Source organism: Cygnus olor, chromosome 16, assembly GCF_009769625.2.
Source record: "Cygnus olor isolate bCygOlo1 chromosome 16, bCygOlo1.pri.v2, whole genome shotgun sequence".
In the NCBI taxonomy this organism is placed as follows: domain Eukaryota; kingdom Metazoa; phylum Chordata; class Aves; order Anseriformes; family Anatidae; genus Cygnus; species Cygnus olor.
This window is the reverse complement of record NC_049184.1, coordinates 2650431-2794609: the sequence shown is the minus strand read 5'-3', so window position 1 is coordinate 2794609 and position 144179 is coordinate 2650431. Positions and strand designations below refer to the sequence as shown.

Below are 144179 nucleotides of genomic sequence, written 5' to 3'. Positions count from 1 at the left end.
GTTTGAGAACCATCTGCTTGTTCTGGCTTTGCATGGTGTCTGTCGCTGTGGGATGCTGTCCCACAAAGGGAATCTACAGGCACCGTAGTAATACAAATTTTTAAAAATAAATTTCAGAAAAAGCAGCAGATAGCACCATGTGTTTCTTGTCACTGTTCTGTCATTACCCTTGTGACACCGAACAAGCACTGATCCTGAAGAAAGCTGACAGCTTTTATGTGCTTCTGGAAAAATGTGGAGGAATGGATTCTCCTCCCTATTCTGCGCCACTTGCACAGGGCCCCTTCATTGCTCCATTGTCCAGTCAAATGATGGCAAAAGGATTAAAAAGGGGATGCCTGTAGTTCCACTTCCGTGTCTCCTGTCCACCCCGGTGGTGGTCAGAAATCATTGCCAGATGGTAGATAGTCTGGGGGCTTGCACCATTTGCTAGCTGGAACCCAGTTACTAGAAGAAACAGCACCACCCACAGCTGATTCCACTTTTTATTCCTGCTGGGGTGTTCGCTGGAGGAATCTCCAGTTATACCTGGCTGCCCTCTCTCCAGTCTTGCTCTGTGTGGGGCAGGATCAAATGCGAGCTGATGGGGCTTTGCAGCAGGCTCTGCGGCAGTTCTTCAGCCCACAGCCTCCTGAAGCTGCCAGCCGTATGAAGCCAGTATGAACAATGGGCTTATTTTTTTTTTTTCTAAAGGGAGTTTTGCCAATGAAAAAAAAATAAATCAGATGCCAAAATGTCAGGCTGCAAACCCGGACTGCCGAGAACTCTTTTTTTCTTCTTCTGAGAAGGAAGAACTCTGGTGAAAACCAAAAAATAAAATAAAATAAAGCAGCCCTGTGTCAGGAACAAAGGTCACTGCCTCTGCTGCAGCCAAGTGTGTAGCCCAAGGGCAGTCAACATCTTGAGCCTTCCACCGTGGCTTTGGGACCTTTTACAAAAGCTGGGCACGTTTCCAGCCCTGAGCTGTAAGAGGGACAGTTGACCCATTTTGCACCTGGGGCATCTCAGCTTTATTTCAGTTTCACATAAGGCTTTGTCTAGGTTTATTTTATTTTATGGGCTTTTTTTTTTTCTCATTTTTTTCTGGTTATACTGTCACAGGAAATTCTCACTGTTCTATTACTTTTTTCCTGTTGGAACCAGCCTTAAAATAAAATGAATAAATAAATACATATACATACGCATAAAAACATGCAGACAGGAAAGCCATTCAGATCTGGAGACGCCTTGATAACACTGCTGATGAGGTTGCCAGAGTTTTCCTTGAGTCTGAGCTTGAACAATTCCCCACCACCTCCCCGGTGCCTGGGAACTTGAGTGGTGGAAGCTGTGGAGCTTCTAATTCTGCCTACAGGTGTTTGGTTTGAAAGGCACCGCATGCCATGTTGTAATCTCATTTCAGAAAAACCTAATTACATAAAAATACGGATGTATTACAGTCACAGTTCCTGAACATCTGAAGTACCCATCAGTTTAAAAAAAGCAGAGAATAAACCTCTCTAAAGGAGAGCTTCCCATTTGTCTTTCTTAATATTTTCCAGTATCAGTAATTTAAATTCTAAAAAAAGGGCATTGCAAATGCCAATGTTTGTTCTAAGCCATCTCTTTACAGCAGGAGCGGTGTGTTTAAAAAGCAAACAAGGTAGGAGTGCGTAAACTGTTCCGATTCTGCTGCTCTGCATATCCAAATACTCCTACTGGTGATTACTCATTGTACGTTGTGTTCTGTCATTTAGTGTTCAGCGCCATTTTCTTCAAGTACTCCAAATTGTCAAAAACATGCCTGGGGTGCAACGCAGTAGCTAGACCTGGTCAGCTTTGTCAGAACAAATCGGGTGGTTGCTGACCCTGCTCTCTTGAGTCATTAACTTGGTATCTGTAAACGCCAGGATATTTTGAATAAACTGGATGAAAAATTTATTTTGAAACAGGTTAGCCAGCTTTGACATAGGCTGTTCTCTGTCTGGTAGTAATGATAACAATAAACTAGGTGCGGAATTCATCTGGTTGCAGCCCAGCAAAACATCGAATCCCATGCTTGCACAGTTAAGTGTATGCCTCAGCTCGTCTCTCTTTCACTGTTTGATTCCAGCATGTGCTGCTGCCGATGTTTATTTGAGGTGTGCTGCTACTTCTGCTTTGGCCTGGACTTGGATTTAGCAAATGCTTTGGATTTAGCAAATGCTGGAGAATTGCTAATACATCAATCGGTCAGTACCATTCTGAGGGTTGCAACAACAGCTATGTGGGGTTAGCCTGTTTGTTTGCTACGTATTTTGCAAGCTTGTTTGTCTTTCCTTGCCAGTGTTTAACCCCTTTTCCATGGTGCTGTGTCAGGGGGAGCAGACCCCCAGCTGTGGGGGGGGTCTGGTGTCCTTGAAGGGAGAGCCCAGAGGTGGCTTTGTGGTCAGGCCTGGTAATGCTGTTGTGAAGCTTTCAGGTAATGCTTTGGGGTTCTTTTAAAGCCTGAGCTCTTGTAACTTTGCTCTTTCTTTGGACTCTCAATATAAATAAAAAATCAAACTCAGCACATTTTGTCTTTATACAGATGCAAACCCACACGTGTCTAGCCTTTGTAGTGTGGTGGATGAGAACTTGAAATGTGACGTGATTGCTATGGCCTGGGCTCCAAAATCCAAAGACAAATAAGTACCCTACACTCAGTATTGTTTCATGACTTTCAAGCCAATTTTAAGCCTTTTTGAGGCCTGACTAACAGGTTTTGAGCACTGGGTGTTGGCAATTCCTTGAGCTCCTGAAGCCTAGCTTACAGGGAATCAGCTATTTATTACACTTTTAGGGAATTCATCCTTCCTTGCTGCACCGAGACTTGTAGCAACACCCCATGAGAGAGGGTCTGAGCTTTAAAGGCCAGCCCATCTGAAATTATTGCCAGTGGGACTTTTGCAAAATATTGCAGCGACTACAACTGCGACAAGTTTTGTAATCTCAACGTATTTTGCAGCATTCACCTTATTTGCAGAGCCCTACTGCAGCATGCAGCTCCTTGTGTGCATGAGTAAATCATGCTTTCAAGCTTTGGGCTTCCAGGGAACTTCCTGGGGTTGCCACAGCGTTAGTACAGCAGGGATGGCATGGCATGGAATGGCATGCCATGTGAGCAGAGATGTGAAAGCACCGGCAAGCGAGAGGAGCGTGACTTCCCAGCGGGCCCCTGACAGCATCAACTTTCCGCCTTGATTCAGTGGGTTATTATTAAATGCCTACAAAATCAATGAGAATCCTGCCATTGTCTCAGCTGGTCTTTGCACTGGGGGCTCTTAGCAGGGAACGTGCAATTCTTCTTTTGTTCCACATTCCCGTAATGCTTTGTTTGTGTTGGTTTTTTTTTCTTTTTTTTTTCTTTTTTTTTTTTTTTTTAAGAAGAAACTGAAATGTGGTGATGTTAGTTGCTGGTTTTACCCTGAATGGCAGGGGTGGAAGGGGTGGTTAGCCAAGATTAAAGTCCTAGGCTTTCCAATTCCTCTATGTAAGTTATGGCCATACGTCAGTAGCAGTAAGCAAAGCAAAACGCAGTAGCTAGACCGGTGTTCTGTTCATTTGCCTGGGGCTCCAACTGAAATTTAATAAGCAAATGTAAGTTTTTAGTGCTTTGCAATAGGAACTTTACGGTAACCACTTTCTGCAGCCCCTTTTTAAATGATGTGTCACGTGTATACATGTATGTTTTGTGCAGTACACCTTAAATGCCGAATCCAGTCTGCTGCTGTGTTGGCAGTCCTACCCCTTCCCTGGGTAGGAGGCAGCAGCACAGTGCTGTGCCTGGTTGTGGCAGTGGGATGGCAGACCAGGCTGCACGAAGCCTTGGCCTTCTGCTACAGGTTGGAGCTAAGTGAATCTTCAGATCAGGGAGAAAGCTGGTGCTGAATAGTTATGGCTGGGGATATCTTCCTGCAGCTCCCATTTACATGGCTTCTGATGCTGATGGATAAGGCACGTAGGGGAATCTCTACTGGAAATTTTTAAAAAACGTATTCAGGGCTTAAAACCATATTGGATGGGACAAAAAAAGGCAAGACATCTTCCAGTGTTGTTTGTTCTTACTCTTTAGCTTTCAAAATACAGAAGTCTTCTATGGAATTCACTGATTTTATTATTATTCCCCACCCTCCCACTGCCCCTCCCCACCTCACCCCAAAATACATCTTGGAGTTGTCCGTCAGAGTGTGTTTGAGTCGCCAGTGAGGATGCGGAACCCTCTTATGGGAAATCAGAAAAAAGATCCTAATTTCAAATACCCAGTGCCTCTGTTCTGTGTGCAGCAGTAGCTGAGGGATGCGTGCTCCCTTCTCTGTTGCAGGCTTGTGGTTTGCTCTATCTGATATTCAGTTTCTTCATTACGATGGTTCATGGAGACTTGTCGTAAGCTGTTCCTCATCTCTCTCCAAGCATGAAAATCTAGTCTTGAGGGTTGTGTTTAAAATCAGATCCTATCAGCAGCTGTTGGCAGGAATGCTCTCAGATGGCAAAGGGAGATCTTCTCTTTCCCCAGGTCTTTACCACCCTTTCCCATTAGTACTGGCTAGTATAGAGCTTTTGTCTGGGATTTTCTGCATTTTAGTCAATACCACCAGCATCTATTGCTCATCCTTAGGAGATGAGGACACTGAACAACTCTCAGTAATTGCTTAGCATCTTAAACACAATCCTAATGTTATACCTGGGAGTAGACCCTTAAAAACCAGTTGTGATTCTTACGCTCCTTGCGTACCTTGTGTATGCTTTTCTTGGCTTCGGACTCCAGATGAGTCTCTTACTCTGCATATTCAGGCCCAGGTACCGAGGACAAAAATTACATCTACTCTTTCAAAGACTGGGTCTCCATATTGTTAAAGTCTTTGGATTTTGGCCAGTGAAAGGTCTTACATGATAATAAGCCACTGTTGATTCCTCTCTCCTCCTGCTTGTATTTATTTCTGTTTGCTCCTTTCTCTTTTGCAGATGGCAGATAAATCTTGTCAGTGCTTTTTGGGCTTTGCAGCCTTCACTCAATCGTCTTTCCTTTAGTATCTCCAGCAATGTGCAAATCGGATGGAAATCTGATGGTTTGCTGTTTCTGCTAAGTATATTTCTTTTCTAGGCTAATTCTTGTGCTCTTTTGCTGGGTGAGATTTCTAGTAGTCAAAATTTCTAGTAGTCAAAAAATAAACTAACCCCAGCTCATGAAAAAAAAAAAAAGGAAAAAAAAAACAACAAATTTTTTCATCTCTGCTGTAAGAGTTTGATGGAATGACCGGTAGGTCCCCGAGAAGCCTCTGGTGCTGTGTCTGCTGGATCAACTGGAATCGTATCGCAGGTGAGCAGAACAATACTACACAAGCCCTTAAAGAGGAGTGAGCACAGATGACATTTTTATTCATTCTCAGCCAGATTGCTCGGTATTGTGTCCTTTCTGTGAAAAATGACACTCTGGCAACAGGCCACTGACTGCAAAACAACTTGGCATGAGTCTCCTGTTTGTCTCAGCCTGAGCTGAGCATCACCAGAGATGCCAGACTGCTAGCCATGGGCAGAGAGTGTTAAAGCACCATCTTTCTTTAATCAGCACCTCTCTGCCATTTGTGGTGGAAAATACTCAAAGGAGAAGGGAAGTTCCTGACTCTTTAGATCCTGGGTGGCACCAGCAATAGCACTTTGCCCTTCCTTTGGTTAAGCTCTCTCAGCTGAGACTAGCTGGTAAGCCTGGGGCAGTCTAGCTAACCCTAAACATAAATTATTATCCAAAGCTTCTGATTCTCTAATTTCCTTTTTATTTTCTTGCATCTTAAGGGGAGTTTTTGAAAGCCTCCAAGTGATTAGGAAGACAAAGCTGATTGACTTCCAGCTGCATCTGAGCCACTGTAGTTACTGCAGTGGGTACCAACATAGCCAAAATCTCATGGGTTTCCCTGGGACATTTCAGAGGGAATCTCCACAGTTTGTAACTGGAGGCTTTCATGAGATGACTGGGTACACTGTGGACAAGGTGGCAGGCTGAACTATGGATTGTATCGTAGCTGGGGTTTTGGTGTGAAAACCAGTGCAGCCACAGGGGATTTTCACCATTATCCAGTAATCTATATCATAAATAATCTTTCCAAGCTCCCTGTTGGATCCTTCTATGAAAAAAATAGTTTAAATGGTGGGACTGGAGGAAGTTGTTCTTTGAAGGGGAAAAATCAGTTTAACTATTAATTTTGTAGAATGGGTAGATATTATGCAAGTTAAATAGTTTTTGTTCCATCCAAGCAGTGGCACAATAAGATCTACAACAGTAGATCACTGTGCAGAAGGAGGCAACGGACTGCAAAATCTGGATTTCTGTTCTGCCCGTTGGAACCAGGCGCTCCCTGTGCCTGCCACTATGGAGTGGATATTTCCCTGACTAAATAATTGTGCTTTTCTGAACTAAGGGCAGTGTCTTTGCTTTCAGCTTTGATGCAGTGTGACATGTACAGTAGGACCTGTCATATTTCATGATGTCAGTTCTGTTTCAATGTTAATAAGTCCTTAATCAAGTCATTTGTTTCCTCCAGGATGTCACATTTAGCACTGGATTGTGAAATGCTCGAAAACTGGAATCATAGGAGCGTTATTTAATGCTAAGTGTTACCCACATCATATCTGAAGCTTGAACATGCCAGAAAAACATCCTTCATATTCTGCAACTAATCTATCTGGGCTTTCAGGATCAGTTGTGAATTGGCTGGGTATGTACACTGTTTCTCTCTGTTTATGTGTGGCGTGATGTTATATGCCATATTCAGTAACTTGTTCTCACATTGCTTATCTGTTACCTATTTTCTATGGCTGGTGCTTTTGCTTTATATAATACTATGCAGCGTTGCACCAATCACTTTAAACCAAGATTGGCACTTTAAATACAACAGAAAATAACTGAAATTTAAAACTAGTAGTCCTCGTGCTAGTCTATTTGTGCTACGTATGGAGAAAGAAGAGGTTCAAGCCAAGCAGCTGCTGGTGGGATTAAGTGGGAAGCTATCCAGAGAGACCAGGTTTATGATTATCATCTCCTGTTCTTGATGTTGTCTTCAAGAGGAACAGAATTAAGGGCTAAAATTGTATCTGTACTATCTAATTCCCGTTAAGTCTTTTGTATTCGCAAAGAAGAATAGGAAGCCATAGTGAACTCATGGCAAATATTTTCCCAATGTGTTTTCCTTCTCTGTTTAAATTACATTTAATGTTATGCCACTTTTTCTTATAAACTTGTTTCTGTCTCTGCAAACAGATATGTTACATACTGTCAGAAATGATTTGAAAAAAAGGCAAAAAAATTGACCTTACCTGAACACTGTATGTATGACATATGTTGCTATATAGCAATGTCATTAAGTCCAAAGTTTCTGCAGAGTGAAGCATAGAAAAGTTTTTTATTTTATTTTATTTATTTATTTTCCCCCCTCAGGGAACTGTTTACATTCATATTGTAAATCTGTGTTACTGTTGTGTCCTTCTTGTGAACCAGACCCCTTGTGGTAGGTGCTGTGTAGACACAGAAGAAAAAGTCCTGGTTGCATCTGCGAGGACAATGTTTTGCTTTCATTTTTTTCATAACTTCTGTCCTGAAATAGTAAAGAAAGGTGGAAAAAATGAATCATAAAATACTCCAGATTTTATTTAGTGTTTACACCAGTTCTGTCAAAGGTAAGTTAAACCCTTCTTAGTTACAACCATATCATTAGAAACGCTAAATGTTTTGAGGATTCATGTTTTCTGCAAAAATGTTGTTTTCTCCTAAAAGCTATTTTTCACTGTGAAATGCTTTCTTTGAATTTAGTCCAAGTCATAATGAGTACTGGAGCAATTAAAGTATCAGCCACTATAAGGAGTCTTGGGAGTGTAAGAGACAGATAGGATCAGGGCTTAAGCTACTGAAATACCTTTTATGAGAATAAAGGGTTCACAAACCTCAGTTTCAAACAAAATAGTTCACATATGCTAAGCTGCAAATACTAAACATCTCCTGCCCTCTCCGACTAAACAAACAAAAATCTATTAATTATTCAAACTTTATATCTGCAGGAAGAAAGAAAACAGATTATTTCTATTTTTAAATTTTTGGCAGGTGCTCATATATTTATGATAATAGGATCATAAAATGACATGGATAGGTTAGTGGGAAAGGTGCTGTGGGAATTTAGAGTCTGACTTTGTAAATTGTTACATTTATTAAATCTTAAACTCCAAATTCTAGCCAAGTTGTTTGTTCATTCACATGTGTCATGGTGTAGATATTGAGGGCTTTTAAGTCAAAGTGTTCGTGTCTAGGACTGGATTGTGTCTTCATATTCTGCAATCAATTAAGTTGTTTTCATTTAATTCTTGTAAACATTACCCTTTAAAAAAGAAAAGAACAGAAAAAAAGAAAAAGCCTTTTAAATATTTTTCATTAACACATACTATTAAGTGGGTAAGCGCCCTAAGTATATTTTAATTTAATTTAGATTTAACAGCAACATTTTTCCCATGCTAATTAAATGCCAGTTTGTTATTAAGAAAATATTTATTGAAGTTGAACTCAGTGATAGATACATATCTATCACATCACTGTTACACCTCATTAAATAGTGTTTTAATTGCAATTTGTTTTTAATTACTGTTCATTAAGCATATTATTACATCTAAATTGCATACTTATGAAAGACGAGTTTGCCAATATAAGTGGCTGAGGCTCTTAACTACTGCCTTACTTTTGGGTTCCCATAATTTGAGGTGTGTAGGGTGAAAGTTTGATCTATTCACATTACTGCTAACAATGTGCCCTGCCTGCCTGTGTCTCCCTTCTTTATTAAGTAGAATCAGGAGCATCTGAGCCAGTCAACAGATGTAAAAGGAAAATAAAGCATGAAAAATGGTGACAAAACAGCTCATTGGGCAAGCAAGCAGGGGGCCAGTGAGGAGGAAGCTGAAGCAAAGAGGGAACCCAGGCAGGGAGAACAGAAGTTAAACAGGACGTTGAAAGCAGTTATCTAAATTAAAAGGAGTAGGGGATGGAGATTGCGTGCCTGAACGATGCAGAGAGATGCAAGTAATGGTTTGCAGAGCTTTTTCTCTTCGGCGTATCGTGGCAAGCCTCGCTGAGGTCAGTCTCTGTTACCAACCGATGACAGCCTGGTGGCTTTGCAGCAGTGAATTGATGGTCTCAGGCCGCATGGTACTCAGCCGCTGGCATGGGCAGGCCCGGGCGTCGGGATAGTAGTGAGCTTTTTGGTGGTTGTGCAATGTCGGCTCACAAGCTGCTACAAAAAAAGACCAGTGACTTTCAATATTTAGTATTGTGTGACCTGCTACATCTTTTCTAGAGGCAGTGTTGCTCTAGAAATGGCACTCAGACGAACAACCGAAATTATAGGATTCATGAACTTGCTTTTCTTAGTCACATTTGCTTTATTTCTTAGTAGTCCATAAGCTTAATGCAGGCTGAAAAACTCTGAAATAGAAAAGGTGTTTGGTTTTTTTTAAAATCTTCAAGAGAGTTTTTTGGAGCCTTTTATCTACGAATTCATCTAGGAGAGATGCTCTCTCTTTGCCTGCGAGGAGGAAAGGATGGTAAGAAGGGTGTGAGGGTGCTCTTCTGATGGAGACAAGCTCAGCACGTAGAACCAGTTAGCAGACTGGAGAGCCATTCCCAAGGCAGATGGAGAGGGGGTAACAGACAAAAGGTATAGTCCCTCATGGGAAGTAATGTTGGCATCCACCAGGTATGTAAGGACCAAGAAATGATCTCTGGTAGTCTGACCATGTCAGAGCACTAGGGGAGGAATTAATGGGACTGGGGACTGCTGGGCAATGCTGTAAGGCAATTGTATGTTGGAAATGGCTGAGGTAGACTGAGCAATGGCAGACTTTGCTGTGGGTTGGACAAGAAAATGCAGTAAGGCTCTGTACATTGACACTCTTTGGCTCTGATTCTCCTTGCATTGAGAATGATTTCGTGCCAGGTTATCTCCATTGACTCCAGTGGATTTTCTCCAATTCACAGTGCAGTTTAAATCAGATGCAGGACCTCTTTTCTCCTCTTTCCATTTCATGAATCTCTTTCAAAACCTTCTGTACCAGATGTTACAATTGTAAACAAATCATCCTGGCAAAGCGAAGTATCTTCTCATATGTTAATGTCTGTGTCACAGTAGGCAAGGTCCTAGTATCAGTGCCTCTATCTGCCTCTGGATCTTCTGCTCATAAAACATTAGTTATACAACATTTTTTTTGGCAGATGGATATCTTCCATGAAGAAGCCATTTCCATTCCAATACAACGGTGCTTTTATATGGACTGTTTCAGTCCATGTTGCGCAACCCTTTTGCACAATGATTCATTATGCTATCTAGCTTCTTAATATGCTGAATCACTGCATGATCCTTTGCCAGCTTCTTTGTATGCCAACAATAACTTGCTCGTGTTTCAAAGATATAGAGGGCTGCAGAAATCACTGCAGCACAGAGAGCCTTAACATTTGGCTGAAGGAAGTTCTCAGCAGGCTTTAAACTCCTCCACATGGGTGGGGAAGTTATCTTTCAGCTCCTGCTCTCTCTGGATGGCTGTAGGAAATTGCATATGGCTTCCACTTGCCGTTAGAAAGCTGGAGAAGGCCCAAATCCCTGCTACCTCTACACTGGCAGCAATCAGCCACTTTCACACTGTGGTCCCTTAACTAAGAGAAAGTAAATCAGGCCACGGGGGACCATTTGCATTCAAAGGCTTAGCCTAGTGGAAGCGTGGAACCATGGAAAAGACTTAAGAAATGTCCCGATAGCCACTTAAGGTGGCCAACATGGGACTTCCTGACATGTGCTGCCAGAGCCTCCCCTCCATCTCCAGCGTGGCGTTGTGAGGAGGAGGCTAAATTAAACCCTTTCCTGCCACAGTAGCTGCCATAGTATAACTTTCTTTCATGGCTCTTGGGTATACTGGGTACTGCGTTGGAGTACAGCTGCTTATTTTTCATAACTCAGGGGTCTGGTAATGATTTCTGAGTTCTGTTTTAAAAATGAGTTTACTTTATGTCAGTGATGCACAGGACTGGATTGTTGAAGAGGCAGATGATGCTTTCCCTTGGCCATTCTGGAGTTTTTTTCTGGTTTGTTGTTGAGAGTTTTTAATTGCAAGTATTTATCTCATCACAAAGAATTCAGAATTGACTGAATATATTCATAGCTATTTAAAAAAAAAAAAAAAAAGACAAGATTTTGGTCTGAAAGGAGTATATTACACTGCTTAAAAACAGGGTTTTTAGAAGGGAATACTCTGTAATTTTTCAATGTATTCTTCTTTCAGTACTGTATTTCCCAACATACATCAGTTAAGTAGCATGGCACAATACTACGTACGTTACGTACTTTGGACAAGCATTTGAAAATACGTTGTTTCTCCTATAAGCAGATTAACTTTGACTCCTAATGGAAAATTCTTGGTTTTGAAGGAGGTGTCCTCAAAGACTTTAGGGATGCATTTGCATGTCTGATTTTTAAATGTAATTATGCTAGCAATTTCATATACAAAAGTATCCGCTACTTTTAGGTATCATTACCTGACTGGAACTTGTATGAGACAGGCAACTTTAATGCCTTTCCCCCCTGCCCTGTGCTTATTGCGTGCTCAGACTCTATGAGAATCTGTCCATGTGCAGTTAGGCTTTGATGTGAGATATAATAAATATCAGATTTTAAAGAGAAGCATGTACGTGTTTGTCTGACGTGTATTTATAGAAAAGGTCAAGGGACTTACTGTAAGTGTTTTTATTCAGGGTCCTGGGTATGTGAAACATTCTTCATATGGATGCTATAGTTACCATAATATTTATATCTCTGCTTTGGTGATGCCTTTATGTACGTCTAGTTTGTCTCAGCCCTACTTAAGGAGCGTCCTGCATTATTTTTTGGTGTTCTTATGTTCGGTGTTCTTATTTACTAGTTCGTGTCTTCATTCCTATTGCTACCAGCTGTGTTTCACCTTCTTGTCTCCCCCCCTTCTCCTGTGCCCAAATGGTTTTACAGGGCTGCCCTGCCGCAGAAATGGGTCAGACAAGTTACAGGAACTGTGGATTGGTTGGATGGGGATCCACCTAGCAACACCACCACACTAATGCCGGATTGGGAAATTTGCCCTACAGGAGTTTGTCTTGATTAAAGGCTTCAGTCTGTCTTTGCAACACAAACATAGGAGCCCCCATGCTGCTCTCTGAAATTTACAGCGTATTTTCTTTTAACTCAAGCATATTGAAGCAGAACAGAAGAAAGGATCAAAGGTACCGTAATGTTTCTATAAACAAGTACTACATAGTTTGTTTTTTTTTTTATCTTGGGTTTATTTTTTTCCAAACAAATCTTCTAGGCACATTAGGCTCAGATTTCATTTTATTGCCAAATCACCAGCTGGCAACAAAATCACATATGTCTGTGTAAATAAAGTAGATGAGAAGCTGAACAGGAGATTGGGAGATGATTCAAGCAGTCATATTGGCATCTACACCTTAAAATTTGCCTGGTTTATCTGTCTATTCAGCAATGTCCTATACAGACCCCTTTTCTGCACGAAATACAAAATTACCCCAAGCTGAGATTTTAGTTTGTGGTTTTCCTCCCTTTTAGTGAATTTACAGGAAAACAGATAATTCTCTGGGACTATAACCCAAAACTTCATTTTTTGTTTGCTCATCAAGCAATGACTAATCCACTCCCTGTTACTCAAATATAGGTGTAACTCTTGTGATGACTGATATTATAAAGAAGAATTTTCACTTTGAGGGACAGATCATCCTTCCTTTGAAGGTAGAGCAATTTTGCAATTGGCTTGAGGGCTCTATTACTGTCTTTTTTGTATGTTTGGATCCACTTGTCAATGAAACACCAAATTGATTAATTTATCTTTGAGGCCAGAGTTTCTATCCCTTCTCCATTTTTAGATAGGTAATGGCAGAGTCACCTCAGTTTGTAACCTTAAATTATGTTTCTCCATGGCAACATATGATTCCCAGGGGAAAAACAACAACAAAAAACTGTTCCTTTTTTTTATGCAGACGGATCAGGAAGTTAGTAATTATCATCTTGCTTCAAAAAGCCAATGAGCTAGAACATCTTTTCAGACATGGATGACTGTGAGACACAATTTTCCCCATACAGTCATGAAAAATGGGTTAATTTTGGCTACTTTGTGTTCCTTTTGCATTCTTGGTGAAATAAATCTGAGTTTCAGATAACTGCTTAAGAATAGGGTATTTGGTTGTATTTGTCTGTTCAAATATCTCTAATCCAAGGGAGATGTTGCTTAATAGAGCTGGATGGTATGTTTCCCTGTCAGAGCAGTGGCACAGAAATGCCACAAACAGCTATCAAGGATCTGTTTGCAGGAGCAGTTTTTTGCCCTTGGTCAATAAACTCTAAAAGAGCCTAATTAATGAGTGGGAAAAGAGCTCTGTTATCTGTGAGGTGGAGGACAGAAATGAAGGGGGTTAAGCAGTAAATATGCTTTGTTTCTTGCTATTTTTTTATATATTTTTTTTAATCCTAACCTCTTCCTTTACATCCTCCTCTTAGGAAATTTCAACCCTAACTGAACTGGAGCTCTTGTCCCTACTGAAAGTTAGTTTTTTCTGTCAAGAGATCCAGTTCTCTTTCCTCCCTGCATTTGTTTCCCTTTAGCTCCTAAAGGCAACCTGAACTGTAAATTGGGGGTAAGGTGTTTCAGTTTGGAAAATAGCAGTGCATACTCACTAGCTGACTTTTTTTCCCAAATTGGACAGAACAGAGAATACTTCCTACCCCACTCAAAATCATCTGCATGGAAAGATAAAATGGGAGTTAACAAGGGTCAGGTTTATGACAGGGAAAGAAGGCTGCTAATGACCATTATCTATGCCACAGGTTTAACTTCATTACTTTTGCATTAAGTTCTTAATGCCCAAAGCAATAAGCAAACTGAGTCCTGTTGAACTGTAGTAACCTAATCTCTCCAAACGAAATAGAGGGGAAAGCAGAGTCATTTGACATGGCCTTTATTTCATCTTGTTTTCCCATCCCCCATGTGCATATTAGACATGTAGTGAGTTTCCCTTCCTTCTCACAGCCTTTTTCTTTACTTTTTTTTTTTCTTTCCTTCTCTCCCGAGATTTTTCTGGCTGTCCAAAGCTGTATTTGAAGCAGGATTTACTTTGATCAGAGTGTTTAGGCCTCCTATAACAGTGGATGCAGGGTTTGTCACATACAGATATCTATTTTCTTTTTTTTTTTTTTTTTTTGAAGTTCAGAGTTAGAAAAAATGTGTCTGGAATCAAAAACTTCTGAATTGGAGAGGTAAGGCAAATTGAGCTGGCCATGACATTGTGGGTCCCAGTAAGTCAGAGCTCAGACATAGGAGAACACACTTGATGGGTGTTTTGCAGTGTTGTGCCCATTCTCCAGTTTTGCTGACATTTATGGCTCTGAACATGCCCTACTAGATGTGCAAACAGTTTAGGTTTAGTGAGCAAAGAACAAACACCAGTAGAGAATTAAATGTAACTCATGATTTAGAATGAGATCAGCATTTCCATTGTTTCAGCTCTTTTCCTACTCACCCTCAACTTTGTCAACTAAAAAATAATGAAATACTCTCTTTTGGTGTGACCTGCAGACTTTTGTTCTGTAGCTGGAAAAGGAAAAGCCATTGAGTAAGAAGAGGGAACACAAACAGATTTCCCAATCTGTGCCATTTCTAGACCAACAGGCTCAGCTTTTGACAAAGGATTAAAAACTACAGCACATCTTTTTTGGGGTTCCCCAACAGAAAGAGGGAAAGAGCCAGTGCTGGCAGGTGACTGGGAAAACTGTCCAGTGGGCAAGAAATCTATTGCTGCTTGTAGAAAAAGGATCCCAAAGTGATAGCTGCTTGAGAACTATGATAGATTAGATAGATATAAGAAAATAATATAAACTATGGAGAGTTAAGCAATGGATGTGAAAACCTGTGAAAAAAACTATCAGCAATGTAATATATTACCATAATCCAATATTATAAGGTAACCTCCAGATGAGAACCTCGCACTCTGAGTAATAAGTGCCGAAGGCTGAACATTTATCTTATGACCTGTTCCCTGTTTGGAACAATCAGGGTTACCTGATATTCGGGATGCTGAGAAAATTGTCCCTCTGTAATAACGTTTTCCTGACGTGCAGCACAAAGGGTTTTAGTTTCCTTGTCCCTCTCTGTCTTGGAAGGAACATATCAATGTTTTTTTTCTGTAGCAAGGAAACTGTGGTTAGAATCAGGTCCAGTGAGGCTTGATATATCAGTCTGACAGTCATCATCTGTTTTAAGAAGTGGTATCTCCTCTCTGCAGACCTGTCTGCCTCCTCACTGCTTGGTTTAACACTACGGCTACTTTTTCAGCTTGTATTGGTTGCAGATTCTTCTTCAAATTGCTAACATTTTTTTCACCTTTCTCCCAAATGAGGCTTCTCTTGTACTTTTAAAAGGAGAAGGTCAAGTGAACTACAGTGCGTGTCAGTTCAAGCTGCAGGAAATACTGCAGGTAGAAAGGAGTAAACGCGGATCCCACCCCAGGTGTGTGTAAATTCCAGCAAATAAAATGGTCTCTACTACATCTCTGGTACTGACATAGGAGGAGGAGGAGAATCAGCAAAGTGTTTCAAGAAATTGGAAATCTGTAAGTCTTCTCTTACGGGGGTACTGAGCTTGTCTTGCTGAAGAGCTGAGCTTTGCCTCCCTTCTGTGGGAGGGAAGGGGGTGTATTTAATCCATGTGCTGGGATCTTTAAGATTGCTGACCATCACATTCAAATGTCGCCAACTTCGATAAGTTTCGGGCCTTTCCCAGTTCTCACTATCCTCATGATCTTCCCCATCTCCTGAGTGACGACATCTCTTGATATTGTTCAGCTTACGTGGGAATCATAGAGATACTGTGTTTATTAAGATATCATTGATCAGTTCTGAAAAAAAAAATGAAAAAAAAAGACACCAAAAGACATGGAAAAGGCTGCGATTGCAGTAAAATAACCTCTCCCTTCAGTAAAAGAAATGAGAAAAGATGCATCCTTTTTAAACTCTGACTGCAGCCTCCTTTCGGACATGGGAAACAACTTCATTAGATGCCAAATTGGGTACTTAGCCACTAAGTGCCTATTTTTTGAACAAACAAGCTGCCACAGTTCTGAAGTTCAGGGTGAAGAGGGCTTAGGGAGAAGCAACACTATTTTCTGGGAGTGCAGAGCAGATCAAGGGCTTCTGTGCAGTGAACTATATGTGATTCAACACAGCCTGCAAAATTAAATTTTGTTCAGCTTAAGCATTTAATTACTGCAGATGTTCAGGAGATACTCTGTGAAGCATTACCTACTGGGGCCCTTTGGACAGATGCTGTTTGCTTTGACACTCCATCTGTCACTTAGAAATAATCACTGAAGCTTTAACTAGCATAACCCTGCAGGGCTGGTCCCATCAAGGCATGGCATGTAAGAGGTTAAAAATAAGGTCAAGGTCATTGCGTGCCATGCATGTTAGAAGGTCAGTGAGTGAAGATTACCACTTCTTGCTCTCCAAAATTTTCAGTAAAGAGCACTGTAGGCATCATTACAAAAAACCTTTTGCTTTCTGGAAGGTCTTCGAATACGAATGATATTTGCCCTATAGCTTGTTAGAGCCCTACGTTCAGGGTGTATTTTGGAGATGAGCAAGATAGGATAGCAAACAATGGGAATTGCTCAGGTGTGTTGTCTTGAAATACTTCATCCTCGTGTCTTTTGCATCTCTATGTTAGTTCTAAGCACAGATTCCATGGAAACTTTTGATTTACTCTTATTTTATGCATTATCCTAATGGCTATACAATTTCCATTTTATTAGGTTTCTGCGGATTAATTATTTGACCAGTATCCTCTCTCCTGTTGGCTCTTGGATTGTAGTATCTGGGCCTTTTACTAAGATGTCCATCAACCATTCCCAGCCCCATTTGGTCAGTGAGACTTGTCCATTCTCTGAATTGCCGGTAACAGATTCACAAAGCTGAAAACTTTTCCAGGCCCCAAGTACACATCACCATGAGTTTAGACTTGCCTATAGCAATTGTGATTGACTCATAATTAACAGTACTTATGTTACCACTAAGTTTATGGCATGATCAGTTCCTCTCTTTGTCAGGAGTAACTTCCCGAGGCTGCTGCCTTCTCCCCACCCCAGAGGTTACAACAAGGGTATTCAGCAGTGCTAAGAGGGTCGCCGGGAAGCATTAATTAGTTACTAGCAGAATGAAGCTGCTAGCATCGATCTCTCGGATGGGAGACCTTGTGGCTAGTAGATTACCTCTTCGTCCTACCCCTAATAAACAACTACTTTTTATATGTCACCTTCCTTTCTGGATGATTGTAGGGGATGTCAGCTAATAAGTGCTCTCGTTGCTTTGTCAGGCTCATCAGGTAGGAAGCATTCAGGATAGTTTTTTTTCTGAATTGGTGACTTGGTTATAGGTAATACCATCTTTTCCACTCCTCGTTTTCTTCCCAGTCCTGGGCCCCATCTAAGTAGATTACAGCCATTGATTTAAACATTCAGTCATGCACATCATTCTGCGAGGATCAGTAATAGCAGCTAGGTCAAATGAGTGCTTATAAATGACTAATTCTATTTCCTCTTGTTGATTACCCAGGCTTTTGGCATTGGTAAAGTACATTACAGTATAGTTAATTAAATAATTTCTTCCCATCCTCTCTTTGCATTCAGTGCCTTCTTGACCACAGCCTCCACTGGAAATCCATCAAGGGCCAGGTTTGCTGCTGCTGTTGGTAGATGATGGCTGGGGGCTCTCCTGGCCTCCCTGGGGTCCTTCCAGGTGGGAGACGAGTGCTGCAGCATGAGAAGCTACCCCACCTGTGCTATTCCTGTCTTGCATCTAAGCTGAGAGCTGAGAGATGGAGGTCAGGGGCTCCCTTGTGGCTTTTATTTTGTCCTGTAACATACAATTCTGTCTCTTCCCTGGCCTTCTGTATCGGCATATTACTGTGCTGTGCCATCTTTTTGGTCTCTACCCCATATTGAAAGAAATAGCTGGTATCAAGGAATATGCTCTGCATCATGAAATCAATTAACCTTGTTCAGTGGACTTTCTGGAGATTCTTATTTCTTGCATCCTGACTTATGCTTCTATGTCTGATTTCTATTACTGCTTACCCTTTATATATATTTTGTTCCCTTCTTCAACTGAGGGAGAATATTTTTTTCCTATTAAGTGTTGGCTGCAACTCCTCATCGCAGGATTTAAATAGACTAGCATTTTTTTTCTGTTTTACCAGCACTAAATTCACACAAAATAACAGAAAGCCAAGGCCATACACTGTCAAACAGAGACACTCTCACAGTGTGGTGACCCTCTTTCTGTCACCTGCCACATTTCTTATGCTCAACCTACAGCTGTGAAACTTTTCCCCCTCTTTTCCAACAACAAAGTCCAAAGAACACTCCTCAGTTTGATGCCTGTCTCCATTTGCAGAACATCCTTGGACAGAAATGACATTGATAGCAGCGAGAGAAGAGTCTTCATGAAAGCAGCAGCAGCCTTTCATTGCCAGCTCCTCCGGTGGGTCTGAGCTAATAACAGCCATGCTGCAAACTTTATTTAGTTTGTATGGGCCTGTTCCAGAGCCTTCCTATTGACTTCAGGGGTACTGGATCAGGCTGTATGGTAGCTACGGCTTTGCTTTATGACTCAGTATCACTGCTTTGGAACAGACTCTGACAGATCAGTCAGATTTTCCATTAAAACATTCTCTGAGGATAGAAATGAGTGCTCAGCTAGCTGCCTGCTGACAAAAATGTCTGATTTTTCACTTGTGTATTTTTCCCAAATAACTTTCCCCTTTGCTATTAGAAACTTCAGGGTTTCAGGTGGGACACTTTGGGAGTGTCTTATGAAGAGCTGAGAATATCTGCTTGAATCTTTGCCAGCTAGTCCTGTGTCTGAATGTTCTTTGTGTCCTTTCAGTCTGTTCCCATGCTGTTACCTGAAATGAGAGGAAACTGATTTTTCAGATGTGCAGACCGTATTTCCAGCTAGCCTTCTGTGATAGCAGTTGCTATCGTATGACTAATTGATCTGTGACTAAATAGCTATAATAGTAAAATTAGTTTAGCCTAATACCATAAAAATCAAACCTAAAGCTGTGACTCTTTAAAGCAGTACTTGTGTGCTGAGCATGTTCTCCATTAGAGAAAAGAAGACTGTTTGCATTACCAAGCTAAAGTATATATTTGCCTCTTACCATATAAACTTTTCCAGAGGTTGGCTTTCTTTGGACTGTATTTTTTTTCTGTTTTCTTTCTGACTGCAAATCAGACCTGAGTTTTGTAATCTGACTTGTGTTTTATTTTGGTCGTTTCATTCTTGTAAGTGATCAGAGGTGCGGAGTGAATTTGCCCACGTAACACATCTGCTACTGCTCTGATGCTCTGATACTCCATATTGAGTGCTGGTTCATCCATACTGCACTCAAGTTCGGCCCCAGGAAGGAAGGGGATGCATTTCTGTTCATACAAAGAAGATTGCTGGTCACAGTTGCTTTTCAGCCTCTTTCTCTAGCAGGTATGGAGATGCACAGAGGTGCAAAAGGATTTCAGTCAGCAGGAAAAAGAGGATGTGTGTGTGACAGCACTCACTGAGGATGCACAAGTGCATAGGGAAGTTGTAGATGAAGGTAACTCTGCCTAGAAATTCATGAGACATCTCCTGCTATTCATTTATCTTTCTCCCTAATGACAGGGAAAGATAGAAGATTGCTTGATCAGAGCAAATACAGGTAGTGATATAAGTGGTTGCATCTTCATTGTCTTCATGGTAGTTAGGAAAATCCCTGCTAGGCACCCCTGGGAACATAGACTTGCACTTCTGTGATGGAGTTGTGTCTGAACAACGAGAAATTGGGATGGAGTAGACTGAAGTCACAGAGCAAACCTTGGCACACAATGGTGAAGTCAGAGCATTAGCAGAAAAATACTTCCTGCAACTCAGTGCTCGGAAGAAGAAAAGAAGTAAACAGCAAATTATTAGCAATTCGCAGTTTTGTTGATGTCTGCTCCTCCTGTTGGTTTTCTTCCTCTCTGTTCTAGGAACTCTAGAGTAGTGCTATAAGGAATAATCAATTAATGCTTAGAAAGCAATTATAATGATTCCCAGTTTACACATGAATAAACAGAATGCAGCTTAGGTGACTGAGTCACAATCATTTTCTGAGTCTGATAGGGCATGGACAGCAACAAAGAGCCTGCTCAGCACTTATGCTCTAATTGCTATTTTGCTGGAAAAGCTGGGGCTGGAGATCAAACAGACAGAAGAGAGTTATGAAGCTCTCTGAATGTAAATTGCTCTGCCCTGTGTTTAAAAACAAAAACAAACCAACACTACACACTGTAGTGATTTCACAAGTACAACACAGCTAAGGCAAGACTGGTTGAGGTTTCACAGGATGACCATGGGTCATGTCAAGGGCAGGGCCCAAGCATTGTGACTGTAGTGCTGTGCTAACCACAAGACCATCTTTCCTCCCTCTGAGAACTTGATATTTTACTACAGAGTACCACATCATATAACTCCATATGTGATATGTTCTCCTGTGTTCAGCCTGAAACATGGTTAATGTAGAAGTGTGCTTATTACGTGGGGCATAATTCGTAATGTCTTTCTTTTATTGGAAAATTCACAGCTTCAGTTCAAACGAGTGGCCTGGTACTGTAATTCCTCATTGATGTTATTCACAGTTCTGCATATCCAGTGAATAAGTGCCTTTTGTACTATGTGGTGAGAAAGGAGATGATACATTTTAAGGATCTTTTTTTTCTCTTTTCACCTCTTGGGACAAAGGTGTTGCCATGATGTAAAAACAAGTCAGGATGAAGTTCCCCCTTTGTGTTTGGGGACATATTTTTGCTATTTGAAAGCCCACAAAGACCATGCAATTTTAGAAAAGCAAGCACAAGCTTTGGTATCGTACTTCGTACCCTAACAGCCAAAAGAGCAAGCCAGCTTTCGAGACCTCCAGGGTCATTTTATTTTTTGGGCTGATGCCTGAAGCAGGAAGGAAACAGCTTGATCTGTAGGTTCTGCTTTGAGCTTCCAGTGTTGGCAGCAAAAAGCAACTTCTTTTGACATGCAAGTTGACTTGAACCAATGGAAGAAGCTGTATGGGCCAGTAGGCTCATAGAATCCTAGAATGGTTTGGGTAGGAAGAGACCTTAAAGATCATCTTATTCCAACCCCCCTGCCATGGGGGTTGCCCATAAGTTGCCGTTATATTCAAGTGCTGCTGTTCAGAGCCATAGTACAGTTCCTTGTCTGTCACAGAGCCAGTTTACTTTTGATCTCTTCAGTCTATACTTGACATTCCAGCCGTTTTTCTGTCTCTCTCTACTTAATTTCAGGCTTTTTCTCTCCAGGCTTTTTCAGGTTTTTCATTTTTCCTTGTTTGTCTGAAATCCATCTTGGAGACACTTGTTGCCCTGTTCTCTGATCTGTTTTGAGCCTCTGCCAGCTGCTGCTGCCAGTGGATAAAATGACTGAGTCACCACTTCGTGAATTTTGCATTTGCTTGTGGGGTGGCAGAGCCAAGGCCATCATGAACAAATCAAGCAACCACAACAAAGGCCCCAAACACAAACACTGGGACTTAACCTCAAAGCATATGCTGAAGCCCGATGAGGTGACAGCCAGCGAAATGCATACCAAAGGACCTCAAAGCATTACTCAGTCTCAGTCCTACTTTAACCACATCAGAGGCATGCACCTCACACAGCTCCAGATCAGGGGAGAGGGTGGAAGGCAAAGGTAGCAGTGACCAAAGGACCTTTTTGCTTCTTCTAGAATGAATTTATCAGAGCTGAGCAGCAGATGGGGGTGGGTGAGGGGGAGAAACAGGGGGAAAAAAAGCCTAGGGTTATTGGGTGCAGCAAAGCTGCAGTTGAACAAAGCAGCAGAAAATGCAAGAGGGAAGGTCCAGCTTGGCAGACTGGCTCCTTCTCTGCATGGTCTCCTGTGATTTTGGGTCCAAATGACTTTTGCCTTGCTTCAGCTGGGACAGCTGGGCAGTTTGCTTCCCCAGACCAGCACCAATTCCCTAAAGCAACGGCAAGGCCTAGGATGTGGGCAGTGCTTCTCTTGGTGTGTGTGGTTCGAACTGTACCTGCTCCTGTGAGATCGTCCTGGTGCTGACTTGTTTGCAGTAGTGTTTTCTCATTTCCAGTGCTTTCTAAATGTCCTGCTTATTAGCATAAGAAACATTATCATCAGGAAACAAGTAGTGTCTTTGGTTGACCTGAAGGGCCAGAGGCTTTTCACACCTTTGTCTGCTGGCACAAGAGCTTGCCAAAAGGTGATTTTTGCCCTGTGTGCCAGCAGTGATTACCTAAACACAGGGTTAATCAGCTCTGTGCTGCTGGTGGATGTTTTGTTGCTTAACCTTGGGTTTATCAGGGTCACCTCTATGCTACCAGCAGAAGCTGGTGGGCATTTCCCATAACCTAGGTATGAGGGCTCTGTGGCTGCCCCCAGGTTTGGTGGCTTTTGTTACCAGCATGTTTCATTAGGGATGGGCAGGTGAAGGACTGAAATGCACACATCCAGACTGTAAGCACGGGATGGGACTGTATCCATTTGTTTAAAATATCCCGGCCTGTTAGGTTGGAAATAGCCCTATAGTAAAAAAGATTTTTCTTTCTTTGGCCCTGATGCAAAGGGGAAATGGGTTCCTATTTGCATTGTCCCCACAGTGTTTGTGTAATTAATGTACGTGGGGGTTCTCCCTCCCCCACCCTCTCCCAAGGTAAAAAATGACCTTGTCAAAACTTAGATTACAAAATCTTAGTTACTAAGCAATGGGTAGGGCCCCACTGGGATGGCATCCCGGCTCCTGAAATGGTATGTATAGTAAAAACTAATAAAAATGGTGTCAGAGGCTCTCAGGCTTCCAAGTCCCCTGCTGTGCGACCCCCTGATCCCAATTTATTAGCTGAACCCAGGGAAGCAGACAAACCTCGCTGGCTCCAGACTGTAGGCTCCAAGAAGGGAAATAATGCGAGCTCCAGAGCGGCGGCTCCAGAGCAGGAGGGGAGGAGAGGGAGGGAAGCCCTGGTGGAAAATGGGGGGCCGAGACTAGGCCCGGAGGGCACTGCTGACAAGAGCCATCTGAACAGGATGGGGAAGGGAAGCTGGCTCCGTGATATCTCCATACCTTGGCGTTCAGATGCTTTAAACGTGTCAGAGAGGAAGGGAAGGAAGGGGGTGGGGAGAGCGGGCTTGTGAGGAGGCAACAAACCAAAGTGGTTTCCTTTCATGTGTTAGCAGCGTGCTTCACTCTGCGCTCACCTTGTGCTGGTGACAGAGGATTTAGCAGCTGGGGGTGGCAGATGGAGTGGCAGAGAAGTGCCCCGCAGGTCAGAGGGGGTGCGTCTTCCCCTCCTTGCTCCCAACTGCATGGGTTTTTCTTCAGAGCATTAAAGGCGATGCAGCACATCGCGGTACCGTGACCCCCCTGGATTTCCTCTGTAGTATCTGATACACCTGGCAACTGTAGCATGTTGCATGAGGGAGGTATGATTTTTTTTTTCTTTTTTATTGAAAAGCTGCCAAAGCAAAGTGATATTGATGAGGATGGCTCACTTCGATTAGCAGAGGCTGGCTAAGGACCAGCGCCCCCCCCCCCAGCCTGTTTCCCTCTCCCTCTTCTGCCTCGGACAAGAGGCCTGCGTTTGGTTCAGCAGTTGTCTGTCCAGTTTGTGCTTCCCATCTACGCCCAAATCAAGCTTAAGTAGGGGCAAGAAGCATTACAATAACTCTCCTTGTTTAATGCCAACTATTGCATTTGAAGTGTTTTGGCTTCCCAAGGGTGATCTTATCAGGAGAAGGCGATGCACTTTTGTGGAGGCATGATTACGCAGTAAAGCGGCTCGTGATGAAAATGAACGGATTAAGGCTGTGGGGAAGGTAACAGCAACAGAGCTGGCCTCATGCCTTTGCCAAGTCTTTATACCTGTGTAATTTGCTGTTTGGAAATGCGTCTGGGGTTTCCTGAGGAGGGACCAGCCCAGTGTTTCTTCTGCCCAGTGGCCTTAATGTTTGTTGCTCAGAGCAAAGCAGGGCAGGCCTGTGGCTTTGGCTGCCCTAGTGCCATCTGCCTTGTACCAAACAGGGCTGTGGTTATGCTCTAGCTTACCTGGAGGGATTTTGGAGAAGGACCCCTGGATGTAAAACCAGTACAGATGACAAATGTGGGGGCTGGCAAAGCCTGTGTGTACAGGCAGGTTTTCTCCTTCGTGCTATCAGGCTGCAGCTCCATAAACCTGGGTTTTCCTGGCTCTGTTTTATTTCTTTTTAAATTACTGCCAGGGCGATCAGTTAAAACAACCACGTCGTTTGTGTTTTCTGTAGTCAAACACAGGAATCCTTAAACGTTGTCTAATGAAAAGAAATGTAACTTACTCGCTCCATAGCTGTAATCAGCACGAGTCTGAGGGCCAGCAGGGGTCTTTGTTAGAAGATCAAGATGTACTTTGTCCTCTGTGTGCACTGCAACCAAAGGGAGCCTAAACTGCACCAGATTGGGCTCAGGTGTTGCTGTTGTTGAATAAAGGAACCTGAAATGCTGCTCATGATCTGCAGCTTGGTGCTTCCCCGGTGCTTTGCCATGCAATGAAATGGATGTGAGCCTTTGGAGGGAAAGGTGGGTGATGAAGGGGAACATGGCTGGGAAATGATGCTGTGCCTGCGCGTCCCGGGGCTGAGGGTAGGAGGGTATGGTCATGGCTGCTGTAGCTCGTGCCTCCGTATGCCGTGTCCATGGGGCTGAAAACAGAGGTGGAAGGATGGTCCCGAACAGGTAGGGTCTCTTCTGTACAGGCTTCAGTAAGAAGCAGCCTCAAACCTGAACTAATAGCATAGTCACACTGCTTCAGGACATGTGTTAGGCTTTCTGATATGGATGCATCATCTGGGTACTGGTCTGCGGATAGCTGCAGCCATGCCCTACAAGCCCTTCCTGAGGTTTTGGAAGGGGAAGGCAGCTTCCCTGGATGAGTGCTGTTGTACGGTTTGGCTGTGGTGGAGCCTCAGTATCCTCAGTTTCAGGGCAATGGTCTGTTTGCCCTACTTGTGTGCTGAAGAAGTGCAGGGGTGAAGAGCTGTGAGTTCTTAAATGTGGATCTCCCATAACCTTGGGCGGGTTGCACTCACTGTATGGTCCTTGCCATTTGTGTCTGAAGCATCATTTTTCTCCTGATAAGCTGAAATTCTGTGTGGTGTTGGATGACTTTTATCTTGCCATCACAGGCAGCATGCACTTTAAGCATGAAAGGAACTGCTTTGCTTTGTAATTTAGGCATGAGGAGGGATTATTTTGCAAGAGGTCATGGGAAAGTGAGAGAAGTTATGGTCAAGTTGTGCCCTCTGGAATATGCTGTGGGATGAAGAGGTGGAGAGAGATATCCTCACTTTTCTTCCTTTCCCTTCTTTGTTGATGATTCAGAGCAGAAATGATCTGGATCGTTTTATGTCAGAAAAGATGCTGGGCTGATCTGAAACAAAAGGAGAAAAGCAAGTCACTGTTTCAAGTGAGTTTGTGGTTCAGTTGAACGAATGCCCAGTCTTGCCAACTCATGGTTTGATCATCAGTGCCACAATGCATAGTCTTACAGCTCCAGCTCTTGAGTTATGGAAGATCTTAAAATAAATCCCCCCACAGTTCTCTGTAAGTTTTGTCATTACGAAGAAAATGTACGAAACGTGACCTCAGTGTACCCTGAGGACTGAGGAACTGGAAGGCAATGGATTAAAAGTTGGCTCAGACTGCAAAGTGAGAAAGAGGCTGACACACAGTCCATGTCTAAAGACAAAGGAAAAATGGGTTTTCAGTATTCCTACTCATACTTTGAACAACACAAAAGAAGTTCCTGTGCTTGTGACCTGACAAGGAGCTTCAGATCACCTATTTGTAGCTGTATGGATGGAGCTAAGTGGGTGGGAGTTGAATTCAGAAGTGTTGTGGAGATGTTTCGCACATGTGAAGGCAGGAGACCAGCTCTTCTGAGTTTTGACCAGTGCTGTGGTCTTGGTCATGTTTGTGTAAATCCGGGCAATAACACTGTCCTGTGTAAATCAATGTTTTCTTCCTAAATTGTAGAACAAACCAAAAAAGTGAAAAGAGGTCCGCTTCTGCCCGCCTCTGACACAAAGTGACAGAAAGGGTTTGGATTTTGTTGGTGATGGTGATGGGGTTTTCTTGGTTGTTTTCCTATCTCCTTAAAACTAAGATCAAGGAGGAAGGAGTTAAAATCTCTGTTCACAGTAGGGCACTTTTGTCCCTTAGTGGGACAAAGTAGTAAGGTGTATGCACACACGCAGTGAACACTGTGCTTGATGACTGTCAGTGCCACTGGATGTTCACCTCCAGGTGGATGTTCCTGCACAGAAAATGCTTGAATTAATGCAACAGTTCCAGCTTTGAGAGCACTGAAAGTGGCACATAAGTTTAGAAGTATGGCAAATGCAGTCATAGGATGCCAGTGAACAAACTAATTCTGTAACATGAAGGAAACATCGCCTGCGCCCATTCCTGACCTTGAGTGCAGGCTTGGGAGCATGGAATGTATTTTATCCCTTTCTGCTGTATCAGTTGGTTTAGGAAAGAGATTTCCTTGAACAGAAAAAAAGATGCTGGCAAGTTCAGGGTTGGTTTCTGGATGGCACTGAAGGGCAAGGCTAGGTTAGACCATAGCAGGGGTGTTTGCCAGGGCAAGTTTGCTGACAGTGACTGGAGCAGGCAGGAAGAGCGACACTGAGAAATGTTCACCTGGGTATGTGAAATACGCTCCGTGAATTGAGATGTGAAGTAGGCCAGCAAAGATGTAAAGGACAAGAAAGGAGTACGGGAGCATCTCCCTCAGGTCAGTTTTTGGACGCAATAACCTGTTCCTGTCATGCTGTGTTAACGTAAATAGATTAATGACTGGTTTGTATTTTGCCATTAATCCTACCTCTGATTTCTACTTAGGTGCAGTTATGACTTTGCCAAGTAATTCCAGAGGGACTGGTCAGAGGTGAATTTAGCAAAGAAAAACAAAGTTCAAGGAATCTACCCTAATTTCAGTGTAACCTGATAGAGATTATGCAGAAACATTGCTGCCACCACTGTGTGAGACAGCACTGATCCGTCCCACCTTGCCAGTGTGCAAGGCAGGGATTTGGGGTACAGACACAAATGGGTGCCGTGCTCCCAAACCCCGCTGAGCTTCTCCGAGCATTGCAGATTGCAGAACAACCCCTTTGATGCAAAATACCCAATGTCTGCTTCATTGGTGTCTCACCCAGGAGAGAGAGAAATAGTTCTGAATTAATCTGTAATTGCCTTATATTTAAGGAATTGTTCTTAAAAAAAAAAAAAAAAAAAAAAAAAGAAAATCTGCTGAATTTTTTGTTTTAAGTATTAGTCTCGCTGTTTGAGGAGAGAATTACTTCCTTGGTTTAGTTGCTCGGCTTTTCTTAAATTGAGTCTAATTTATGAGATCAGGGCACCGTGGCCTGCAGCCTTTCCACTAGTTCAGACATTAGGGATAAAACCAAAGGGCAGAGCCAAGCCTGGGGAATAGAGAATAGCATTTCAGTGCAATCATGTTATTTACACAAACATGGCAGTCCATAGTCCCAGTGAGGACATCTCACCTTTCTGAAGTTTGAAACATTGAGGGCTACAGAGGTAAATGGAGCAGAAAAGCTTGGAACAGTGCAAGAATAAATACTGGTTTTATAATAAATACTGGTTATATGGAGCCTGATGGGGAGGGAGCATCTTGTGAGCAGACTTTGGAGCCTCGGATCTACAAATGATGGTACCAGGTTTATTCCCTCTTTATTCCCATTGTCAAAAGCCTTTTCTTTTTCTTGCCATCCAGAGGCAGGCGGGCAGGGGTTGTCTGGGTGAGAACAAAGCACGTGCCCCTTTCCCAGGGCTTGTCAGCGCCGCGGGGATGTGGGTATGGCAGGGAGAGGGGGGCTCCAAATGGGCCTTCTCAGGAGGTGAACTGGCTGTCACTTAACGGCTCAGGTGATTTGCAGTGTCTGTGTATTGGCAAAAAAATATCTTTCTCCAGTGTATTTGGGAAAGACATAATAGCCTGGTCATGTGCTGGAAAGAAATGACTCATTTCATATCGAGTCTAAGTGAAACTAACGTAGTACTCATTTTTATGCAACTCTAGTAAATTGTATTTATTAAAAAGGAGGGGGGGAGGGAGGAGGGACAATTACCTAAAGTTTAACCAACATGTACTAGAAAATTAATTTAGAAATATGGTTGACCTCAGCTTCCTTGTAATGAAAATCTGCTGACAGATCTTGTGATTTTGTTTCTCTTTTTAAAGCAGCCTTCGGGGTTGCTTGCAGTTCAGTTATCAGTCCCAGCTACTGAGTCAAAGCCTGGCTGGCTGATTTTGCCATTCCTCATCCAAGGAGACAATCTAGGTTCAGTTGACTTCTGGGCTTTCTGCACTGTGTATTGATAAAGCGTCTGAGTCCATGCCCATTGTGGAGGTCTGCTGTTGGTGTGTGAAAGGGCTCTGCGGCTGCTGGACTGTGAGCTCGACTTAGTGGCTCTGAACACGCTGGTTGCTCACTCTTCTGATGATACCAAACTCGTGTGAGATGTTCCTGAACCGAGATAGACACGGTCCCTCCCTCACAGCCCCTCGCTGATTTTTTCCTGACTGTCTTCAGCTTACATCAAATAACCCCAAACCCATTCTCAACTGTGATGCTACTTATCATTGAATTCTGGTTAATCAAAGCCGTATATACAGAAGAGCTAGAAAAATGTCAGCAAGTTTCAATTAGAATATCCAGAACAACCTTGTCACTTCTTTCATAAGCATTGCTTTTATTTTCAAAGGTAAAACAAGATCATCATGAAGTACTGTTGTTCCTCAGCCACGCTTGCAGTGTCTGTGTGCAGAAGTCCCACGCACCACTGAACTGATAAAGATCACAGAGAGGGCTCTGCGTTCTCCAATGTACATTTTTTTTTTTCTTTTTTAATCTGTGATTTCATTCACATCTGCTGAGTTCACCGAACAGGTAGTACCTGGTGCCTTTCTCACTATCAGGTCTGTGGAGTTGGCACTGAGCTGCTGGATCTGTCGCTGGCTTGTGAAATGCCGCGGGGGCTCCTTCACTCCCCCAGAGGCAGTGCACAGGGGGCAATCAGAGTTCGTCTGACGGGGCTTTTGGTGAGAGTTTGGCTCAGGAAGGGACTAAGGAGAATAGATTGGATGTATCATAAAAGGAGGATTTAAAATATTTTTGTGTTTTTTTGTCTTTGTAAGTCACTCTTCTGGGCCATTTCATGAAAGAGAGGAGCCTGGGGAAAAACCAAGCTACTAAAGCAAAGGGAGTGCTTCTGGCTGGTTTAAGAGAGGGGTGGGCGCTTCTCTGAAACCGGAGAGGCCTAATCCTTTCCATTCCTTCAAGTGAACTGCAAAAAGTGCTTAAGTTTTTGGAAACAAGTGCTGAAAGCAAACCAAGCAGAGCCCATGGACTCCTACAACTCAAAGGATTTAATAGACTTGTCTTGGTGACTGTGTGAGACTGGTTAGGAAGTGCCCAGAAACTTATCTAATTTTTCCAGCTATTGCACTTGATGTAATGAAAGATCTTATTTCTGCCTGAAAACATTGTTGTGCGTAGGTCCTTAGACCCCTCAGTGCTGAAGCAATGCATTGCAATAAAAATATTTGTGAGATGAAATTGAAATATGGTTTCTTCCTGTTGTTTGTCTCAACAGTTCTGAGAACCCCAGTTCTCAGAGTGCTGTGAAATGTAGTTCTTTAGTATTGCTCCAATGATGATGGAAAAAAGTTATTTTCCTCTTCTTTTTGTATTCACTCTTTAGTTTGTCATTAAAAAAAAAAAAGATGATTTGCTAGTAAGCGAACTAAGACATGTTTTCAAAGGCCTTGGTGTGTAATGTGGTGCTTTTGTTATATATGAAAAAATCAGATTTTCATTTTTCCATCTCTAATTAAAAGGTCAGTCAAATGTGGAAGGTTTTATAGAGATAATTTTTTTAAAAAAGGATTAATAACATGGATTGTAGCTGCAGAAAGTAGCTTTGGAGATCTGGGCAAAGCAAAATCAGAGTTCGACAAATTCACTGCTGCTTTATGACAGTCACATCTATGAGTCAGCAAAACAGGATTCGCTCTCATCCACAAATGTTCCCCTTGGAAAAGATCACAGCTTCTGCATTTCCCAGCCCCTGCGAGGCCTGGCTGGCACGCAGATGGGACTCAGCTCGCTTTTGGCAGCCGGTGGCCGCCCTGGCTGCCAGTCGTGGCCGTGGTGGTGCGGAGGGAGCGCTCTGCGTTGTGCACGGGTGCCACTGCCGGCAGCTCAGCACCAGTTCATGGCGAGCTGCTCTGCACAAGCCCAGGACTGCAGCTAACCCAGCTGCTGGGCAGGGAGCACGTTCATGGACCCTCTTCCCTTGTACACGTGAACGGGAGCAGCGGTGGGGCTCATAGCAGTGACGTTTTGTGCCCTGGTTGTGGCTAGGTTTTGTACTAACCCTTCGTTGCCAAAAAAGTAACCCAGCCCACTAACACTTTTTCTTTTTGTAATGCTATGGAGCTACTCCAAGCATCTGACTGACTTTGTCATCCTTTCCTTGGCAAAGCAGCCCTACCTCCCCAACAGAGTGACTCAGGATGCTCATCTTGCTGGCTAAGGCTTTCCCTCCCTCGGTGTCACCATACACCCTTTCCCTCCCTCCTATCCTCTGCTCCCTGGTGTTTTTAGCAGTGGAGCTTGTTGAAAAACAGAACCATCTTCTTCAGTGTTGATCTTTGACATTTTCTGACGTGCTCCCCTGAGCCACACTTCGTTGATCAGTTCAAACAAGTTCCTCCAGCTCCTAATGCAGTGCTAAGATCATCAGCACTCAAATCCCTGACTGCTCTCCTTCTTCACAGGGGTTAAAGAGTATGGCTTTTGAGAACTTTAGCTTTCCACCAGGTTGAAGGGGAGATGAATGGGATCTGTGCAGTCCGGGTCCAGCACCCTCGAGGTTACATTCCCAGCCTGCAGCCAGCAGCGAGGCTGCTGAGCCCTTCCAGCGCTGTCTGCATCTGTCCCATCTGGAAAGGGTCAGGGAAAATCATGTGGGTGGGAAATGCAGGACTGCCTCAGGTAGGAGATTTGGCAGGAAAATTTTGGCAGGGAAGCTGGTGCATAGCCTATGATCATATACAGCTCTAAGAGAGGACATACTGCGGGCAGTGCGCCACCCCCGGGATTTATAGGGCCATTTGGCTGCACAGTGAGCCCGTAATGATTTACACCAAGCAGAAAGAAAGAAAGTGGGCAAAATGTTGTTCTAACCAGCAGCTGTGGCTTGGTAAGTGAAGTGGTGTGAAGACAGGTACTAGCGCTAGAGGTGAGGGGAGCCGACTGTGTGTGTTGCTGACCTCCAGCTGCAGAAGAACGTCTCTGGCACTGCTGTCCCATGGTGGCCATGCATCTCCCCACTTTGTCTCCAGGCACCTAGGAGCTGACTGCAGAGCTGGGATTTTGCATGCACCCAGGATCCTGAGACTAGAGAATTCATTTATTTTTCTGAGTTACCAAAACTAAATATCTAATGCTACATCTGGGTGTTCTTTAATATGAAATGGCCTACAGGGAATCCATACAGCAAACAGTACTGGTGGGCTGGGGCAGAGGACTGATCTTTATTCAACTATACATCGAACTATTACAGAGGTCCAAGTAAAGAAACAAAATAAAAGGAGGAAAAAAACCCACAATTTTTGACTATTGTTTGCCAGTCTTTGCAAGTAAACAGTTTTCCTGGCTTCTTAGACTCACGATGGAGCAGGCAGTCCCCTTGAGTGATGTTAAGCAGGGGCTGGGTTTCTGGGGTTTCCCTTTGCTAGCAGTTTCTTGTTGTGGCCAATTTATTGTTCTTTTATCTGATAGCAGGAAAAGGTTTTATATGTTGACATCAGTGCCTTTTTGCACTTCACGATAGGTATATCTGTTCAGTGATTACATTCCTGAGAACATCAGAAACTCAGAGTTACCTGCAATCCCTGCAGGTCGGCCCCGTGGGGCTGCAGCTACCTGAGAAGTAAACTTCATTGGCAGTACGGATGGATGTTTCGTATTCTGTTGTGTGGAGGAAAGGAGCTGCCTGCCTCCTGTCCCAAAGTGTGGGTAGAGGAGTTCCGAGACATACAGGTACCAGCCACGGGGCTGTATAGCTGAAGCGTTTGTACATTGTCCCAGGTGAACAACAGGAACCTGGGGTGTTACTGCAGGGCACTCTATGGACTGGCGATAATCCAGGGCTAATTCCAGTTGTAGTGGATGGAAAAGTGCGTTCCATCTACGGCAGCACCACATACTGGAATGTCATGTTTCTTAAATGCATTCCTCTGGTTCTGGACATCTGTGGTAGTGATGGTGGTGCTTCCCATTGCTGTGATTATGGTAACGGAGAATTTGATGTTAAATTGCTGTGCCTAACAGCTAAAAATGTTGTGCAGCTAAAAACGTTGACCAGAGGCTACTTGGTGATGCCCAATCATTTCTGGCATGGGCTGGCTGCTCTCCAGAGTCAATGCCATCCGAAAACACTGGGCATGAGCTTACTGCTCTTTCCCATCTGGCTATTAGCAGCCTGTTATGGGTTACCTCACGCAGGTCGGTGGGGTCCTGCCAGTGGGTGCAAGGGAACTGTGGCCTGTACGAGGTGTTAGCATGGTCGAGGGGTCCTCCAGCAGCTTGGCTGTGCCTGAACCTGGCTCGTGCTTCCCATGGCCCTGCTGATGCGCACGGGTTCACATGCCACACGATGTGGGTTCTGTCTCTTCCCGTGGCCAGCCTTCAGCTCCCTCTCTGCCCTGGTCTGTCAGCTGGGCATCAAGTTGTGGTAGGGTGGGGACGCGGGGCCTGGCCCAGGTGTGGAGGACGCAGCTGTGGGATGAGCTCCACAGCTGTGTGGGGCTGGGTCCCAGCACTCGGGGAGGAATTGGCAATGGGGGCGTGAGGGGAGGCTGTGCAGTGTGGGGCCGTAGGTGGGCATCCCCAGGGCTTGTGATCTGGGACCTTCACTGGGGCAGCCCACGAGAATGAGAGGGCCTGCGGCGTGGGGCCGGGGCCGAGAAGGTGGTGAGCTGGTGTGCCTCTGTTGTTACTTGTAAAGGCTCTCTGCTAACCACAAATACATTGTAAAAAAAAAAAAAAAAAAAAAAAAAAAAGATGACAAATGGCAGAGACTAAATGTAGTTTAGGGCAGTCAATGGCAACAAAAATAGGGGGATTTATTTAAATTGAACTGCATTTGAAAGTCTATTTTAATCTAGTCCCAGTGCTCCATTCATCATGTTGCTGTCTGGGCATCATTTTCAGGGCTGCTGACCCCTGAGCACGTAGACGCATATGCGGAGCTGGGAGTGCATTTCCACAGTGGCCATGCAGGCATTTGGGTTAAAACCAGGAGTGAATTCCTCAGGGAAAGGGAGTGAGGGGGACCAAGCAGCCCTGCCATGGTGTTTGGTGTAATGCACGCGCTCTGTTGGTATACAGTAGGCTTTTGCCTGGCTTTTCTTCTCAGATTGAGGCTAGGTCTGATTTGTAGATGGTAGAGCAGGGGACTTGGAGGCAGAAATCTGGTTTCTATTTCAGGCTGTGCCACTGCGACGTTTTTTTGAGAGTGTTGGTGGATTATGTGTTTCCCACAACCAAAGGGAAATGTGCTCAAAAGGGAATGTGAAAAGGCAGCCAAGGGAAAGAGGAAAGGGGTGATGTGATCTGATACCAGATGACCTCTCTTGTATAGGCATATCTCCCCTTCTCTTGGGTACCCTGAGAAACACGCCACTATCCACAGAACGGATATTCTCCAAGTATTCTCCCCCACACCCTTTTTCGCTTCCTTTAGCCCTTGATGTGTTTAGAAATTCCCATTCGTTTTCCTCTCTGGTTTCCATAACCTCAATGACACTGGAGCAATGAGGAAAACGTAGCGTTAGCGGCTCAGCAGTGGAAGTTCAGCTCAGTCCAGCTGTGGGCAGTTCAGTGCTCGCTCTTGTATTTTTATTTGATTTTATTTTTTTTCCACTACCATGTCTGTTTCTGCAGAAGCAGCTGACACCTTAGTCACAAGATCAGAGTCACAGATCTACCAAAGCTCTTAATACCTAGTTGTATGTTTGTGTGTGCATTTTCTTTTTCAGGGTAAGTACATATTTTAAGGATGGAATAACAGCTTGTCCAAGAATCAACAGTCCACAGGGAGCCAACCAGTCTAGCAGCCAGGACTTATGCTGTTTCCTTGAGGTTTTGGGGATGGGTTGCTTGCCTGTCCTCTTACATAAAAGCATAGCAAATTGTCAGAATAAACACATTTTAAAATATATGACACCATCACTCAGAGCTTAAGAGAAGCTCATTGGCTGGAAAAGAGATCAAGGCAACCGGGAATTTGGATGACCTGACTCTGAGGCGTTTGGACTCAAAGGTTCTTTTTCATTCACTGGAGCTAGTATTTTTTTTTTTTTTCATTAGGTAATCGGCCAGGAAAGAAATAAAATATCCTTCTCCTTCCTCCAAGCAATGAATCTGGAATCAAAATTCTGTTGTGTTATTTTATCATTCTGTTTTTTTTTTTTTCTTTGTCTTTTTTTTCACTAAGGACAGATTGCTACTGGGCTTGAATCCTTGTCTCAGAGCCTGCAGAACACGGAGCCAGACTGCAGCCTTGCTGTGGGGGTGGCTCGTTGCTCACCAATTCACAGGCCAGTGGTTAATTTAAGTTTTGTCACCTGTGGATGATGCTACCTAGTTTTACGGTTGAGGTGTGATGTCTACTTTAACCAGCCCTGCGTGAGGAGGGAGCTCTGGCAGGAATTACACCAAGCAGAAGAAAAGCCTGGTTCATTAGCTTTTGGGTGAGCTGCGTGACATTTCTGCGGAGTTGGCTGGCCACGTGGGGAGGAGAGGTCCCTGCAGCAGCCCTTTCTTCTGCAGTGCCATCAGGTCTCTCCAAGGACCAGTTCTTGATCCCTGAGCACTGCTAGATTTGCAGGTTTCCCTGTGATTAGACCAAGGCTGAGAAGAGGCAAGGTGAGACAGCTTGTTGAGTCATCTTTCCTTCATATCCTCAGAGCAGCAGGGCACCGTCTGCACCATAAACTCACAGGAGTTGTCTATGAAATTTCATTAAAGTTACAGGCAGCAATCGTTATTCCAGAGCGAGGAGAGGAGATGGAAAGAGGCTGAGGTCCAGCTAGGAATTGGCTAGACTAGTTCTTGGATTGTTTTCCCCACTGTGTGGTTATCCTTATCTGCATCTGGAAACTGAAGTGTGTTGTATGTGTCTGTAAGAGCAAGCGGATGTGTGAAGTGTTCTGGCAAAGTCAGAAATCTCATCTTCCCTTCAATATAATGCAGCCTGATTAGATTGTTATTGACATGCTGAGAACCTGCTAGTGTTGTTACATCTCCGTGGAAAAGCATCTGACTCTTCCTCCCCTCCCTTCTGTCTGGAAGGACTGCAGATCTGGAAATGGGAAGGACCTTCCAGACTGCAGATTCCAGCTGTGAAATAAATTTATTGGGAAAGCACGGCGTGCTCGCCAGCTGACCAGCAGTTTGACAGGGTAAGTGGAACTGTAAGCCAATTAATGGCAGTTTGGAACAATTAGTAATTCCCTAGCAAGAAAATAAGAAAAAAAAAAGGAAAAAGAAAAACAAAGGAAAAAAAAAAGCGACGGCCCACAATAAAAACCTCAAAACAAAACTGCTGTAGTTTGCTGGATGTTTTTCATCCTGTAGATCACAGCTGATGAGATTTACCGGCAGTGTTTGGGTGACCAGCTCAAAACAGTGAGGCTGGATTCTGACTTATCCGATGAGTCCACCATGTCAGAAATGTGCACGTTCGGGTGATCTTTTATGTCTTTGTTCAGGGTAAAGCAGACAGATATATGCTGTCTACAGGAGTCTGGGCAGTACTGCATAGAGGTACCTGAGCCAGCTGCTCCCAGTGCAGTATCTGGAGTTCTATGGTGTGGATCTTTCCTGGTCAATTTGGGCAATTTGCCAGCTTATCAGAGAATCATAGAATGGTTTGGCTTGGAAGAGACCTTACAGATCATCAAATTCCAAGCCCCCTGCCATGGGCAGGGACGTCATGTCAATGCTGCTCTTGGTACTCAAGCCAACTTATTCAGCATTAGCTTGGGTGTTTCTGCATAGCATTGCACCGTGGCTTCTAGCAAAAACAGGAGAGGGTTTGGGCTAACGGGCTTTGTGAACGTTCCCTTTCCCAAAGGAGGCTCTTACTACCTTTGGGCTGTGAGATGGTCAGATAATGGCAGTTCTCACATTCAAAACTTGCCTTTGCAAAATGCAGGGAGGGTCAGTCAAAATATCTCGGATGTTGCTGTCTTTGGTCAGAACTGATCCAACCTCGGATAAGCCCTTTGAAGACTGATTTTTCTCTAAGAATGGATTTTGGCTTCAGTAAAATTGCATTTTTCAGTGAAATGATGTTTCTTCTCGCCAGCTTATGTATATTCATCACAGTTGTCTCACTGTGATGCCTCCTATTCATTTGTTGGATCCACTTGTCGTGCATCTTTTTCTGACTCCGAGTGCTTTTTAGGGTAAGCCTGCCTTTCTAGAGTGTGCGTGATTGGTACCATAGGAATAGTTTTCATGTGCTGGCAAGACATGCATTGCTAAGCAAAGTAAGCAGAGGAAGTAGGAGAGATGAGTGAAAAATGGCTACACGCAAAAGAGGAAAGAATTAAAGTAGATGTCAAGGAGTTAATCAAATAAACAAAAGTCCTCTTAAATCTCTTGCCTTCCCCTTCCCCCCCCCCCCCTTTTTTTCTTTTTCTTTTTAATAATAATCTTTGGTACTCTGTCTGATTAGAGCTGGGTTGTAGTGGCCATGATGAGTTACCACAACAGTCTGTTACTGGCACTGTTACCTAGTGTCCCTCATTAAATTAAAGAGAGCAGGGAGGTGAATCTTTCAAGGTGTTTCCCAGCATATAATTATTTGAAATTATTTCAAAGGATAAATGTATTTATTAGATTGCCCTTGTCCTGAAAATATAAATTCTTCAGTCTCTTTTTCTGGTTGTTTTTCCTGAAAATATAAATTATGTTTGTTTGTTTGTTTGTTTTTCCTTTTTTCTATAAATGCATGCTTTGAGGACAGTTACCTTACTATGCAAAGATTTTTTTGCAGGTCATATTCAGTGCCGTTAGTATTGTACAGAGGATCTTTGATAATAGCTGTTTGCCTGTGCAGGTATTTCTGTGGCCCTGTGTTGCTCTATGTACCAGATGCCATTTATCTACCAAAACAGCAAGCGTCTTTCTACCCTCTGGGTCTGCATACCAGAGATGAATTTCCTGTAGATTAAAATATGAAAATATCAGAAGGGTGTGGTCATTTTCATGAGTCCTGGCTTGCAAATCTATGAAGAAGGCCAATTAGATGTGGGTGGAGAAGGAGCTCAAGAACGGGTGGATATTTGAAGGAAATACCCCTTTGGGGAGTTTAGTTAGAAACATGATCATCTGGGCTTGTTTTGTCCCTCATTCTGCAAATCTAGTTAAAAATTCAGGCACATGTTTCTGCATTTGCTATAGAGAATGAGTTTTCATGAGGACACGGACCTATAAGGTGACACAGACCTATAAGGTGACAGGTCGTGTTCAGTGATGGGGAAAAATAATTTGCATCCTCTTTAACACATGAGTTGAAACTACATAAAAACCAAAACAAACAACAACAACACAAAAAAAATTCAGGCCTCTTGAAAGGCTTTCCTCAGGATAATAGCTCTTGTTTTGGGATTCCTACAGGCTTTTTAGTACTATGGAACTTCCTTTCCATGACCACAGGTCCTAGAAATTGCACAGGGGGAACAAAGCAAGAACCTGATTTTCTTTGCAGGAAAAAAAACGCTGGGGAAGAACACTGAGATCAGTTCAGTCCGTACACTTTTGGCTATCATAAGTGACATGGTTAAACCAGAAAATTCCCAGATTATCTGTAAGATTGTGATGTAGACAACAGAAGGTGCCAAATACTTCCTCACACCCTTGAAAGAAAGGCTACCACTGTGAGTCTAGAATTGCATTTGTGAACTGTGTAAGTAAGAAAGTGTGATACAAGATCATCTAGTTCCTTTTTTATAAGTCTGTCCTGACTTCATTTTGTGTTGAGTGCAGGTTTTCCCCTAGCATAAGGCAAATGCCGTGTTACGTGTGCTCCATGGTGACGAATACCAGTTCTGCCATATGTTTCATGGGAAACAGCACGTTAAGTTACTCCTCCTTGTAACTTGCCTTAAAATCAAGTACAAAGTATGTATCAGTCACCATAAATAAATAGAGAAAGCTCTGAGATTGGAACCATCTGTGTACGTAAGGGGGGGGGGGAAATTCCCAAAGAATCCTGCATCTGCCCTTGCCCCTGTGCTTTCACGTGTTTTTATTTAGGGTTATGGCTGCCCAGAAGAATAGTCTGGTGCCACATCGGGTATCAGCTTACTCAGTCTTTTGGCTGGGAGAGTTGAGTTTTAAAACATCTTCATAGCACATTACTGATTCCCACCATATTAGTCTGTGATTACATTTGTATGGTCCAAGATCCAGCACTTCCAGGGTGAGGATGAGGAAAGAAATAGGGAGTATGGTTAGTATGCACCTTTGTGTGTAGATTATTGTTATAAAATGCCAATATAACCATCATTAAGGCTGGTACACCAGTCTGAGGCATAGTAGCTTGACATGTATACTGAAGGTCATGTCCTTGCATCTAAGCCTGGAACTTCTCTGAGATCTCATGGTTAGGATTTCAGAGCCATTTATTTATTGAGTTGCACTTCTCTGTCCCCATTTCAGGTTCTTGTGCCTGCTTACAGCTCATCTGCTGCATTCCTACTTGAGGGTCCCCAGGCTGCAGCTTGCTTAGATCTGGAATTGCCATCCAGCACATGACTGCCCTCACCTGCTCCAATCCACATATATACATCTGCAGTGTGGTAAGTGTCTGCCCCTGATCTGAGATCAAGATATGACTGTTGCCTATTGCGTGTTGGAACTTAAAAAAGATAGATATGGAAAGATAGAGGTAGATAGAGAAATCACCCCTTAATAGTAGGGATACACAGCAGTGGTATCTTGCCTTGCTGTTTTTGAGGCTGTTAGACGTGTGTGAGGAAGCCGAAAGCTTGTCATTCTGTGGGGCTGATGGTTTGGTATGCTTCACCAACCACTTAGTCTCTTAAAATATGAAATGCTGCAAATGCTCCATCTGCAGAAGCCGTAAAGCCATTGATTGGCAGGGCTGTTCTGAAGATGTCGAATGGAGCCAGATGAAGGTAATCTGAGATCCTCATTGTAAACCTTTTGATTCAGAACCACACTTGATCGATGTTTACACTTGATGCGTGGTGGAAATAGGTTTGAGGGGAATGCCATAACTCTCTTTAGATTGTGCTGTTCAGCTGTTGGCATTGAGTTTGTGTGGTTGAGACTTACAATCTTCTTGCATCAGTTATTCTGCCTCTAAATTAGCTGAAGGAGAAATCCAAGCAGAGTCTCTCTGACGCTGTGCCGTTTCAAACAACACACTCAATGATAAAAATTGTCAATTCTACCTATTGTTTGACATTAAATGACGCAAGGTGCAAATATGACATCTTGTTGTGTACCAGCGATAGGAGAAGCAGAATCATACCTCTGCTTTGGGTTTTATTGGATGTGGGGTCAATTGTGTAGTTGTCTGAACGGCTTTTATTTTAGTTCATTTTATATCAAGGAAAACAGTGAGAAAGGAAAAAAGAAAAAATAAAATCTCTACATGACATCTTCACTGTTATAGAAACAAACAAAAAAAAAATCAGAAACTGAAACAACAGTTGTTCCTTAGTAGTAGATGCTTGGGCAATACCTGGAAAACAAGTCAATAGAGCTTCTTACCTTTGTGAACTACAGTCTTCTGCCTCAAAAATGCCTGTATTCTTGACTACTTTTCTGTCTGTTAAAAGAAATAATGTGGATATGTGATTTGAGCCTTGGGACCTAAAGGATGTAAACATGTACCTGAAATCAGGCATGTGTTTATGTTTTGTTGAGTAAGGGTGTTCTAGTTAGGTATTTAAATTTTAAAGGCACCGGGGCCTTCACTCATAAAATACGCAAATTTCAACCTAGACGGCTGTGAGAGGAATAAACATTAAGCTCAAAACAATCTGTTACCAAAGTTGCTCTTTGTACTATTTAGAATTGCACTTTAAGATGGGCAGAGCATCTTTGAAACCCTTTTGCAGTAGCTAAGAGCTTATACATTAGCTTTCATGAGAGGCATTACAGATGTCTGTGAATATTATATAAACACTAGCCTGTTTGCAACAGTTTATAAACCTAAATATTTTATAAGAAAATACTGAACATTTAACTCGCCTTGTATTTTTTATGTGGCAATAAAAACACCATTTTTATCAAAAGATGCTGGAAAACCTGACTAATAATGTGACACTTTGTTTTAAGCTAGGAGGAAAGTTCACTGGTCTAGAATTAATAAAATGTATAATCTGCATAGTAATATCTACACTAGAGGGGAAAACAGCTAACTTTGGTTTTGCTTGCTTTTGTATAAAGATGCATGTAATTGTGAGGCTGTTCTCTGATGGATCTTTATGTGACTGTGGCTAAAGAGATTAGCAACACTTGAGACTGTTACAGTGCTTTTAGTGGTGTCCGCTGGACGTTGCTTGGAAAATGAAAGCACCACGTCTGCACCCAACTCAGTATACACATGGCATCGCATGCTTTTGCCAAGTGACCTTCCTGCAGGAGGCTGGAAATAGCGATTTATACCCAAGGATGTTCTCCCAGACTATATGCACCAATTTCAAGGAGACCCAAAGTGTGCTTTGAGGAAGCTAGGAGGAGTTGCTTTAATCCAAAACTCTCAGATGGACTCTAGGAGGAATATCTCCCCCAAAGACTTGAGTACAGAAGGCCTTTGGTGGTATTCCCAAAGGCATTCCATTCCCATTCGCGCACTATGTGGGCACTTAGAAATACCATGTCAAAGGATGTGTATGCTCTAATGCAGCAGATCTCAAAGGCTGATTGTGTCCATAGCAGACTTAACTGCTCTGAGAAATCACCCAGCCTGAGCACCTGGGCAGCCCAAAGGTAATGCTGAGCCAGGAGGAAAGCTAACTCCAGGAAGAGGAGGGTTTTTTGCCTTATACTATGGAGGACTCTCAGCTTCAGCATAAGAAATGTAAGGCCCTTCTGTGTTCTCCTACAGCTTGCAAGGGCATTCTCTGGTGGGGCTCTTTGGGGGAAAGAGTTAATGTGTCTAAAGGGGAGCTGCATTCCTGTAACACAAGGAGAAAACCCACAAATGAGAGAGTTTTGGGACATAACCCTTGTTTTCCACATTTTGTCTTAGCATCTCAAGCAAGAATGCAACAGCTGTATCACCTCCAAGCAGAGCAACGGGGTATTGAAAGAGCATGTAGGCTTGTGTCTCTGATGCTGAATTGTTCTTTGTTCTTCTGATTTTACTGTTTGGTTTCATTATTTTTGCTGCTTTTATTACCTAAATATCTTTATAAAGCTTGATCTTTAATAATTGTATTCAATTGGCTTTCAATGGAAATTCAACATCTAATTGTGTAGGTATTTAAATGGTTGTTTCCTTTTTGTACTAGAACAGTTGTTCATGACTACTGTTCTATTAAAGATAGCAATGCCTCAAGAAAAATCTTTCACCAGCAAGTGCTATGAGCTGAGTTAGGATGACACAGTGGTAGAGATGCTTGGCCCTCTGTAATTATCACTGTTGATGAAATGAACATATAACAGTTGCAGAAGTGTTGTAGTTCTCCATGACTGGTAAACCTGAAAGGACTGTAGATAAGATCTTAGATTCTTATCCTTTGTTTTCTTCAGAATACAACAGCCTGTCTGAAGTGTAATTCTTTTTGCAAGGCTGACTGCATATTTTTCCACTCTAGATTTTGCATAGCACTTGGTCACCTGGTGCAGAAGGGTGAACATCATCAGAGGTTTTCAATTTGAATAATTCAGGAATCTGCCTTTATTCGCTGGGTCCATCCCTGAATGACCAGGCTGCACTAGGTGTGAAAGAATTCTCTTCTTATACCCTAGCTGGAGACCACAACATCATCTGCAAGGATCCAGAGTTACAGGAAATCTGTACCTCTTAATTCTTCCAGGAATCGTGGAACTGACTCTGCCTAATGGAAGATCATGTATATGGAAGGGGAAATTCCTTTCAGATCTGCATAGACATCAGGTCAAAAGTTGATACTGGCCAAAATTATTACTGCAGTTGACTACGGGAGCCTGAAAAATGGTGACCAAGAAAATGCATATGCTGAAGTAAATGATATGTTTGGTGTGGCCAGATCTCATGCAAGTATATGCCAGCAATAATTCCTTGGTGGCCTGCAGTTGTTACCACTTTATGTTGGCATAAACAATGAAGAAAAGAAGGGTAGCATGTGTGCCATCTACAGAACAAACACCAGTGTCAGCCTGAACAGAGCAATGTTTTTCATGCCTGTGTTATTTCCTATGGCTTGCTTAAAGAACAGAAATGTCAGAAAATCTATCAGCAGGCTTGCCCCTATAGCATTAAGTGTTTTGTGAACAGTTCTTTCCTATAACTGTATTTCTGTATTTCTGTTCTGAATAATTCAGGAGGCCATCTGATCTCCTTTATTTGATCAGTGTATCAGGCCACTTACAAGTCATGAGGCTGCAAATGGTGAAAGAGGTTTTTTGGTCCACCTCCCCACCCCCAGTGATTTATTTTTATTTTTAACAAGGTTTGTTACTTCTGTTTGACAAGTTGGAAGCTGAGACGACACCAAAACACTAAATGACTTGGCCAAGGTCATACAGGAAATCTGGGATGGAGCACCAAACATACGATTGCTTCTGATTTCCAAGCCAGCACTCAAACCACTGGACATCCTTCTTAATTTTCAGTCTCTTCTGGCACTGCTACCAACTTTCTGGGCCAATTCCTCAACCACATTGTGCCTCTTTTTCCCTGCTTTTATAAATAAAGCCAACCTCGTGAGGTAACATACCAAAGCAATCAATAGATACCTAGTCATTTCCTTGGCCAGTTTCACTTCTCTTTCGGTTCACAACTTGTCCACCAACAGATTTATTCCTTGCTTGAAGCACTGTACTGAATCGTTTCTATTCAAAGCTATCTGTTAGCACTTTGCTCAGTCTCAGTCTGAGCATCTTTGATCCACCCATTTCAAGATTAGATGGATGACAGAACCCTAACTAGATCCAAAACCATCCATGTTTTGAAGGTATATTCAATGCCTGCGCCTGGATTTGGCTCTAAACGTGGTTACTTTGATCTGGCTTCAAATACAAATACTGTGTCCTGTCCCATCTCTGCTTCTAGCACAAGATCTTGTGTTCCTATCTCAGCCTTGATTAGTACCTCGGTGCCTGTTGTGTGGGAAATGACATCTACCACTCCTCTCAAACTTCATGCAGATGGTTTTCACATGCAGTGGGTTTCTTCAATGGTTGTTTGTTTGTTATGTACCTGGAGGCCTACAGGATTTAGCATTTTGACAGAAGGGTGGGAGAAACCCCAGTGTTGTGTGCTGCTCTGATGGTGCTCTCCTGTTGCCCGTTTTCCATGCAGGGTGTGCAACTGCTTCCCACTTCCTCGAAATCAAATCACCTCCCCATTTCTTTCCTGTCCCCACATGATGAGAACATTGTATGGTTTTTCCCCTTGGATGGGAAAGCCAGGGCAAACTTGGTACTGTGGTCTTTTGCACTAACAGCACTTCGGCGGCAATTCACTCTTTCCAGGGAATTATTCTAGATTTATTCACCACAAAGCATCCAACCATAACAACTCAGTAATTTTAAGGCCTAAGGAAAAAATGTAACAAGATGTTCAAAAATTTTGGTTTGGGATAATTGGGAGTTGTTTATATCCTTGTGCTGCTGATTATGTTGTCATATACCACCGTTACTGGTGTCCTCAGGAACAGGACTATCTCTGCTTGGAAACAAAGCTGCTGCTTTAACCACTTAAATGCTGGTAAATGTGGCTAATAAGTGGGCAGGAAAAAAAACTCCTTTTACTGGATGTATCAGATGCTCAGAAGGCATATTGGTGAGGATGGAATAAACAGCCAGATAGATGGATAAATAAAATACATGCTGTAGATTTTAGGATAAAAATATTAGGGCACGACTATTTTTGACTAGAGCATATGGGGCAGAGAGTCTCCACTGCCCAGCAGAATACAGCTCTTGCTCTCTCTGGGTTTGAAAATAACTTTCTGTGCATTCAGATTGTAACAACCCTTTCAAGCTGCATCTTCCTTGGGTTTTATACCCTCCTATTACTTCTGTATGAATGGAATTCACATCCCTGGCCCATGGTTTTTCCCCCGGCTCACTGAAATGCTGGGGTGACTGTGAAGTGTATGGATGCTTTATTCTGATGGAAATCTGTCGTCATAAGGTAGTTGGCAGTACTGCTCCTCTTCAGGGTCCCTGTGACAGCTGGAACTGGGGTTTCCTGCTACCCGCCTGGAAAGGATCGTACCCAGCAGGCTGAGCTAAATGCTCTTTCCACTACTTTGCCAGTTTAAAAGAAGCCTAAACCAATATAAATTACGTTTGCACTCATAAGACTTTTTTAGAGGTATATTAAAGCTTTCCTGCATTAAAAAAGTATTTAAAAAGGCATGTCAATAATATGAATAATGTGTTCTAATGTTTTGAACCAACTTCCAAGTTTTCTGAGGTTTTCAGCAGTAATTTCCCTCTGATTTCATGGGAGCTGGCACCTGGAAAGCGGCACGCTGGGTGCACTGTGTCAAGAGAAAGCATTGTCTGCATCCACAATTTTCATAACATCTAATTTAAAGTGCATCTAGAATTTTTTGGAAAAAAATATCTCAACAACTGGAGAGGGGAAAATGAGCCATTTCTTTAGCTTGAACCTGCATGAATTAGTGGTGAAGTGTTGATCTCTAAGCTTGCAGTTTCTGAACCATAAAAGCTGTTTATTTCATCCTATAAAAGAACATTTGAACTTATATGGCTATTTAAGTTTAAAAGCTATCAGTGATATGGGTGGGGAGAAGAGAAGAGGCTTAAATCAGTAATCCAAGCTTGTAATACAATCTTCATCTGCTGCGTAGCTTGCATAGAAATCCCCTTCAATGTGGATTTTCTCCGCTTGTAGCGGTCCCACCATACAGGAAATGTACAGTATATATTTCCAACATTATCCATAATTGTAGTAAAGCTTATAAAGCAACCCATTCCTTCTGTATTCCTGGTGATCTGCAATACTCTTAAGTATGCATTTAAAGAAGGGGGAAAAAAAAAATCTAACAAGAGCTGGCAGAAGCAAGCATCTGCAGTGACTCCAAAGTTGAGGTGGGGGAGGTCCTTATTAACGTGCTCTGACTGCAGGAACAGCAGCAGCTTTGAAACCTGGATGGAAAATGTACCTGCTTGTGCATTTTTTTTGTTGATGTTTGTTTATTTTTAAATATCTGAAGTTCTGGTGACTTTGTTGCTTTTTTTTTTTTTTCCCATAGAGGTTAAAAGTGTTGGGGCTAAAGTCAAGGTGGTGAAGGACCTCCTTGGCAGAACGAAGTCACAGCACCCTTGGGAGGGCAATGGCATGTGGTGAGGAGCTGTGGACAGGACCAGGAGGAGAGGCCAGGGCTGGAGCAAGTCTGTATCCTGCTGCAGCCCCGTTGCCCCCATGCTGTGGCCTGTTGCATCCTGGAGAAAGCAGAGTGGTGCTTGTGCTGCTTCAAGAATGAGGTCAGTGTTTGTCCTTCATCCCTACGCAGAGCGCAGGGAAGGAAGGCTTCTTGCACACATGCAGATGCCCATACACACACTTGGTCATTTGCAAGCAGCAGCCTTGCTACAGCAGTCACCTTCAGTGAAAGGCAAGAGAGGTTTTTGATTCCCTCTCTGCAAAATTGATAGAAAATTGTCAGTGCTTGGAGAGGCTGTGCTTCACTTGAGCTGTATAGGCCCTTTCTATCCTTGAACTCACAGTACCTTGCTAAAAATAGTTCAAAGTGTAACCATGAGTTCCCTGAACTGTGATCCTACCAGTTCTGCATTATTCGACTCACCATTCCTTTGAAAGTATTCATCCTTCCCCTCGTAAAACTTAAATCAGCTTGCTCCCTGGTCCAAGAGTTGACATCATTATGATGTTACATCCTATGTAATGGTGTGAGACCTGGAAAAGCATTCACAGCAAAACCACGCGGTGAATCGAATTTGCAGTGCCTCAGCCCTTGCTTGAAGACTAAGCACCCTCCCACCCCCCAGCTTTACTTGCACTTTTAAAACCTGTGCAGTCCCTTGGAAATAGCCCACTGTAACATGGCAGCTTGCTGCTGAGGACGTGTCAAGGGTCATCGTAATGCCCCTGTTTTTCTTTCTGTGACCTCATTTCTTTTAAAATGTTTGTGAGAGCAAAAGTGATTGTTTTACCAAATTAAGCTAGCTGTCTTGCCAGGAACAGTGGCTAGGATCCTGTTGACAGATTTGGAAAAGATTGTTCTTTCAATATATTTTGAATGAATTTTTAAGGATGTCTGCCATATACTGTTTCCAAACTCAGACTACATTTAACTGTTTAATATTACGCAGTGACAGGGACAGATTAGCACCTTTCATTTTCCTATCAAAATTAACACGTTCCAAGAAGACATTCCAAGAACTACAGATCTCTTATTTAGAAGAAAATGTAGGAAACTACTTAGATATGTTGACTTTGAAGTCTTGGCCCAAATAAAGTTCCTAAGATCTGTTATCGATTCCAGAGGCCTTAGAATTCTACCCATTTTGTTTAAGTGTATTTAGTTACCTTCTCTCGCATGTGTCTTTTATATGATGATGTTTTATTTTTGATGGAATGCTCTCCTCACAGCATGCTCTGAAACCCGCATCTCATCTCGTTGCTCCAGGGCTTCCTCAGGGCCATAAAAGATTTTTTTTCCCCTCCTTTCATGCATAACTTGGCCTCTGGGTTTGTTTGTTCTTCCATTTTCCTCTGAAGCATCAGGAACTGGCCACAGCTAGAGATGGGCTATTGGGCAGGGTGCGCAGATGCTTCTGGTGGTAGTGAGAAACTTCTAAAGCTCCTGGCTGATGTGTATTGCCCCCAGTCACGTTTTCTAGGATCGCTGTAATTTGTGTTACTGTTTTTCTTCTCTCTAGCAAAGGACAGAGTTTTCTGCTAAGGCACTGGTGTGGTACTCAAGGCTTTTGGTCTTTCGTGCTAAAGGTATGAGGTTTGCTATAAGGTAGTGGAGTTTTCTGGGTGTCTCGTGGTGAGGCATATGATGCAGCTGAGCTTCTGAGTTTAGCGTTGTGATTGCGGCGATGGCAGGGGCACAGTGGTCTGGAAGGTGTCTCTAGCTGTAGGGTGCTGTGCTGTTAGGTGATGTGATGCTATACAGGGCTGGTTTTGCTGACACATGAAATTAGTCTTCTGATCATTTGTGCTCATTCATGCCATTGTGCAATGGATGTATATGAGGAATCATATTCTTTTTCCTAGCTTTGATCCACGTATGTAAATTGCATTAGCAGAAGAGAGAATGAGAATCTAAGTCAGTATGTTTGTGTATTTCAGTTTTCTGTCTGAGAATATTAAGGCCAGCTTCTCGTTTATGCTAAGCCCACTTGCAATATTCTGGCAACATAAAGATGCCTTAACAGGAATGTAAATTAAAGCCTCCTTATACTTTTAATAAGTGTTTGTAGTTTCACTTGGCTGCAGTACAGGAATGACACATGTCTATACAAACTGCATTTGTTATCCTTGAGATGGTTGCTGATATTCTTCTTGCCTCTACCCCCTAACCAACTAAACCACCAATCCCAGCTTCCAATCTCCTTAAAATGTGCTCTCTACGTGAAACATCCAAACCAGAATTTAAGGTTAAAGCAAATTTTCCACCCTTTTCCCACTGTGTGATGACCTTATGTGTATCTGCATAAATCTATACTAAAGGCCCAGTTCCACAATGCACAGCCAGATTATTCTTACCACATATGTTGCTACAGCTGGAGAGGAAGGTCTTCTGTCTCAGTATGTCTTGCACAATGCAGAATACCCTTTTCTTTTCCTCAGTGAGAAAATCACTTGGGAGAAAACCCTTTTTATGGGCTCTTGGAGCAAAGACCTCACATATTTTATATTAAATCATCCCAGCTTTTACATTTTAAGATCTATTCGCGTTTCTGGCCATTAAAGTCTTGTGTACCAGTGTCTGATCTTTCAAATGGGAAGTATTGCCATGGCAAATCTTACAGGGGTGCTACGAGAATGAAGAACATTCAAAATCCCAACCATGAGGGACCTGAAGTACAAAGCTTGTAGAGAAGTCACATGTAAACTATATACACTTCTGAAAAAATGTCAATATCAGCATGCACTTAATATATTTCAGAGAAAATGCTGCTTTTGTACTGTCCAAAAGCATTTATAAACATTTTATTAGTTTCATGTTTGTATTCTTTCTGTAAGGTCTTGTGCTACATTAACCACATATACAGCAGTGTGAGGCTCAGAAGAGCCATAAAAAAAAAAACCTCCAGACAAATCCAAAAATGTTTTTTTTTTTTTGTTCAGACCTTTTGTTTTTAAATAAATATATAGTAAGTGATAACTTCAAAGTGCATAGCCTTGAGATTGCCATAGAAAAAAAGTAATTCTGTTTCCCCCCATGGAAATCTGGAGTTCTCCAGGGCTTAAGTTTCCCATTCCTTCCTTTTTAAGGTCGTGAGAACATAGTCCAAAACCTGTTTGTGGTTTAGGACTGACTCTTAGCTTGTCAGAGTCTCAGTCCTTATCGATTTTAAATAGAGAATATTAAACATGGAGAGAATAGAAGGGATAAAAATGTCTCTAGCAGACTAAAATGGCAGTGTTTGGAGCTGTTAAGGAGACTGGGAGCTTAAAACAACATGTACAGGAGGAAGCCTAAAGGTCTAAAAGCAGGTGAAATGGCCTACGACTTACAAAATGCAAACAGTCATAAAATTCTGTTATTTTGTAAATGGACTCCCAAAAGCTAGATGAATAGCATCTCCATGGATAACAATGTGATGTCACTCTGCAAACCTTCAGAGAGCATAACACAGTGAAACAGCTCTTCTGCAGAAAGCTCCATCTCCTCTCTCCTTTTATGTGTCTGCTTTATTCTTCCCATCGGTGGCGTGCATCTGCACTGCAATGCTTCCTATCCAGACCAGCTGTTCACTACGCTTCTGCTTCCCTATCTCATTTGAAAGTATATTTTTCTGTGTTTTCTAGATTAAATATTCTTCCTGTGTTGGTAAGTGACTCTGGAGGAGTTTTCTGAGTGACTGATGAGATAAAGGTACCCTTTTGGGGAACAGCTCGCGTGAAGAGCATTGTACAGCTGAATGGGGCTGCTAGAATTTAATCTGTCTGATTCTGCCACCAAAGCTCAGCTCTCTCAGGTTGTTTACTTATCACACTGCGTTGCTATTTTCTGAATGATAAAACATGCCCCAAACAAACAAACTTGTAACTTAAGAAGAAAGAAGGCCTGCGCTGAGCATGGCTTGCCTTCCATGCACAAGAGTGGAGTTGCGATTCCGCACAGGCCTCGGTCCTCTCAGATAGAGGCTTCTCCTGTTAGTTCATTGCTTATTGTGGTCTGGCAGTGCCCAGGCCGCCGAGCGCAAAGCTGATGACAGGGGAGATGATAAAGTGTCTGCTGAAGCTGTACGTGGCTGTGGGTCACTGCCTCGAAATGTGAGAACAAAATGGGTCCGAGCGCTAATGACTTTCAGGTGTGCACGCCAGGGCCTGTCAGGGCAGTCAAGGAATTAGTGCTTGGCACAAGGCTCAGACCTCTTGGCTGCCAAGTTAAACATAAGTGGGGCCTCATGTAAATAAACAAGGGCAAAGTGAGCTTTTACTCGCGCTAGATTGTATATCAAGCTTGTACACATGCATAGAGCCCATCGTGTGCATTCACACACAATAACTCCCTGCTAGGGCAGTGAGAAAGGACGGAGTATTACTGACATGAGAGGCAGGGCTGAGGTGGCACCCCAGCACCATTTGTCATTTACAGGCAAAGGGGGCAAGGCCCCTGCCTTGCTATAGGCTGCTAAATCTCTTTCCTTTGTTTCCTTCCATGCAGAAGGCCCAGTGCTTACCTGGTTGGGTATTACTTCAGTTTTTATCTTGGAAATATCCTCTGTGGTCTCTCAGGGGATTCCCCTCTTGGCCCACCACCTCTCCTTCTATGTTTTGAGCCTTCTCAGATGTATACAGAGATTAAATGTCTGCTTTGGCCTGGATTATGTTTTCCAGGCCAATATATTATGCCACCTCCACACTCCCCTCCCTGCCCCATCTGGCTTCCATCCTACCCCCATAAAGATTATTAATATAGCCTGTTTGCAAGCAATTTATTAGCAGGGGCCAAACTGGTGCCGTTTCCCATTTTAGCAGAGCACTGAAAATAAGCCTGAGGAGTGTGCCCAGCTATAAAATTGTACTTATGCTGTCATATTTGCTGTTTCAAACGTGCACTACTTGATAGTCTCAAAAGTGCTGTTTAATTGGGTTTTATGGGTTCTAATTAATTATGCCACGTAAAAAAATTACTTGTCCCATTACAGCTCTCTGTGGTTTACTCTGAAGAGCAATGTAATTTAGAGATGAATTGTCCTTCTCTATCTTCCTGTCCCTCCTTTTCCAGCAAGTTTCAAGAAGGTTTAATTCTCCCTAAACACAGGATAGAGAAACTGAGTGAAAGCTACGTTTTGTTCAGAGGACACAACTTTTCCCAAAAACTATGAGCAGCTTGAAATGTGACTCAAAATGGTTCCACATTCCTTTTGCTGAATCAGGCTGGTGAAATTATGAATAATCTCACAGCTTTCCAAAGCTCAGATCTGTAGTGGCTCTGATTTTGCAAAGACTTGCACAGGTTTGCAGCTTCATACGCTGCAGATGATTTCCTCCAGTTACATGTAGGTAACAGTAAAGGAAGCTGAGCATGTGTGCGGGTGCTTTGCTGGATGGAAAGCTTGACAGAGATTTGAAGAGAGATCGTTTGAGCTACCTCTCACTTCATGACACTGTGTGAAAACTGTGTTAAAGCATCAGGCTGCCTTGATGGTGGTTTGATGGGACTGGAAGCACAGGAAACCTCTCAAGTTTACTTTCTATCCTGTCTTGCAGAATCATGAAGCCTGGATTATTCAAACAAATTCTGGGGCAGTCTTCTGACTTCAAATGTTTCCTGGAATGCTTTTGTGAAAAATGAGCAGCCAAGCAGGTACACTCATGGTTGTTTAAAATATACTCTTATGTTACATCCATCACTGTAATAAATTGGGTCTCATGAGGCAAAGCATGAAATATAGTAGAGCTGAAGTAGGCAAACATTATATCTTATGGTCTATGACTTTATCTGGAAATTGAGGAGTCAGAGTATTAATTAATGGGAAAAGAGAAGGCAAAGAAACCTCTTTAATTTGCCTTATAAAGACAAATTCTACTTATTTCTGAAATGTCACGTTGCACTTTGAAGAACGTAAAGCTTTTGCTTATGATAGATACCTCCAAAACTACACTGCCCAGCACTAGAAGGGAAATTTGGTGAAATGTCCCAGGCTACTGGTATTGCGAGCACCATATAGCACCAAAAGGGCATGATTCTAAATGAGACTGCACAGATGAGTGTTCTTTGGATCAAAAAGTTCATTAGTCATAATTCACTATTTTGCTTATTTTATAAAATAAATAACCAGTATGTCAGTTGCTGGAAACTTGGACCATCCTAGGTCCAAGATGAGTCTGCTTCATGCTCTGGAGCAGGAGCAGTAAGAGCTGCCAAAAAAAAAAAAAAGCCACCACAGTCACACACATTACTCATCAATCTGAAAAGTACCAAGATTAATACTAAGAACTATGTGTTTATAAAGTAATCCTCTACTATAGTAAAAATTAATTAAAAGAAATTTTATGTGTATCTAGTTAGTTATGTTAACAATTACTAAAACCTGCAAGGTTTTTATGTTAGCAAAACAGTGTCCAAACCTGAATAAACCTGAATATCTTTGTGCAGTGTTTGGGTAAGCCCAAACAAACATGCATATCTTGGTGTTTGTACAGTGTTTATGTTTGCTTTTCCTTTGCTTTTACTGCCTCAGAAATCCATTTATGGAGAGGAAGCAATGTGTGATCTGCTCTTCTCATGTGATTTTCATCATCCAGAGATTTAAATAAGTGGGATCTGCTCCTTTCATGCCATTCTGTCCCCATAAATTACTCCTGGAGGCATTAAAAGGGCCTGTGAAAAACATAGCAATAAATACTCAGAGTGCAAATACAAATGTTGCAAACTGCTCACACTGCTGTGGCAGCAGCTCTGTCATTAATTTATTGAGTACAGCTGATGAGAGCCCTCAATACCAGTTTTAGTACTGCTGCGTGCGGAGCCTCGTTTTACACCAATGAAACTGATGCTAAAACCCCACATACTTTTGTAACAGGAGGTCTTAGGACTGCCTGGGAGCTGACAGAGTTACTCTGGTTATTCGCTAGGGGCAGGAGAGTAAGGAAAAGAGAAATGAAGGGAGAGAAGGAATTCTGTGCAAAACGACCTTCGAGCTGGTGCCACCTGCGCGGCTGTCTGCCCCAGCAGGAGCGTGCCTCTGGGCAGCAACCAAGGGCTTGTGCAACAGAGCCTGGCTCTGCCAGCTCCTTTCTCCTAACACATCCCAGACCACAAGTATGGCCCCTACATCTGAGGGAGAGAAGCAGCAGGGGCAGGCGTGAGTCATGGCCCTCATGACAGGGGAATTCCTCTCTGGCTGCTGGCAGCGATGTTGGGGCTGAGCGGTTTTCACTGCCCGAGTGTTATGGAAAGAGTCATTCTCAGCTTAATGTTCAATTCCAGTTTCTCATCTCCCTTGAAAATAGAAGATCCTGATTTTTTTTAATTTTTTTTCTTGATCAAACAGTTCTCATCCAGTTTGTGTGTCTGATTCTTTGTGAACAAGAGAATCCCAGGTTCACAGCAAGCCCCAGAGTATCCTGCAAAGCCATCTGAGTCAAGTTACATTTTGCACTCTGCTCATCCCCTTGATTAAAAAACACACACAAAAAAAACAAGGTATCAATCAGTGAAACAACAATACTGTCCAGCTTTCCATGACAGATAATGCCTGGTTAGCCCAACTGTGGTTTCACCTCTTGAAAGTACTCTGTGTCTGCCCACAAGTGCTGTTACCTTTGCTGGGAGCAGCTGGGTGCTGGTTTGGCACCGCTCTGCATGCTGCAGTCACTGCATCTGAACAGAAAACTCCAAATTGGTACCTCTTGTTTCACAGGTTAGTCTTGTTTACTTTAGGTCAAAGTGTTTTGGGTCTCTTTACATAAATTTATGAAACATGGCAGGGATGTGGATAGCAGAACAGGGTTCCCCTCCTCACTCTGCTATGCCCAAATGGGAGACAGTAAAAGTGGGAAAAGGGATACCTTCTGCTGAAGGCTATTTGGAGTCACCGTATTGAAATAAAGCACAGCACGTATTTACTTGGTTTGTTAATACATAATTATATATACATTACATTAATATATATATATATTCCACTACAGTAATATTTTAGAAGTGGCTGGTGATGTGGCTGTACCTATATCTAAGGTTGCTTGAAACTTTCCAGGCTTCTTTACTTCCTTGTAACTCTGTCAAACTATAAACACTCAGACTGAAATTTTCCATGTTGGCATTAGCTCCGGTTGATTTATTTAGAATAATTTAAACCCCACACAAATAAAATTTCAAAGGAAATTTGAAAGTTTGAGGCAAGAGAGGAATAGGTGTTCTCCCAATTCAGAACAGAATGAAATTATGAAATAACTGCATTTCCTGCACACTGGAAATTCGGAGTTCTGCCTCTATGTATTCCTTCAGCACTGAACTTTACAAAATTACTGTGGACCTGATTCAGCTAAGCACATATATCCTGATTCCTTGAAGCAGAAAGACACAGGCAAAAGGCTAAACTGAAACCTGTGGGCAGATTGTGATCACCTCTAATTTCAGCTTGAAAACTTAAATTTAGTTTTTGGGTTTAGTATTCTATGAGAGGTTATATATGTTATTTCCCAACCGTTTTTCAGTTTTTGGAACATTTCAGACAATGTGAATAAGGATCAAGAATATAAATATATATAAATTTATATTATTACATATATTTAATAGTGTTTATATCATACATATTATATGTATATATAAATATATATGGTGTGTATATATGCACTTTAATATATGTGTGTATATAACGGAGGTAGTGTTCTTGAATAGCTTATTATTTAGAAAAGGATGTCGGGAAATTATGAAAGTAGGCTTTCACATGTAATATTTATTTGGCTTCCCTTGTACGCGTGTTTTGTATAGTCTTTGAGCAGGTGCTCTATTTGGTGCAGGACCCTGGTCTCATTCTGTGTAGAAGGTGGAGCTGAGCAGGAGATGAGTGATGGCTGGGTAGAGGGAGAAGTTGGTGTCTGATGGGCTCTGTCTGGTTTTGGTACAAGAGCTGGGAGATGTGTAGTAAAAGGCAAAGAATGAAAAGAAATGGATAGTTTCATGGGCAAGGCGTCTGAAGAGTGTAAAACTCTTCTCCAGTGTGAGAGAAGACAATTTAAACTAAACTTCACAATTGGCTGTTAATTTTCCTTTCTTTTCTGTGTTCCCATTTGCAGAGTACATTGCTAGTAGTATTTCTCCTGGCATATGATGCTGTACGTTGAGCATTCTGAGAAATCAGTTTTCAGACATCTCAGTTTGGGTACTCAGTGCTAGCAGAATGTTTTGACCTGAATCTCTTTGTGTTTGTTTCCCATCTGTTAAACAGGAATAATAATATCTTCTCATCTTACGGGATGTTGTTAAAAGAAATTAATATTTCTGAAGCACTCATATGCCATACTGATAAGAGCTCTAGAAGAACTCATGAAAAAATTAGCAACTGTGTCTTCCAAGTAGGTTTTGAATACTATGTGGTAAATAAGGCCTCAAGCCACATGCTGTATAATGACACAGTAACAAGATATTGAATATCTGCCTATTAAGTGAGCACTGTCCATCCTGAGGTAGAATCTGGTGGAAAATAAGGCCTATACTTAAAGGGTGAATCATAATGCAGATGTATAAGGTTTTATGGTTTGCTTTTGTTCTGACATTTTCTAACTTTCGCTCACTTGTTTTTGCAAATGTATAAATGGTTCATGTGCAAAAGGAAACCTGTGTCTGAAAAGAAACAAAACCTGGGTTCCAAAGTGCTTGTTGTTCAAAAAAATGTGCAGGATCTTAATCCTTACATCTGTAGATGAGATGCTTCTTGGTGTCTGGTGGGTTTTGGAGAGGATGAGACTTTACAACTTATACTATTTGGAAAACAGTTCTCAGGAAAGGTTAAATTTCAGCTTGCTGTCTCTCCTTTGTTTTTAAAAGATGGGAAAAGACTTCTAGCTGGGAAAAATGGTATTGGAAATGGTTTTGAAATTAGTACATAGATTCTTACGCATACCTGGATGGGCTCCTGAAAAATTTGCATGGGGTATTACAGCATATTCTTGTATTAACACTTTTTCCTACAGCTTGTGGAAGAGGAAATTCCGAGGTTCTGTAGCAATCCAAGTATATAGCTTTCTCAGAGCTACACAGACTACTTATTAAAGATAAAGGAATATTTTGGCACAAGAACAAATGGGTATTAATTAGCTATAAATAAATTCAGGCTGGAGATTAAATGAAATTTTTTAACCAGAACAGCAACAGGATTGTTGAGTGGCTTCCCAGTGGGAAGAAACATGGAGTTCCCTGGTTCCCTCACGTGGTGTGGTGTCTGATCAAAGTAAACAAGGGGATTTCAGGTCTGAAGATCTGCGTAAGAGCAGATTGGTTTTAAGAACCTAGGAAGTTTGTTTTTTGTCCCATATCTGCCATTCCCTTTTCCTAAAAGCAGCCCCCACAAGGTTAACGTTTACCTTCCCCATTTCACACGTGGAGAGTCTGAAACTCCTAGAGGGATGAAAGGATAAATCCAATCTCCAAAACCTCATTAATGAGGACTTATTAGCAGATCAAGACTTACAAAGGCATCTTTTCAAATGAAAGAGTAAAACACTCTGCCCCTGCCCATCACCTCTACAAACCCTTCCCTGTCCTCTGAAGGATGGAGAGCATTTGTGGAACCGGGGTTTAGCATCACTGCAGTGCTGGGGTGCTCTCAGCACCCCCAGAGTTTATTCTCCTCTTCCTTATTCTCCACAATTTGCAAAGTAGGGCTACCCTGGCTTTGCTGATAAAGGATCCTTAGCAGATGCAGAGAGGAGGAACAATTTCAGGCCTCTTTGCAAGTCACTGGGAACAAAACATAGCTGCCCCTGCACCCTGTCCTTTGTGAGTGATGTAAAGCATGTCTGATTGCTTAGCCATCAGCAGGAGGCAGCTTAGGGTGAACCATTCCTGCTGGTTTGCCACTATTAACATCCAGCAGTACCTTGATGTTTCCTCACTGGCAATAATTTGCAGGATTAAATACTTCAGCCACTCTAAAATTAGTTCCAGGAGGCATTTTGTGCTTTCATTTCAGAGCTCTCAGGAGCCTTTCCTACTTTGTAAGTCTGCTACAGCTAATTACCTGATGGTTACAGTGCTCTAGAAGATTTCAAATATCTGTCTTTTCCACTGCCTAAAGACCCAGGTGGGGTTACTCTGCAGAACTTGTACCAGGAGTGTTTGCCAAACACTGTAACTAGCTCAGACGGCTTTGTGAGATGGGCAAATAAACCACTGCAGACAAAATTGCCTTTGTCCAGTATCTCCATCCAAGATTCAGAGCAAGCTTATTTTTGAACCCTTAAAAGCATTTCGGAAGCCCACTGGAACAAATGTTTTTATGTACTGAGCCCTCTGCATCTGTGTGATCCATTAGAGAGGCTGCAGGATCACGGCAGAAGTTTTCAATGGGGCAGCTTTCAGTGCTGCAGTTTAAGAGTTTGCAAAGCTTATTTATTTTATTTTGACAACACCTGTAATGAGTGGTGGTACTGTTTGTCCTTTGCAGGCATGTAGCTATCAGGGGCAGAATTAGAATACTTCTGGGGCAAGTGAGGAATCTTCTCACATCCGCAAAGGAGTATGGCACCAGGAAGAATGTGGGCCCTCAGTGTGCAGAAATCTCCTGGCAGTGGTGGTCCTCCCTTGAAGATACAGTTCACACTGCTTGGTATTTCTGGCCACCTCCCTGGGCCAGTGCTGGCTATGATCCTTTGGCCCTGCCATGATCCTTTCTATTTTCTTCCTACCCTTTCCCGGCTCCTTTGTGATGATTCATATTCTGAATATATGTGTGTGTCATATATAAAAAGTCTTACTCTTCTGACCACAGCAGAAATCCAGAGAGGTTTGTTTCCTGACATGTGATTTCACGGACTGATTTTTTTTTTTTTTTTTAACTTGGCACCATGCCCCAAAGAAATGAACTCTCTTTTATGCTTCCTAGGGTCGTTCTTAGCATCTTTTAAAACCTGCTTGCTCATTGCTTCTGAGCCATCAAGGCAGGCACAGCTTCATCCACCAGCGCCCAGCCTTACTTTCCTGGGTTTGGTATTGTTGTTGTTAAACCCGTGACAATCTGAAACGCATTACATTTTTTCTTGAATAGTTCTATGCATCCTGGTACCGCTAGCAAATACTTTTCATCTTTGAGCCATCATTGAACAAATTGAAATTGTTCCCTCACTTAATCTGAGTGAAAGGTGTCTATCACCTTCAGCTAGATATTCAGTGAAGCTGTGTACCACTGTTCTCCAGGGTGTTTTCTTAAAAAAAAAAAAAAAAAAAAATTTTAAATGCAACTCACAAGCCATTGCTGTTAACCTCCAGCACAGCATCACTGAATAGTGCAAGTCCTGTTTTTCAAATATAGTGACCTAACGTGACATTTCTAGGCTGTAAATTCCAAGACCCTGATCTTAGTACATAACTATGGATTTATTCCTAGCCAATAGCAGGACTTGGTTGCTTCAACATGATTTTCCGTGTTGGGCATGATGTTTGAAAACCGTGTTCTAAGATTGAGACCTATCTTCCTTTGAAGTCAATGGGAATTTCAGCCTTGACTTCCAGAGCAGGTGGGTTGGGCTCTTTTTCTTTTGTCTAGCACAATTTGTGAGTAATTACTATGCTCCAAGTGCTGGGCTGGATTTTCTAGCTTGTTTCCAAACTGTGCTCATTCTGAGACCAGACTCTTCTTCTGCCTCTCCCAAACAAAATGCTGAAGGAGCACGGGCAGAGGAAATCCGTTCAAACTAAGTAAACAACTAGTGAGGGTAGGCCAGCAGGATTCATTCATGCTCATTCAGCCCAGGCTGGCTGGTTTGATTCCAGTTGGAGCACTCTCTTCATTACAGGCCCCCTGGGGAATGTTAATCTGTACAGTATAAACATTTATAAACATCTACTAAATCATTACACTTCAGCTGCCCCATAAACACTCATGAATGCTTTCCTTAGGCTGCATTGGTTGGGTAGCGTGTGGCTTTTTGGAATGAGCTAACGTGCGTTTGGCACTGGTAGAAATATGGGGAGAGGGCACAGGAGGTTAAATAACATTGTTTAAACTCTGTGACTTATTTAGGATAAAGACAGAAGCTGTTTGTGAAGGATTAAAATGGGACTAACTGGTAGCTGTTGAGGCACAAAGCAGGTTGTAGAGGGGCTAAAACTGCTTTTTAACTTTGCGCATGGGATTTTCAGCGGTACCATTGCCTTCAACACCACAAAAGGCACTTACCACCAGGCCACTTGAGCATTTTGACGTTTCTGGACCCAAGCAATACATCGTGATTCATGTAGGACTGCAACACTAGCTGCCTCTGAAAGAGCTGCCTGATGCAAGAAAAAAATGTCGACATAACTTCTGGAAACTGAGCCAGAGCTAACATAACCAACCAAACTGTAATCAGCCAGGCTGCAGACCCAGGACTTGCTTGTATGGGACATGTGAGTATGTATACGCAGGTAAAATTAAGTATGGTTATGAACCGAAATGAGCATGTATGTATGTTTGCGTCTGTGAAGTGCAAGAATAGTAACCAGGTTTCGATGTACACGTAGCAAAGCAAAACTTGGACCTGCTGAATATGATCTCTCCCTTTGCCTCAAGGTGCGGACATGAATGAGCATTACCAGGGCTAGAGACTTAGTGAGCCCATAGCCAGCTCTAGATGTATATGAATATAAAGGTAGTTAGTAAAAACAAACAAAAAAACCTAGTCATGACCTAGTCTTAAATGCATAAAGGATCCTTCTCTCAATTGTTACTTTTTTGTTTGTTTGCAGAGGTTCTGAACTGATAGAGTTATAATTAATTACCACAAGGTCTGCATATGAGTAAAGTCACCTGAGCAGAAGTTAAACGTGTTGTATGTGAAAGAGTTGTGTTTACTGACAGTCTGATGAACAGATAATAACTTGATTTTTAAACAGTATCTTAGGAAAAAACACAGCATTTAATTGGCTATAATTATATCATATCCTACACTTGAGCAAATACGAGTATGTACATAAATCTGTTTTGCTTGCACGTATCAATGGTATGTGTCTGGAGGTAATATTTTGGTTCAGGGTAACTGTCTTCAGGAGCTGGTAACAGAAGCCTCCTTTTCTGTCTCCTCTTTCTCTACTATTCATAAACATACAGCCACTGCCTAGAGCTACAACCACACCTATTTGTGAAATGAGGACAGAGAAAACAGGATTTTTTCCTAAGTGGATCTGGATGCACAATACAGGCAAGCCAGAGGGAAGAAATCCTCCCTGATAAACACCCAGCCATGGCTGCAGCTTTCCTGCCCAGGCCCCCTGGGGCTGTCATTGCCAAATTAACAGCTGGGGTGAGAACTTGCACATGGAAGGACTCCAAAATCCTTTGCAAAATCCCGAGGTGGTGGGGCAGTAGGCTGCAAGGTCTCCAGACACGGGCAGCAGGCCAAAGGCTTGTCCTGATGCTCCTTGGCCCTTGGTACCAAGAAAAAGGGATGCTGAAGATTGGTTTTACTACTCGTTTTTACTAAAAGCCTCTTAAAACATGACATCAGACCAGACCCAACCCAACATAGGCTAGAGGTGGCTTTAAAGCATCTGCACTAGCAAATTCCCTTGTATGCATATCATCATATCATCAGAAGTTGAATTTTCCACAGCTTTTCGTGACATTTTGCATGTAATGAAGTGAGTAATTTAAAATCTGCTCTGTATGGTCAAGGATCCAGCTCGCAGAAAGTATTACACATTATTAGCTTCAATTGGTCTTGTAACATCCCTCTTAAAGGGTCAATAAATGAGTTTGCCTGGAGGTAAACCAGTTGTTATCAGGCATACAGTTAGGGTCGCAGCTGGAGGGCACTGGCAGGGACAGGCTGTCTGTCTGCTTGTGTCAGAGACGTCAGTCTCTAGCGTCGGTATTCTATTAATTTTACAGTACCTTAAATTCATATTATGATTAGGAGAAATAAGCACAGAGAGAGAGGAGAGAGAGATCTCCTTTCAATAGAAAATGGGTTTTGAAAAATCTGGAGCCTATTACCCTGCCAAATCCTAATGGTATTACAGCTGAACTTTTTTTCTCAGTACTCTGCAAATAAATTCAGAGGTAGCTTTGGATATTTGTTTCCCAACCTGAGAACAGGAACCTCTGAACAAGAGGAAGAAGAGAGCAGAGGAAAGCAAGCAGCATGCAGCTTCAGGAGTGTCAGATTTTTAAGTTCAGTTTTTTATCTTTCAATACCTAAGCTAAAATTTGGTGACTTTTTAATTCAAAAGCAAAAATAAATTTAGTGGTCTCATACAAGCCCCTAGTGGACATCATTTATCCAGTAGAAGAGATCAACATGTGTTTTAACATTATGAGGTCTCTGATTAGAAGGTAAAGCTTGGAAAAAGCTTAGTTATGAGGACTGGGAGACAGAAACTTTTAAAAGTGAATGCTGGCATACGTCATTCCCACTGCTGTTTGGGATGAAATCTGATGTAATATAGCAGTTGCATATATGTCTGGAGCCCAAAGCTACAAAAGTGATGAAATTTACTGTTGACTTGCTGAACATTGACTGAATTGTGGTCAAAGCCAGAAACAATGCTATTTGGGTACTTCAGCTCTGGTTTGAAGTTTGGAGTAAGGGAACTGCAAGTGGCATCTGATCACTAAGCAAAGCTCTTCTGTTTTCCTTAATGCCCTTGCTTACTGTATAGTTAAAAGTTGTTAATGAGAGAGGCCTGCAAGCGTCGCTTTATTGGGATAGGGCTGAAGATAGCAAGAACTTGAGGAATTTTGTAAGCACAGAGTTGGTATTTGACCCTTCCTCCCCAGCGATCGGGACTTTCAGTTGCAGTGTCCCTGGGCGTCTGCAGGCAACATCCAGACATTTAAGAAGGCTGGTCTCATCGAAGCTCCATTAGAAGCATTTAATATTGGCTTGACATGATCTACTGCGGCCTTTGTTCGTATTTCTTCATCTCTCTGAGGGATCGGATAGTGGAGGTGGTGGTGGAGGGGAAGGGAAGAGCGGGGAATTGAGACTGTAATTTCTGTCAGAGCTTTACCAGGAGGACAACGTAAAGCTCTGTCCTTGCAAGGTTAAGAACAAGCACGTGGTTAATTCCTGGACGTGCCCGCCTGGCACCTGACCAGCAGCAGCCCGTGCTCTGCTCCCAGTTTACATGTCTCGGGGTTTCTCCTGGGACCTGGCTCATCCAAGCCTTCTCTGCCACCCTCTCTGTTTCATTTATCGACTTTTTCACAGAAACAACTGCCTCTGAAGAGAAACGTCTTTTGCAACAGCCCTAAAAGTAGCTTGCATTGAATGAGGCTCTCACCCCCTGATACAGGCACCGCTTTTTTCGAGGAACAGCGACTGCATGGGACTGGTCTGCAGAACACAGGTGTACCTGGCCCTGGTTCGTTATGGATGTGCGAGGGGGTGCCTGTAAACCCTTTGGCTCTTTTTTTCCAGCAGTGTGCTACCAGGAAGAGCAGGGGTTGTGCCACAGCAGCACCGATCTCCAGTCAGGATGGGACACTACCTGGTCGCTCAGCATTTGTCGAGAGCTGTCCCAATGTCGTCACACAGGCCCTAGGGAGAACGTACCCCCTTCATAGCTGCTCCTGCCCTCTGTTTCTCTTCTCTTTCTTTTTTGTCAGCCTCCTCCTTGTGAGCATACTTGCTTTTCTCTGCGATTCCTTCCTGCCAGTCGTTCCCTCTCCTGACCCAGGGGGCTTTCCCCCGAGTCACGTTTTTGGGCAGTTTCTGCATGGCAGCAAACATCACTGCCTGCTCACAGCTCTGCTGCCAGGCACCTGGACCTCACATCCCAGGAATACTCCAGGGAAGGGGTTTGTGGACAGGAATATTAATGGAGACTGAATTTTTTTCCCTGAAAGTAAATATCAGAAAATGTTCAGAGAAAGCACTTTTGTAATTGCAGGGGGGCAATTGTGTCCAGGTAGCTGATTCCCATGTTGTTGCCATCTGATCGAGGAGCCAGAACATGACTTTTCAGAAAAGCAAGCCCTGTTTCTAATAGGAAGCCTCATGGTCTTACCTGCAAAGTAAAGACTGATTGTGCCTTTCACAAAAGCTATTTGACAAATAATTTTCAATAGAAATGAACGTATGGAAAATTAAAGATTATTCATGAACAACTGTAAACTGGGAAAAGAGACAAGGTCAGCTGAAGGGAGCCTTATAATTTTGGTCTTGCTCAGAAGCTAGATAAGTTGTACATAGTCCTTATGCTGACCCGATGTATAAAAGCAAATCCTGCAGCTAGCTCTAGAGATAAGCACAGCTTCGGAGTTCCCTGGACAGTGTTTTCCAACACTAATGTGCAGTCCAGCCCAGTGACTTCACGTAACTGAGAGCAGATTTGGCTCTGGTGAGTTTTGCTTCCTCCTTCCTTTGCAGCAGGAGTTTGGGCAGAAGGAAAACTTGGCTCTCAAAAGTTTAGCGCTATTAGTGTGATTTCAATAAGCTATTGGGCCTGTGTCTCAGCCTTCTGCAAGTATTCTGCAGTAAAACAAGAGCACAAGACCTCGTCTGACTCTATACCTGCTCTTCTATGCCAGCGCTTTGAGTGGCAGCTGGAACTGTTTGGTTGGTAATGTCATAGGAAAGAATGCAAGTCCCTCAGAATTAGTCCCTTGCAGACTAAACTCATCCCTATCACAAAACCTGTGCTATGCTTAGCCTGAAGTGGAATAGTGGGATACTTACTGCAGGGAAGGACACGGTGTGCAGACCTCTGGCTTCTAGAAAGCTGCTCTGCTCTAGAAGCTGCAGTGGATGTGTTTTGGAGAGAGGGACAAGGGGAAGGGAGTGCAAACAGTCCTTTTGCCACTGTAATGCAGGTTCCTTAGCCTTTTCCAAAGGTGTCAGTTCAGGACCCTTCCTTAAGAAGAAACGAATAAAAGATTTATCCAAAGACTACTTGTCTGTACGTGTTTTGTCCGTTGGCTATACTGAGTTTTGGGTTGTGCCCTAAATCCTACAGCTGTGCCTCTTAATCATTAAGTAAAGAAAGATAGGCAAAGTTTTCCATCCACTGTAAACAAAAATGTTCCCACTCTGAAGTGCATTTAATGGAGTTTTGTAGCAGTGGTCTCCCAGGCCAGCATATTAGTCTCTGCTTTCCCTCTCTGCCCTAATGGCCGTGGCCAGGAGGGGCTGTTTGAACTGTGAAGGAGGCTGGTTTTTATCCACGTTGAGTGGAGAGGCATAAATTGGCATTCCATATCATCATAAAAAAAATCCCAGCAATTATTAAAAGATTCTTATCTCTTGCTCCCTACATGGATAATGAGATCCCTCTCTGCTGGACTGAGACAGCCTGTCTCTCAGCTCACTTAATGAAATGGACCCAAGTTTGCAAATTAGCATAGCCCTGACTCCAAATGTAACCTCTTGTTGTCTAGTTGTACATCAAGGCCCCTGGCTTATGTCTTTTCTTATTAACACCCCGTAATCATGTCAACCCTCTTTAGTTTTCATTTCCTGTTTCCTTTTACAAATTCACTTCTGAGTTTTGAGCACATTGTTGGATGCCTTTGGATGAGCTGGGATTTTATTTTTATCTCATTTTTAACATTATTGAAGCATAATCTATGGGCACTGGTTGGGGTCTAGGGAATCTGTTTTCTGTTTCATATTTTTGCAGCTTGTTTGCTATGTTATCTTAAGGCAAATCGTTTCACTTGTCTGTGCTTATTTCCCTTACACTTTTTTAAAATTAAATATTTTAGACTGTAAGATCTTGAGGGCAGAGAGTTTTGTCTTGCTGTTTATTCGGTCAGTGCCTTGCAGAGTGTGTTTCTGGTTTCTGCTAGGTTGTCTATGTAATACATGGTTATTAATAATAAGGAACAGTGACGTTGTACTCTAGCAAACACAATATGCTAAAGGCCTTCTAAGAAGTCATGAAGGAAGAGTGCTTTGAAAATCTTTTCCCTTCTTTTTCCCCTGATGTGCAACTTCATTGTTGGACCTTCAGAGTAATAAATCAAAGCAGCTGAAATAAGTGAATCATGATTTCTATTGCCCATATGTATCTGACCCAGTCTGTCTGTGATAAGGCACTGCCCTTCCACTCTATCCACACCTCTGCTAATTATCCTTCACTTTCATGGCCGCTAAAATTCAGTCACACATAAGAATAAGAATAATAAAAGAAAAAGAAAGAGGGAAGTGATTAGTTGTGTACAGATAAGAAGCATCCCACAGTGTTAACAGGATAACAATATTTTTTAAGATTTCTTTTTTTTATTTTTTTCTGGAATTCATTTTCTCTCATGTCCATTGCAGTAAAAAATACTTACAGTTTGTAACACAAAAGATAACTCTTCAATGCAAAGCTTTAGTGTATGTCTTTAAAAGATTTATTCCTTTATCAAGTATTAATTTAAGAAGGGGTGCCTTGTAGGTAAGGCAATGACATCAGTGGTAGGCTACGGGGCAGCAGATTTATTAATTTAATAGGTTTATCCATTTTACAGCTTGGATAATCATATTTCACTAAACTGGTACGCAAGGAGGCTTCAGCCCATCTGACAGCTTTATTCTTGTGTAAGTTAACAAGCAAATTTTGTACTCATGACCTTGTGAATTGTAAAAGTGCGAGGAGCTAGAGAGGAATGACAGACCCAATCCAAGAAACGTGTTAGCATTTCAGTTTTCCTGGGCTAGATTTATAAAGGGAGCAGCGAGGAATCTCAGCTGCAAAGATAACCTAAACAGTTGTTAATTTATGTGGTTTGAGAAAATATGCAGAATTCATTTTAAAAAATAATGGAATGTTAACTTAAAAAGTATGGGCCTAATTTGTTTTTCAGAGACATCAGTTTTACAGCAGAATTGCTACCCTGACAATAGATGAGTTGTTCTTGATCTGGGACAACTATGAAAGAATTGGGCCAGTTTTGTTGAAAGTAAATGTGTTTGTTACATGCTTGTACTTACTAACTAACTGGCTTAGAAATAATGAGATTAAACAAGCAATGGACTTAGGCTTTTAAAAATGCATCTTATAGTTATAAAAACCTCAAGTATATATGTGTGTTTATTAAGAATTTCGTGTTTACTATATAGGAAAGAAAGCAAGCATGCACTCAGGGTTTTTTCATGTTGAAACTGTTGTGAGAAAAATAAGATATTTCCCTGTTTTTGTAAAGCCTTCACTCAAAGCTGGACTCTTTGTAAAAATCATGTTTTGGTTTCTTGTGGAAATGATGACAGTCTTCTAGAAGAAGACATTTCCTGGGCAAAATAAGATTCAATGGAAATGTAACTTCTCTTAGGAAAATTTAACATAGTAAAATTACATAGTAAAATTTAACATAGTAAAATTCAACAAGTAGGGGCCAGTTCAGCTCTGTCCTCTCAATAAAAACAAAAGCTGAACTCCTTACATGGTACTAACTGCAAGCTCTTCAAATGAAAGAGCAAATACCTTGGAACCCATCATAAAATGGTACATTTGGCAGCACTGCAGAAATTGTAGACCTGAGGGATTTATTATCATTTACATTCAAACTCCTTTACACTGTTCTTGACATGCAAAAAGGAATATTTTGTGCAAATCAGAATTAAGCCATGAAGACAGGAATTTCAAAAGCTTGGATGTTAGTAGAACATGACAGGCCAGTCCTGAGGTATGGTGGGCTCTTAATGTACTTCCCTCTGTGCTCCTTGCTTTCTGCACGTCATTCATTTTTGACAGCACGTGATGACTGTTTAGCTCTTCTTAGCAGGTATCAGGAGCTGTCTGTTTCAGGAGGAGAGCAAAGCAGGATGCTTGCTCTGACGTGCCCGTGCTTGGGTCTGTGCATGAATTGCTCAGTGCACAGTGGCTGCACTGGGGTGGGGTGTGCAAGCAGAGAGCTGCGTGAGCACAGACGTTGCACGAGGTGTGGCAAACTCCTTTGCACAGACCAAGCGGGCAGTGGCTTTGAGGAGCTGCAGCTTCCTCGGTAAGGTTTCTTTGGCCAACTTCATGTCCTGCACCAGCCACTTGTACTTTCTGGTTCATACACAGCAATAGTTAGCATTGGGATTTAAAACACTGCGGATATTTGTGTTTGCAAAAGAATTCAATTTTAAAGAAAATATTATAAATCATGTTACGTTTTGGGCTGATGCATTTACAACAGCATCTGAATTTTCACCCTAAAATATACAAGCATATGTCACTCCAGGGAAGCACTTTTCTTCTTTTCTAGAAATGAAATTTTATTGCCTGGTCTGCTCTAGACAGAAAGCATTACATGAACCTCCTATTTAGTTCTTTTTAAATGTGCATGGACTGAAATTCTTATTTTATCTTGCCATTCACTGTGCTCCCTGCAGGTCTGGCAGAACTCCTCCATTAGATGCTTCTCAGCTCTGTGGAGATTTGCTTCTGCTGGATCCTGTAGTCTGAATCACTTGTTTTCCCTGACTGTACGGCCTGTTCATCAGTTGGAGCAATGTTTCCAGAGCATTGTCATGTAAATGAAACCTCCATTTCATCTCCTACCATGCAAGGGACACACAGCATTCAGTGTTTCAGATATATAAGAGGATTCTGAGTGCAATCTTACCACAAATACGGAGAAAAAAAAGCAGCTCCTTGGTATTTGTGAGGACAGGTCCCATCAGGCTCAAGAGGCTTTGGTCATTCCCTTTTCTGTTCTTCCAAGAGGGGGAACTTTGCTCACTGAAACCTGCGCAGTCATGGGGATGTTTTATCGTTGGCTGTGGATGCGTTACCGGTTGGGATCCCTAATTATTATCAATTTGCAGATTGCCTTGAATGTCTTATTAAGATTCCTGAGGAATGATTGATCATAATCAAAAAATTAATCACCAATCAGCCCTGGCAATTAACATTAGCAAGTCTATTTGCATATATCTGATAATTTATGCTGCTGCTGGAAGAAGGGACTTTTGCTGAATATTATTGATTAGGGGAGAAGAGCCAGATGCTTCTATCATTGGGACATTAGGCTTTATTAGATAGGGCTACTAATGTGTAAGAAACTGAAGGGCATTACTGCCGTCTGCCACAACATAGGCGTCTTGCTATGGAAGGTGGAAGAAGGAACTTCATGAATGCATCCACTGGAATTTCTTAAATGTCAAGAAGTGGGATAGGGTGCTTTAAGGAAGCTTTGATTTTTGGCTCTTATTTATGCCTTAAATATCAGTTATGAGAAAAAAAAAAGAAAAAAAAAGCTTGATAATGCTAGGCTAGATGGTGAGATTTACATTACAAGAAGTTACGTATTTACTGTAATGAATAAAGTATCTGCAGGCTTGTGATGAATTTCACTAATTGTTGTACTACTTACAGTATGAAGAATTGCATAATAAAGTCCTATAATTTCTTCATATTTTTTTCTTCTTAAACAGCCTTTTATTAATGCATTTTTAAAGAGAAGTTTATACCGTCAACTGTGTTTTTGTCTTGAAATTGTCTTGCAGTTGCTTATAGGATACCGCATGTGTTTTAGATGTTATGAGCCTCGTCAGGTTTTTTGACATTTATAATCTTTTTGTAACAGTAGCCTTTGGTTTTGCTTCAACACTCTTCAGTGTGTCTCATACCTGGTGTTGTAACTGCAGCTACATGAAAATGTACAGTCTGCTGTCATAAATTCAGATTTGGCACTCATGTATAGATGCTTAAAGATTGGGAACAGATTCATTTAAGCCAGTAGGCAGAGTGGTAACAGTTTATCATCTTCAGCCAACGCAACTCCAAAAAAGACAGCAGAATTAAATCCATGTCCACTAATGAGAGGTGGTAAACATTTTAAGTAGCAGAGTTGTGATGAAAACAAAGGCCAAGAAAAACAGGATTTCTCTCTCCAGTTTTGAACGAAAAAAAGTGGAAGAATTTGAAAGATGTTTTCATTAAAAAAAAAAGCATTTTTTTGATCAATTTTAATTTTTAACTTCTAGCTTTGTTGCATGCTAGGAGCCTTTGTAATTCATACAGGATTTTAGGAGAGACTTCTGTATTGGATCTCTGAAACTGCTGCTTTTAAGACTAAAAAGTTCTCTCTATAAACCATGAGTAAATCATAGTAAAATCTATTCTTATTGTAGCTAGATTGGTTTATTCTCTGATGTCAGCTGTGTGCTTATCTCAGTGTTCTTGAATGAAGATTTTATTTATTTATCTGTTGGTGCACACTAATCTCTTTTGCAAGCCATGAATGCTGTCATTAATATAGTTGGTGTGCGCGCGCGTCTTTTGGCTTCATTTTCCTCCTATCAATATGAATTCTGCATTTTATTTCAAATGGGAACAGAGTCAGTCCCCAGTTGCACTGCAGTAATAGTATTAAAGAAGTCTGAGATTTCACTCACTTTTCTTTCGGTGAGCATTAAGAGAAAAGAGACTATCATCAAACCCCGACTGTACGCTGTTTGGGGGCTGGATTAACCAGCTAGAACAGCTGCTTTTGGCTGAAGTTAGTCGGTAACCATGAGATCTTGTCACTGCAAAGTGCAGAGGTTAATTGAAATCAGAGAGGCAGAACCCATTCAATTGTCCACGTAATTATGCCCAGCTCCCGTCTCCCTCCCATAAACATCAGCCGCTGACCACTCGCCGCTGAACGGGGAGGGAGCCGCCGCTGCCCTGTCGCCGTTTGGCACGGTGGCTGGGATGTGTTCAACAGTTGAGTCGCTGAAACCGATAAAAAAAATGCCTGCACCGGGGGAAAGGGGTATGTGCCTGCAAAGGGGGAGTCGGTGACATCCCCATACATCATCCCCCAGCCCTAATGTTACCGGTTTTTGCTGAAAGCTGGTAATGCTTTGAGATTTATGGCAGGTGGGCTCTGCTGAATGCACGGCTTTGGGTAGGAAGACTGGGGACGTGATGGTTGGGATGCTGCAGGAATGGCAGGGTTTTTACACAGCCTTTTTGTGCTATCATATATTATGGTTGAAATACGTAATTTTTAATTCCTGTTTCACCAAACTGATATGAATGGTGGAATTTTGCTAATGAGTATTAAATATCAGATGTTTATTGGGCTGGTAACTTCCTCCAGGCTTTCTGCAGTCAGCAGTTACGTACTATTTACTTTACAGCAACGAGGCAAGCAAAGCAGATTTCAGAACTGAAGGAACGTAAGGTACTAAAATAGGTCTGAGTCTTGACACCCTAGCCTGACCCTGGGGAAGAAAATTCTCCACTGCCTTCAGTGGGAGCTGGCTGGGTAAGCAGAAAAGAAATCTGCCCACTTGGGGAAATTTTGAATGCTTGAGCTTAAAGATGAAAAATAACTTTGAGACATAATAATTAGAGCTAGGTGGACTATGGGTGTCTTAAAAACTAGGATACTTGGATAATGAGTCTAAAAATCTCATATCATCTTTGTCCAAATTATCTGTTTGAAAACCTCACCTTCCTGCCATATAATAGGAATATTGAGCATAGGCCTGCAAAATGCATTCCCTTTTCTTCTGACAGCCTTTCTCTTCCAACAGAAGCCAGGCTCGCACGTGTCTTCAGACTAGGCTGTGGAGGAGCCCCCCTTCTGCCCGGATTTCTGCTGTTGGGTGCCGGTACGCCTGTCAGTGTTGTGTCACTTGGGAAATGCAGTCTGCAGCCAGGACCCTGTTGTCACGAGCTGCACAATACCCCATGTCTTGAAGCTTTTATTCAGTGATTTTAATCGCTGCTGTCTTTAATCTAGATTCAAGTGACTGTTCTCCTCCGCGGTACATCTGCCTGTGGGTAGAAACTGAGAGTGCTGTGAAATGAGGTCCTTGTTCCAATCACAGGAAAGTGTATAAATCACACAAATGATTCTTATGAATAATTCTCCAATATCTTGTTACTCATCCCCCAGACATAACAATGTAGCAGTGCTAGTAGAAATTTTCTTCTGTAAACATATTAAAATGAAAATGAAACATCTTTGGATCTGCTTTCAAAAAGGCAAAAGCAAAACCAAAACTGCTGAAATCCTGTTAATGAAAACTTTGTTGAATTTCACAGCCCTTATTAATTTTTTTAAAACAAACAAAAAATCCTAAAAGTTCACTTGTTTTTACAGCCAGCAGCATTTTCTGTTTGTTTCTGTGTTTAAGAAAAACAAAAATTGATCAAAGTTACTTGGTTCTGCCTTATTCAAAGTTATTGTTTTGAAATGAGACTTTATTTTTGTTGAGCAACTAAAAGTGGTCATTTCTGTTCCGTATAGGCCTGGACCTAATACTTCATAAAAGCTTCTTCTCTGATGGGGTGACAACTTGAACACTACACAGAACCGTGGAAGGTGTTCTGTATATAATTTATGTGCCTGGGCCATGTTCTGAGCCCATACACCACGGAGAAGGAGAAGCTAAATCAATCACGAGTGATTTCCTGTGAAAGCCGGATCACATCCACCACCCATTTGCTCTTGGCTGGCTGAGAAATGACTATTGGGTCATGCTGAAATGGGGGGCAAAATCTTAGCAATGTGCTGCACACAACGGAGTCTCATTTCAACTTCATTTCCAGAGGTCCACAGGCTGTAGCGGTTCCACGTAGCCCAGCAGTGTCTGGCACCTGCACTGTCTTCTTGGCTGCTGAGCTGGTGCCAGAGGTGGGGAAAACTTTTTGGTGGCAGTGGGGATAGTCTAGGCTTAAACATTTTCTTATCTGCAGAAAAATACTGAGAAAAATGCAATTAGTCTTCAGTTATAATGTGAATGTGGAGATAAGCTGGAGAAATCCGAGTTTGCAGTGGAATATTAGATGCAGAATAAATGTTTTCCATTCACTTGCTTAATATTTCATACAGTCTTGGAAATGTTCTGCTGCCTGACCCTCATGTTTGCAGATTATTTCTACATCTGTCTCAAAGCCGTACCCTCGTCAAATGGACCAAGCAGCTAGTTTCTTAGTTAAAATAACAATAATAAAGTGTACGAGCACCCAGGCGTGCTGAACATCCCATCCCCATAGCTCATTCTCAGCTCAGAAGGCTCAGCTACTGCCCCGTGCTCGCAGGCAGAAGGAACACACGGCATGTGCTCGCTGTTGGGTTTTCCTATTTCTTCTTGCTTCATATAAACATGAAATTCCATATGGAGCTTTTAATGGTTGCTTGGAAATTGGATGTCGGTCACCCCAGAGGGATGCATTGGCATTCTGCACCTGATTGCATTTCTCTGTTCTCCCCCAGAGGACGAGTCAAAGGTTATGGTTCAGAGGGGAAGGACTTTGTCGACAGCAGGTTCTCCTCAAGTTGAGAGGAGGATTTTTCGCTTTAATAGCATAGAGTAGGATGGAAATTGTTGTTTGAGTTTGCGTATGTGAATTTAGGAACCTGATCCAAAGTAAACTGACATGAACAAGAAAGTTGATACTGATTCCAAAATAAGTTGTTCCCATCCTAAACATTGGAAAGAGGAGTAAAGCAAAACAAACAGAAATGAAGCAGTTCAGAGCTAGGCACTAATTTCCATCTCTCTTTTGTTTTCCACACTTGTTTAAGGAAAGCAAAAAATTGCTTTTCTGAACTTTAATATTTCTGAATACCTTTTTGAAAACTCCAGAAGCTGAAATATTTTCAACTTCCCTTGTAATTCTGTTCCCTTCAGTGTGACCTTACAGCGGTGCCATTCCCTCACCGGGTGGTGGCATGCAGCGGTGACATTCCCTAACTGCCCGCAGTGGATCTAGCACACAAGTCCAAGAGCCCACGAGTCCAAGAGAGTTCACAGAGCGCTTCTCCACCCTGCTTTGTTGCTGGTTCCTGAGCCGATATCGCTGTGCCACGTACTGCTCTTTGTATGTGCAAGCTCTCCTAAGGTGAGTGTGACTCACTTCCCCGGTGTGATGTAAGGATGCTCTGGGCTCCGTTGCATTAGTCACACGTTTGCTAGTGGTTCACAGGATAATGCTGTGCCACGTAACAATTCCACAGCTGGGGAGTTCAAGGAGAAGAGGACGAGGTCCAGGTCCCCTGCACGCAATTCTCCTAAGGGGCCTGGACCTATCTGCATCAGCCTGGGTCACAGGGGGATGGTTTATAGCAAAATCTCCTACCTGACTCCTCCAAAATGCAGTGCAGTGCTCCGGGATTCTTGGCCTTTCGGTGCCTGCAGTGGTAGTTATACAGAACGTACGGGTAGGAGACCAAGCGCCAACATCTGCTATTGAATCTGAGCTGCTAAACTATGACTCTGCAAGTTATTTCAATAAATCTACTCTTTTAAATTTAATGAGGGAACTGAAATCTGTCCTTGGATCTGGATGATGCTGTGTGAAACAATGATGGCCAGTTAACAGCAGTATTTCCAATTCCAAGGATTTAGAAATCATGAGTCAGGCTTTCCAAACCTTAGAAATAATGAAATATGTTTTTGAAAAGAATATTTCAGGCTACATTCAGTTTCTGCTTTCTCAATTTTTTGGGCGCAATTGCTTCACTTGTAAAGTTTTCCAACAAGAATACATGGTTTCTAAGATTGCTATTTAAAATGAAACTCAGCTTCTGACATATTTCTGTGTTCTAGATCTAGGCTTTAACAGCAAGACCAAACATTCCTCGTAAATTTATATGTGCTAACAAATGCAAACTCCTTGCCAAATTTTATATCCCCCAGAATATGCAAGGAGTGTCAGAAGTGAAAAATAAATCTGTGATAATTTCCTAGTTCTGTACTATGGGTTGCACAATTTTAAGACAAATGTAGATCATGTGCAGATTCTGTTACACTGGTTTCATTCAAAGATAACTTCACTGCTCTCAGCTAGCCAGTAATGTCTGCTCTAGCCTTTAAATGTGATCACTGAAAATTCAAGATATGTAGGAAATAACTCTAATAATCTTTTTATTATTATTTGTCTCCTGCATTTGTATGGGGATTACCTTGCTTTTTTTCATTTCTTTTTACTTTTAAGCTTTCATATTTTATTTTGAATACCCTTTCCTTCATTGGTGACAGCTAAAACTTGAAAAAATGAAAATTGAGATTCATAACAATCACCTAATGGCTGAGGCCAAGGCTGTAATGAAAGCATCAGTCATCTTGAGGCCTGAGATAAATTCACTAGAATTAATAAATTCACTGGAATTGGCAAGGAAGGAGAACTTGCCTTGTGATCCAGTTGCTCTGGCCTTATGTGATTTTATTGTAAGACTGCTGTTGCGTTCCCAAGGTCTTTTAAGACTGGCACTCACTTCTGATAGACTGTATATTGTTCTCCCTTTAAAATTGTGCTCTTTTTAGTATATTTGCATGGGAATTTCCAAACAGACCCAATCCAGCTCAAGCCTGGCATTATTAACACAGGCAAATCTTATTCTCACCCAAAGAGAAGGTCCCCTATCACTGCAGTGTCCTGCACCCCGTGGTGTTTGTGTCCCTCTGCATACATGCGTGCAAGCAGGGCTCAATCCGCAGCACAAGCAGATTGCTCTAGCTCTGTTGATGGCAAAAATAAGCCTCACTTGACGTCAGTTGTAGTTATAAAACTTTCCAGATACTGAAAGCTTAACTGCTTCTCTGGTATATGAGCTTCATGGAGTTTGGTGGAGTTTGCAGGAGCTTGCCTGCTCCAAGGACTTATGCCAGTGTTTTCAGGAAAGTTTTTTTTAAAAATGTGTTTTTCAATTGTTAACCATAATTGAGATAATATTGCAAAAATCTCTGTAGCTTATTGACCTGACAGAGTGTAAACAGCTTTTTGGAAGCCTCCTGATATGAAATATTCCAGTCTTTGTATTGTTCTTGTACATGAATTGCACAGAGAGAGTAAGCAATAAAATACCAGATGGATTTCCTTTGAAACGTAATTACTGTCCAGGTGCAGAGCCCACTTTTCATAGTCAAAGATTTCCATCATTTTAATGGGGTTCTTTTAAGTCGCAGTATCAGCGTCCCCTGACCTGAACCATCAGGCAGAGTGCCCCGCATACAGTAAGGGTGAACGAAGAAAGGGGTTCACCTCTCAGTCCATTTTGGCCACTGATATTTTTCCTGAGACTGGCAGTCGAGATGCCCCTTGGTGCCCATCCTGGCAGAGACTTTCTCCAGGGCACACATCTGGCCAGAGGGAGCTGTGCTGAAACTCATTTCTTCTTTGCGCAGAGCCAGGCAAGAACATTTTTTTTTTTATTATTTTTTCTCCTCTTTTCCTTTCAAGGGAGCAGAGCAATAAAATAATAATAATAATAATAAAAGGCACAGCCAGTCTCCCCTCCCATTCTGACATGTTGAGTGCCAAAACTCAGATCAAGTCTTTAAGGTGAAGTGAGAAGGCAATGAAAACAGGGGCTTTATTATAAAGGCAGGGCTGTGAACTTTTTAACTCTCGCACTGCTCCCGGATGTGACTCTTCACACTGCACACAGCTGCTGAACGCCTCCAGCAACTGTGGGTGGTGGGTGAGGAAAGGGGAAGAGGTGGTTTAGCTATGCACAATATTTCCCATAAGAAATAAAGCAATAGAATCTCACCTCACTGCCTGTTTTTCCACATATATTGAGACGGGAATGTATTTATATAACCCTATTAAAAGGGAACACTCAGTAGCAAACTCAGTCTTTAAATAGCTACTGTTCTGCATACTCCAGTCTCCAAACTCCTCAGTTTCAACTCACACCCACTTACATTCTTTTGACATATTTCTCAGGTTTTTTGTGACTTCGGGGTCAAATCCAAAACTTACTGAATGCAGTTGAAAGACACCCTCTGAATTCAGTGGAATTTGGATAATACTCTTAGAGCTCAGATACCATGCTGATAAATGCAATAAATTACATAGACAAAAGTTGCCCATTTTGGGCTAGTTCCACTTCTACAGAAGCAAATGGAACTGTTGCTCTTGACTGCCACAGGAGTCAGTTCTGGCCCTTCTCTGTTGGTATTTCAGCAGCTCTCAAGACGTGTTACAACGAAGGGGAATACCTCTGTCTCCCATTTACAGATGAACAAACTGAGGCACAGAGCCATGATTAAGCCTGCGGGTCAGGCAGGCAGTGCAGCAGAGCTAGAATTAGACCCAGATACCAGTCCTTGGACCACCCAGTGGAAAAAGAGCCTGTTAGCTGCTAGCCATCCTGTGGACTGCTGGTGCTACCAGGTCCTACCGATGCCAGCAGGAGTGGAGGGCAACCAACATCCTCCCATAAATCATTGAGCGTTAATAAACCGAGCAGCTCTTCAGAAGCATTTTGTTTTTACCACCAAGATGCATTATTTCATCCTTTTTTTTTTCCCTCAGAATTCATATTTTCCCTTTGACTCCTGTTATTTTGGTTCCATTTAGCAAATACATTCTTGTGTTTTTTTTTCCCCTGTGTCCCTCCAGCCACCTTAGTTTGCCTTTTTTTTTCCTTCTTTCCCTTAAAAACTTTTTTCCTCATTCAGTGCACTAAGTGGATTTACGACCCATTTAGGCAGCGTACAGTGGCATTGCTTTTACAGTTCAGAGGCAGAAGGGCCATAAAAAGATTTACAGTTACAGCAAGAGTCGGTTGCATGGAAGTTCGAGACCCAAATTAGACAAAGGGAGCGGGGCTGTGTGAGTGGCCAGTAAAAGAAGCTTGGAAACAAAAACAAATGGAGCTGCTGTTAGGGGGGGAGGTTGGGGTGGGGGGAGAGAAAGAGGAGGAAAAGCTGCCTGTTAACTTCATGTTGCTATTGCAACAGCTCTGTTAATTCTGTTATATAAAGCCATTTTTCCTCCTTTTTTTCCTCTCGCTCGATGTTGTTGTTGGACGGGTTTCCTCTGCAAACACAACTCTCAAACTGGAGAGCAGCAACTTCACACAGTAGTTGAGATCCCAAGGCAGATATTCCCAGGATGTTGGCAGCTGCTTTTGCTGCTGTTGCTGGGACTCCAGGATGCAAACTCCAGAGAATAAAACCTAGCAGCATAAGGACTGGGACCAGTCAGAGCGGGGGACTTCACGTTGAATTGCACAAAGTTAATCTGACTTTTAAAAGAAGCTAGAAATTGGAAAAGAAAGACATCCTGTCCCCCTGCTAAAGTATTCCTGCTAACTTCAAAAGAAACAAGACCAGGCTTGACCAAATCCATAACAAGCTGAGACAAAGGGGAGATTTGCCACCAACACCAAGGGAACGTGTCTGGGCACAGAAAGGGAGACTGGAGCTGGAGTCTGCAGGAGGTCAGGGCTGAGCTGTTGTGAGCCCCAGACCATATGCTGTGCTGTCAGAGCTACGGGCAGAAACTGCTTTGGAAAGAAATGTGTCCTTAAGGGCAGTGTGAAAGGATGCCACATTTGTGTGGGTCTATAGATGTGGTCAGCCAGATGGGTACAGACACTCACATCTGCTCTATGGGGTCAAGCTTTGATGCAGGCCAGTTATAGTCTGTACCGTGGCACTGCACCTGTGCTATTAAGGTTTTTTTGAGGATCTGAGCTTAACAGGTCAGGAATAACAGCATGCTAATGCAGCATCAGGGCTTGAAACTGGTTGGAGCGAGGGTGAGCACAAGGCTGCCTGCACTCACCCACAGAGACAGGCTCTGTTGGAGTGCAGCAGAATGGCTCCAGTAATGTCTCCAGCAAGCCTATATTTGACTTATTTACTTCACCTTGTAGGACCATTATTGTAGCTATGTAAGTATATGGTCTGGAAACAAGCGTAAGTAAGCTGTATGTGTAAGAAAGACAATATTTCTCAGTTCTGCTGTAAGTGCTTGTTTATTTTAGATAGTTGGAAAGCATGCTATTGTTTTGTTTTTCTTCTCATTGACACTGTATTTATTCTGCTGCTCCCATTCCTAACCAACTTCCTGCTCAAAATATCGCTTTAGTTCCACATAGATATGGCGCTCTTCGCTTCCTGAAGCCGTCACGTAGCGATGCAATCGGATCACCTTCTGGGCTCCACTCACTTGGTGCCTGCATTTCAGAAGCGGGTGAGCTGTCTCTTAGTTGCTTTATTCTTAATTTCTGTTGGTGATGGGGAGTTTGTATTGCCTCATTTATTGAGTGTAAGCTTCACTGGTGAAGTTCATGACATTACTGGTTCCCCTGGACCTTTGTTTTCTTGGCTTTTTGGCTGTCCTTTGCTCGCTGTGTGCTCATAGCTCTCTGGTGAGATTAGTGTTACTGGTGGTGGAGAGGACACTGGGATCCTCTGGATGAAAAAACACTTCATAATGATGCACTTTTAATCCTTGTTCTTTTCCCACATTCTCACACGGATGCTAACACTCAGCTTTCAGGCTATCTATAAGAGGAAAAAAGCAATCAGAATGCTTTCCCCTACATCTTTTTTAGAACTAGTTCTTCCTTCCTCAGACGAGAGATCTCCTACTAAGATGAGTGGTAATATGTTTAAAAGCTTTGGCTGGTGTTTCGCTTTCTAGATGAACAAGCAGCCAGCTTCAGAGAGAGGCTTCAGCCTAACCCTGAAATGAAATATCGCCCAGGCCTCTATTAAAATGTAAAAGCAGACTGACGATAGCCAGACGTGCATCTCCTGCCCCTTTCCTCTCTCCTCCTCCCAAGGGCAAGGCGGGAACGCTGCCGTCCCCCTGCAAGCTCAGGCCCATGAAGCGTGCGCTGCTGGGCTGCTCCCTGCACCTTCGCAGCGCCGGGCTCTGCTGCTCGGCTGTGTCAGCAGCCTGCCAGCTGGCTCCCTGTCCAGCCCCTGGTGGGTGTGCTGCACAACCCTCAAGTGACCAGTCATCTGGGACTCCGATGGATTTCTGCGGGTACCACTGGAGGTTTCCAACAGGACACTGAACCATTACAGTTCTGCCGTGTCAGGGCTGTTCCTCCCTCTTTTGGACTTGATGATCCTTATGGGTCCCTTCCAACTCGGGATATGCTATGATTCTTTCTCCTCCTTTTCGCATCCCTCCCTTGCTCTTGCCCTCTACTCTCTCCTTCTCCCCTTTCTTTTTCAATTCAAAGGGCCTTGAACTCCTGGGAGTGACTTGACAGATGAGAGGAAGCAGTGAAATGGAGAAAAAGAGTATATTTTATGAGCAGTGGTTCAAATGTATTCTTTGGGTCCTATTTTTTTTAACGTGAATATGGTTGTATGGACAATAAAGCAATTTCCATGAAAAATTGCTACAGTGGTAAACTGCATCATTTTGGGGGAAAAAACGATTGCGAATGAATACGGTCTTTTTTGATACATACCAGGTCTTTATTTCAGGTAGATTTTTCCTCTTGTTCCCTGCTTTTGTTCTTTTCCTTTTTCTTCTATATTTAGACAAGAAAAGATTTATTTTTTTTTAAACAGTCATACAGTAACTTTCAGACTTCTTTATTATGATTCTATTCATTTTAAAACCAAATCAGTGTTTCCAATTCAATTGGTAAAAACCTGAAAAACACTTTGGAAACATTTTGAAAAAATGTCTACTACTCTGAGATTCTTTACAGAACAGAATATGCATTGCCTGGAGGGTGAGCCAACTGTCTTCTTTCTCCATAAAGTAAATAGAAAGGATTTTAAAAGCTAAATTTTAATGATGTCACAGGTCAATACAGCCCGGATGCAATGCCAGGTCTAAGATCGTCAGAAAAGGTAAGTTACTTAATTTTTCCATTGAAAAAATGGGAATTGAGCTTGAAATTGTTCAAGCTCCTTCCCCCTCTTGTTTTGCCTTGCACTTAACACCTCCTTCAGAACTGAAGATGAGGACCGTGCAGGCCTGCAGAGGACTCAGGTGCCCTCCGTGCCCCCCTCCTCCATCCCCAGGTGGGTTCCCCTGTGCCAGGTGATGTTTGGGTGCAGGAGGTGCTGTCGCTGCCTCCAGCCCAGCAGGGACATGCACAGGGCAAGTCCCTCGTCCATAGCAGGGCTCAGGCCGTCCAAGTGAGCTGCCTATCAGCAGTGACTTTTACTTAACCTAGGAGGCCCCCACATCCCCTTTAAGCTGTTTTCGGCCGTGTCTCTGAGTGTGTAATGTGCTCCGTAAACAAATAACCTGTGTTTTTGTAACTGGGTCAGTAGGAGCTGAGTTGTACTTCCAGCACAGGACACGGGGAGGAAGTGGTGGGATCAGGAGCAGAAGGGGAGACAGCAGCAGCCTCAGACCCAGGGGACTGTGAGGAAGCAAAATAGGGATTGCTGCCAGAACAAATGCAGAGCCCTTTGGGAAACCATCCCAAGGTTGGAGAACAAAGAGGGACGGGAAGGGACAAGTAATGGGAGACCTCCAAGGGAGATGTCTGTCATGGGCAGGTAGCTCCAGCAAGGCTTTGCCCCTACTTCCAGGTTGCACGTTGCCATCTTGCTCTGTTATCACACCTCTGAGGAGGTTGTCTCCAGACACTGAGCCTAGAGCCTCTGGAAAGTAAAAAGCATGATGGAGTATTGCCAAAATGAGTGGGGAAAAAAAAGAGGTGCATTTGCTTGAAAATAACAGTAACTTTGTACATCTCCATATGTGGTCCAACTTTGGGGCTGCAATGAGGATCCTCAAAAGTATTTATGTGGCGAAAGGTCCGTGAGGTCTCGTCAAGGCACAGTGTTGTGTTAGAGAGAACAACATCTGGGAAAATTCCTGGGCCTGTTTCCTCCCAGGTTGATCTGCCAGAGTTTATGGCCCTCTGACTTGTTTTTTAAATTTTACCTTCCAGATTTAAATCATCACTAAAAGGGCACATCTCGACTTCTGTTTACTCAAAAACAAATAAAAAAAAATCTTATTTTCACTCTTTGATTTCTCTAGGAATTTTAGTGTAATTAGTCTTTTTTTTATTCTACAAATGACTGTGCTCAGCATTGTTTTGGAATAGTTATTAGTAAACTGCAGTTCCAAAACCTGCAGGCGGCACCCAAGAGCACTAAATATGATTTCTCCAAGCTGTCTATTTTTATCGGCCAGATTCTGATCTCAGTCACTTTACGAAGCTTTGTTGGCTGATGTAGATGAGAATCTGGTCCTTTATTTTAGTAAAATGAGGCTTCACTGATTTACAGATGGAAAAAAAAATAAAAATCTGTCACAGCTTCTTTTTCCCTAGAGTTGATGACTTCATTTTGCTGTTCAGCGGTCCATGGAAGGCTTTTTGGGTGCTGGCTTTAGGAGTGGGTATGGTAATAGAGACCTCTCGTAATGAGCCGGGGAGCTGCAGAGTCTCACCCTCATTGACAGGAGCAAGAGAAATGGCTCACGGGCAAGCTGAAGCAAAATGTGCAGTTACAGGGATACAGTAGCGATACAGCAGCTAAGATATCCTGCCAAAACGCTGTCTAAGTAGCCATTAATGGACATCTGAGTTTTGTTAAATAATTAATGTGTCTGTTGTGTTTTTTTCTTATAGATCTTTCAAGGAATTTAGTTTCTATTCCTTTGCATTTAGTTTCTGTTCCCTGATTTGCTGCTTTTGATCCTGTCTTCTCAAGCATTTATAGACACTGGCTGTAAGGCCATTTTCTAACAGTAGCTCATGTCTGTTATGGCCAGAAACCATTTAGCCCCAGTTTGTAAGGAGGATACTTTGTTCTCACGGTGTAGTTAGGAAACTGAGGCATAGCCCACTGAAGTGGATTTGCCACTGGCCTGTAAAATAGGCAAGAACAAGTCTTGTCCTGTGAACAACCCAAAGAAAAACTTTAACAGAGCTTTAAAAACTACTGAATGAACTGTCTGAATCAAGGAGGTCTTGGTAATACTCTTTTGTCCATCTCTGCTTGTGAGAAATGCCTGTTCTGATATCGTCCATACCGAAAACACCGGCCGGTTTCACTGGCTTTGCAGTCTCACTTTGCAAAATCCTGCGAAGCGGAATTCTCAGATAACCAATGGGGTGTGGAAGTGCTGGTAAGAACCAGTCCCCCAGAACATAACTGGTCCTTTCCTCGGTGTTTCTGCCATTGGGCTGGCTGCCCCAGGTGACTGGAGAAGGCTCCCTTCCTGGTCACTCCCAATGCCTGAACACCCGGGGAATTTTCTCCACCTTCCTCCAAATCCCCGGCTATCAGTAAGAGAAGGATGCTGGATGCAGTATAGCAACTTGTTTTCTTATCTTCTTATCACTGGTTATTTTCCCTGAGTGTACAATGACCACTTTGGCTTCAGCTTGTGCTTCTCAAACCAGTATAATCCTAGTATTAGTGGCTAGATCAAACACTTCCCAAAGACCGGGGAGTAAGCAGAGCTGACTTTTTGGTTTGGCTGTTGCTGAACGTGGGGGATAGTCACCAACTTCAGCTGCAGATGTGGGTGTGGATGCGGCCAGAGAAGGCTGCATGTGCAGGGGGTTGGAGGCAGCTGCTGGGTAGGGACCTCTCAGCACCTTGTGGGGAGGGAGCACAGCGCCCGGCACGCTCCCAAAGGCAGGTAGGAGCGAGCTTAGCTCCGAACGATGGCCAATTCTCTGAAAGAACCCAAACCTTTCAGCACATCCGCTTAGGACAAGGTGTTTTTCCTCTTCTGAAGCACAAAGGAAGGAAATGTATCTTCAGGAAATGTTTATTTTATCGCCGGATTGTCTGAAGCAATGTTTGACAATACCCGGAAAAAAAAAAATCCCTGCAAAATTAATATAAAAATATGAGGGCTTATTGACAAATTGTGTGAATTTTATGAGCTAGAGAAAACACAATGTTCAGTCATGCTCTGTGCTGATGCCAGCAGCTAAGAGTGTGGCCGGGATGCCGTGATGCTGCAGCTGTGGTGGCTGACCCAGGGACCCCCCCTGGGCCAGGGGAGCCAGGAGGCAGGCTGCTGTCATCTCAGCTCTTCCAGTGTCTTAAAGCCTCCGTTAGAAAACAGAGCAAGTGAGGCACTTAGCAGTGTAAATGTTTACATGTTGGAGGGAGAGATGCTACTTAACACCTAACCCAGACGAGTAACTTAAACCCCCAAACCTGTAGCCAGCCTCCTTCCTTCTTCGGGCCCTGGGAGATGTTAGTCACATTTCTTCTGAATATCGTGGCTGTGCTCCCCCTCCTTTTTTCCCACCCTTGTATTTCCTAGGCTAGGGGAGCTGTAGAGGAAATCTTGAAGGCAGCTGGTCTCTGGAAATGAAACCTATGAGATTTAATGCCTTGAGTAAGGCTGAAGGAGTTAAAAGAAAAATAAAAGAAATACTTAATTTAGTTCCCTAAAACAGAGCTCTGCCCTGTCCCCTCCTCCCATGCACGCACCACTGACACCCTACCACAGAAAACAAAACCCTCGGTTATTGCATAAGCCCAGCCCAGCATGTCCCTGCAGTCTGCCGCAGACCTATAACCTCCAGCTCCTCCAGGCTGGCTCCAGCCTGCTCCACTCCAAGTCTGAGTTGACTCAAATAAGCATGGAGAGAGGCTTCCACAGAAACCTCTAAATGGGCTTTAATGTCTCCCCACCGTAGGATTCCCGGAATTAATTTGCGTCTGGCTTTTGAAATCAGGGACGCTGTGTTAAGGAAGATGGATGCCCCTAAGAAGTATTGAAAAGAACGAAGGGATGACAGTGGTGGTTTATTTAGTAAGCCTGGCCATGGCTGCAGAGTAGTAAATGTGGTTGGTTGATTGAGATCAGATATATATATATATATTTTTTTTTTCCCAGTGGCAACACCCACATAGTTTATTTATTTATTTTTCCCTTTCACTTCAAGGCATCTAAAAACAACACAGTATTTTCTAAATCTCTGTGATTATAAATCTAGAAGGATGGCATTCTTGGTTTCCTCAGAGGCCAGGAGTCTATACCCACAGGAGACAGATGGGAGAAGAAGCCAGCAAGCTTTCTATATTATTGCACTGAATTGCAGGGACTGGTTTTGGCTTACCCTGCATGGGGGAACACAGAGTCTGCACGGAGTACCTCCATTTACTGCTTCCTCTGCGTGCCGCCAGGGCTGTATTGCTTACACTCCCTGCGCACAGTTACAGGAGAGGGAATAATGTCATGTCTGCTCTGCAACCATTTACCCTGTCCTGCTGCTGGGATGTGGCCCAAGCAGATTAGAAGCGCTTTGTGTAACCGTGCAAAGCTGGGGTGAGACTCTGGGCTGGCTCAGCTCCGTTCTTCCCTTCTAGCTCTGTACCTTGTGCTAGCAGAATGGCTCCAGTTACTGCACGAAGTGAAGCATCCCCTTACTTTCTCTTGCAGGGCAGCAATGCCCGATGAGACTTTTGGGGATCCCCAAAATATGGATAGGAAATAGAGACCTTTGCTTCAGGATGCGCCAGATTGTGCTGCAAAGTGTTCTGACATTTAGAAGTTGAGTTTTAAAAGTAGGAAATTTAGTTTACATTTTTTCATGGGCCACAAGGTCAGCTATGGGGTAAGATATGGATTTAGATTTACAGCAGTCTCTGAGCTTTGAAGAAAAAAAATAAATCAGGGGTGTTTGATTATGGTGCTTTGCTTCATCTGGCTGCCTTGGGAACAGGGAGAAGGCTGCCTGTGGTGTTTGGGGGCAGCCCCACAAGGTCTCTGATCCTTCCCTCTCCTTCCTATCATTCACCTCCTCCCCAGCCCTACCAGAGTCAAATATAAACTTTCTTAAAACGAACACAAGATTCATTCCTCTTGACCAAGTCTGACTTCCCAGAAAATAAACAGTGATGGCAGAGCTGGCCAGCCCCCCCCTTCCGCTGCTGCCAGCCTCCTGAGAGGCAAAAAAATGGAGCAGGAGTGATGCTGAGACTTTTGCAATAGAGAAACGTATGCTAAGTAGAGGGAGCTAACCTAAGGGACTTCCTGGGGTCCACTGCAAAATTGCAATATTGCGAAGGGTCTTAATTTTCTCAACTCTGATTTCTTTTTCAGATGTGTCCTGGATACCTGGACTCCACAGTTTCCCTGCCCTGATAAGGCATCAAAAGGAACCAGGTCAGTAGCACGTTGGTGCTATTGTAAGAGGGCTTTTTAGAGCTCAACACTTAAAACAAAACTGATCAGGGAAATAGTTGATTCCTTTTTTTTTTTTTTCCTCCCTCCCCTGTTGCCCTTTGTGTTCTTTCTGTGTTTTCACTAAAAGAATCCTATCTGCTGGGATGCTTCCTCCTTTGGTACCCGGTAGTGTACTTGAGGCAGCAAAGCTTTGTGGTGCAGCTGCCCTAAAACCACAGGATCAACCATGACCTTTTGGACTTAACATCCATGAGTTTTCATAGATTCGCAACCCCACAGGCGCTCCCTGCTCACCCTGTAATTCCTTGGACACTTGTTTTGAGAGCAGTGTGCATGCAGGTGTTGCCTACGGTGCTAAAATGATCCTCTCTTACATAACATGGGAAAGAAACAAGTGTAGACAAAATAATAAATACACCTGTATAGGGCTGACTCCTTTTCTTCAGCAAGCAGTAGATGTGCTGGGACCTAGGTCAGAGTTATCTGATAGGTCCCCGATCCCCTTTTCCTGTGCTTGTCATCTTCCCTAGCTCATGATGTTTATCTGACTCTCCTTTCCCAGGACAGGTATCTTTGATCTTGGCTGCCCTCACTGCTAAACAGTCTCTCTTGCAATGAAAGCATGAGCTTCTGATCCCCTCTAATCCCAAAACATCCTGTGCAATTGTGTGCATCTCTCAGCTTTCTTCATCTACTAGCAATACCTGCACTCACTCTCTCAATAAATAAATATGTGGTGCCTTTACAAAGCACCAAACTTGCTCTTGAGGGAGAAGACAGCTGAAATGTTCCCTCTGGGTGGCTGCTCACTGCAGCAGGAGTCGCACAGCACTGACCTCCAACACTCGGTAGATCTTGCTGCTTTGGCTCTGCTGATGTTCACAGCAGCCTGTACGAAGAAAAATGAAATTAATGAAGATTGGCCAAAACTGTAAATGTAGTACCTGCTACTAATGATGACTTAAAAATTTAAAAATATAAAAAGTAGGGGAAAAGATTTGTTTTCATGTTAGGTTTCTATTTGCTGCTTCCCCCCCCCCCCAATCTGCTATTTTCCATTATAACATTATCTATTCAAGCTAGAACAGATTACAGCTAATTGTTAGGCCCCTCTGTTTTTCTTTCGTACTGTTTTATCTCCTAAGCAACTTTATATGGTACAAGACAAATAATCTGGATTCCTGAAGGCAGAAACAAGGAGTGGGAGTCCGGGAAACTGCCTGCTGATCTAATGCAGTTTTTTTGCAAGTGTGGTTATGGTTAGAAACTCTAAATATGGCACCATGTTACTGTACACACGGTGACTGCACCCTGTGTGTCAATGTCTGAGTCACAGGAGTCTAATTTACTGACAAAAACATGTTTTACTACTCTCAGCTGTGAGGAGTCAATAGAGCTAGGAGTGAATGGGTTGAGCTCGCTGCATCGAGTGGTATCAACAAAGTGGCCGGGCTCGGAGCACATCTAGGATTTGCTGTCACTTTCTGTTTTTTTTTGCTTGTTTGTTTTTGGTTTTGTTTGACTTCTGAACTGAACAAACTCATCTGAATGTTATTGCCAGAAACTAAGTTATGGGTCCGTTATAATGCCTTTTTTTTGTTTTAAATCTTTTAAATAGGTATCCATAAAGGGGACTAGCTGGCATTCCTGTACTCTACACATTCATCCTAACCTTTACTATTGACTGACTCATACAGCATGCATTTGCAAGAGTTATTAATGGAAAGTATTAAATTAATTTGGCTTAATATTTGGTAAATAGGGGGTGTCTTGTCTTTGTACTTGAATTTGTGTTTCAGATGTCTGTGTTTGTGTTATTTATATTAATCTATTTCATGGGCTGCTTAATAATAGTAGCAATTAAGATAATAACAATAAATACTAATAATACTGAGCTCTTCTGCTTTTCATCAAAGGAGGTCAAGACTCAAGGGTATACCTCTGGGACTGGTATAATGTAGATGCGATCTCCTAGTTTTCTTTTTGTGGAAAGTCAGGAATATCATGCAAAGATCAGATCGCCTGTATTTTGGCCTCTGGAATGTCTCTTAGGCATTATAAATGCCAGTGAGAAACATAAAATTGGAAAGAAAACAAACGCCAGGACATTGAAAAATGTAACCACAAATACTGACCTATTTGTTGTATTTTTTTTTTCTGATTTAGCAGAATGCTATTAATATTATAATTAAAGCTATTTTGTAGCCCGGGGGATTGAACACCTGGCTCTTATTAGAGCTGGATCCACAGAGTGTGGTGGAAAAAAAAGAGACAAGAGGAGATGGCCCAGAGGAGAACACAAGAGGGCACAGTGGCACCTGTGGTGCACTTCTTGTTCACTGGATTTTTGAAATGTGGAGGGCAGAGGTAAATTTAGGCCTATTCTTGCATGACATAAATAATTATGGTAGCTTTGTTGATGAATTAGAGTAGTAAAAATGTAAATTTGTCAACTTGGAGTAGATTTTTTTACTAAAACAATTTTTTTGTTTAGTTACCAGGGTTAAAGGTAAAGTGTGATGACTGTATCATCTGAGGGCAGCATGATAGCTACCCCACTGTGTTTGACAGAATTAACCTGGGCAGTCACCAGGACAGTTAGCCTGCTCTATTAAATAAGTATAAAAAGTGTGTTCCAGGCAGGTGCTTTTCAGATCCGTTCCACCATTCTTCTACTGTATTGTGCTAAAGGAAACCAGTTCAGTGATTTCAGAAGTAAAGGGTATCAATGCCACTCGTCAATTCCTGCTCAAGGAAGCCTGTTTCTGCAAAGCCTTTTTATGTGACTGATCGGCAGTGACCCAAGCAAAAGCAGCAGGCATTAGTTGAGCCCTCAGCAACCTCACCCTAACAGACCTCTGAATTGGGTGGTCAGTGGTGAAAATTTCCATCTGAAAGAGCTAGTGCTGTAGACAGATATTTGGAAAGAAGCAGCACTGAAATAAGCAGGATCTTCTCCCAGATCCTAATCTGGAGTTTATAGGTCATGGTCTTCCACAGATGTTTAATGCAGGGTGAGTCCTGGGGGAGCAAACAACCTCTTAGAATCATAGAAACACAAGGTTGGAAAGGACCTACAAGATCATCTAGTCCAACTGTCCTCCTATCACCAATACTCTTGTACTGCAGTCACTGGCCTAGGCTGGACTTTGTGGAGGAAGAACTAGGGTCAGAACCAGTCCAGCCAGAGCAAGTGCAGCAAAGTCTGCAAACAGTTGTTTTTGGATTCATTCAGTCGCTGTTTCTGACTTTTGCAGGAGGTTGCACACCAGGCCTTTACTATGGGAATTGTGGTTGAAACCTCTGACCGCTGTAATGCATGATCTGACATTACTTCACAATTAAAAATGAACGGCAACCTTTCTTTTTCTTTTTTCCTTTTTTTTTGCAAAGAACTCCTTATCGTTAGGTCCCCAGTACATACTATTCACCAGATAACTTCTCCCATCCCAACCATCTCTGATGGTTTCCTACCCTGCCAGAAGTCAATCAATCTGTCCTTGAACATGGAGCTGTGAAATGAAGATGCGATACTATACTGCATGCAAAAAAGTAAGGAAACAAGATCATTAACATCTTAATATCCTGTCCTGACATCTCACAAATTATTTTAGACTTCATAGCCAATGTAAACAGGTTTGTTTTCAACTCCCCTAATTGCCTGCTAATTGAGAGCAGATGCAGGCCTTAACTTCCAGCAGATAAAGAACAGCCTCTTCTCTAGGGTTTCGCATCTATCATGAGGTCTCTGATGTATGCCTGTGAGCTTCCCTGGTTAGTGATGCTGAGGCAGAGAGAGATTGGAGCTGCTTCTCTTGAATCACGCCTAAAACCTTAGTGAGATGGGAGGGAAAACAGAGCTGTGGGACTCATCAGTAACATCATCATCATTATTGTTTCATTTTGTACTTCAGTGCACTTTCTGCAACAGTGTAGGTTTCCTTTTGGGGGGGGAAGTTCTCCGAATTATAGATGGGTTTCTCGTTACGATAGAAATCACTGGATTTATGAAAAATGCATTGCTGTCATATTCCATTATCTACTTCCTCCCATGCTGCAGTTCTGTAGCTTGCAAGTCATTAGATTCTTTCTCAGAGTTCCTTTGAAATAATCCTTTCAAAAAACACTGTTCATTGGGTATGACCCCAGAGAGATACTGTCTGATACTAAAGCTCTCTTTTAGTTCTGCGAGGGAGACCTGTAACAACAAGATAAGTGCATGTATATTCCAAGTAATGTCTAGAGTTTGCTCCCTCCCATTAAACGCAATGGGAGCTCACAGTTCAAATGGCAGAATTTTGCTTTGTAAATGTAGGAGAAAATTTAGTTCAGATACATAGGTAAATTTGCATTTGGTGGTGATTTAATGTTCCATGGTCTGTTTTAGTTCCAACTTAAATATTACATTAAAACCAGCAATAAAAAAAAAATAAAAATAAAAAAATAAAAAACATTCTAACTGCTGGGTTCAGAAAGAGTGGGTATGATTTTGTTGTTGCTGTCAGTGTAGCAGTGAGATGCCTTTTGCTTTTTCCTCTTCATATAGCAACTCAGCAGCAGCAGTTAACTAATAGCCCTCCGGTCTTTCTTCAGGACTGTTTTTGCAAATGAAAGCAGGAACTTCAAATCCTTGTGTTTTCCATATCACTTACAAGGTGTTTGTGAATTTTAAAATTTTTGCATTTATTTGCAAAAAAGCTGATGAGCATTAGTTAAGTCTTCTGGGTAAGAAGTACCCTTGGTGCAGAGAGGCTGCCTGGGTTTGTGGCACTGGGTTCAGAAGGTCATAAGAGGATATAAAAAAAAAAGAAGGAAAAGAAAAGAAAGCAATAAAAATAACAGTTTGGTGGTTTGTGGATGATAAATGGATAGAAAAAAGCGGGAAGAGTTCATATCCAACCAATGTCAGTCAGAAATACCTAAAAGCACCTGGCGTCTGGATATTAAACATTGCTCAATCCCAGAACCACAAAACCTTCAGGTTTCCACTCTGATTCCCTCACGAAGCCTCGTCCAGCCGCCGAGCCCGTTTTCCCTCGTGGGGCTGGTCCGAGGCCTTGCTGTGAAGAGGGAGTCACCCTGCCGACATTATGGCTCTCTGGAAAGCTGCCATAAACCTCGCAGAACCAAGTCCTGGTCTAGCAGCAATGCAGGCAGTTTAACAGGAGGGCAGGGGGCTTGATGTCGGTAGCACGAGGCATAACAGAGTAAAGCAGTGGTCCATTAAATCAGCGCACTGGGGCCTAGGCATTTACAGTCACACAGTCAGATGTTTCCAGTAATTATTTCCCCAAAGCATTTTTATTAGGTGCTCCATAAATAATATTCACTGCCATGCTCCTCTCGTGGACTTTTTTTTTTTTTTTTTTTTTTTAAATAAAGGAAGCAAGAAGAGAAATGGAATTCACTTTGCCTTCAGCTGGGTTTGGGGGTAACACTGTCTTTCAGCCCTACTGAAGCAGACATGAGGTTGGAAAATAGGAGCAAAGTAGTTCTTTGAAGAACAAATATGACTCCCTATAACCATCACTAGACTAACTTAATGAGAGGCAAGTTTCTGTTTGAAATTTAGGTTGGCCTCCTCGCCATGGATCCCATGGACACCTTAGATGGACAGTCAAGGGGACAGTGGGATTGGACTGGGACTTCTGTGTTTGATTTTTTGTTTGTTTGTTACATTATTTTTCTATTTTTAGTAGAGTTTACCTAGTTCAAATCCAGGGTCACCAAACAGCACAGCCTTCTCATCTCTAGAAAAACCTTCGCAAAGCTCAGCACTGTCGCTCTGTGTTTAATCTGCTCTGTACACGCAGCACCTACTGACAGAGGCTGGCTTTCTCATGGAGGCTGTTGTGCAAAGGCTTTTCCTAGAAAATATCACTGTGTTGCCTGAGTTGTTTTAATGTCAAGCACTAGAGCTTCTTTCCTGGCACTTGTACATGTGTTTTTCAAAAGGTTTTTACTCAGGTTCTTGGTTTTCAACATCAATTTTCTAGCCAAATTAAGATTCCCCAAATAAACTTAAGTATCTGGGGGATTGTTTTTTGATTTACTTGACCGCAGTATTGTGACTAAACCCAAGCAGAACTCAGGACCAGGAGTAAAATGAGGTGTAGCCAGCAGTCATGGTTCAAGTTTGCTGCTGTGAGGATCAGCAGGTGTGTAATACTTCTGTCTGAGCTTAAAATCTGTGCACCAAATGTAGATGTGCACAAGGAGCACCGCAGTTGCTACGAGTTGAGCAGAAAATAGAGTTTTAAATAACGAGGGGGTTTTGCTTATAGCAGCTCTCTGTGTCCTCGGGTTTGGTGGCTTTGTTCACTGGTAGTCTCCACGTGTGTATATGAAGGTACAGTGTCTGTGGCTGTATTTCAGAGGGAGCAGAATATTTTCAATTGAGCTAAAGCCAGTGGTCTAGGGTTATCTTAGCAGCCCTGTTTGCTAGCCAAAATGCATAATATGTTGATTTGATATATGATCTAAGATTTGTGTCAGACCTAACGCACCCTCGCACCTTGGCTGCAAGAGCCCTGTGAGAGCTCTTCCCTTAGCTCTGCTGAAGCCTGCCGCAGCTGGAAGATGCTCTGCCGCTGGCTGTTGCTTCAGCAATGCCAGGGGTTGTAGAGTCAGTAGAAAAAGATGAATCATCTGTTTCTCTGAAATTATCTTCTCCAGATAATTTCTCGCTTCCTTTTGTTCTCTGTTTCATTTCTGGACTACTCAAACTGGGGAAGTTGCAGCCCGAAATTAAATGTGAACCCAGCCCATTCCATACCAGTGTATGTATCTATTTAGTGGTATCGGAAGACTCAGTTCATTGAACCCATGCCATTGGCATTTTATAATTTCCTCTTGCTCCAGCAGGTTATAGATTAACCCATTGTTATTCCTGTCTGAAGGAGCAGAGAAAAAGATACGCTCTGCAAAGACCATCATTAAAAAAAAAAAAAATTGGGTTTTTAAAGAAATATTTTATTGGAACCATAAGGTTTCTTTTTTTTTTTTTTTTTGAGAAAGGGAAAATTTGAAATCCGGAGTTTATTTTTCCTTCAGTGTCTCTCCTAAGAACCAACAGGAATTGAGATTTTTTTTTCTCTCTTGTGTTTGTGCCTACTTATTAAACACACATGTGGCCTGGATTCCTTGCGTAGGTGCAAAGAGGTATGAAAAAAAAGAAAGAAAAAAAGGTGTAACCCAGTCCATTGACCTGTCTCTTTGCCCTTAGGACTCTTTCGAACAGCTGTGAGAAAAAGAAAAAGGAGGGAGGAAAGAGAAAAAAGGAGGCAGTTTAACAAGCCAAATCCAGATGTTCATTTCATACATACACCCTGAACAGCTTTTGCATGGTTTATTTCATTTTCTGAAACCATTTTTCACCAGCCTGTTTTCTCAGCTGGGAAACTTCTGGTGTAGTGTTTTCAAAAAAATATTGCATTTGGCATTACAAGAAAACAGAGCCTTTAAGACATTAAAAGGACAATATCCTTGTTTGACTTGGCCAAGAGAAGCAGGGCTATAGGAATTTTAGATTTTTGTACCACCCAAAGAATAGGTAAAATAAATTTTCCACTCTTAAACCCAGTTTACATGGAAATTTGAGAGTTGATTTACCTTGATTTTTTTCCTTCATTTTAAAGACTTCTCTGAGGAGTTTGTATTAGTGTAGTGGGACTTTATTAGCATGAAGGGATAAGCAAACTGATAGAGTTTAGTTCACATCTACATTTGACAAACTGTGATCTAAAACTCAAACTGAAGCTGAGCAATACTTACCTTCATTTTGCGAGGACTAGATCTTGATACACTTGCTCACACCAACACCTACACAGCACAGACAGCCGGACAAATTTGAAATGATTTAATACTGGTGCACCTTCTTTTCACTTAAAATAAGCTGCAGCATGTGAACCACAACTCATATTAGCTCTGTGAGTGACACTGGTAGCAGCGGGGATCTGATGAGCCAACAGGACAGCATCTCAGCATCTGCACTGAGCTTGGAGGTGCCCCAATGGCTGGCAAGTGAGGAATGAAATTAGTGAAAATCAAGTGCAAACAAGACCTATACTGCTGTCACTTAGCTAATTAAAGAGTGTACTGCCCTTCAGAAAACTCAGTTTGAAACTGAAGCCAGTGGTGACTTGCTTTTTTGCTGTCATGGCTTCAGAACTTTTCCCACCTACGTGTCTTACCTGTGAGATCCTGCAAGTGCCATTTACTGTTCCTTATTGTATTAGAGACTTGATCCAAAAGCCTCCACGTAAAAAATGCTCTGTAACTCTGGAATAGGTGTGAGCAATGCTTCAGTGCTCCCTTTGTTCAGCTGCTCTAAAACAGGAAAAATTGCAGATATACTTACCAGAAATCTCACCATCCTATATAGGTTCCAGGACCCAGCAGCTAAGAAATTGAAGCAAAAGATTGGAATTGTTAGTGAGAAAGGGTGGAAATCAGGCAAGTTCAAATATAGAATTTGAAGACATATATTGTGGTTAAATTAAATAGAGGACAAATAGAGAGAGAAAAAAAAGTGGTGTGAAAATACCCTATTTAGAAAAACTGCAACATTACTTAAGTAAATAGAAATGTTTAAGATATTAAAATGTTCCACACCATGTTTTCCTTTCACTTTGCTACTGCTAAAATAAGGGCAAATCATCAAGTTTCTGTCTTTTGGCATTTCAGAGCATTCAAGGATATGGTATATGCGCCTGTAGATGTGTGCATCGTTAGGCCTTGGCAGTGCCAGGTGGTGGAAACACTGGCATTTTGGTGTCAGAACACCACTGAGTGGGCTATAAATACTTGGTCCTTATACTAATATTCTCTTTAAGCAGAAAAAATAAAAGTAAGAAAAATCTAATTAAGGCTTAAAATGCATTAGGCAGATTATTTGGCCAGTGCAGAACTAGAGTGGAAAGCTGCCAAGGAATACTACTAAGTTCTGCTGAGCAAACCGGTAGTCTTTTTAAAGCCACCGGCTTGGTACACAATCTGTGAAATCCTGGAGAAAGCAGATACTGTCAGTCCATTTCAGGAGACCACAAATTTGTGATGTAAAGCAGTGCAGTGCCCTGAGTGGTTTTTTCTCTCCTCTTTATCTTGTAGCATTCATTGCGCAGAGGTGTGTGTGTATAGGTCTGTGTTTTTGGATGTATGGGTGCTTACACATAGATAATTACACGTATCTATAGAAAAAAACATATATTAATTACTTGATTAAAAAGGACAGTCTGTGAGGATATCAGACCAAGGGCCCAGGCAGCTTCACATCTGGCTTTGGGTAATAAGATAGGCTAGTAGCTAAGCTCAGAGATAGCTAAGGCTAGGGACTTCTGCACAGATATTGTCAAGACTCTATATTTGGAAATATTCTGTTGGTCGGTATATGTACACCACACCTATATATTTGTTTTGGGAAATGTCATTTTAGGGTCTTCCTAAAAGGCAAACAATCTGGTGATATCAAGCTATGATACATACAAATACCAGTGCATAGATCTCTGCTGGGATGGCAGATGCCTTAAAAGGCAACTTGGAGCTGGTGTCAGGGTTGCACTCAGTGCTTGCACAGTGTATTGTGGCTTGGCCCATCGGTGGGCACTTGCAATACAAAGTCAGTAAGCGGAGTGTGAGAGCAGGGGAGAAAATGAGGAGGGAAATGGGCTGTATGGGGGATTTGCAATCCTGTTGCCTTGTAGTGTCAGGCTGGACTCTTCCAGTCATGTAAAGGGAAAAGAGTAAACCTGGTAAAGTGTGAGGGCTCTTATCTGATTCTTTAGCTCCTTTATAGCTATCCATTGGTTAGCAGAAGGCACTAATTTGATCCCCTCTTTTAACTTTCTCTTCTCCAGGCTGAACAAATTCACCTCCCTCATGTATTCAGTCCATGTTGATAATCCACTTCTGGACTAAATCTGATGTGCTGATATCCTTCTTGCACTCTGAGGAGGGTAAATGGTCCAACAGTGGAACTATGTTTTAGTTGTGGTTAATATTTTGCGTTAACTATCTCCTCTGTTGACATCGGATGCTCAGACCTCAGTCATAATTGTGGTAATTCATCTCTTATTCAAATGTTGGAAACATCAGAGTGTACCTGGTCAGCCTTCTTGGAAGAGCCGGTTTCCTGGACACGCTGTACCCAGCACATCCCATCCCATTCATTTGGCTCTCTCTGATAGCAATACAGCTAATTGCCTTTTTTTCCCGTTGGTGAGCTGCCTGGATCATCCTGGAGGTGCTGCATTTGTTTTCTTCTCTGACCATGCACTCTTATGGATTTAACAAAGGAACCAGAAACATCTAGGACAAGCAGAAGGAGAGAAGAGCCCTCCATTTCTATTTCTATGAATAATTTAGTGCCAAGTTAACTGAAACGCTTGCAAAAGATTTTTGGTGCCTAGCTTCATTAAACCCTCTATACCCAAATGTATTCTCTAACAGCATCAGCATCCAACACTTCATCTTGTCCCAATCACAGCAAAGGCCTTGTAGAAATAAAATGCAGGGGAAGGGAGAAGAAAAGCAGATTATTGCTGCCATTACACATGTCTGGGTGTGTGCACATGTGCTCTATAAACTTACATTGAGGGGGGAATCTATAAGAGAAGAAGGAATGGATCCCTAAGCCACATCAACCTCCCAAAATTTACGCCCTGTTTGGGGATACTAGCTGCGCTCTGTCGCACTGGAGAGCACTGTGCTGCATTCCAGCCCCCTTCTCTGGAGCAAGTGTTTTAATCAGAGTATTATATTCTCGTCCACTAAGCTTTTACCAGCAGGACGAGTGGGACCTCCTTTGCTTGGCAGTGGTTTCTGTCAGCGATCTGTCTTCTGCAGCTATTTCCGTGGGAAGGCCTTCCATCTGGCGCTTGGCAGAGAGGGGAACTTTCCTCTCAAATGTTTTCTCTCTTTTTCTTTCTCTTGCCCTGTTTAAGGTATACCCTTTGGAAGTCTGCAGCTTCCAAGATTTATTTTTGCACTGAGTACATACTTTGTTTTACGTGGTCTGGCTTTCTTTTCTTCTAACAAAACGCCGCCCCCATGCCCTGCTTATCCTGGCAGAGGGAGAAGAATGCTGTTTGCCTTAACATTACCTTCGGTCTCAGTATGCAGCAGGTCAAAAGATGTGACAAGTACACATGCTAATCCCTTTCCCTTTCAGTTAATAGAATAACACAGATGGGAAAGTTTACATTGGGATCTGACACTTGCTCCAAGCTAAAGTTAAGAGAGAGACGGGCTGGACATTGCCTTTCAGATCAGAGCGGGCCCTACACAAACTCACCTTCCCACTCAGCACCAAGAAGCTCCTGTCGTCCTAAACCATGTTTGCTCTGCTAAGAATTTTCCCTTTCCCCTTTACTCCTCTTTTGAGAGCAGTAGGTAGAATTCAGTAATGCGTTGAAAGCTTTTATAGCATGAAATATTCCGCAAGAATTAGTGATGCTCAAGTGAAAAAATGCCAACGTTTTCCATTGAAACACCACCATTTGTTTAAAAATGGTGACTTTTTAAACATTAGACATTCCTGAGCATTGAAGTGTCATGTAAGAAAATAATTTCTACTAAAACCAGATATTTTCTTAGAAATATTAATTTGATTTCAGTAAAACCTCATATTACCAGCTTTGTTTTGGTATAATTACACTATTTACATTTCATTTGATTTGATTTTCTGTCTCTTTGTAACCTCCAGAATATATCCTCTGATGTTGAGCATGGCATATCCCATGTCTGCAAGTAAGTCTGCATACCTGAAGATTTGCTACTTATGTGACTCCTGCAAGAAACAGGAAAGAATAAGACTTAAAATTATGCCTCTGATGGGAAAGGCTGCAGCACTCCCCAGAAGGGTTGATCCATCACACCAAGTGCCGCTGTCTGCCTGTCAAGTATGTACCACCCCACAACATCTCTCATACCATGAGAACCCACGTGCTCACTCCCCACATGGGAGAAAGCTTCTGGTTTACCTGAAGCTCCTTAAATTTAAGGTTTTGAGGGTATCTCTAATGAGATTAGTATCTAAGATCTATTCTGGCAGACACGGGTGTCAAAGTCTAAACACTGAGAAATTGTATTTTATGTTGTCTTTTTTTTTTTAAATGATTTTAAAAGTGAAGCTGTGTGCTAATTAATAAAAATATGATTAGAAATGCAATTTAAAACATTCTAAGTTCTACTGACAAAGACACATAATTGCATTGAACTTGCTAGTAACGAAAATACTTATTTTAGCTTGCATTAGAAACTGTGCCTAAAAGGTTTGCATAACAACAAATGTATTGCTCGTGGGAAGCACTGTTAGCGACCTGCTTTCTGATGAGAGAAGTAATGTTTGTGTTTGAGAATGACTGCCTTTCTTTCAAGTTTCTTTCAAAATGTGCAGTTTCAGAATTGCCTTTCTCACATTGCTTTAGCTATTTCTCTGAATTTCAGGGCAGACAGGGTTGTATATCTTTCAGCCTGCTACCTATGGTTAACCTTGATAGGTCCCTAATGCTTGTTTTACAAATCAAGTTTTGGCTTGCATTTGGTTTGGTCTGTTACAGGCTCTGGTAAAGATGTGTCTAATGAACAGGAAAGTTATAGCTGAAGCTCTATGAAAAGGCATATGAAATGACTAGGACTAAGAACTAGCAGTGGTTTCACACGCTAGGATTACCTGGCTTGGAAACGAACAGCGTTAGGGGGGCACCACGGCCTACGTAAAGCCAGCAGTCATGTTGCAGTGTACATAACAGTCATACAGATCTCCGTCTCTGGCCTGGCAGCAGCTGTGAGGCTCATTCATGCTGCACAGACCATGCAGAGGAGAGCAGAGCAAGCTGAGTTAGAAGCTTGAAGCCTTAAACCTAAGTGAAGGGTCCCTCTGGACCAGTGGAGAGATGCCTTCCCACAGGGAGCAGGAGGAGGACCAGCTTATGCTAGATGCTGGAATTCTAGTGACAAGCATGAGGTGAGGGAGATTGTACCATGAGGGCAGGTACACAGGATGACTTAGATACACAGGCCAAGATTCGTGACTTCTCATTTTGGCCACTTCTGTGAGGGTTTAGATTGGAAGGCACGCAGATGTTTCTGACTGATGAATGAGACAAGCACCTCCAGGGGAGGTGAGTGTCCCACAAAAGCTTTGATCTAACTTCTGGAGGTGCCTTTCTTCCTCCTTTGTAGACAAACCCGAAACAACAACAGCATTTTACCTGATCATCATTGCAGTGATTCAGTGTGGGTCAGGTGAGTCCAGCCTGATTCCTACACAGGAACCAACATTCCCACTGGTCCTGGTGGAAATTCAGGCTCCTTATTTGGGGCAAGGAAACTTCAGTGCTTCTGTCAGCCTGACCTTTACTCTCCATTGTAATTTCATTTCTGAGTTCTTGGCTAAGAGCTCTAGCAACAGGGAATGATTAGTGCCCCTCACAATGAAAGCTTTTGCGACATGGGTGACTGCTCACAAGAAATACAGCTGAGACCACCAACTGTTTTATTTTTATTTATTTTTTTCCCCCAGATTCTGCTGATTAAGAAGCTCATGAGATCCATGTCATTTCCCTGGAGGTCCTCAGGGAAGCAGCGGTCAGACAATCCCTTTCCAGCCTGCTTTGGGCAACGCTGGTGGTACAGCACTGCTGGCACTGCATTTAGGTTGTCGTGCTAGTAGGTCTCTTAGCACAGGGAGCTAGATGTAAGTTTTTCAAGTCTGCCCAAAAGGGGTCTGATTCAATGCAACAGGCTTCTAACAAACTGTAGTTGTTAGATGGTAAACGCTTTATTCACTGTTATTCTGAGCTTGAGTTGAACAAGTAACCTGGCAGTAAATGGCTCTGTGCCCTGAGCTACAGGTTATGAAGAACAAAAAAAAAATCTCTCATAATGGGGCTGGAGCTTGAGAAACTCCATTATTCTTGGCAGCCACTGCCCTAGGCTTTTTTAAAAATAGCCCCTAAACATGAAGAGGTGCCACATGGAGTTTTCAGATCTATATCTGCCTGCAGACCTTTGTTTTAAAATTTCAGGTGCCTTTGTATCACACTGCATAGGTTATGATCACAGGCATCACCCAGGGCAGTAGGTAGCATGTAACTTGCGTCATCCTTTGGCTAATTCGAGCAGGAATTTCGGTACCCCTTGGAATCACACTCCTCCCTGCTTTCTCCAGTTTGAGGGAGGCCAGTAATTTGCTGGTGGCTATTTAACCTCAGGAGGCCTTTTCGCCTTCCCGTCTCCTACCCCACACAGCCTAAGATGCTCTTGCCAGCAAGCTGAGCTGAGGCTCGCCTCATTTCCTCCCCTGTAATTCCACTCCCTACTTGGAAGAGAACGGCGGGGAATGGATTCAACTTGCCCCTTCCTCTGTGGCCAGTCTATCCGTCCTTCCTGTGTATGGGAACACAGACCAAGTCACGTTGAGTCTAGTAGCAATATAGATAGAGACAAAGCCTGCACTTTAACTGGACTTTGCATCTGAATACCTCAGAGAACTTCAAAAATTACAGTTCTGCAGTGTAAATAAAATATGCCAGCACATCCGTCTTCCAGACCATCAGTCTATTCTTAGGACTTGCCTCTACTGATGTTATTTGGAGTATTTCCACTGAGTTCAGCTGAGCTGGATGATCTTGTTAGAAATCATTTTTTGACCTTGTAATTTACAGTTCTTTGTTGATTTCTTTTAATCAATGCATTTTCATATAAGAAAGATCTTTGCTTCCTACTGCAGTAGATACGGCACAGACCTGATCCCTGTAACCTTACAAGCCAGAAACAGTTATGAGATCATGTCCATAACCAGAAGTAAAACTTCTTTTTATAAAAATGTCTCATCTACCCAGAAAATGTATTTTCATGATGAGGCTAAGGCACAGCGTGAATACCTATTCATTTAAAACATACAATTAAATATGTGTGCGTGTAAATTATAAAATTGTTTGGGACACACAGCTAAAAGATATATATCCAATGAGTTATTAGTATGTTAAGATAGCCTATGTTTATTCTCAACTCAGAGATCACATGAATGATCAGAACAGATTTATAACAAAACATTCAAAATATAGATTATTTTTGAAGCTAGAGAAAAAAGTTTTCCTTTGCTACAATGTCTGCTAAAAGAGCTGGCAATGCCAGGGAACATGATGTGCTGAGACTACTGTTTACCATGGTTGTCTCATAGATCTCCTTTATTTCTTGTTTATTTGTCTCTCTCTCTCCCCCTCTTTCTCGCCCTACATTTAGGTATTAGGCTCCTTGGGCAGAGCGTGATTTGGCATTCAGTGTTACAACAGTCATTATTCCAAAGAAGCCCACAATTTGGGACCGAACAAGTGATGGTAATGGTTACCGAATGAAAGTCACAAAAGCACGCTCCACAGCTGAGCTTGCATTTAAAAAAGCAGCTTTATAAAAGGTCTATGACAAAGCACAAGTTTTGTACAGTCATATTGAGTTCGTATTCTGTTCCCTGATGAATGACAGCTGTGTATTCTAGGGAAGAGGTGACCACACACATCTAGCAGAGTTTTCTCCTGGTGATACCCTTGTGAGCACTCAGCCATCCCCAGACATGGCAGTGAACATTGGGTCCCAGGTTTGTATTTCACGTGTATTTCCTATGAATCATATCTCCTCTTGTCACCAGAGCATCTCATCTTATCACTCTCCTTCTGAGAATTTAGTTGACTCATTACTCCAAGTTTCTTTTTCCTTGCTGCACTTCTATTTCACTTCATCTGATACCTGTCCTGCCTTATTCCTTGGCACCACTGTGATACATATATGCATTTCAGTGCCATTTGCAGAGTCTAACTGTGCTGTATGAACACAATCCTAGATGAAGGGAAGGAAGGAGAAGAGCAGAGTGGCACCACTCCTGGAAGAGAGATGGAAAATTTCCATGAATTCAAGGCTGTTTTCAGGCAGCCTAAATTCTACCTATGTTCTCGTGCCTAATGTTATCCACAACATATTCTAGACCTTCAGGGTTGCCAAACCAATAGGAAACCAAAGCTGAACCAGGAGAATTAGGTGGAATACAGCTGTTGGAGGCCACATGAGTTGTGTCCTTTGTAATCATGGAGCTTACTGGCAAAGCTATGTGAATAATGGACTATTTTTGTTTTTTGACAATTCTGTAAACATGCAGCAAAAATATTTGTAAAGAATGTTTGAGCATATTCAAAACAATCCAACAATCCATCTTCAAGCAGAGTGTGAACTGAAAAGCTGTCAGCCTTCCTTCTTGGTTTAAATGAAAAATTTCTCTTCATTTTTATTCATTTAATTGTTTGTCTTAATTTAATTTTTCTTTAAATTTTAAGTAAGAACCCTGCAAAATTTGAAGTTGCTTTAAAATAATTATTGAAAAAGCACAGGTATTTCTTTTTGAAAAAAATGAAAACTAAACATTTAAATGTTTTAAAACTGTGTTTACTGTTTGACATTGTTATTTTAAACCGTTAGATTTTGTAGAAAGTAGCACAGAATTGGGGAATATTTTCATTGATCAGAAGTGGGATTTTGACAAAATCTTTGCTATAACATTTCATCAGCCCTAGCCATCAGTCTTGCCTCTTCTCCCTCACTGTGTAAGCTCTGTGGACACTACCAACAACAGTATTTGACTTGACTCAAGGCAGTGGTAGTAATACTTTTTGGTCCTTGCATGGCCTGTACAAACAGGGAAAAAATGTTTCATCTTCTTGGACTCTTTGACTTTCTAAGGATGTATAATGTAAAACTGTGCATGCTACAACCAGAAAGGCAAGACAGTCCAAGGAGACAAGGAGATAATTAAGAAAGGAGTTTGTATGCTAGACATGACATACTTCATGTACTTCATATTTCTGTGTGAAACTGTTGGCTCACTGGAGTGTTTTGTTGCAGTCAGCATTGGCCAAATTGCTGAGTTGTGGGATTACACGGCCATAGGTGCTCTCTGCAGTAAAGTATGTTTGTTTGCATGCAACCAAAAAAGGTGTCTGCGCATCCATTCCCAAATGAAGAAATAGTACACCCTCCCTCCTCCTTGCAGTAAGTGTAGTCATCTGTTGATCCTCGTCTCAAATGGAGAAAGGTAGTTAAAATGATGGAAGTGAGGTTAATACATGGATATTTACTTGGAAATAGGCCAGTAAAAAAGAGCTAATGACCCCAAGGTGTGGAAGATGAGCAATTAAAATTCCTTTAGAACAAGGAGGCTGCTGGTGCTTTTCCATAAACTTAAGGTAAAGTCTGGGTTTGTGCTCGCTATCACATTTTAGTTCACAAAACTAAGTGTGTAAGGCACAAAATTTTTTGGAGAAGTGATTCAGTGAAATAATCTGCTGTTTGCCTAGGATCATCCACAGATGTGCTGGGACAGTGTGCAAACTTTTTTCTTTTTTTTTAATAAGAGGTCAGTGTGATTGAATCAACAATGACCATGTGAGACATGTTTGGTGCAAGTGATTCTCATGTGCAATTCATATGCTGTCCATTGAAAACACGAAGTTTGGAAAAAAAGGGACCTGTGTATCTGGAAAGCAGAAAGTTAATGCCTGGCAGAGCTCAGCTGTGAATTTCACATGAGAGAAAAGAAGAATGAATTAAAAGTGAACATGGACATACTGGAAAAAGTCCAACAGAGGACCACTGAGATCATCAAGGGACTGGAGCACATCTCCTATGAGGAGAGGCTGAGAGAGCTGGTGCTGTTGAGCCTGGAGAACAGAAGGCGCAGAGAAGATCTTATCAATTCATATAAATACCTGAAAGGAGGATGCAAAGAAGATGGAGCTAGGCTCTTTTCAGTGGTGCCCAGTGCTAGGACAAGAAGCAATAGGCACAAACTGGAACACCAGAGGTTCCCTCTGAACATCAGGAAGCGCTTCCTTACTGTGCAGATAACAGCACTGGCAGAGGTACCCAGAGAGGGAGGTTGCGGAGATCTTCAAAAGCCACCTGGACGTAGTCTGGGTGCTTCAGGAGTCCCTGCTCAAGCAGGGAGGTAGGATCAAATGACTTCCAGAGGACCCTTCCAACCTTACCCTTCCTGTGATTCGGTGAAATCTGTGGTGCATCTCAAGGCCCAATACCTCTTTTTTTTATTTTTATTTTTCCACTGCACACAGAACTGTGGGGTTATTTTCCTTTCACAAATTGAGTATATGTTTCCTTTGAAAGTATGATTCCAAGTAGTTTAAGGAAAGAGCTTCTGTAAGACCTTTCCTACCCCTTTTTCCTACTTAAGACTTTTTATCTTACTGTGGTTTCTGAAAGGTTGGTAACCCAAAGGTTGTGTTGTGACTGATCTTTTTTATCCTTAGCATAGGTTCTAAGCTCTCATCATGGTATAGCAGTATCTGACAGATGATGCCTTGTAATGGTTCAGTTGTGAGTAAATAAAAGAATTCTGGTCAAGACCGAGCCTTTTAGGAGAGCAGAGCTGTCTTTCTGCCGTGGTTATGGTGACAAACGTAAAACATTTGTACAAAGGGAATATATTGGTCACCAGCTGTTATTATAAGGCTTCCACATTACTTAATGACCAGAGCAGGCCTTAGGCAGCCAAGCAGGGGACTGTATGGCCCCTAAGTGCCTCTCACAGCCTTGTAAAACCAGAGCATGGTCTTGCCCTCTCTTATCTCTAATGCTACTTGTGAAACAAACATGCTGTATTTGGCCCACTAACCATAGATGCAAACCACTGCAGAGCTTGAGGGTGTTTCATTAGAACTCCATTAAAAATGAACAATCTTTTTTTTTTTTTTTTTTTTTAATCAGAATCCACAGACTAAAACCTTGCAATATAAAACCTAGCTAGTCTCCTTTGCCTTTCTTGTGGCTATCAGCATGCGTTGCTTTTAATCTGCAACAATTGAAACAGTTAGGAGTGGCGGAATACTTATTTATCTGTTTATTTAAACAGCTTTAAAACCTTGCACAAAGCTGAGCTCGTGAAGAAGAACTAGCAAAGGCTTGGCGTGGCATTGTTTTGTTCTCCTTTTAGATGCAATTTTATCCATTGCTGTAGCAGGCTGTTCCTCTTTTAACAGCTAGGCTCTTCAAAACCATGTGCTTAGGATAGCTTATAAATTGCCAGCCTAGATACAGATGATTGTGTCTGGCAGAATGTCTTTATGGTATTGGTGGTAAGGGAAAAGCATGTGCAGTGCTATTGAACGCTGCTGGAAATATGAGACCTGCCTGGTGCCTCATGCCATCCATGATCAGTGATGGTGGTTCTGAAGTGACAGCCTGCTTGATACTGGTTTTAAACTATTTTCCCTTAGAAGTGGCAAGCTTGATGGATATCTAAAACAAACTTTAAGAGAATTTAAGACAGATGAACTCTAGAGTTGTGTTTTGAGTTGAGACTATTAGGGCCTGGGGTAGTTACATCTGAAAGCACCCCTGGCCTATGCTAGCACCAGTTGTTAGTGAGGTATCTACATATAGATGCCAAAAAAGGGTCAATAAATGGATGAAGAAAGGGAGAATAGACCATTGCTTAAATATATTGGAAGATCAACAAAAACTTATGAGGGCCTGCTGTCATCAGGAGCCAGGTGAAATGCAAGCGAGATGTTCTCCGTGGTGTCACTCATATTTCCGGGAAGCAAGTGGCAGTAGACCAAAGTCACCAGGGAGCCAAGTTCATAGCTATGGTTTGATGAAGTGTCCAGGTTCAGCACAGATAACCTCAGCCTTGCAAATTCGACATCCTTAAACTAGTAAAACGTATTCTTTTTCATTCAGGAACTGTGAATCTACCTGCTCTTTCAGCCACACAACAAATTGGACAGACAGAAGGGGCCACATTCTGAGAAGTTACATTTAACTCTGCTCACCTAAGCTGCATTTGGAAAGCAGGCAGGTATGAAAGTTCATAAAAATTTGCACTATTGGGATAATAGTATGGAGTGTTTACAACTGCTTTCTTTTTACCATCTTTCTTTTACCAAGATGAATTGAGAATTCAGAATCTCAGAATACTTGGCAAACCGATAACTTCAGCATCTTTTGGCACACTCTAACCTAATCATACTGAAAAATTGTGTTTGATCTTTATTCTCTAGGGTACTACTTGTTTATGTATAAACAAATTCACATTTTGAAATGAAAAGTTGATTGTACTAGGAAAAAAAAAACTTTAAAATGTTTCTGCAGCTTTCAGATAATATTTTTTTTTTTGCAGTTGGATAAAGCATCAGCCTAATGTGTTTCTGTGAAGAGTTTCAGAGTTGGTATTTCCCAGAGAAAGAAATATTTTGGAGCACATTTTCTAGCTTGTGCTACCTGAGGGTATGCGGACCCAGCAGACCCAGCTGCAGGCTCCAGGAGCAACTCACATCATGACCTGAACTGTGAGGCTCAGCTGCGCTTTCCTTGATGTTCAGCATGGTACAGGTACCCAGTTTTAACAGCTCTGAAGGGGTTACAGTGCCTAACTGTGTTAGTGTCTTATGTAGCTCCATTTTACCTCTTTAGTTCCTGCTTTTCTCAGTTAGGAAGCCCATTGCCAGGGCACGGCGCAGGGTGCTGAGGCTGTGACCTCTCTCCTGTGCCTTTAGGACGGGCTCACACCGGTGCCTGGGCACGCCGGCTCTGTGCGGCACGGCTGATGAAGTGAAGGGACCACGTGCTGCTGGCTCTGAAGTGAAAACAATCACTCTGAAATCTCAGAGCTTCCTTAGAAATGTAAAAAAATGGGGTGGGAGCATAAGTTAATTGTGCTTTTACACACTGTTATACTTGTCACTGTGCCAGACTCTACATTTCTTCCAAGGGTGAAATGAAAACTCCAAATTCATGTGGTTATGAAACAATTTCAGTATGAGCACTCAGCAAAGAATTATAAAGTGGGAGAGACACAGTCCTGTGTCTCAGCTGGTTGAGAAGGGCATGAATTTATCAAGGCTTCTTCCAGCTTGGAGGAGCGTTCTGGAGTGTATTGAAACCATTCTGCATCTGTATGTTGAGTGTATATAAGGTACTAAAGAAAAGCTGATTTGTTATGACAATTCTTTGATTAGGAGATGAGGCAACTGGCAGAAGGCATCACTGTCACTCCAAGAAATCTCATTTCTTTGCAACTAGAAATTTAGGAAATGAGTCTGGTTTGCCCTGATTTACACTAGAATAAACTCACACATTGGGAACATGGCAAGAAATCACTGGCACTGGAGGGCGCTCCTAAAGAAAAAGTGATCACAGGGGGAGACCTTGATGAACAAGGACCAAACACCATTTTCTCTGCCTGCAGTAACGCTGCCTGAGGTACCTGAAAGTATTTGTAAGCTAAGCTGGGGTCAGCCCCACTTTGTGTTACTTCTGAGACCAAGGAAGTGCAATGCCAATTTAAAATCAGGTTTACTCTTGTGCTTCCATCCTGACCACATGTGCTTCACTGAGGCTGGAATTACAAGGTCAGTCCTGATTTGCATCACCATGAAAGGAGAACCAGTCCCAAATAACGGTCTCATTGGACAAGTAGTGTTTTGCTTATTTTTGTTATTAGAGATGAGTCAAAGGGCAAAAAAGTGCTGAAGGATGGGGTCAAAATACCCTGAGGCCAAATCAAAACTGGAGCCAATCCATGTTAAAAACTTGAGTGTGTCTAAAGTTAGCACATTCGGAGCTGCTCTTGTAGACACACAAATCCACATCCTTGAAGATGCTTGGTAGCCTAACTCCCACTTGGGTGCTTAACTCCCATTGATAACACCATGTGCTAATTTGGGGACCCAGGTTTCCATGTAATGTTCTTACTATGAAGAACAGTTGGTCCTGAGGGAAAACATTTACATAGATGACAGCTATTTGCAGGAAAATGAAAAGTACTGGGTGAAAAAGGAGGTTTTGACATTGTGTGAAATATGGGGTTTACACACAGTAGTTTTTGCTGTGTGTATATAAATGGGTGATTTAACATATATTGATTCACACACCATTTGTAAGTGTCTCATTTATTTATTTGCAGAGATGTATGGAAACCATGGTTTGAAAAGCAGTTTGCATAACATCTGGTATGTCAACAATGTAACCTTTCAATTTACTCGTTGGCGAAAATGTCAATAGAGCGAACCTGAACTCAGCATTGGTTTACACAAATTTCCTGGCAGACAAAGCAGGAATGATTTGCATGTCAGTGTAAGTGACACGTGCCCTCCAGTTTTGAGGAGCTTACACAGCTCAGAGGTATAAACAGCACAGAGCACATGGTTGGTTCCTTACAGACTCATGCTGGCAGCACAAACTGCATGTATTTGTGGGGTGTGAAAAGCTATCGCATTTTGACTTCCAGTTTTTCAAAAGTGGCTTTTGATTTTTCACTGCAAACGCTTTTTTTGTTGTTTTTTTTTTTTTTTGGACACAGAAAAAAAAGATAACAGTAAAATTGTAGACCTAACGGTGGCTTAAATCCTGTTAGTATGCAATCCACGAGCATATTTTTTCAATTACTTTTACAGCTTATGTGTTTCCTACAGGCAAAGATATTGTACTGGGATATGAGAGAGGATTCTTGATTGCTGTTAATCATACGCCAACAGAAATAAAACAATGGTATATTATTTACACCTCTTACATTGCTGTCTGTATGAGACAGGTCACACATAAGTCATGTCCGTGACTTGTTGCCACACTTTTGAGGCAGAGAAGTATTAAATGCTGTTCGAACTGACTAGCAAAAAGAATTTCCCTTAAACACAGAACCAGTCCGTCAATGGCATCAGACGTTCTTGCTTGATAGGAGGGAGCCAAGGCCTCTACAGAGAAGTCACTGCCCAGTTCTTCTCATCAAACTACGCATGTGAAAAGGCAGGAGACCTCGTTTTAGAAAAATGCCCGAGTCGGTGTTGTTCCAGCACATGAAGTGACACGAGTGGTGGCCGGGAGGACAGGTCTCGCCTTCCTCCCCTCTTCCTTCCTCTCCTCCCCTGGCACCCCACCCCAAAGGTCTGCTTTGCGTTTGGGATTTCAGTCGAGATACCAAAAAAAGGTGGGGGATGGAGGGGAAAAGGAGACAGTTATTTAACCGGTTTGTGTATGCTTTAAAAGAAAAAAAAGAACAAAAAGAACAGATGGCTATCTGTTTCCCATTGTTCTGCCCACACTATCCGGTTTGGATTTGATTTGGGTGGTGTAAGTGCATGTGTATGAAGGAGGGAGGGAGTCACGGGGAAAGCTTTGTCCATCTATTGTTGCCTGATAGCTTTAAAAAAATAAAAGCCTCGTATGACCCCACACTCTCAGCTAAGAAAGACTCAAGACTGCGGTGCAGCACCCCTGCCCTGCAGTTTAGGCAGATCTTGAGATGCTCTCAGATTTCCCAAGATTCTGTGATCTGATTTTTTTTATCACTTCTTCAAAAATCACATTAACTGGGCAAGCAGTTGTGATTATAATGAGATTTAAGTGAAAGTTTTTATTGAGCCATGGCATGCTTTAAGCAGATATGCAAAATGAACAAGCTCAGTGTTTATGTAGCAGATAAGATGCATGTGAAACTGCCAGAGAAAGTCTCTGTAAAAGTTATGGGAGAAGGAAGGAAGTGATGGGCAGTATTAGGTAGGGGAAAGCAAGGCAGGAGAGGAGAAGGCAGATGAGAAATGTTTGTATTTCTAGAGAGGTAATCACAGAATGGTGTAGGTTGGAGGTTATCTGCTCCAACCCCAAAATACTTTAAGTGTTCTAGTTACATGAAGGAAGTGTAGCTGAGGACTTTATTGGCTGATGTTGGTTTTTTAATGTGCCTAAACAATAATAACAAAAAACCTATTAATACGTGAATGGCGCTGAAGTTTATTTATTTACTTACTGAGTGGCATGGGACTCCTGCAGAGTTTTCCCTCCAGCTGTGTCAACTCAGGACCCTGCCTGACAGGAGCTCTGTGTAACGTTTCGTACAACACAGAGCATAATTTAGAGTCCCGGGCACACTTCCCACTGCATTAAAATCAGATTGAGTTCTCACAGGTCACGTTGCTGGCCTAGATGGTACAGTCCTCTATGGGTCTTTCCCCTTTCCTCTTTTTGCTGCGCATTCATTCTTTTTCTTCAGCTGGTTTGGAAAATGAGGTCACATCTGAGTTGGGTCCCTAATCCCATCAAGTTTCTTTGCTCTGTAGCCAAAACCTGCCCAACTCTCTTTCTCTCTACTGTATTTTCCCTGCAATGTTAACTTGCTCTGCTCCTTGTTTACACAGATGGAGGCTACACGTTTAACTGCAAAAACAAAAGTACGTAACTGCATCTGCATAACTTCGGCACAAGTGTGCAGCCTCCTCTCTGTGACCCCTGTTTCGCAGCCTTAGGCCAAATTTTAGCTTCTTGGCTTCAGAGTCCTGGAAAGATGCGAAGCCCTTGAGCACCCACTTGACTGCTCTCTTTCATTTTAATGCTTTCTTATCTTTACTGCTTTTCCATGCTTTGGACTACTGACAAAGCAAGAAAGGGCGTCTCAGGCTGAAAAACCGACATCATCACCTAAGCCTCCTTCTAATGCATAGCTGTCAGACATTGTGCATGCACACAGGTTTTGATGGAGATACTGAGCCTGGTATTCAGGCACTGCACAGAGCCCAGTGGAGCACGCTCATCCGTGGAGAGCAGAGCTCCTTGCCTTGTTACTTGCCAAAATGTAGGAGGGCTGGAAGCAAGGCTTCTGATAGCGGGCGTTTGGAGGGGAAGGCTAGCAGCTGCCTCCATGCCCAGGAGGTTTCTTTCACTGGTGCTATGAAGGCAAACAGCAGTGACTTAGAAGAGGGTTTGGTCTGACTGGAAATGAGGTGCAGAAAAGAATAACAAAGAGGGGAAAAATAGAATAGGGCAACAGTTAGTTCAGAGGAGAGGTTGGTATGAGCTTGAGTTTCATTTTAAGGCTCTGATTTATCTGAGCTGAGGATGGCATCAGCTGAAATTCAGAATGAAACTAGGACACAAACTTAATTGCAAAACCAGTTGAAACCACAGGATTCAGTCAAAGAATATTCTCACTCATTTGAGGCTGGCATAGGGTTTCACTCTGAGCTTCAGCAGGAGGTTTTGGGGCCCCCAAAGCAGATTCAGGGGGTTAAAATTCAGTTGTTTTCTCAAATTCAGCCCTGGACTAGCAGAAGTGTTGAGGGGGATGATTGCAGAGCAGCCACATGAGCAGGAGTGACAACTGGCTGGCACACTGCTTTTCCACCTAACAGTGAAATACGTAGGGGATATTTCGTAACTGTTAGTGTAAACAGATATGGTCATCCTAAAATACCTCCATTCAGTGCCATGACAATGAGTGACACCAAAAAGCCTAAGGTCAACAGCTGTTTCTCTTGCAAAAAAAAACGATCCAAGAACCTCAGACCTACTGAGACTGGCCGGCCACAGTGCTTAGGCTGTTGTCCTAATTGTCAACTGGTGATGGCTGATTCCTGGAAATAACCAGAGAGAGAGAGGTCTGTTCCTAACATGAGCAGACTTGTGGTTGTGTTGACAAAGCCAAAACAACAGCTTAGAGCAAGTCATTCCAGCAGTATCATCCCCTTGCCTGTCGCTGTGTCTCTGCTGCTCCCTCGGAGAATATCTTCTGCTGAAGACATTTATCCCACTTGGATTTCTCCCCTCCTGCCACTATACTCTTTTGTTTTGTTTTGTTTTGTTTTCTCTAAAGCCAGGCTTTTACTGAATTTCAGGAGCCCAACGTGTACTTTTTCTGTAGTTTTGACTCTTGCCCGACTCCCTCATTACGATAGGGACAAAGACTTGCAGGGGAGATGCTGCAGAGCTTTTGGTTCCTTTGTATTTACTTTACATTTTTTTTGTACTTTTTGTATTTAGCAAAGCTGAAAATGTCTGAGGTTGAGAGACATGTTGTCTTCAGACCTAAACTTTGTGCACTGAAGCTGAGGGCCTGGTGCAAAGCCCCGTTGTATCAGGAAAGTGGGTGCTGCTGAGCCGAGCCAGGTTTCTGGTGATGCATTGCCTGATGGAATGGCAGAGAGGTGAATCCTGCTGCTGGGACAGACGAGCAGCTAAAACATGCAGATTGTTATGAAACGTGCAGATTTTTTGGTGCCTTTGGTGTTTGGAGCCTATGGGAGTGAAACCAGACTTTTCACTTCTGCTTTTCATGTGCGTATTTAGGGCGATGCATGTATGGTGTGGAGTTTTGCAATAAGTAGATTTCCCCATCAGGATTAGCTTGTTTCTTCGCCTTTACAAGGGCTAAATGGGCATCACTTCTGGGCAAAAGATACAGTATTATATTGGGGGGAAATCCAAGTAAAATAGTATCTGAATGTTATTTGTTTTACAAGCAATGACATGTTGGTGTTTATTATTTCTGAAGGCTCTTTTGTCAATCGGACATTGAACAATCATGACATCTGTTGCAAGTTATTGTCCCCCAGAGTCATTTCACACAGTTTGGAGTTTGCTTTTTTCATCCACCACAAATAAAGCCTGGAATGATCTCCCTGTCCCCACAGAGGTTAGCAGGAACCTCCTGGGAAAACACTGCAGGCTCCAAGAAGAGGTTCAGCAGAAGCAGGGGGCTGAGTACAACCATGGGGTTGGGTGGTGAAACCCAAAATCCGAACCCCGCTGAGGTCCACAGGAGACGATCAAATAGTTGTTTCATGAAAACAAAAACAAAGATCTCAACCTTCTGAACTGCTATTCGGGTTCCAGGCTGTGTCAGGGATGCTCATGTTGGTGTCTGCGGGTTTGCGCCTTGTTGACACCTCCAGCGCTGCTGCAGGGAGCCAGTAGGGCCACAGCCAAGGCGGCTTTCCCTTTCAGCCCATCTGCCTTTATCAGGGAAGAAATACTGTCTGTTTGTTTAGGTGAGGTATTAGTCTGCCCCCAGAGCTCCAGGTCACTGTAAATGTAGCACAAGCCCTATTTCCTCTTAGGAAAGGGGAAAAAAATATGCCTGTGAATTATCTCTGATGTGCTGCCAATTGTCAGAGAAGATTCAATTTGGTGGAGAATTACTGTGCTCTTAAAGAGCTGCACTAGTGACAGAGATTTAGGGCAGCTACTCCTGCCAGAAATGGGAGATTTGTCTTTGATTTCCATAAAGCCAGCGTGGGGACTGGTGGCCAGTTGCCCCCTCGCATTGCTGGAGAAGTGAAGGGGTTGGAGGGGAAGATGAAGCAGCACGTCAGGTTAATGGGACTCTGGTGGGACCCTCCATGTGGCAGGAGGGCAGGACGGGGACTTCAGACTAAGGCTGGTAGGTGCTGAGGCAAAGCAGTCTGCCCATGCTCTGCTATGAAAAAGGAGAAATATTGGCATATTCTTGCCACCTACCCCAAAAGCCAGACCAAAAGAGACAAGAAGCTGCTCTGTGTGTGTGTGTGATGCACACGTGTTCCCTGATAATCCAATAAAGCAAATATGTGACCTGTGGAGTGACCCAGAGCTGCTACAACAAATAGTGGGGTAGATCACTCATTATTTTCCTTTCTTTTGCATTTCCTGGGTCAAGGCCAAATTCAGCTGTCATCAAAGTGGGGAATGTCTTCCACAAATGCAGCAACAGGAGGACAGGCAAACTAGATCGACACATTTGGTCTGTTTTATGATAGGAAAAAATACTGACAATGAAGCTGTTTCCCCTTATTTGTCATTCTGTTTACTGCGAAGAGTAACAACATTTAAATTTAGGCCTGGGTGAAGGCCCAGTGCCCTTACAAAGGTTAATGATGACAGAGTAGTCCAAGCAACATCTTTGCCTTCTGAAGCATTCATCCTCCAAACTTCTTTGTGGCAAAGAAACTAAAGAAAATATGTCTATGGACTACATCCCATGAACTTCCCCATATGTTGACTGGATATCAAATAGGCACTTTGCAACCTGGCATTCATGGTGTGTTAGTGTGCCAGTGCCGAGGCTCCCACGGAAGAGACCATCTTTTTCTTGCTAGCCTTAGTGGCAGAGTACTCGTTAAATAAAAGCTGTGCAATCCATAAAAATAACCCTCAAGACGCCTGATTTTTATTTAGCGTACTACTGCAGACAAACAATGGCTTGCTCAATGGTTGGAGGGAGACCAAAAGAAATGCAGAAAAGCAATTTGGAAGAAGGCAAATGCTGTTTGGTCCCCTCTCCCAGTTGCTGTCATGAAGCTGCTGGGGTGATTCGGGTGTGATCCACCTAAAGCCTGACCCTCTGGTTCTCTCCCCCCAGCATGGACCAGAAGGCACACTTTAAATGCTATCTCTCAATCTATGGGCCCTCGCCCTGGTAATGTCTAAGCATCTCTCTGAATCAGCAAGGGCACGCCTAACATCAGCAAAATTACCCTCCCTGCGGTCCTTTGAAATCATGTAGGCACCTCCTGTGCTACCGTCCAGGCTTCCAGGCGGAGCCGTGGAGATTTACCAAATTCTCTGGAGCTGTTTTTATAATTCATCAAGGTTCTGCTGAACATGCTGGAGCTCAGCGGGGTGGGAGGGCCTGAGCCCAGCAGGTGCTGGGTCACAGCGCGGTGATGCACAGCACTCCTGTGGCCACCCCCGCGGGATGTTCCTGGCCCTTCGGCTTCCCCCAGGAGTGCCTTGTGCTGCAGGAGGTACAGGGACTGCTCCTAGTATAAATACCTGTTTCTGTCCTTTTTTTTTTTTTTTTTTTGTGCCCCTGTGTTTCAGAGTAACTCTGTTGAATTTGGAGGAAGAAAAATCATAAAAATGCATCATTTATTTCATCAAATGTTGATTAACAGAGATGTAGGGCCAAAAGCCAGTGCTGCAGTCCAAAAGCAGATGTCTACAAGGTGGCGACTTCTCTGTGAGCCATCGCAATCATTGCATTTTGCCAATCTTCCTCCCTCCCTGTCCCTCTCCCCCTCTCAGACATTTGTTGTCACCATCCCCACCTTTTGAAGGAGCTGATCAGTTGATGATTTCTCTCTTGTTCCATCAACCATTTGCTGCTGCCTCCTAAACTTGTGCTATTGTTAGGATCCTCGTGCTTTCCATTATTGCATTTCTGCTACAATATTATATACATGTATACACATGCACAAGCACACAAATATTGAGGGAAGCAAGCGATGGGGCATCAGATTTACACTAAATGAAGGTGGGAGGGTATTAACAAGAGAGCAAAATGGTAGGCCAGGTCTCTCTTTCCATCTCCCTTTGCCTATGTTCTGAAATCTCCTTTAGAGGTATCTCTGTCTTTCCAGTCACTCTAAATCCTATTAGACCCTTTTGTTGTTTTAGTCAACTGAAAGATATGCCATTATTGCTTGAGGAAGTTTTTGAGATCCCTTTCGAAAGGGTAAAATGGACTTAATCCGTTTCCTGTGTGATAAATCCATTTTAAGCTTCTTGGTCTGTCTGCACCAAAGATGTCAAAATTTAATGCTGTAAAATCAATGTGATTGATCTTTTAATATACTTTTCAGCCTAACACTCTAAAATGCTTTCTTACAGCTTAAAAGCACATGTTCGCAGTAGACCAGTTCTGTTTAGATGTAGGTGGGCATACATGCAATACCCAGGGAAAAGGTATCTGCTACAAGTGTCACGAACTGTTGGGTGAAATAGCTATTACTCACCAAATCTAGGATCTTGTTCCTGGGGAAAAGATAATTTCTCCTGAAAACATCTGCAGGGTAAAGTTTATTCACCTCTGTCAGCCTGAGTAACAAAGTAAGGATGTTGTAATAAATGATGGCAGGGGCTGAAAAAGATGTAAGCGGATGGAGAAGAAATCATTAATCCACTGCACCAACTCTGCTGCATCTGATAACAGCCAGCAGATACTAGACTGCCAGCACATCACTTTTATCAATAGGTTTATCTCCTCATGGGCACTGTTTGTTTGCCTTGGTTTTGGTGGTTTTTGATTTGATTTGTTTTGTTTTCTTCTTTTTTGTATTTTTGTTTGTTTTTGTTTTTCTCCAGCAGCCCTTAATCTTGTCCCTTCTATGACAAGAGTCACATATACAGGAGAACCCATCTTTGGCTCTTATCTTAGCATCTTTGTCTCCTGCAAGAGTAAGGATTTCCTAAAAGTCTGTCCTTGCTTCTCCCCTGAGTGCACGCTGCTGCAGCTCCATAGGTAGCCCACGGAAAACAGTTTAACAAGGTTACCACGGTGTCACACTGAAAGTAGCCAGCAATTCTTTTCAGTTTATTATTTGTGCTGTTAATTATGACCTGGAAATTTGTATCGTTGTATATCCAGATGTCAGTTCCTTCAGTTCCTACAAAGTGTCTCTTTTTTTTCCCCTTCCCCCTCCTTTGCTGGCTATCCGGAGAAATGAAAAGCCCACAACGTGAGTTCATGCTCCTAACAAGATGAGTATTGTCAGGAATATACAAGCTGTGTTTTTTTCTTTCTGAATCCTGAAAGTGAATAAAAAAGAGCTTTGATGTATCTAAAGCTCTGTTATTCTTTTTCCTTCTTTGAGCTAATAAAAGGTATCATTATATTATCACACTTGTGTCCCTTCCATGTTTGTTCTGGCCCATATTCTGCTCTGCAACAAGAACATAAAACATCCCATGAGAAACTCTAGGTTAAGTTTATTCGACTTTTTTTTTTTTTTCTAAACCTATGTTGTAATCAGTATTGTTTTGCTAACTTAGTTCACCGAGGTAGTTTTTGGTAAAGGCAAAGATTTGCTTAAGTGGCCAGAAAGAAAACACATATGACTGGTTTATGCCTTGCCACCCTGAATCGTAATGCTTTGTTTATTATGACTTTGGGCATGTTTTATTGGCGAGTAGAGAGGTCACAGCCTCACATTTAGAACCTGTATTTGTGCTTTACGGGTTCTGGGATTTGAAACCACAAGCAGCCACTGAACTTTTGGCTGCCTTAGGTAACAACTGCATGCTGTGACTAAGCGGCCAGACCAGGTCATCTCCACTGTGCTCAACCTACTGCAATCAGAAGTGTGACACTGCTCCGGGACCTCTGAAAGAGCAGACTCCCAGCCTCTTGCCCTTTTAATATTCCTAATTTCTGAGCTTTCTAATTAACCTTTTATTTTGGAAATGGATGGTACTCCATGTTTTCATACCCCACCTGGAAAACACTTCAAAGATGCGCCCACCTTCTGTACTGATGGATCCCATGGTAAGAACGGAATAGAAGAGTCTCCTTTCTACAGGTGGGAAACTGTGTTTGGGATCAGCCTGAGCCTTTGTATTTCCAAAGGAATCAGTGACCAAACCAAGGCACCTTCACTTCTAGGGTTGGGTTTTTCTTTAGCCTCAGACAGCAGTGCCATGGTGCTCAGTGAGAGCAGTCACATTGCCAGGAAACACCAGGAAATGTAGCAAGCTTGGAGAGACTTGAGACAGGTTTGCTTTAAATCTGTATAAAACAAAGGGGTAAAAATTTCTCATACAAAGCATTTAGTGATGTGATCGATGTTAAGGTGTATGAAGAACAGCCATGTGCTAATTGTTGTGCTGTTTAATTTGAAAGATGAGCAATTATAAAAAAAGCACAAACATGTATTTACTGCAATCAGTGAAATTGCAAAGTTCCGCCCTGGATGCTGCATGTTCAGGTGTTCTGCTGTGGTGTGTTTCATGTACAGCCTGAGTCTGGGATACTCAAAATGAACTCAAAGTGAAGTTTTCTTTCACATTCATTGTGCGTCCATGGCAGATGCCAAATTTGAAGCAAGATCTAAGAGTAAATGAAATCTCATTACCCTAATGGTTTGTACCAATTTCAAAGTGGGGTGAACTGAGGTGCAAAGAATTTGTTTGCATTATGTCTCTCAAGAGATAGAAACCCGCAGGCTTACAGTGAAGCTACAACAAACAGGCACCACTAGCTCCAACATCTCCTTTAGATATTTCCAAATTTAGCATGTTTAGTTTCACCCCTCCAGACTATGTCTGTTAAATACCATTTTTCTTCAAGGCCTTGCTGGGATGAGGATAAGAACTGTGTTATTCTGTAAAATCCCTCTGTGGAATTCCTGGTTCAGTTTTCACCTCCATTGTTTTGCTCTAGATAGCATGGAGTGAGGTACTGAGCATTAGCCCTTTACCTCGGTCTTTCTCTCAGAGAATGAATGCAGTGAAATTTGTCCTGTGATCCCTTCAAATGTAGAATTATTACATTATAAATACAATAAAAATACACAATCTTCTTGCCAGGATGTATTTTTTTTTCTTCCATTCTTTGTGGTTTCAGTGTTATTTTTTTTCACGGTCATTTACTAAATATATATGCATTCTTCCTACATACTTCAGTATCCAGCTTCAAGACTTCTCGTGGTTTCCCCAGGATTACGAAACTATTCATAGCTTAGTCCTCAGGGAGAAGATACAGCTGAAAGCTGCCCAAGGAGAGAGGTGGCCCCGCTGGCCCCGTAAGGACAGGTACAGCTGCACTTGATGTCCAGGACTCACTGGAGGAGCTTGCGGATCGATGAAGGAAATAATGATTCCTCCATGAGGTACTCCGATATTTTGGGTGCTCCTAACCTTACTGCTGGTTTCACAAGCTTCTGAAAACTGAACAGTGTAAAGTCACATGGAAAAGTATGAGATAATGTATAAATGGATTAAATAAATGGTTAAAAGCATCAAGCTGTCCCAGTGTCTGGACTTCAGAGGGGGAAGGAGACATATTAGAGAACATGCATAAAGTGTGTTGTCTCCTGACAAGACTGTTGGCAACTTGGGATGCCAGGGAAATATGGTGCAGTACAACGGGGGAGCACAGTACTGTGTAGCAGTGAAAGATCTTTTTTTTGTACAGATGGGAATATTTTTACATTTGCCCCAGTTCTCTCTGCCTGATAATGGTCGTTTGCCCATCAGCCTGCAATGGGAAAGCTCTTTCCACCAGTCCGTATACATTGGCAGCAATTCCGCTTTCCGCTTTGAGAACAACCCGCTCTGCTACCAGCAGAAGCTGTGAGAGCTTCGCTTTGTTTGTTTTTCTTACCCCCCCACGAGGAGATCGTTCCCGAAAATGCTTATAACTGGTTCTCACTTCAGGTATATGTTCCTCTCGTGGCTTCTTGAGCTGCGGTCTGTGGAGTATGAATAGCACATGAAGTCATTCCTGCTGATACCCACAGGGAAACATTAGCAAAGCATGCGACAGTTGGCATGTCAGTGGGGAAGGGCAAATGCACCGCATTGCCCTCTCTTTATCAAAGCTGGTTGTAGAGTACAGCTCTGCCAGTTGGGTGTTTGCAGAGTGATATCTCTCATCTGATTTCTTTTGTTTGTTTGTTTGACTGATTGATTGTTTTTCCCCTTCCTTATTGGAGCATATTCATTTATCCCATCTTTTTTTGATTCCATTTCAGGCCTGATCCTGCGAGCACCAGCTGGCACAATTGTGCAACCCCTTCTCTCATGCCCAACGTGCATGTGCTCATGCCAAAGCAACCACCAGCCCTGGCCCCAGCTGAGCACTCTCGTTCCTCCTTGCTGCAGGGCAATGCTCCCAGACGTGTGCAAAGAAGGGATGACAATTTGCTGGCCTGGAAGGGGACCAAGCGCGTGTCTCCTGGGTAAGCCGGCTTGCACGTTAAGTGGAAACTTTCATTATTTACCAACCAGACAAAATGATTTTGCTATTGACAGAGGCTTCATTATGTCAGCCATTCCGTTCTTTGAAAACATGTACAAAACAGAGAGAGAGTGGTGGCAGGGAGGGGGAAATTCCATTTCTTCCTAAATTGAGTGGAAACATCTTCAGGAAAATTAAAGAAAAACCCGAGAGGAGGAGAAGAGCGAAAGAAATAACTGTAGCCAAAGCCACTTTCCTTTTTCTTTTTCAATCTCCTTTCCAACATGCTCCTGGTAAAATCATTACAAAGGCCGTTTATTTTTAAAATTGAAAGATTGGGGAGAGTCATAATGAGATATTATGTGTAAAAGTTGCACATAAATTTCCTTCTGTCATATTTTGGGCTCGCCTAACGCATCCCCTTGGCAGGCCTGAGGGAAGCTGATCGCTTTAGTATAGATTGTGTGTGCTTCAATAATATTGCCCAAGGACAGAGCTACTGGGTGGCTGAGTTGGCTACATGCTGATTTAAAAATTAGCTGGGCTTTTATTGGCCACAGTAAATTGTTCTCAAAAAGAGAAAAAAAGTTTTATACGGAACAGAGAAGCATGTTTGGAGCAAGACTCCTCTCCTTTGTCTTAGGGAATGCAATTTTTCACTCACTGGAGAGCTTTTTGTTCTTTCTCACCTTTATGGAAAGCTGTGGAAGAAAGGTGATGTGCCTGGGGTGTGTGGTATAGAGGAAAAAGTCCTACATTGAGTGTCTCGGCTCTGGAGTCTTTCTTTAGGGGTCTCTCCGCAAAGTTCTTAAGGATATGGACACAACATGACTCTACAGCCTGGTCTCACTCTCAGGTCAAAGGGATGAAAAGCTCTGTCTTCCTTTTTTAAGCAAACGGACACAAAATGCCATAAATTTATTACAGAAAAATCCTAAATTCTTTTAGGTACTGTGTTTGTGAAGTATTGTGAAATTTGCCATCACATCTACAGTCTGGGATGTTTCCTTTCAGTCACGGGCTTGTCCTCAGGTTTTTTTTTTCTGCTGAGTTTGGTGGGCCCTGATTAAGGTTTTATTTTCTAATTTGTATTTTGTCATTATTGTCCCCATCTCTCTGTTTCTGAGGTTTTAGCACTTCTAGGATCTCAGCGGAGTGAGGGTTCTTGGCAGCTGCCAAGAGCTGGGGCATTTCCTTTTCCCTTCCTTTCTTGGCCTAAACCAGAAACTGGTCTTCAAGGAGGATAAAGACCATCAAAGTGCACAAAAATAAATAGTAATTCATAACAGTCTGCTAATATTCTTAATTTAGAGCTCTGGAGTCCAACTCCTAGCCCCATCTCCTCTGTATTCCATTTTTATGGAGCACTTGACCTATTTACTCACTTTTTGACCTAGTAGATGAAGAAATATAAGATGGAAAAGACATGACCAAAATGAGAGGTTTAAATAAGGAGCTTTTAGTGTGGGAGAAGGCCAAATTCACTGTAACTGTAAACATGTTTTTTTGACATGATCCATATCTGAGTACCCTTATACTTTGGGCAAATTTGAGTGAATCTGAGCTTTGCATTCAGTCTGTGTCTCAGTCCTGTGCCAGATAAAAACCTAAACTGGAACTTGGAAAACCAATACTTTATCTCAATTGCTTCAGATAATCGTCCTTTGAACCAAACCTCCCAAGCTCGTCCCATTGGGAGTTACAGTTAATTAAATTAAGATTTCACTTCTCTTCACCGATATCTTCATCTCTGGGTAGCAGCCTTGGGCAAGGTTGAAAGTGAAACTTGCTTCCTGTGCTTCAAGGCAGCTTTGTCTAAAATCGACTCCAGAATCAAAAGTACCATGTGCAGCTATTAAAGCACTCTCACCACAAGCTGCTCTGCCAGCATTTCTGAATACCTGGTTCCTACAGGTAACTCACCGCACTTTCATCTTGTCTGAATTGTGAAAGAACGCATCAGGGTTTATTAAAGAGTTTGTGTTGCTAACATGTCATACATCATGCCATTAATTAAGAGAAATTCATTTTTCCCCAGTTGGGTGGCTGCATAACGCTGCCAGCATGTATATATTATCCATCTCTCCCCACCCTGGCCTAACCCAAGCGCTGCATGGCTGATTGTACCCCAGAGAAGCTCCAGCTTCTTCAGGTAATTTGATTGCTGAGTCTCCAAAACCAACGAATTAAAGAAACCTCCGTGCTGGGCTCTGCTCCCCTTGTAATTAGTACCAGAGCAAAGTGGGGTGCGGTGGGTACATGTGTTCCCAATCACAGCCCACACAATGAAAATGTTTTCTTTCTGGGACAATCTGAAGAAACCTCGTGGGGATTTGGGGCTTTTATATATATGTGTATGTAATAATAATAATTATCCTCATTAGAAAGCAAACTCCAAAGCTCGGCGACGTGCTTGAAAAGTTGGTGGGAGAGCCGCCTGGTGTGTCAGGCACTAAGAGCCCGTGCATGACCTCTCGCATCACTTGGGGTGCTCGGGGCAGCATGTTTGGAGATGGACACAGACTGTCCTTTGTCCTTCTCTTTTCCCACCATGGGCAGCACATGGAAAATGGTTGCTTTTATAACATTTTTCCATCCTGCTTTGATCATGCAGGGTTTCCTTTACCCAGGGTGGTCAAAAAAGCAGCACACTGTCACCCAGCAGCCCCCCAGCTCTCCGTGCTTCTCACTGACACTGCCCCTCTGACTTCCTGGGGACCAGGGACACATAATGGGACGCCGGTCCGTTACTGTACAGAGGGTAGCAATATTCTCCCTCAGACTGAGCCCTAGGGTATAATTAGAGCTGCTCTGGAATTTTTGTCATTAAAAGTCTTTTGGTTGGAAAATGGCAATTCTTTGAAAAAAAAAAACTTTTTCAGAGTTAAAGGGAAAAGTTTCTCGTGTCAAAGAGGGACAAACTCTGGAATAACTACCAGCCTTGGTTAAAGGGGACCTGTGCTCAAGTCCCAGCTCTAGTGGAAGTACAGATTACTGATATATAAAAAAAAAAAAAAAAAAAAAAAAACCAACAGCGGTGTAAAATAGGGGTGAACTATTCTGTGCTCAGGCAGTACATGGGAAAAAGAGGATCAAATTGATCCTCCCTGTTTCAGCAAGGAATCTTATTTATCAGACTGTTTCCTATTTCTCGGGAAACATAACCCAGTTTAAGGATTTGTGTGGCACTCAGGATTTGTGTGGATCTTTTTGAAAAGCGACTTTGAAACCCTGTGCAGGGAGGGATAACCCTTCTTCATGTGCCCTCGCTGCGGAGAGGGAACTGCAGGTGAGCACGGGGCAGTTGTTAGTGGGAGAGCTGAAGCTCTCTGGTCACAGACAGACCCGGTTACCCAAACCATCTTGCAAACAATCAATAACAGCCTGGTACTGTCATTGCATTACGAACTCAGTTTCTGCACATTAACACGAGTCCCACACACCACTAACTAACAATAACAGTTCACTCCGTCACAAAGATGAAACTGCTCCACTGGAGGTGGGATGCCTGACCCAGTGAGCCATTAGCCTACATACCACAACAAATAGCTCGCAGGCGAGCATCACTCTACCCAGCACTCATCGCAATGATCTAATGCTGCCTGAATGTGGCACTCCCAGGAGGAACTCCAGCATGCCAGTCGGTCCCATTGCCAGGAACGGCAGCGCTGCAGATATCCTACAGAAATGTTATTCTCTAGGTTGCAACACGTCCTGGGCTGGATGGGGAAGAAAGGTGCCGAGAAAGCTGCTTGGAAGGCAAGTCAGGTTTCCAACCTGTATGCATTTATAGGAGACAGAAAATAAATAAATAAATAACCAGCGTAGACAACAATGCAACATACTTCATTACATTTGCTGAATTCACTTCCTGAGCTACATATGCAAAAAAAAGGCTTTTTTTAATGAAGATTTTTGCTGCTGGTGGAGGACTTTGTTATATTACACAATTGCAGCTTCAGTGAAATCTAACCAGATTCTCTGGGAAAGGCTGGCTTTGATGAGTGCTCAGATTTGGAAGAATTCTGGAAGAAATTACTAAAGTGGGACTTTTCAACATTTTCATAAAGCAAGCTTTGTTTCTTATTTGAAGGTGATTTTATCATTTGAAATATGAATAGCAGTTTTTTTTTTTTTAGATAGGAAATAGTCAAATGCTGAAATAATAAGTTTCTGAATTTCTCAATGTTTCTATAAACTGGATATAATTATTATATGTTATGTACAATTATATTATTGCAAAGTGATATATTTTTTAGATAAGATCTTTTAAAAGATCTGTTGAGAGAAATGTCAAGGTCTTGCATGCAAAAAAAATCTCTAACCTCTTCTTTCAAGTATCGTGTGCTTGAATGGCTGTTCTTTTTACATTTGGCTAAGTTTCCCATTGTAAGATTTTTAACTAGCATTAAAAAAAGAACTAAAAAAACCCTTTGAATTTCATGTAGTGGCCACTGACTTGTGCTACCAGCAAGCATTGCTAGGAGGTGCAAATCCAAGGAATCAAACAGGAAATCTACTCCTAGAACTTCGCTTTCGAGGAACGACCAGAAATTGGAAGAGTGAGCAGATCCGTGAGTCGGTATTGCTGGGGCCTGGGCACTTGGTGTCAAAGGGGATGGGAAATGAATGTCAGGGTGTGGGACAGTGTATCCAAGAAAGTAGCCATGAGTGGTTGTTAGAAGAGAGAAGGAGGAAAGAAGCAAGTGTTTTCTTCTCTTGACTGGAGTTTGCATCAGTGCTGTATTCCGAAGGAGACTGGGAGGCTGGGCGAACCCTCCAAGAGATCAAACAGCAATGTCTGCTTTAGTGTTTTTTTACTCCCAAATTCTTTTTATTAGAAACTCACTTAAAATAACCAAATAAAGCATTTCAGTTTATTCAGGCTAAATTTTAGCATAGGCTTCTGTGTACAGGAAGTGTCACTTCTGAGCTGAAATCACAAACGTGTGAACTCTGCAAACAATTGGCTTCTCTTTGTAAACTTTTCCCAGATAAAAATCGATTCATTTTTAGTAATAGTCTCTTTTTTCTCTGTTTCATATTGAGGTAGTCTTTCTCATCTATAGCCAGGTCATCAGTTCACTGGTGTGGGATTTTCCTTGTGATGTTTAGCTAGCAAATGACAGACAGATACCAACAGGCACACAGATTACCAAAACTTCAACTTTTAGGAAAGTTTTCACACCAAGCTTGTTTTGACTCATGTATATTTTAATCAGAAGCAGAACTTAGTAAACCTGAGTATAGCCTGAGCTGAACATCTCAAGCAACAGCCAGGCTCTGACTCTGAATCTGTCTGCAGCTGCTATTTACAACTGTGTCCATCATATCTCAAGACCAAATTGTAATTCATACCTGAGTACCTCTTTAGTGTGCACAGAGCTAGTATGAACTTTTTGCAATAAGGCCTCAATGCCTGGTTTAATCTGTCACTTTAAAACTTGGAAGCAAAATCATCTGAGTTGCATTTTCATAGACATAAAAAATGAGGCATTTCATACAGGCAAGGATATTTTCAGAAGTGTATGTGCATTTGACCACCCTATTTTGCAAGAACTTTCGCAGGAAGGGCTGTGCAGATGGCCATATAGGCAGTGAATAGACACTTTGGGAACATATTAACTGCTAGTGAGCATGTGGATTTGGTGCACTTCTTGTGTGCACAATTAACCACTCCAAAATTTTGACGACAAAGGAATCATTATGTTTCTGAAAATGTTTATTGTATAAATATTGTCCTTTCTGGTTCAGTAGTGTATTATTCTCATTCCTTTTGTATGGCCATAAAACTATCCCTGTTCTTGCTTTTCCAAACTGGTGTAACTGGCATGTGGAATGCAACAGCTGGTTAACTCTGCAATGATCCAAGAGCAGCAGAAGACAAGGAGTGCAGAGGGGGCTGCCTTCTTCTGCCAAGCGTAGAACTAAGCAGCTGCTTTATATTTTCACATGAACAAAAATGTTTTGTTAACTGCTTCGCTGCTGAAGGAGGTATGATGAACGTACAATGGGATATGGTTGCTGGCCTCCAGGGTTCCTGGGTTTCAAGAGGCTTAGCAATTCTCCTTTTGTTCCAAGTAGTGGCCAATAGCGTCTAGGACAAATGCTCCTGTCACAGGAGGAATGCTTGTAGGACAGCATTCAAACAACTTTATTTTCTCTCTATTGCATTAAGCATGCCCATATGTGCAAAAATCTCCCCTTAAAAGAATATCCTTAGGATTGCAAATGCTCAAATTCTGGGAAATGCCAATGGAGAAATATGCTTTCTGATAATTTTAATTGTATAAAATAATGGACTCAAAAGGATAGGGGTGGGAGAGACCTTAAGATGCCATCTATTTCTCCCTAACTCAGTGCAAGATTGGTTTTATCATCTAAAAGTTGTCAAACCTGCCCTTTAACATCTCAGGTCTTCCTGATTTTTATTTTTTATTTTTTCAAAACAAGTGTGGCTTTTGGGGATCCTAGGTAGGTTGCATTAAACCTGTCCAGAACTGAAGATCTGCATCTTATTAAAATAAAATTGAAAGGTAGATGAGGAAGCTACTTTTAATTAAAAGAAAAATGAGATTTCTCTGTTTAGAATAAGAGTATCAAAAGTGATACTGAGAAGAGATCATTTCACTCTTCAAAGGATATACAGCCTGGAGAAACTGTCTAGAGCTAAGAATGACAAGGGCAGAAGTTGAACCCGATGTTACATATTTGCATCCAACATTCTTCCTACTTCACCGGTGAGTGGATGCTGTGGCAAGGGTAATTTCGTAGAGGCTAATCAGGAGCCCTAAGATGTTGTTTGTGATGTGTACTTATGTACAAATAAAAGAGATAATGTAGGGAAAGCACAGGTGCAATCTCAGAAGGAGGTTCTGGAGGAAGTGGAAAAGATGCACTGAGAAATATTTATGCTCCAGGCTCCAGCTAGAAAGGGCAGAAACCAGCCTGCAGCAAGGCATCAGCTTGTGGGGCCTATGGGCATGGTGGCAATGCTGATGTGGAGGTGACTGTCCCCATAACAGCTGGATAAGCTGGGACATGATTCCCTGATGGGACATGGCACTGAAGTCCTGAATAGCGTGAGCATAAGCCTATGGCCGCGGTATTCATGAAATTCACTGGTAAGTTAGATGGGTCAGGCACCTAATTGGGTTGTGTGTAACAGAGTGGGATGGGTGCTGGCAGCAAGCTCTGCAAAAACAGAAGATTGCAGATGGGTAGGAAACATTTGCTTACAATATATTGTGAGGAAATGGGACAGTCTTCACCCCTGGGGGGCATGCAGCAGGGAATCTACCTTCTAAAAGCACGAAACCCTAGGTTTCAAGCTGAGTATTTGCATTTATCTCTAAACTTTACTGTGCACACTCTGATGTGCAGGGCAAGACCTGCTGAATTCTAGGCAAAGGCAATTTGAGAGTGAGCCAATTGCAATGCTAAATGTCTGTGCTTTATTTTCCGTTTATTCAAAGCCTTCTCTTCAAAGTCAGCTTTGAGTTTAACTTGTTAAACAACACTTTCTTACTTACAAGTCTTTCAGTTTTGAAGGGCGGAGGCGGATTGAAGCTGGGTGAGACTGACAAACAAGGTGAGCTATTTCTGGGAAGACAGCAAATGTCTTTATGGAGATAGCAGTGTCTTGAGGAACACGTACCCAGGATGTGTTTAGGGAAAGCAGGGGATGGAGGGCTTTGGCAGCCAGACTGGAATGGGTCGGTGTGGGGGCTAGCAAGGCCAAGTGCCAAGTCTGGAAGCGGTGCCTTCTGGCAGGCATACACCAGAAGAAAAGAAAGCAGATAGTGGGGGAGTGCTCTGGGCAGCCCAAAGCTTCGCATCAGTGCCCAGTGAGTGGGCTGTGGGAGAGACAATTGCCAACAGCAGCAGGGAGGGCAAAGCAGCGGGACCCCAGGCTGCTCTGGTGTGTTAAGGTTGGAAAGTGTTTAGTTACAACCTTGCCTTAATCAGGAAAAGCAAATTCCAAAAGAAATTCATTTTACTTCCAAACTATTAAGTAAAAAAGCAAGCAGAGGGGCTCTCTCATATTCCTATCTTGCTCTGTGTTAGGTGTGGATATATGAATGCAAAAAGAGCCCTGATCTTACAGACATTGGGAAATCCTGGGCAATGTGATCTCCAGAAGTTGGTCCAAGTGTTTCTGTTGAAAACTGTAAGACAGGTGTGCTCAAACACACCAGTTCTGGATCATTCAGATCTCACAGCTCCATAATGCTCTGAGGAAGAAAAATCTTACGTGTGTGTGTATATATATATATAAATATATATGTATATATATATATGTTCCCCAGAGAATGTGAACTGCCTTCCTATCTCCTGCAACACCAAAATTTCTCTCAAGTAGTATTCAGAATGTCACAGTTTCAAGAAAAATGGTAAAATGTGTTTAGCTTTACTCACACTGAGACACTTCTCTGAGGACCTTACTACTGTGTACCTGAGGTTAAGCACGAAGTGAGCACTATCAAACAAGGGGGGTCAGCATGGCTTTGGTTAAACTTAAATAATAGCTTTGAAGCTCTGGTGAATTTTCAGATATGTGTTTATTAGAACTTGAACCTCAGATGGCAGTTCCAAGCATCCCCCAAATGCTTGGGGGACATATCACATTCAAATCAGGTTCTGGCTGGAATATGGTATATAGCTTATATTTTCAAAGCCTGATGGGTTGAATGATCGCTTTTAGACAGTCAGAGCTGTGGATACTCAGTGCAGATGTGTCTCAGTTATGTATCACTAACTTACTTTGTGACATGGCTTCAGGAAAAAGAGCAGGGAAATGGTATTGAAACATACTTTTTTTTAAAAAAAAAAATTTTAGTTTTGAGAAAAGCTTGAAAAATTACGAGTTGATTCTCCTTCAGCCATTATTTACTAGACATTTTTAGAGATTATCTATTTATTTATTGCCCTCTGAGACCACTAGAGAGGAAGGAAAATGCAGTTAGTCCATCACTTTCCTGGATAAAGAGAGATGCAAACTCTTAATAAAGTATCAGTGGCACCCCAAGGGGACAAAAAGAGATTTGCATCCCAGTGGCCCTGCTGACAGACCACATAAGTTACTGCAGCAGCAGCAAGGACCTGCCAGAGAAAGGAGCATGATGAGAGAAGAGGGAGAAAAACATGATTTGTACTGGCATGCAGTGAACACGCTAAGCTGTGTAAAAATGAATATGTGAAATTAAAAGGATTAATGGGACAAGTTAGTGCAGGGTAGCAGGGAAAGTCCCCTGTCTAGGCACTTCTGCCGGGTTCCACCCAGACAGGTTATTTTTTTTAAAACCTTCTTTTGTAAGTGAAATTTCATCTGGAGAGCGCTTCATGAACAGAATTCAGTTCCTTCCCCCAGCTCCACCTGGAAGAGCCCTTTGAGCTTTTAAAATTTGCTTTTATTTAAAAAATCATGGCTGTTTTCACGAAAGTCTGAAATGTTGGCTTGGTCTGAGGAAAACTAATGGCATGTTGGCCATCCAAAATCATCCAGCGAGTTCATTTGCATAAAATGTTCCTCTTAACCTTGTGTTGTAAATGACTGGGAAGTAGCCATGTCATTCGCCCTCGGCTGGCTACCGTTCAGGACTAGGAAGAATCGTTTCTGCTTATGCCATGAAGGCCTTTGAAATCACTTGTGATAAAGGTGTATAGATGTAAGGTTTTTGCTATTTATATTACAAAGCAGTGCCTCCTAAATATTTTTACTATAATAAAATAACATTTTGCTTGGGAGCAGTGCGTTCATTCAAGCCTATCCAGTCCCACCTCTGAAGTTAAACAAAGCTATGTGTATATATGCAGTGTTTGCTCCATTAGGTGACTTTTTTTTTTTTTTTACAACTATACCTGGTTTTCATCTTGCAAAAGGCAATTACAATATTCACAAGATGACAGTCATTTTATGCAACAGAAGGCTGACTAATTGATGGAAAGGGATGATATTTGGGAATGAAAAACAAAGCTGTGACATGTAAAATTACATACATAGTGTGTGATTTTTTTTCCTCATAAAATTCTCAACAAGTGAACTCCAGATGTCAGCATTTAAACACTGTCAGGTATTACTTGTATTACCGTAGCATCTACAGGCCCATGGGGAAATCACAGGTGTTGCACACTCCTAATTTGAGGGGCATGGTGTGCACTGGAGAGCTTATGGCTTACGTAGACAAGTCAGAAAAAGTGAAGATCAGGAAATGTTGATACTATTTTAGTGTAGTTTCTTTCTCCCTTTAAAAGTAACTGCAACAGGTTTCAGCTGATTGAAGCAACGTGGACAAGTCTGCGCCTTGCTACCACCAGAATCACGCTGTTCTTGCAAGGGAACTGTCCTCCAGATTGCTTCTTCAACCCAGTTGGTCATATTTGGTCCTGAATGAGCTATTTCTGACTGTGTGCAACTGTAACAACTTAGGTTACATCACCTTGAAAGGTGAGGTGGCTTCTCTGCTTGTCTGGGAAAAAGGCAATTGAAGGTGGTGTCGCTAGGCCAGATCTGGCAAGCATGTTTCATCTTTTCATGGAGGTTTTTGCATCTCTTTACCCTAGTTTGTCATTTTTTTCTCGATCTAGAAGAAAACATGATTCAGTTTTGTAGGTCTTACTGCTCTTTGTGTCTTCAAAACAGACCAGTTTATGTCTACTAAAGGAGACTTATTGAGCAGATCTAACAGCTTGAGGATTTATAAGTCATTCCCAGTATTCCTGGAGTCTCGTCCCAGGAGGCATTAGCATAAAACTGTGAGTGGATCCATTGGGAATGTTAGCTTTTTTCTACTTGATCTGACAGGGTTTCATTCAGTAATGCAAGGCCTTCCTCCCCTGCTCACTACTGCCTCTCTCCATATCCATATGTCCAGGGGGGAGCACACAGAAGCAATGCCATACACATCACTGGTGGAAAATGGGAGCTAATGCTAATGCCTCACCTTCATCAGGAAAGAACACTTTGAATGTAAAAATACACCTATATGTCTAGCAAGTAATCAAACATAGCAATTGTTAACAGAAGAGTCTTTCCGCTGAGGAGAATTAAGCCTAAGTGGGGCTCGGCCAAAAGGGTAATGAGAGTCAGAGCTAGAAGAAAAAAAAAAAAAGAGTTATACTTCAAAAATAATGTTTTGCTTACATTGTTGAATTGTGGTCAAAGGAATGAAAAGTGGACAGGCTGTTGCTGGGAGTTTCACTGCGACAGGGCATATGTGTGTAGGAACATCTGGTACGTTTGGTCCTAACACTCCAGGACTTTTACCATATCCTGCCCAGCACTGCTGAAGTAAACCAGGTGTAAGTGGTTTGAACAGAACAGCCAAAACCACATCTTACTCTGAGAAACCGTGTCTTGAACATGAAAGCTTTGTTCTCTAGGGCCAGAGTTCCTCTCTCCCCACTGGTAGTCCGTGAAAGTGTTTACAGAGGCCAGCAGCCCAAAGGAATTGAATTCAGGATCTTGAAAGCTTCGGCCTTCACAAAATAAACCTTCAAAGGAGATTCAGAACTATCAGCAACAAAATACTTTCTATTCTCATCCATGGCAGCCCCCTCCATTCCTGTCTCATGTTTATTTAACAATTTAAAAAATAAATCTATTGTTTTGAGCTGAGGGGCTTGATATTTTTAAGGTCTGTGTTGTGTTTTTGTTGTTGTTGGTTTTTTCTTTTTTTTTTTTTTTTTCCATGTACACTTCACATAATATTCTATATTTTCTTTTTCCTTTTATTATTTTACTTCAACCATCGTTTGCTCTCATTCACACTTACAGCTCTTGCTTTCTCCTTATGTTGGTAATACGAGAGGTGAGGTGATGACAAAAGGTCCTGTACTCCTCCTCTTACTTTACCTGAGTGGTCCAAGTTGATGCCTCTTTTTCACATGGGAGGTTTGGCTTAAAATAGATCTGAGGCCATATTTTTAAATATCAGCACTTAGCACTGTTCTGCAGTGTCTGTTCCATGTGCTGTTAGCACTGAAATTAATGTCAGCCTCACAAAGAGCATAGTCAGGAGGCTGTTTAAGTTACATTAAAAAAATAAATAAAACTCAAATCCCTAGGATCTACTTAATTGCCCCCAAAACTGGACAAACACCAGAGCTAATTTGAACTATTTGCTCCAAATTACTGCTGTGAGTTACTTGCTTGGTTACTCTGTAGTTCAGAAGTCAAACCAAATACATGGAGCAGACCACCAGTTTTGGAAAAAAAAATCATGAGGATTTTTTGCTGCATCCAAGTAGCTGGATTTGATTATTATTGCCTGATGAGACTGATTGCCAATATCAAATTATGCTATTTCTATTCTCTCCTTGTGTGGCTGAATGGGGGGAAAAAGGCAAAACCCAAAAGCAATTAAAAGCAAACAAAATATCTATAGTGAAATTCTGATGCATATTTTTAAAGGAAGGTCAACCCTGCCTTTCAAACTATATCTCCTGTCTGACAAATTATATTATTTCTGCTATAGGTATTTTCTCTGTTATTTTTCTTGATAAATACATAATAGAAAGGCCATGCCTTATCAGGGTTTTCTTTGATTCCCGTAAACAGCAGACCAGAGCACCTTAAAAGTGGAAGCCAAGGGGGAAAAAAAAAAAAAAGGCCAATTCACATATTATCTAACTGGATCTCATGTTCAGATGCCAGTCACGCTGCACTAGAGATAGTTCTTAGCAGCTGCTCAACTACATGAAAAAGGTGGATTAAGTTTTTGGCTATCATATCTTCAGAGCTTAACCCACTTTTCTCGTTCAACAACTGGCTGTTGATTATGTGTTAATAATCTAGCTCTGTGCATAAAATATGAAGGATTGCAACCTGTAGCAATCCCAGCATGAAAACCTTCCCTAACTGAGAGCACCTTCTGTAACCAGGAGCATCTTCTCCTGCTGTTTCTCAGTGCAGACACTGGTACCTTTGCCGAGGCAGCAGGTTTCACAGGAAGGCAATGCAAAGGCAAAAGACCACTTTTCACCGACTGCTTCACTGCACTGAGCCTGCATTGGATGACAACTATAAGAACGCCAATGGAGAATTAGCAAATTTGTAATAGCCAAATGTAGAGAATTATTAGAGGGATATAATAATAATTAGAGGGAGATGATGTCCTTTGGGTCAGGTGATGTGTGGCTAGTAAGACTTGAAGTACTAATGCACGAGGACACATCAGGAGCCGAACCACCATCCCTGTGCAGGACAGTGCTGCAGTCTGAACACATGCCTGGCAAGCACACACATTCGAAAAGCTGCTTGCTCCTGCAGGACCGAGCACTGCACACCTAAATTGTAGGAAAATTTCTCCCTGCTGACTGGCCAGGAAATGAAGCCCATGCCACAGATGTCCTATCTGCAAATCTCTCATCCTTCTTAATGGTCTGACAGTGGGAAGACCCACAGAGGAAAAACTCCGCAGCTTAACTTTTCCTGCGAGACAAGACTACCTGACAAGAAAAATACAGTGTAAGAAATATATGAAGGGGAAAAAAGACTCATCAACGTTGTTCTCAGTGCTTACATTCCCTTTCTTCACCTCCTTGAAACTAACCTTCTGTGGAAAAAATGCAGGTTTGCCTGGCGAGGAGGAGATATCATGCGCCTTGTGGCTGAATGTGTGGTTGGGAGGCTCCTCGCTCCTGTAGGGTTCCTGCAGGTCTAAATATATCACACGGGGCAACTGATTTTCAAACCAGTTCAGCATGCCATTGCTTGTGCAAAACACGTGTCCAGCCACCAGGCTTGCATAAATTGGCTGTAAATAGTTAATTAAATGCATTTGTACCCCACCACCTGATTTGCATGCAGAATTGTCAAAACAGCGTGCTAAGATTAGACACAATGTACTCTCTGAACACAATTGTGTGACTGAAACAGTCTGAAAATCTGGCGCATTGAGTTAAATTTTCACATTGTGCCTTCTTGTGTAATAACAATAATCTCCTCTGCCTTGGAGTATAATCGCAATAAAGAGCTTTTTGTGATTCATTCAGTGTTTATTCACTCAGTAAACAGCCCTTTATTGCTTTTTATACTACAAAGCAAATGAGATTATTGCTTAAATTGTCCGGTAGCGACTAGCTTCTGTCCTCTGGCTTGCTTGTTCAGTTTGTTTTTGTGTTGTGGTTTTGGAAAAGAAAACTTGTTTAAAATTAGCTCCCCAATAAATCACAGTAACAATGAAGTGAGAGTTTCTGCAGTGTGACAGATTTGTAGCTTTTTATGTTTGTAATGATGATGATATGTTTTCTAGCTTATTTATTCCCTTCTGCCTTTATTCTCCCAAACTCTAAAGTCTGCTGCAGTGAAGAAAGCCCTAAGATGCTGGAGTTTGGGAAGGGGGAACCTCAATTCTAGTTCCCATCCTATCCTGCTCCTAAAAGCTTCAGTAATTTTCTTCACTTGTCCATTCCTATACAGTAAGGCTGACGATGTGATCTCCTTTGGAAAGTGCCCCAAGGTCTTTGGATGGTTAGCAGTATTTTTATTATTCAGTGAATTTCCAAATGGTTCCTAACAGCAGCTGTTCTTAGCACACCATTGCCCCATGAAGATATATGGTGAAGGAGCTCTGCAGGCCTCAAAACAAGAAGGGTGCGAACACTGTAGTGGTCATTAAATGGAGAAGAGCAAGCCAGCTGTGTCCAACATTTGTTCATTCATTCCTTTCCTGAGCATGAAGTGGAGCAGCCCATTATTATTCCTCATCATGAGGCTATGTCGTGTATTCACCAGAACGGGAAAGACTATTTCTCTCTTTCAGGCAGTAATGCATAAATGCCATTTCTTATTTCACTCTTGCCAACTTTCAGATGTTAGTAAAGCATTTCAATGATAATTATTGATCTTCTGTATTTATAGAAAGCTAGGACCTAGTACAATTCAATATTCAGGAGATGCCAATTTTCTTTGAATACCTGAGAATGACTTGGTCATTTTCCATTTCTGTAATTGCTTCTCTATTGCGGGGGCGTGAATTGCATTCTTTAAAATCCTTCTAGAAATGAAACATGGACAAGGAAGCTGCATCTGAATTTCTTTCTTCTTACTGAAGCCAGGCATGCTCTTTTCAATTTGGGCACTTAAAGTATTACTTAACGTCCAACTTAATTTACTCACATCTAGTGTCAGCTTCCACATTCAAACAGATACCTTAATTTAATTAATCAATCAAGAATTGCAAATTGGGACTCTCAACCTGTTAAATATGCAATTGGTCCTGTGTTTTCTCTAATGGGTGCTGTATTTCCTACAGAAATCTTTGCCTTTAGGTAGTCTTGACGACTTCTGAATGACCAGATTTCTCCCTCGAGTAACAGTGTTTCCTATATTCAGCATTTTTTTTCCTCTTCTATGTTGTTATATTCAGTTGTCTTATTAGTTATTACACTAATGTAGGCAGTGACATGGTTCTTGAACACAGCAGGTTGAGTCCCAGCTCCACCGAAGGCAAAACCTCAGCCCATTGGCACCAGAAATGAGATGGCACATTCCCATTGCCTTGAGCTTGCAATGTCATTCAACATCTCTGAGCCAAACAACCTGGTTGTGCCCTGTCTAGTGCTGAGGAATAAATTTGACCTGTGAGCTACTGCTACTTTCTGCTCGCCCAGCCTTGCACACTGTGCTAACCAGGTAGCATGTGTGCTGCAAGGGCTGAGCTCACTGATGTGTGGTCTTCTGGATATCTCCCAGTACTTGAAAGTGAGACCAAGGCCCGGAGTACCATGGTTTCACGGTTTTGACAGCAAAGCCTCCAGGTTCTTCTTTAGAAGCTACAGTGTAAAAGCTATCCTGGCCCTGGGCAAAAATTCTTTAAACAACTCCATACATACATATATATTAAAGGGGAGGTTTTTAGAGTCCATATTTTCAGTGATGTCCCTCCTTTCCCTTTGAGACTTCTGCCAGTTCTGGCCCTGATTCCTTTATGAATGTTTGGTTTCACTGGGTAGGAGTACACTGTGCTTCGCAGTTCCCATGTATATGAAGCTTGCTAAGTGCATAGCCTCATCTTTGATTAGATTTTCGTTTCACAGGGCAACAGTGATTTATGAAGCATATTTTCATGTGGTAACTAGAAAATGTTTCCATTTAATGATTGGACAGTGTACTTTCCTTTATCAAACCTGCTCCAAAAGCTTTTATTGTTTTAAGAATACATTCTCACAGGAGATTTGTTGCTTTAACTACATTTCATTTTAAAGAAGCTCTGTTCTGGTTCACAAAAGCTTTCAGGTTGCTGGATGAGGCATGCGGTTTGTTGGAGCAAGGTGAGGAGATGTGAGCTGATGGCCAATGTGCCAAACAGGAATTTACAAGCCTTTCTTCAGTTACTAGCCCAGACACTGGGGTTTTGGGTGCCCTTGAGCATGTCACTTCACTTCCATGTGCGTCCTGTTCATTTCCCCTTGTAGCCTGTAACTTTTCATCTCTTCTGACTGCAGACCCGTCATCAGAGACTCTGGCACTGACCAGGGCTTGTAGGGTGCCCAGCGTGATGAGGGTGCACAGGCCCGGCTGTCACAAGAAATATTAATTAATCATTGCTCCAGAGCAGAGCTCTGCACAGATGCTCTCTGTGGGCCCTCACTGCAGCCTTGTAGCTGCTGGGATGCTCTGTCTTTTCGAACACGGCCTATGGACATGATTAAAAGAACCACCTCAAATCATCCCAACTTTCTCACTATTAAGCAGCAACTAGAGCTCCTTCTCTTTTTGATTTTCTTTTCTTTTTTTTTTTTTTGAACCTGGCAGCCTTAGTCAATAAGCCATAAGCGCCTAGCTAAGAAGAACTGCTGTCATCAGACAAAAAGGCCTCCAAGTCCACATCCCTAACAACCTATTTTAATAACAAGAGCAATAACGGGATTTATTATGCATGCGGCTTTCTGCAATCATTTCTGAAGAGAAAATTAGTTTGAAGCCTCGGGCGACAGTTGAACTCTCAGAGGCGCCTAAAATAAAATAAGGAGGGGGGGGGTCCTGAAAAAATAATAACTGGGGAAAAAAGTGCGATGGGAAAAGTTGGTGGAGCAAACAAGCTGGTAAACTTTATCTGCAAGTTGCTGTCCTCCAGAGGGAGCATGCAGTGGCCGGGCCTGGGCAGGTTTGCCGGGCTGCAGGCGGCGCAGGCCTGGCGTCTCCACTTACTACAGGGTTGGAGCGGTGATATGCTTCGGAGGGGCTCTGTGCTGAGGAGTAAGTGTCAGCTCCGCCAGGGAGCTAAAAGAGAAAAATAAGGAAAAAGAGGAGAACAAGCGTAGTGTGATGCTGGAGGCAGGAGGTGAAGATCAGGGGCAGGAGCAAATCCAGCGCCCACATGGCGTTTTGTGCTGTGTGGGCATCTGCCCGTGGGTCCACTGCCACCGTGCCCACACCTGCCCTTGGGAACCACCAAAAATGTCCTCTCTTCCCAGCCCATGCCATCTCCACCTTGAAACTGAGGTTCAGGTACTGGCTGCAACAGCAAATACCAAGCCCTGACGGTCCGTGGTGGAGGAAATTCTGTCCTGAGGGACCAGCAGCATCCTTAGTGCCCCTGTGGTATATGCAGGGAGACGGGATGAGTCTGGGGAACGGGAGGAGGATACCAAGTCATGGCAGTGACCCAGTGCTGTGCTCTGACGGGTGGGTCTAAGCTGTAAGCTGGTTTCTCACAGCTGCACTGGATTTCTGCCCTGGTCTAGGCCCTGTCTGGGCTCACAGCTCTCCTCCCTCCTCAGCCTGGCCCTGGGGCACTCAGAGGGCTTTGGAGGGCTGGAGGTGGGACAGTGTTTGGTAGCTGGGAGAGGCTGAGGTATGCCCTGAAATCCAGAAATTATTTCAACAGCCTGACACTGGGAGCTGCTTCCCAAGGGAGGCCCCATGTGGCCCAGCACTGCACAGGGTGGCTTCCATCTCCAGCACGTCTGGGGAAAAAACACAGTATTTCAGGGACAAGGATGATTCCCCTCTTGTAGGGTGAACCCACACCAGGGGATTTGGGTGCCATGGCCACCCCTGTGCCAGATGCTACCACATCAAACTGTCCCCTTCTCCCTCCTTTCCCATCCCTGATGGGTTTCTGTGCCCTTCTCCTTGCCCAGCATTCCCACTTCAGACCAGCAGGACTGGAGGCCAATCAACACACAGTTCCTCCTTCTAAAACAAGGGCAAAAATCAAGGGAAGGGCTGTGCTTGTCCATGTGTATGTGCCCATCAGTGACAGTGAAAGCAAATTACTTTTGTGTATGTCTGACTGAATACTGTCTTTTTTTAAGTCTTTTTTTTTTTTCTTCCTCAGGCCATATATGAACTTAACGGTTGGAAATGCTGTGGACCCAGCTGACTGAGACCAATAATCTCAAACCTGCTATTAGATGCTCCTTGTTTTTTGGGCTCTGGTTTGAGGATACATTGCTTTACTTCAGCTCTGGAGTTTGAGGCCGCCCCTTTTGAAATGCGAGGGGCGGCCAAAGAAAATAATGTGTGGTTATTGTTCAAAAAGTCGTCGTACCAGAAAAGTATATGATCACTTAAAGGCAACATCAGAGAGCAGGGTCTTCTACTGGCTTCATCCAGAGCCTTGGCTAACCATATAATTCCATAGTGATATTTATGGCTTGTATATAAAAAAGAAAATGGTCTGAAATCCTGTGGCTGTTTGGTACCCACGTCTTTAATGTCTAACTGCTTATTCATTCTGAAAAGTGGGATTTAATAAGACAGTTATTGTATGTTATTTAAATACCAATTGATTATTAAAAACATTTATTTATAAGTACAAATTATAAAGTATATGGGGAAGCACAGCCAATCAGACTGCCTGATGAATATCCTTTTCTAAACCCATCGTTTTATATATAGAAAAGAGGTTGACTTATGCAGCAGGAATAAAACTAACCTAACTGCCTTTATGGGTCATTTCTTTCTTTGATGAATTCTTGTAACTCCCTTTAATGGTAATAGGACCTTTGCTTTCCAACTGAGCAGAAAATAAACAGACCTCACTGTAGGGGCTCTATTGCCTTTTGGGGGGCTCTGAGCAAGGTTAAGCAGAGGCAGATTAAATGGTCTCTGCTTTCCTAAAGCATACCTAAAATATTCCTGGATAAGATCCTCTTTCCCACCTCAACAAATGCTGCCCAGAGAGTTCTGCTGTCTGCCCCAATGTCTGCCACACAGGCGGTGCCTCTCCAGGCTGGGAGCAAAACAAAACTAGCAAAAAACCTTGCAAGTCAAAACCCATTTTGCAATGACAGAGCCCTGCTCCTTGGACTAGGAGGTTGGACTGATTAAGAATATGTCTTCTTTAAACTTTTTTTCACACCATTCTTTTAAGCTTTTTCTCTCACACACATTGCTGGTCTTCTTTGGTGGCATTCCCGTCTGAGAGAATAAAGACGTTGAAATCTAGAAGAAATGAGTAATGCTCATCCTATCTTTCATTTTCCTTTGTTTTTCCCTGTTTTTTTTTTTTTTCCCTGACTAAGTTATTTGATTAATGAAGGGTTGGGGGGAAAAAAAAATAGCCCTTTTCGTTACTACTTTTCCAAATGCAAAGTGCAGCTGCTGTTGCAGATACAGGTTCTGCTACTCCAGCAAGATTTTACAGCACAGCAGGCCTGACTTGCAGCCAAAAAATCAGAAAATCTGATAGGGTATTTATGTATCTGTTTAGGGAAATTAACCCAAAACAAAGTGGTAGCTGAAAAAGAAGACAATGAGAGAGGAGAGAGGAAACTCATTCTTTAAGTGAAATAAGGAATCTTATTAAGGTAGACTTACAGATGAATGACAAACACTTGGAAATCTTGTATCGTGGTGGCTTTATGAATTAACTGTGCAAAGGAAATGGGTTGCTTTTCCTTTGTGAGTCTCGTTAATGTCTGCAGGTTACACACTGAAGTGTCATATCACCAGCAGGTATCAATCAGCACGACTACCCTGAAATCAGTGTAACTACAGCAATTTCCACAAGATCCAGGTGTCCAGGAAAAACAGACACATCCCAAGGTGATGTGTTAAAGCCCGGGAAAAAACCAGACCTTACTGCACCAAAGTGCTTTTCTTTCCACATCTCTCCCATTTTAACTTAATTCTTTTAACTAAGGTGCTCATTTAACTTTATGATGTTATTCACTAAAAGGTATTTTGATTCACTGTTACAGAATATTTGAAAATAACAGATGTAGTGATTCAATCCCTGTTTTATTGTTTCTTCTTTCCCCTTCAGTGTAAAAAAAATCCATTCCTAAACAAGACAAGATCTTTAAAAAGATATTCATTATATTTCAATAGCAATCTTGATTTAGTTGAAGGAAAAAACTTACGTGTATTAATTAAAAGGAATTTGCTTAAGTTAGTTCCACTGAACAAACACTGTATTTTGTCATGTGAAAACAAATACTTTGAAATTTAATTTGCTGTGGGGTGAAGCCCTGCTGTTACTGAACTGAATGCTATAAAACCGACTCAGAGCAAAAGCAATAGTGGGCCAAGCCTTGCAGTTTTTACAGAGACCTCTGTATCCCTCAACAAATTTCTAAGACACTCATTCAAACCAGCATCTGAGCACCAGATGAATCATTTATTACGAATACTTTGCCTGATAAATCTCCTTTTCTCTGTCCACAGTTAGTGAAAAAAAATCTGTGATTTTCTTTCTGCTTGCTCAAAGCTTCATGCTAACAAATTTTAGTCTGGCAACCCATTTTCTCCAAGTTGCTGTTTATAAAGCATAATATAATATGAAGTTGATAACATGATAGATCATTAATGTCATTGCCCAACTGTATCACTGCACAGCGAAGGCTCTGGGGTAGGGAGAACAGGAGAAGTGCTCATGGTGGGGGACCGTCAGGCCACCACAGAGGTCTCTGTGGGACCATACTTCAAAAAAGTACAGAGAGAAATGAGCCACAGTATCTTGGTCCAAAAACTAGTCTGATCATTAGCTCTGGATTTGCCCCTGTAGTGAGCAGAAACTGTTTTTTTTTTGTTGTTTTTTTTTTTTTTTTTTGCCCAACTCCACAATGATTTGATTGCTTTCGTCCTCATTTTGCTGAGAAGTGATGGTGTAAGCACATGCTAGAGCTGGCTGCGCGTTGTGCCAGTAATGTAGCAGCTTTAGCAGATCCCCAGAAAAAGCTAGTTCTCATGGTGCTAGGAAGCAGAGCCTTAATTTTAGTGGGATTGTTGCTTCTGAAAGACAAGGCACGCAAGCTGGGTCAGGGTTTGCAGTCTGAGTGGGGTTTGGACCTTGTCCTAAGCTCCTGACTGTGGCCAGATGAACTTCAGCAGTGCTGGAGGAGGGCAGGATTTAGCACTGGGTTTTTTTATCACTCAGGTTGAACTTCAAGCTTGTGTGTGCTGAAGGGGATGTGCTGATTTATGTTGCACTGCTGTGAGCCTCAGCACTGTGTTGCAGGCCCTCTGCACTGACATGCAAAGCTGGTTGAGGTTCCAGCCAGCTTGCAGCTCAGGCAAATCCACTTGACTGCCAGAGCAGACATCGGGAGCTGCACTTCAGGACAACTATCCCACACTTAAATACCATTTACACACCTTAATGGCATCACAGTGACATCCAGTACAGTAACTATGGAGGATTATGTGAAGTGAAGAGTGAAATAAATTCACCAAAAGGCAAACGCTGAAGCATTCCCTTTTGTGTATTGAACATTCCTGTAGGCTCTGTACTTGCTCTTTTCAGACAATGCTTTCTTGGCTGGCTGGATTATTGTATATCACCTCTCTAACCTGCTGTATTAATTTCCATTGACTGTGAAAAGAACTTGTCAAATAAGGAGGGAAAAGGAGGGGGAGTCTTTTAATCCATAAGGCACAGTTCTTAAAAGCACCTTGTTGTATAGTAGCTGCACACAAGTAAAGAATTTGTCAAGAATACAGGGCTGCTGCTAATTGTCTGAATAAATTACAGCTTTGGAGCTTGGAAGCCACAAATCATGTCATTGTAGCACTAAGCCAGTCCTTTATGGAATTGGTCTTTTACAACCTGGAAAAAAAAAAAAAAAAGAAAAAAAAAGAAAAAAAAACTTTTAAGAAGACTGCCTGCGGGAGAAATTAGAGTGTGTGTGTTTGCGTGTGTGTGTGTGTGTGTGTGCATAGGTGTGGGGTGTGAACAGGGTCACTCCGCTGTCCCCCAGCTGCTGTCTTTAAGATCGGGGCTCCCAAACTGCTCGTTTTATGCTGACACCAGCCACCATACCACGTGAAGCAGCAAGACCATGGGTGAAGCCCTTTTAGGAGCTGGAGAAATGAGCAGGGTTAAGAGAAAACTTGTGGCTGCAGGGGGGGGTGGCCGGTGGTCAGCTCTGCAGCACAGAGCCCCGCTCATTCCTTCTCTGACCATAAGGGCAAGCCAGCCCCAAAAGAAAATAATAAGTATATAATGAAGCACTTAGCACAGATTCACTTTGCTGCAGAGGACTTGCATAAAGAAGATTTTATCCTTTAAGATAAAGGTTTTCTTCATAAGCCTGTAGTAATGTATACTTGTCACCCTTTTAGTGCAGCCACTTGCTCATTCTGATTTTCCAGCTGCTTTAGCTGTGGTAAAAGAAAGAGAAACACAGGAGTTTGTTTTTTTTTTTTCATTTTCTTCTGAAGTACCTGTGCTTCTACTGAAGACTGTCAGCTGAATCCTTCTTTCACTGTTGTCATTTGAAAGGCTCCTACTGAGTTCAGCAGTCTTAGGATGGAGGCAAGTCTGTGTGCAGTAATCCAGTGTGGCACATTCCTTAAAGGGGAGTTTAGCTCTGTGTAGAGAATGACTCTTCAAGATAATTCCTAGTTCATGCTATGAACTAGACGATAAAGTGGAAAGTGCTCACTGGAATTTCCTTAAGACAACCTGAAGCTGTGCTCTGGCTCTTTCTGAGTTTATTAGCAGTGTTTGGCAAAGTACTTCAGGCTTCTTTGCAGACCACAGTAATTGGTTACCAGACATTAGAGGACAAGCTGCCTGATAAAATTCAGAGTCTGTAATGAGTCAGACAGGCATGATAACACAGCAATAAATCACAGCCGTTAGGGTATATTCCTGAGACGGCTGGCAGAGAGGTTCCAATCAGAAGTCACGAAGAACCTGCAGCTCCATGTCACACTCCCTTTCATGGTCAAATCTCTCCCTGGATCCTCTCCAGGTGTCGGGTCAGATGCAGCAGTGGGGCCCACTCTGAAGGGAAGGTAACTACAGATGAAATGCCAGACAGGAGATGTGCTCAGACTTGTTCTTCAGAGGCTGCACTGGAAAAAATACTTCTTATACCCCTCAGGAAGTTTAGTTCCTAGACCAACTGCCCATTAGTAGGTTACATGAATAATTATTTGCAAGTCCTGGTAACTGCCTGGGATCATTCTCTATGCAACCCACAAGTGACAAGGCATAAACACACACCACTGATTTATAAAGTTTATGAAAAGCTCTGAAAAGCTGATGAAAAAGTCTCAATGTCAACAATGGCTCCAAATCCTGCAACATCTGCTTGGGGCAAGCAGCCTGGGGGCAGCTGTCTTTTGCACCAGTAAGAGAAACAGCTGCTTTTCACACCCTACAATCCTCTTCCCTATTCTAGTAATCTCCATAGGCAGGCTAGCCCGTGTGCCTTAGGTAGGTAATGAGAACAAAGCCTTTCTTCCACCAGAACTACAGTGAATCTTTAGCTTTAATGCATAACCACTTGTTTAGTCATTTATCTCTTGGCTTGGACATGTCCTGTTCTTCATTGCTTTACACAGCTTCCACAAACCACAGTTTAATCTCTGTTCTGCCACCAAATTTAATGAATCGATTTCATTCACCACATATTTCACTTGTAAAGTCTTCTAACATAGCCTTTACTTTTGTGATGTAGAGGAAATGGGTGAGTGGCCTCACCTGTCCCCAAGAGCACGCATTGGAGCTTTGTCACCACCTCAGCAGCTGCTCAGTGTTGAGCCTTGGTAAACCCCATGATTTCAAAGTCATTAAACCACATGAAATGTGTGACTGGTAAGAGCAAGCATTAATTTTTGTTACCGAATGACATTAATTGCTAAGACACTACTTGCTCACTTACTCATGAATAAACAATGTGAGTTGTGCCAGAGTAGCTACCTTGATGAGCAGAGCTCCTCAATAAGAGGGTTCGACATTACGATGGTCTTGTTTCCCTGACAAAACTTGAGCCTGGGTAAGCTGTGCACTGAACCAAGGGAAATGTTGGTCAAGCCAACAGTGAGAAAAGTGCTACCAACTTCTGTCACCCAGATGAGCTAACATTAAGAGCCAGTGTGACAGTTTTGAGAGACAGAGGCAGATGGCTGGCTCTGAAAGTACCCGCCTCATAAACGGGACAAAAATTCAAGCTCAGTATTTCAGTTCTGTGGCTTTGCCTTTCAAAAAATTGTGGAAAATTCTCCATTTGAGAATGATTTGCAGAGCAGCCCCTGGAGATCCCAGGTGCCAATACATTGGTTCACTTTTATCGCTGAAGTTACAGGATGAGTTGAGCCTAGCCTCTGATGATGCCAATATTGTTTAATGTGCTGTATTATGGATTTACCTGAAAGTGAATGATAGTATGTTCAATCTTCTATGTGTTTTCTTTGGTGAAAAAGAAGCACTGAAGTGCTTTCTTGAAGTATATCATCACAGTTGTAACACAAGGTATTGTATGTTAGGTATAACACTAAACTTGAAGAAAATTATATAAAGGGCTTCATTTCTTTACAACAGAAATCACTTTTTTTTTTTTTTTTTTTGATTTCCACAGTTAAAGTGGAAGGAATTAATGACTGAGCCCAATTAAGCTGTTAAGACTCAGTGGTTAAAATGTATATTTGTACTTGTTTTGACTTTTATTGTTATTAGCTCTGAACCTGTATTTTGTTGCACTCTGTTGTTTGGTTGCATCCACAGTTCTGCAGGAGCTATTAGCTGGAATGAAGGTACAAACATCTCTTGTGATTTCTGTCAAAGTTAAGAGAGTTACATCCTGGTGGATCTGATGCAGGATGCTCTTCCTTGGTCAGCTTCCCATGCACCTGATGCTGGCACTGGGGGATGCAGAAGCAGCTGAACTGCTGCTGTTTGGCACCTACCTCTGAAGGACAGACAGCATTGTTTCAAGCTCCCTATGCAATCCCCAGTGAGTTCAGGTCTCTCAATGCTCTGCACACCAAAATGAGTTGCTCTGATGCCATGAAGGAACATTGCTGCAGCCCTGAGCCTGCACAACACACCTACACCTTTGTGCACATTGATCCCCATTGCACAACTGTCTGGTGCAAAGGCTAGCTCAGTCCCTGCACTGCCATTTGGCTAGGTGACCACATCTCTACCCTTCGTCTTTTCACAAATTGCCGCTGGAGCTGGACTTGCCTCTTTGTGGAATTTTTGTTGTGGGATGCAGTCAGACCTTTGTATCTGTTTTCAGTTTGGTGCAGAGCAAATTAATTATTTTGGCAGATTTTTCTACTGTCAGTGGGGGTTCCTCTGGTACATTATCAATGCTCCTCGCCCTGATGATGCATAACACTAATCCATCATTAGACCAAGAGTGTGCTGTGATGATGAATTAAAATAATTTATCATAAGAACAAGGGGCTATAATGTAACACCGTCAAAAGATGGCACCATGCAGAGACGAACAGATCAACGAGGAAATTCAGTAATGCTCATCGAATCAAGTGGATCTGCTGCCAAGAGACTCTTCTGCAGCAAAAGTTTGGCAACCTACAAAAATACCATTATTCTCCTTGCTGAAACCACTCTTTGCACTAATGACAATGATTTAAAGGTTTTCGGTTTGGGAACAACAAAGGGATCCTCCCATTACTAGCCTCCTCCTTCTTGGGAATAAATATTCCAGATACAATTACAGATCCTTTTTTGCCTTATGTGAGTCTTCATTTTTAGGACCATTCACATGATGAAATGCAAATATAACAGCTATTTAAACCATCAGTCCAAAGTAGGTTTGTTGCAGCATGGTTAAGTGACTGAGAAAGAGGATTTAAAACTCAGGAGACATGGTTATAGTCTTAGCTTTCTTTTGGAAGCACTACATCTGTAATTCAGCACTTCATTCCTGTCTAGTGCACATTTGCTTAACTGTAGCCATATGTTTATGTAGATT

The 144179-nt window shown here is 42.4% G+C and overlaps 1 long non-coding RNA gene across 4 annotated transcripts; it reads left to right on the top strand.

The window, feature by feature from the left end:
* The first annotated feature begins 45719 nt into the window (after window positions 1–45719).
* Window positions 45720–99985, top strand: LOC121079115. Of its 4 annotated transcripts, XR_005824884.1 has the most exons (15): window positions 45720–45950; window positions 51385–51481; window positions 53172–53540; window positions 65271–65340; window positions 66548–66743; window positions 67120–67259; window positions 70258–70335; window positions 72364–72574; window positions 77558–77662; window positions 79244–79290; window positions 79393–79464; window positions 84482–84544; window positions 87959–88117; window positions 96267–96462; window positions 99812–99985. It is a non-coding gene; the product is annotated as an uncharacterized LOC121079115 (long non-coding RNA). The 4 variants fall into 4 exon arrangements; XR_005824886.1 differs by lacking the exon at window positions 79393–79464; XR_005824885.1 differs by lacking the exon at window positions 87959–88117.
* The last annotated feature ends 44194 nt before the right edge of the window (window positions 99986–144179 follow it).